Genomic DNA, 144,179 nt, shown 5'->3' on the forward strand with positions numbered 1-144,179 from the left:
TCTTCCTAGGAAAGTTAAATAGGATGGATCATTTTGGATGGATGTTAGTGTGTGTGTGTGTTTGTGTTTGTGTGTGTGTGTGTGTGTAGAAGGAAGTAGAAAGAGAGGAACAAGTTAGGAAGGAAAGATTAAAGGGAGAAAACACAGAGGAACAACTAAAAGCAAAGGGCATTTGAGGAGTAGTTTGAAAACATAATACAATAGATGCTTCCTAAACTATATATATACATATATAAAGATGATCTAAATGAAATCATCAAAATAATTGGGGAGACAGAGCCACAACTGGGCATATTTTATCACCAAATAAGCTTGTTGTTCTGGGAACGGGTTATATATAATTGAATTGTTGGCAAAAGGGGTCCCATGGAAATCCAAAACACCCAGGTTGTTGACAAGAAAATAGGTTGCTTTCCACAAAATGAAGTCAAGGATCTATAGCTAAAAAAAAAATAAACCCATCTACACAACTCATTAAACTTGGAAAAATCAAGCTTGTCCCTACACAGAAACTTTACCCAAGTGCTAGCATCTTTGTTACAGTAAGGTGACATGCATGCCAAGGAATGAGAAACATAAACACCAACTCAGCCCCAAACGCTTCAGTCTAGAAAAGCACCCTGACTAAAAGGTATGCTAGTATAATGGTGGCAGAACGAAGAAATACCTAATTTTACTTAAGGTCTACTGCATGAGAAGGAACCAATATCTAAGGAATCTCGGGTGACCAAGGACCGGATATTAGGTAGGGCAGAGACTCTGGGTAAAACTAAATACTATAAAATGGCTCCTAATGACAGTTTACTATGCTATAAATCACTTCCTGCATGTCCATAATCATAGCCATTTCCTTCTACAGTAGATGGAAGCAAATACAGAGACCAAACCCAGGTAAAGTGCAGAGATTGAGAGACCTTTGAACATTCAGCCATAAATGTGATGTCTCCACCATATTCCTCCACTCAGGAATCAGGGAACCGTGCTGAAGATGGGAAGAGAGAGTGTAAGATACAGAGGAGATAGAGGACACCAAGGAACCTAGGTCCTCTAAATCAACAGAACTGGTGCACATATGAATTCATAGACACTGGGGCAGCATGGATAGAGCCTGCAAGCATCTTTGCCAGATACAGTCCTAGAATTGAAAGAATTGAGCAGGTGCCCCATCACTTACTCAGAAGCTATCTCCAATTGATAACCCCTTGCAAACAAAAATTTGGTTTTCTCCAAGAGAGTCTCGCTAGGGATATAAACTATTCTTAAGTGTAGGCTGCATATCCAGTAGTAGATGACCAAGGGAAAACAAACTCAATGGATATTTCTAGTTTCATAAGGTCCTTTTGCACATTTATAAAAAATAAATATTTTACACAACACACACACACACTTTTACTCTTTTTTACCCTACAATTTTTGGTGTATCTATTATAGATTCTAGTTTTATATTTTCATAGGACTACTGACTATGTGACTGAGTCAGTCCCTCTGATCTGGCCCTTGTGCCTTTATCTTGGGTTCTTTTCTTTCTGTTTCTTTTGTCCTATTCCAGTGTGTCAGTTTTTGTCTTAACTTATTGTATTTTAGCTTATTTTATTATTTTCTCTTAAAAGTCTGTTTACTTTCTAAGGAGACATAAATGGGATAGATCTGAGGGGTTGTAGAAGAAACTATGAGGATTAGAACTAGGGGAATCTGTAATCTGGATAGAAGGCTAAAAACAAAGAAATCAATTTCTCTAGGTGTCCTAGATGTGGGAGCACATACTTTTAATCTCAGCATTCAGGAGGTAGAGATAGGAGGATCTCTGAGGTCAAAGTCAGCCTGGTCTACATAATGAGTTCCTGGTTAGCCAGGGCTGCATATTAGACTTTGTCTCAAAAACAAGCAAGCAAGCAAGCAAGCAAACAAACAAACAAACAAAAAAACCAAACAATTTCATCATCCACAAGTGGGATAAGAAGTAGGAATGCCAAGTATAAGTGACAAAAGCCATCTTGGCCAAGGGTGCTTATGAGCCCAATTTGGGTCATCATACACTATATTAAAGGATTGCCTTGCCAAGTTAAATAGTTATATTATATACTATAGATTTATAAATATTATATATATAATGTGTAACAGTATATATAATATATTAAGGTAATATATATATGTATATATATACATATATATATATATATATATATATATATATATATATATATATATATATGGAATTTTAATCCAGCAACATGGCTGCTCCTGCAATCACATCCAAAGTGCGATCTGGTTGTAATACAGACAAAAAAATTATATATTCTACAAAAAAATATTTTCTACAGCGGCTAGCAAGTATGTACTCAGTAAGATTTGTTTGTGTGGAATGCACCTGGATCCACATAAAACAGTGGCAGAACCTTGCTGACAGCACATCTTTAAAGACCAAGGTGGCAACCATGCCAACCTGCAATAGAATCTTTCCTTGCAACAACAAGTAGCTCTGAGAAACAGAACAGATGATGTTCATCCTTCCAGAACTTACCATCTCCTGGAAAGTTTCTGGGCTGTTTTTACAGAGAACGGCATGTGAGTATGGGATAAGTATTCTTGTTAGGTATCAGCCATGTTCCCAGCTAAAATTTGAATCTCCCTTATGATGTCAATAGAACTGCAGAGTTCAGTTCATAAAGGAAGGGGTATGTTTATGTATAATTTAACAGGTTCAGCATGAATAATGCATTGAAAATTTGAATAACACCATATCTCGAGTCTTTGTGAGTCACATCAAGTTAAAGGCTTTCATCAATATATTTAGGAGGAACCAAAAATACATTTAATTTCATTCAGTCCCGCCATTGTTCATTTTTCTTAAGATTCCTCATTTCCAGAAATGTCTGTATTTAAAGTACCTTCCATTGTAATATACGTAGATGTGAGTCAGAAGGCAGAGACATCCCCATTCTATTTCTGTTAACATTTTGCTTCTCAGAGTGACCACACCCAGATGAGCAGCACACCTTACAGAAGTGACAGGAGCATGCCTGGATACCTGCATCCCTTACACCTGTGTGTAGGAAGCATATGGGTTTCTCAGGATCTATCCCAGCATTGCTGAACAGTACTCTTTTGCATAGAGAATTCAACTTCACAAACGGCATCTTTGAGGATCTTATAATAGAGCTGGTAACATATTAACAATCTGTTAGCAGTCTGGACTGTCATGAGCAAGAACCCACGCACAATATGAGCCATCGTTTATTTTTTTGCTCATACCAAGAAAAGACAACATTTATTTTAATAAATCAAGGCATACGGGGAAAAATAAACAGGTCTAGATGCGCCGAATGGGTCACTGAGAGTCATCAAAATGCTGTTGCCTCTTAAAAAGGACCAAAGGCAGTTTGGGAACTTGCAAGATGATTTTAACTTTTACAAATATAGGCCAACTGTTTTCTTGGTCATTCTAGGAAGAAATACCAAGTACTAAGCTAGTGTTTTTGCTTAAACAGTGATTGGTTGAGTCTATTATTTACAATCCACAAGGATAGTTTTCCAGTTGGAAGCATGTTGCTGTAGTGCTCTTACTAGTTGCTAAACACTGAATAATTTGTATTCACTTGTGGCGATCGAGAGCTGTACATCTTCATATACATGATTCTAGAAAGGCAATTTAAATGGGAAATTGCTTAAAGTGAGTGTATTGGTATAAGAGTAAAATGTGTTCAAGTCCTATTCATCAAGTAATTCCCATTCCCTGACCTGTTGGTATTTGGTGTTATAAAGGAATGAAGTCCGTAATCTTATGAACACTGCACCGTTTTCTAAGGGAGTGAATTTAGGTTTAATTTTTAAAGATGTTTGTGTTTCTCATTCAGTCAGAAGAGATACATGTATTTATTTGAAAATGGGAGATTAGAGGGCTTTTAGAGATTATGTTGGGCTAAAGGGTGGGATATTTGGAGTTTTCCCCTCCAAATCATGACGATGTCATTTCTACAGAGGAAGAGCTATCATAGGTGGGAGGAGATTTCACATATTATGGCCCTCTAGAGCTGGGACTAGTGTAAGCATGCTCATCGGGATGGCAGTTTTGTGCAACACGAAATCCACAGCAGAGCTCCAGCATGTCTGCACAGGATAGATCACTTCTATGGCTTGGTTTTACTTTGTCTCATATAAATGTTGTAGGTAGTGAACTTTCCTCCCACGCCCAAGCTCTTGAGGTAACAACTCAGGAGACTCATTAAATATTATACAAATACCTACACCATATAGCTAGACTCTTCTCTTACTAGCTCATAATTTAAAATAACCCATTTATAATACTTTATATTCTGCCACATGGCTGGTTACTTAAACTCAGGCACCATGCACCCATCTTCCTCATATCTTGCCAGCTAAATATCTCCTAGAATTATTTCTGCCTGGCAGGAGCCCTGCCTGTTTCATCTTTCAACTGTAGGTCATAAGGTTTTTAGTTGACAGGTGTTGAATCTATACACTACACAAGAGATTCCTTCTACATATCTATCTGTTGGTTTATGACCCTTTCTTCAGTAAAACCTTTATGTCTTCCTGAAACCCTGTTAGGCTTATGAATACCTTATTCGTTTTTCTTAGAATCAGCACTTTCTGCAGGTGGGGTAAATCCTGAAGGAATGGACATTTTGAGGAATTCACAAGTTCCAAAGGCAGACATAGACTTTCTTGGATTACAAGACGTAGAGTTTAAAAGAGAGCATGTGAGGAATTTAAAAAAGCACCTGGACCTGGTTTCTGAGCTTTGCAGTTATGCAACTGAAAAGGCTAGGTAGGACCTTCTGGCAGTCAGAGTTTTGCCGGGAGTTGTTGCATGGAAGAAGTAAATTGACATGATGCCTGAGAACACTTACTCCCTATAACAAAGAAGGGACAAGTGCCTGTGAATATATCAGCATGCCTGTTTTTATGGAGCTTACTCTCTCACACTAGCTTTAATGTAAGATATTTTCTTCTTCTTCTTCTTCTTCTTCTTCTTCTTCTTCTTCTTCTTCTTCTTCTTCTTCTTCTTCTTCTTCTTCTTTCTTTTCTTCTTCTTCTTCCTCTTCTTCTTCTTCTTCTCTTCTCTTCTTCTTCTTCTCTTTTCTTCTTCTTCTTCTCTTCTTCTTCTTCTCTCTCTCCTCCTTCTCCTTCTCCTTCTCCTCCTTCTTCTCCTCCTTCTCCTTCTCCTTCTCCTTCTCCTTCTTCTTCTTCTTCTTCTTCTTCTTCTTCTTTAAAGAAATGATGTGGCAGTAAATCTGATTCCTGTGGCACACACGTCAGATTAAGTGCTTGTTTTCAAATAAGCCAATATAAAGAAATTTGCATGAAAGAACTTTATTTTGGCCCTTTTCCAATTAATCATGAAAATAAATGGTGCTGATCAAGCGTTCTAGGTAATGTGTAGATTTTTAGATGTACAAAGTGATTAATTTTCAGGAACTATAGTTAATTTTCTGGAGATAAACCAAAAAGATAACGATTTCAGCTGGCAAGGACAGATGCACATTCATCTTCGTTGTCAACATCGAGCGAAAAAGGGGCCCTTTAGAGACCATAGAAACTTATCCTCTTAACTAAATATAATCAGTAGTCACAGGCTTTAAAAAAAAACTATGACAAGTCATACAAATGAGCCACATTCTTATACACTCACACACTGCTTTCCTTGAGAAATAGTGCTCACTTAGCATTCCCATGACTATAATGCATTGTCTACCTAGATTACTGTATGGACATGCTTACTTGAATATTGAACTTTTTGAAACCACTTAGGTAATTTTAAGAGAATTCATTTTAGTAAAATTACAAGGTATGAAATTGCCTTTTGAATACATATTTCTGTGCCCATAGATTAGACCAGCCCTCAATCCCATGGGAGAAGCTTATTTTTTGTCACAGAGTACAGACAATATCAAGACTCTCAACTTGTCGGTGAGTGGAGAGTTCGTGTCTGTGGATTATTCAGCCCTACATGGGACAATGTGCATCGCTGCCCTTGACACAGGTTCAGGGACAATCACGGGGGAAAGCAGAAAGCTTGTGGAGCCAAAATGTCTTCTAGACATGGGCTGTTGAACACATATAATCACAGCTGCTGTGGTTGCCCGCACAAGAACTGAATGTGATCCATCACACCTGTCTGCATTCCAGGAAGAATAGGGGAAGGTTTTAAGAACACTATCCTTCCCCTCCAGGGGACATGGTCAAATGTGAGGCACCAGAGTACCTGAGAAAGTCATATCCCACTCTCCACTCAACTGTGGAGAATGTTCTGACCATTGGCTAGATCTGGGTAAGGGTTTAAAGTTTACCGCCTGTCTGCTTCTGGGTTAACTCACTCATTATGATCATTTCTAGCTCAATCCATTTATCCACAAATTTCGGGAATTCCTTGTTTTTAATAGCTGAGTAGTATTCCATAGTGTATATGTACCACAGTTTCTTTATCCACTCTTCTACTGAGGGACACTTAGGCTGTTTCCATGTTCTGGCTATTATGAATAAGGCTGCTATGAACATGCTTGAAAATGGTATATACTCACTTATATCTGCATACTAGCCCAAGGGGCATGTCCCACGAAAGCCTTCACTTACCAGGAAACTGGGACAGAGGGGAAGGCATCCTATTGGGACTCTAAATGAGAGACGCATGGGAGAATAGCAAAATAAAAGGATCCAGAGGGTCCTAGAAATCTACAAGTAGAACAATATGATAGACAGATTTGGGCCCAGGGGTCCCGCTCAAACTAAGGCACCAGCCAAGGACAATACAGGAGGTAAACTTTAAACCCCTACCCAGATCTAGCCAATGGTCAGAATATTCTCCACAGTTGAGTGGAGAATGTGATACGACTTTCTCACGTACTCTGGTGCCTCACATTTGACCATGTCCCCTGGAGGGGGAGACCTGGTGGCACTCAGAGGAAGGACAGCAAGTAGCCAAGAAGAGACTTGATACCCTATGAGATATACAGGGGAGGTAATCCCCCTCAGGAACAGTCATAGGGGAGGGGAATAATGGGAAAATGGGGGTTGGGGGAGGAATGGGAGGATACAAGGGATGGGATAAACATTGAGATGTAACAAGAATAAATTAATAAAAATAAATAAATAAATAAAATAAAAAAAAACTATTAAAAAAAAAAAAGTTTACCGCCTGTATTGTCCTTGGCTGGTGTCTTAGTTTGAGCAGGACCCCTGGGCCTATCATAATGTTCAACTTGTAGGTTTCTAGGACCCTCTGGATCCTTCTACTTTGCTATTCTCCCATTCTTCTCTCATCTAGAGTCCCAATAGGATGTCCTCCCCTCTGCCCCAGTTTCCTGGTAAGTGAAGGCTTTTGTGGGACATGCCCCTTGTGCTAGTATGCAGATATAAGTAGGTATATACCATTTGAGTCTTTCTGCTTCACTCAGAGGAAGGACAGCAGGTTACCAAGAAGAGACTTGATACCCTATGACCATATACAGGGGGAGGTAATCCCCCTCAGGAACAGTCATAGGGGAGGGGAATAAGGGGAAAATGGGAGGGAGGGAAGAATGGGAGGATACAAGAGATGGGATAAACATTGAGATGTAACAAGAATAAATTTTTTTCTTTTTTCTTTTCTTTTTATTAATTTATTCATATTACATCTCGATTGTTAGCCCTTCCCCTCTTTCCTCCCATTCTTCCCTCCCTCCCATTTCTCCCCTTCTCCCCTCCCCTATGTCCGTGACCTAGGGAGACCTCCTCCCCCATATATGCTCTCAGAATATCAAGTCTCTTCTTGGTAACTAGCTATCCTTCCTCTGAGTGCCACCAGGTCTCTCCATCTGGGGGACATGGTCAGAAAAGGGGCACCAGAGTTCGTGTGAGAGTCAGATCTCACTCTCCACTCAACGGTGGAGAGTATCATGTTTGTCGGCTAGGTCTTGGTAGGGGTTCGAAGCTTACTGCCTATATTCTCCTTGGCTGGTGCCTTAGTTTGAGGAGGACCCCAGGATCCAGATTTGCCTGTCATAAAGTTCTTCTTGTAGGTTTCCAGGACACTGTGGGTCCTACAATTTCCTCTTTCTTCCATGCTACTCTTGCCTAAAGTCTCAATCGGATATCCTCTCCTCTGACCCACTTTCTTGGTAAGTAAAGATTTTCATGCTACGTATCCCTTGGACTAGTGTTTTGATATAAGTGAGTATATACCGTTTGTCTCTTTTTGCTTCTGGGTGTACTCACTCATTATGATAATTTCTAGATCAATCCATTTGTCCACAAATTTCGGGAATTCCTCGTTTTTTATAGCTGAGTAGTATTCCATTGTGTAAATATACCACAGTTTCTTAGTCCATTCTTCTACTGAGGGACACTTAGGCTGTTTCCATGTTCTGGCTATTATGTATAGAGCAGCTATGAACATGGTTGAGCATATGTCCCTGTTGTGTGGTAGGGCATTTTCTGGGTATAGTCCAAGGAGTGGGATAGCTGGGTCTTGAGGAAGCCCTATTCCCATTTTTCTGAGAAAGCACCAGATAGCTTTCCAAAGTGGTTGTACTAGTTTGCATTCCCACCAGCAATGAAGGAGTGTTCCTCTCTCTCCAAGTCCTCGCCAACATGTGGTGTCATTTGAGTTTTTGATCTTAGCCATTCTGATGGGTGTAAGATGGAATCTCAGTGTCGTTTTGATTTGCATTTCTCTGATGACTAACGAGGACGAACATTTCTTTAAGTGTTTCTCGGCCATTTGATATTCCTCTGTTGAGAATTCTCTGTTAAGTCCAAGCCCCATTTCGCAACTGGGTTGTTTGGTTTTGTGGTGTTTAATTTCTTGACTTCTTTATATATTTTGGATATCAAACCTTTGTCAGATGAAGAGTTGGTGAAGATCTTTTCCCATTCTGTAGGCTGTTGCTTTGTTCTCTTGACAGTGTCTCCTGCCTTACAAAAGCTTCTCAGCCTCATGAGGTCCCATTTATTAATTGTCGACATTAAGGCCTGGGCTGTTGGTATACTGTTCAGGAAGTTGTTTCCTGTGCCTATGTGTCCCAGGCTCTTCCCCACTTTTTCCTCTAACTGAATTAATGTCTCTGGTTTTAAATTGAGGTCTTTAATCCACTTGGACTTGAGTTTTGTGCATGGTGACAAATAAGGGTCTAATTGCATTTTTCTACATGTAGACATCCAGTTAGACCAGCACCATTTGTTGAAGATGCTATCCTTTTTCCATTGAATAGATTTGGCTTCTTTGTCAAAAATCAAGTGAGCAAATGTGTGTGGATTCATCTCTGGGTCTTCGATTCGATTCCATTGATCCACCAGTCTATTGCTTTTCCAGTACCATGCTGTTTTAATTACTGTTGCTCTGTAGTACAGCTTGAGATCAGGTATGGAGATTCCTCCAGAGGATCTTTTGTTGTATAGGATTGTTTTTGCTATTCTGGGTTTTTTATTTCTCCATATGAATTTGAGAATTGATCTTTCAATATCTTCAAAGTATTTTGTAGGTATTTTGATAGGGATTGCGTTGAATCTGTAAATTGCTTTTGGTAAGATGGCCATTTTTACTATGTTGATTCTCCCGATCCATGAACAAGGTAAATCCCTCCATCTTCTCATGTCATCTTCAATCTCTTTCTTCAGAGGTTTGAAGTTTTTTTCGAATAAGTCCTTCACTTGCTTGGTTAGAGTTACTCCTAGATATTTTATATTGTTTGTGGCTATCGTGAAGGGAATAGTTTTCCTAATTTCTTCCTCTGCCTGTTTGTCATTTGTATACAGAAAAGCTACTGACTTTTTTGAGTTTATTTTAACAAGAATAAATTAATTAAAAAAATTTTAAAAAAAGGAACACTATCCTTAGTCAAGGAGCCGTGGCTTCTGTGGGAGGACTCAGTTGTCTTAGGGATGTGGCACATGCAACAGTGAACCTGTTCCAGTAGATGACTGCACAACCATGAACATTTAGGTAGCATTGCTTTTGGCCTCAGTTGGAAAAATGTATATGTGGATGTGGATATGATTGTGAATATGTTATGTGTTATGAAATTTGGATGGAAACATTGATGGTTCAGGAGTTGGAATGAAGGAGTGGAGAAACAGATGAATTGAATTATATACATAAGTGATATTTTAAGAAGCAATAAGTATGTGTGTTTGTATGTGTTTATGTGTCTGTGTGTATATGTGTGTGCATAAATGAAAAAAATCCTTACATTTAAAAAGATATAAGAAAAATCTTTTAAACTGTCACTGAAAGTGAGAAATTGTGATGCTGTTTTTGATTTTGTTGGAAAGAGTAGGCAGAGTTGTTGAAACTTTGGCAGTGAGATGGCTGACTTTCATCTTTCCTGATTGCTATGTGTCAGCAATGAGAGCAGATACTGGTCGTTCCTTGGACTTGGGGGGAACACCGCTAAGTGACACTGTCCTTTTCAGTAAAGATGCCATGTAATCTAGTGATTAGAGGTTAAGTGAGAAGTTTAGAAAATATATGTAGCACTTGCAAGCATGCCAGACAGTCCAACCAAAGGGAATAGGTGCTAATGGAGGAATCACTGGTGTGTGTGTTTGTGTGTGTGTGTGTGTGTGTGTGTGTATGTGTGTGTGTGTGTGTGTGTGTGTGTGTGTGTGTGTGTGTGTGTGTGTGTGTGTGTGTGTGTGATGTTACTTGTCTTTTCTTTTTGTGGCTCTGAGGCTGACTTCAGGTCTATTCCAGGTGAGCACTTTATCTCTCAAGCTCACCCCGACATACACAACCATGCGTGTGTCACGATTGAGTTTATTTATTGAAAATAGATTTTTTCCATACAGTGTATTCTCATAATGTTTTCCTCTCTCCCAACTCATCTCAGATCTTCTCCACTTTCCCATCTACCCAAATCCACATGCTTACTCTTTCATTAGAAATACAAACAGGTAGGGCTGGAGAGATGGCTTAGCAGTTAATAGCCCTGGCTGTTCTTCCAGAGGAGCAAGGTACAATTCCCAGCACCCACATGGCATCTCACAACTGCCTGTTACTCTAATTCTAGCAGATCTGACACCGTTACACAGACAGGCATACAGGCAAAACACAAATACCACATTAGATGAAAATAAATAAAAACATTTAAAAAGAATACAATGAGGAATATAAAATAATAAAAATAAATAAGATAAAAACAAACAAAGTACAATAGACAAAACAAGCAAACAAACAAACACACTGGAGAAAAAAGCACATGTCAATAAATGCCTTGTGGATTTTTATTTTATTTTTAAATTAATTTATTACTACATCATTTTATCTTCTCTTCCCTCCCTGAAACCCCTCTCCTGTTGTCCTCCTTGGTCTCTCTATATACTTATGATCATCCAAAGAATAAACTTAATTAGAGTCTATCCCACAGTTATAATTTGTATTTCAAAATTCTCAAAAACAAACTGGATGGGGTGGCTTATGCTTTTAATCTTAGGTAAGGAAAGACTAATGCTTTGAGCTGAAACCCAGCCTGTTTTACACAGTTATTTTCAGACAAGCCTGCACTACAGAGTAGCAAATGGTAGCTACTTGCTAAATGGTCAGCTATGAAAACATATATCCAAGTTATGTTTTGAATTTATATGTACACACACACACATACACATACACACACATGCACACACACACACATACACACACACACACACATACACACACACACACACACACACACACACACACACACACACACACACACGGGCCATGAGTTTGAAAGAGAGTGGGAAGGGGTATTTATAAAGGTTTAGAGGGTGAAAAGGGGATGGATAAATGCAACTAAGATACAATCTCAAAAATAAACAGCAATAAAGAAAATATAATAAACCTATGATATGATGATATCTGCATAATATGAGAGACATGTTATGAATATATAATTAATAACAAGATAAATTACAGAGCATACAGAAATAAATAAATGAACGAAGGAAGGGAGGAAGGAAAGAAGGAAGCCTTTAATAAGCCAGGAAAAGCTTGAATAAGTCTTCTGCGGTGCAGGTGAAGTCCATGTGAGCTCATGATCTGAGGACTGTGAGACTGCTTCATTTGTACGCTCCTGAATTTCTTTGGGATGAGAACCACCATGTAACAGATTGATGGGGCACCCCATTCCCACTCTAAGGCTTAGAGAAGAAATACCTTCTCCTACCAAGAGAAGAAAGGGAAGGAGAGGCTTATCTGGATAAGGATGAGAAAAGATTGTCAATTTTTTGACTCTGAGAGACATTTTAAATTGTACCATCTTTACTTGAACCGTGCCTTGGTTAGCAGGCACAGAGCTGCAACAGGATACACTGGCTGTGGCTCTGCCTTTTCTCTGGTATCTATGCACTTTTTTTTTTTTTTTTATGAAAGCTTGGGTAAGTTTAGTCTGAGTGCGTTGTTTGAATAACAGTATCTCAAATGGCAGTGCTGTTTCATAGAGGGTGGAAGGATTAAATCACAGACTTTTATTTCCCTTTAAGGATTCTGACCTTACTAACCATGTTCTGCTACAGTAATATTCTGTCTTTCACAAATTATTGACCCATGATGAATTCTATTCTTTTGGGACAATGTCCAGCTATATTTACTTTGAACGCAATAGAATGAAAGAGCTTCCTTTCCCAAATTCATTGTTGTTTCTAAAGGATATCATAATATTAATGTAGAGAGTTATACAGAATGAAAGGAAAATGACAAAAGATGTTACTCTGAGGTTTCTTTTGAGGTGAAAATAAAGTGATTGTATTTCAAGTTAATTAGAAACCCATATACTATGAAATGAGCATGTAGATGTTCCTACTACCAAACTGTCATGTCCCTTACTTCTAGGTGACCACCCTTTAATAATATTTATTTCCACTAATTTTATATTATATCTGTTAAAAAGTTGTGTGCCATATGCCTTAATTTGTATGTATTCATTTTGTAGTTTATAGATTTAAATTTTACTTATTTATTTACTTATCCAAAAAATGTTGTTAAGGACTAGCCTATCCTGTGTCAGGTGGAAAGTTGGGGATACAGGAGTGAAAACACAACATAAGGGGTTCCTTCTAACTTCAACACTTAAGAGCTGACTGGGAGAGGGAAAACCGTACACGCTCCATGGTACACACCTGCTATTCAAAGGATCTGGTTTTGAGAATGTTCATCTCCTCCAGCACACTTTGTTTGTAAAGAGAGAAAGGTAAGCCTATTCCACTGGAAAATAACTGTCCAATTTAGGATAAGAATAATCACTCTTATCTGCAATGCTCCATTATTTAGATCACTACTGAATTGTTGTCCAAACTTTAAAGCTTATAGAAGCTTAAAAGACATTGTATCCCCGCCCCATCAATTATTCCAGCTCAACATAATTTTTACTGTATTGGTTTTTCAGTGACATAGGTGGACTATCTTAAACTTCTGACTCTTTCTTGATCAATTTGGATTTTATGAACGAGATTTATATAACAGTCTAAATCATTCATCACTCTCCGAGATTCTCATACCTTTTAAATCTCTTGCACTGCTACCATAAGGCTCAGCAAAGTCAGCAAAGTCATTAAATCCCCACACCTGTTCTCAGGTCTCTGTGGAGTTAATAATTTTCTCAACTAATGTGTAAACAGTTCTGTACAACTGGTGTGTCAAACACCATCTCTAGGTACTCATCTGTCTCAGCTGATGCCTATTCCAATTGTGTTATCTACTTCCTGATATCCATGGGACCGTAACCAGACATAACTAAGCATGATTCATAACTCCTATGAGCCAGTACATATGGGAATAATTTTTTGGTACATAGAGTAATGACCTCTCAAATGAGTCTGTGATTCAATCCCTGGTATTTATGTGTATTATGTTACATGAGCTAATGTAATTAAATTTACATATGATATTTAATTGCTAGGTTGTATAAGTTACTGTGGGTAATTCTTTTGTGATCCAGGTGACGCTAGCATGATTACAAAGTATGTTTAATGAGGAAAAGAGATTATAAATATGAGATTCTTAGAGAGACAGAACCACAGAAGTAAAACTGGCACACACCTTTAATCCCAGCACTCGAGAGGCAGGTGGACCCCTGTGAGTTAAGTTTGAGTCCAGACTGGTCACAGAGTGAGTCCAGGACAGCCAAGTCTATGGAGAGAAACCCTGTCTCAATAAACCAAAAAAAAAAAAAAAAAAAAAAAAAAAAAGAAAAAAGAAAGGGATACAATCACAAACCACGGCCTATGAGTAAGTTAGCACCCCTGGAGAGGAGTACAGCTCTGCTTATGTCCTGAAAATAGGCCAATGAGAGCAAGCCAAACATCAATCTATTGAACTGTGATATAATATTGGTTAAATATAGGGTAATCTGTTACAAGAAACTTTTCAACGCCCAGATACATTCTGTAGATTCTTTGATATCGGGGATTTATTATAAAGCTCTGTTATTATCACAACTTCTCAGACTAGAGTTTACAGAGAGAATTTAGTGGGTTTTTTTTTTGGGGGGGGCGTTGGGAGGCTAGTGAGTGGATGGAAGCCTTGCCGTGGGAAAGGACAATGTAAGTGCCGTGATCTCGTGAACAGATGGTATGGAGTGGGCATGGTTTCTATTCACGAGAGAAGTAAGGCACAGAGCTGACATTCACCTGAAATCCAGCAAAGAGTGAGATGAGGTCACGTCCGGTGAGAGCAAACCAGGCACATGTGATAAGAGGACAAAGCAGAGCAGGCAGGGAGAATGATTCAGAATCAAGCTACAGGATAAAAAAGGGAACGTCTTTGAAATTGATAGTTCATTGCTAGAACAGCCACAGATGCAGCTCTTCTACCCACAGTATGTGCTCTTCTTATGAAAGTGGTGGTCAAGCTGATTCATTTTCACTGAAAAATCAACTCCAGATTCTCTGGACTGTATGAGATTGTTTTGTTACATCTAGTGTGTTAGTAGACAATTTTTATTATTTATTTTTATTTTTTTTATTAATTTATTCTTGTTACATCTCAATGTTTATCCCATCCCTTGTATCCTCCCATTCCTCCCCCCCCCCCCATTTTCCCATTATTCCCTTCCCCTATGACTGTTCCTGAGGGGGATTACCTCCCCCTGTATATGCTCATAGGGTATCAAGTCTCTTCTTGGCAACCTGCTGTCCTTCCTCTGAGTGCCACCAGGTCTCCCCCTCCAGGGGACATGGTCAAATGTGAGGCACCAGAGTACGTGAGAAAGTCATATCCCACTCTCCACTCAACTGTGGAGAATGTTCTGACCATTGGCTAGATCTGGGAAGGGGTTTAAAGTTTACCGCCTGTATTGTCCTTGGCTGGTGCCTTAGTTTGAGCGGGACCCCTGGGCCCAAATCTGCCTATCATAATGTTCAACTTGTAGGCTTCTAGGACCCTCTGGATCCTTTTATTTTGCTATTCTCCCATGCAGTAGACAATTTTTAATTGATCCTTTTTATGATAGGCCAGACTATTTCTGGAGCATTTATAATCTATTTGTATCTAATTTCCTTACTTGTAAAATACCTACCTTACAGTTACAAAGGAAACAAAAATCATAAGTAGCTACCATCCAGTAAACATCCATAAGTGTTAGGTCATAATTAAAATAATAATTACACAATACTTACCAACTTAGGAAGACAAGCTATGATTTTTTTAAACCACACTCATATTTATCTATTGAACCTAAAATGTATATTCCCCATGTTCCCACAGTTCTAAAATTGGCTGACTCTGAGTTCCACCCCATTACAGCTCTGTGGAGCATTTCATTCAATATTACAGAAAGATGAGTTAATTTTAATAGTTACAGCTGGGTGTTTATTAAGTGAAATCCTTTCATCAGCTGGAACAGACATTTCAAACACATGGTAATGTGCGGTTGCTTGTAGTTTAAAAGTCCAGTTACATTTCAGTAACAACTAATGAAACTCAGTGGTCATCAAAATAAACAAAGGGAGAGATGAAAGTGAAGAGGAGCTACTTATAAAGAGAAGGGAATTAACTGTAGGAGAAAGACCAAAGAGGCTAATGAGAGTGGGTAAATGTGAATAAAATGTATTATGTATATTTTTAAAACATCAAAATAAAACCCATTATTTTGTATAATTGACAGACACTGATAAAAACACTTAAGAAAGAATTAGAATTCAGTAAACAATGTATAAACCCTGTAGGGTTCCTCTTTTTGGAAGTATAAATTGGTTCACTGCTTTGTTTTGATATCTCTCTCTAACGTATTGTACCTTAATTTGCAATGGAAAATAAGGGAAAACAATGGATGAAGTAAGATCACCAGGTTACCTCTTAAGCCAACCATTTCCCCTTATGACTGCTCTGAAGGCTTCCAGACCTCTGTATCAGATGGGCCTGTTATACATAATTTGACTCTTGAGATAGTTTCTGCTGGAACAAGAAAATAATGAAGAACAAAATACAAGTGCTCCAGCATTAAATCTCACTAATTTATATGTCTGGATGGATTTTTAAGGTGTATGTTTTGTGCCTCAAGGAACTGATGGAGAACCTAAAGAGGTTTGATTGTGTGTTGTCCTTTTAATCTATATGATAAGGCCAAAATAATACTGCTATTCTGTTACTGCTCTGGTCTGTGGTGGATAAAACATTTCTATAACTCAAGCTTATTCATTTGCTTATTCAATTAATGGGTTGAAACATACACTTGCTCATGCTCTACAATCATGATTTTGCTATGTCTGCATATAGAAAATCAGTTAATTATTCACTATTTCTATTTAGATCAACTTCATAGTTTATTAAATAAATGTGTTTTACAATGCAGTGCATTTTCTCTAAATAGAAAATGTATACCATAAGCACATACCCAAACAAAAGTATCATTGTTTTTGTTCAGAAATTCTGCCAGCAAATCTGTTGGCTTCTTGAAGATTCTATGATACCAACTCTGCTCTCTTATTTGATATTATAGATGGAGATGATATGGGATAAAAAGATTGCATATAAGAGTATCACATTATTTACTTAATATAATGATAATACTGATAATTTCAATATTACAAATCCAAGTGTTGGCATCAAAGAGGTGAGAAATTTAAAACTTAAAATCATTAAGGAACCTGAAATAGAAAGAAAATTTTAGGTTAATTAGCTCATAGATTGTTATATAAAAGAACCAACAACTAAGGATCATACAGACAGATGATGGGAGTTAAATTTAAATTTTGCATAATTTTTTCAAGGAAATATGTAAAGATCCCCAATGCAGCAAGGAAGAATTGGGAGTATGTAGTGCCTAGGAAGCTTCAGAAAATAAAATTCCCCCAAAGATGTATGAAACGTTAAAATATCATCTTGTATATTAGAGATGCTCTATTTGTGAATCAAAAAGGTATGGTTTAGTACATGAGTATATGCTCACTGCACCACAATAGACTCTGAGGTTAACTGTTTACAATATGAAGTTCACTGATCACACTGACAGCAGTGCTTAAAAGGGAGGTCTGAGGGCAATGCAGTGATCACAAAAGATTAGAACAGATAGATAAAGAGACACTGGGAATTCAAAATGTTCAGAAAGATTTTACATGTACAATAATGACGTTGGAGTGAAAGATGGAGTCAAATACTACTCCTCTATTAAAAACAAGGAATTCCCGAAATTTGTGGACAAATGGATTGAGCTAGAAATGATCATAATGAGTGAGTTAACCCAGAAGCAGAAAGAGTCAAATGGTATATACTCACTTATATCTGCATATTAGCCCAAGGGGCATGTCCCACGAAAGCCTTCACTTACCAGGAAACTGGGACAGAGGGGAGGACATCCTATTGGGACTCTAGATGAGAGAAGCATGGGAGAATAGCAAAGTAGAAGGATCCAGAGGGTCCTAGAAACCTACAAGTAGAACAATATGATAGGCAGATTTGGGCCCACGGGTCCCGCTCAAACTAAGGCACCAGCCAAGGACAATACAGGCGGCAAACTTTAAACCCCTACCCAGATCTAGCCAATGGTCAGAACATTCTCCACAGTTGAGTGGAGAGTGGGATATGACTTTCTCACGTACTTTTGTGCCTCACATTTGACTATGTCCCCTGGAGGGGGAGACGTGGTGGCACTCAGAGGAAGGACAGCAGGTTACCAAGAAGAGACTTGATATCCTATGAGCATATACAGGGAGAGGTAATCCCCCTCAGGAACAGTCATAGGGGAGGGGAATAAGAAGAAAATGGGAGGGAGGGAAGAACGGGAGGATACAAGGGATGGGATAACCATTGAGATGTAACAAGAATAAATTAATAAAAAATTTTTTAAAAGAAAAAAGAAAAATGGAGTCAAGAGAAAGTTTTCCTTTTTAGGGCAACGGAAGTCACAATGTATGTGCAAGCTGAGCAGGTACATCTAGAAGAGAAAGACGTTTTGGTGATAAGAATGAAATCTCCTGTATTGTCCTTGGCTGGTGCCTTAGTTTGAGCGGGACCCCTGGGCCCAAATCTGCGTATCATAATGTTCTACTTGTAGGTTTCTAGGACCCTCTGGATCCTTCTACTTTGCTATTCTTCCATGCTTCTCTCATCTAGAGTCCCAATAGGATGTCCTTCCCTCTGTGAATAAGGGGAAAATGGGAGGGAGGGAAGAATGGGAGGATACAAGTGATGGGATAACCATTGAGATGTAACAAGAATAAATGAATAAAAAATAAAAAAAAAAAAGAGTGAAATCTCTAGGCTAAACCTAGGTTCTTACAGCACAATTGGAAAGAGTGTGTATAAAGTAAAGCACATCTAAAGTAGAAATGGGAAAAATGGGGAGTGCTGGGCCCATTCTGCCTCATTTTCATGATCCAAAGCCTCCTTTATTTGGCAGAATTACATGGATTCACTTTGTGTTCTCCACAACTTAACCTTTCATCCAAAGGGCAGATCTTTGCTGTTTTTGTTGTAGTATCCTAGAACCTTATTCATGAACAATAGGTCATATGACAGACTTCTTCTATTCTGGTAGCAATGAAAGACACAATATATTTAGTACTTAAAGCAGATGAGTCTTTTTATTTTCCATTTCTAAATCAAACTCCAGTGGTTCATGTTAGTATCAACATGTTATGAACTCATCTGCATTTTAAAACTTAGCTCTACTGTTTGGTCTTTGACCTGACTTCTGTGACTCTTTCCTTACTTGGTTAAGTCCTTCTCTGCTTTTGCTTCTGGTCCATTTACTAAATATTTTATGATATCAAGCTTTGAACACGACTGTAAATAGTTTATCTGATCTCCTCATTGGAGAAAACTCAATTTTGTGTTGTGGCCTCTAAAAGATCATATTGTATATTAAAGGTGATGAATTTGTGGGAAATGTAATACTTAATACATGAGTGTATGCTTGCTAAACCACAATACTCTTATCATCATTTAAATTGATATCATTTCCAGTCCGTAAGTAGTAAAAATGGTGATTCTGTTTGCTATTAAAATTAAATGGAATTGAGATGAAAGAAAGAGAACTAGATGACCTAATGGTTAAGTACATTTGCTGCTGCTCTTGGAGGAAACTAAAATTTGGAACCTAGCATCCACATTTGGCTACTCAAAGCTGTCTATAACTCCAACTCCAGGGGATCTTCTGTATTCTGTTACTATCTGCACTCATACAAATACAAACACACACACACACACACACACACACACACACACACACACACACATAGACACACACACTTAAACATAGTAAAATAAATCTTTAAAGATGAGAGCCATTTCTCAGTAGAATGAAGTAGAGCATGTGCATTATTAATTACTGTCACAGATACAAGTGGTCTCAGTATCTTCCTACTTGGACATTTATAATGAATAGTCATTGATAGTTACATGTTTTCCCCTTTCAGTGTGGTCCATTTCTTTTTAAAAACAAGAATCTCAGAGTGTGCTCATTTTAACAGTCTATATTCTAATCAACTTTACTTCTTTTCATTTCACTGAATCACACATTTGACAAATAATGGCTATCACTCTGCACTATAGTGGAATAATTGTATGAACTCTGGGCTCAATGTCTATTAACAAATGGTGTTGTCTGTTAACCAATGACTATTAATTAATGATTTAGTTAATGCCTATTAACTAATGATTACAGTTCAGAAAATAAACTGAGACACTGAGGCAGAAATACTAGAAAAGCAAGTGAGTTCCATTTTGTTTGTCAACTTAATTGCATTGATAGAGAACTGTTGATTCAGATCTGTTGGACAGCTTCAAGTTCTGTGAAAAAATCCGTTGAGACAATTTGCCTACTATATTGTACAACTCATTTGTTCTTTCAATTCTTCAATGAATTAAATTCTGAAGCTTTCTTCTCTTACGGTAATACTGTATGCTATAGTCTTTGCTATGTTTGCAAATTCCTTATTTTCATGACTTGGTTTAGATGTTATCTGCTTATCAATAAGTTATCTGAAATATTCTTTTCTCCTTATCTACTCTTTTTGCATCACAATCACCATGTTTTTCAAAAGTTCTAGAACAAACAAAGACTGACATTTAAGGGAGCATTACCTGACACAGTATAGGAGATATACTTTGCAATTCAAAACCAGAAAGTAGTAAAGAGCCTAAAAATATTGTGTCAATTCTCTGGAAACTGGCAGGATTTGTATACACACACACACACACACACACACACACACACACACACATACACACATGCATGTGGAGATCCATATATGTTCTCCTGAGAAACCTGGAGTGAATTTTAAAAGAGACCTCCAATGTCACAGATTGTAGTGCTTTGGATTCTGAGCTGTAGTACTTTAGTTAGACACTTCCCTCTAGTTCTCTGTTCCAGAAGAAAAGTTTGTTTCTTTAGTAACAAAAGTTGGAAATTTTAGATACTTGTGTTTGAAGCTTTAGACATATGTGTTTGAAATCAACCAACCTATGTATTTAAGAACTGCTTTCAAAGGATTTCAAGGAAAGAGTCCATTTTTAAGTATTGACTTATTCATGCTACTGAGTATTTTGCAATGGTTGTGAAATTCAAGAAGACAACGTGGTTTCTGAAGATGGCAGCCTCCTTCTGCTTTTCTTTTACTTTATATATTCATCCTACATCCTGATCATAACTTGCTCTACAATCACTGAGGTCTTGATACCCTGACACTGTGGACACGCCACCATCTCAGATCACCCCTGACCCTCTGTTTCTATAGGTGTTATTTCCAGAGGATGAAACACTTTCTACTGAAAAATTACAGTTACACTGAAAGTGAAGTAATAAATTACTTTTATTCAGTGGAGATAAATTTACATCGAGTTCCACAATACTGATAAATGCCTGATTAAGCTATAATAGCACACAGTAGAAAAGGAAATAATCCAAGATTAATCATCATCCAAAGATCCAGACTGAGATTTATTTTATACCAATGCTCAGTTTTAAGTGAATTGTTCTGAATTGCTTGAAATTTTATCTGAAGTAGGAGAGGAAACAAGTGATTTGCTTAATGCCCAGATAACTATATGTATTGTTTCTCATGTATAGTGATTGAGCTTACTCTGATTAGAAAAACATTTTATAATTTAAAATTATATTTATTGCCTTGCCAATGACTGACTGTATAACACCAAGAACCCTAGAGTCTTTATATTTAAGCCCAGGTAACAACATGATTGTATGTTGTGTGAGAATCACTCATGGTCTGTGAGTTTACCTTCAACCCTTTAAAGACTAGGGTAGAAAGAATGAACAACAAACCTCTGAATTTTTTTCTACCAACTAAAAAGAAAAAATAAGAAATGGCTTTTGCAAGTCTAAGCTCAAATATATGCCAAGACAATTTTGCCAGAAAAATCAAGGGTTATTCCATACAATAAAGAATGCCTTCACCCCCAAGTAAAGCCATACTTTTTCCAAATATTATTTTTATAAGTTACTTGACAGAAGTCACTATTGCAAGTGTATTTAGTTATTCCAAGTCTCTTGAAATAGACAAAGTCTCTCAGAAATTAATTCATTATAACTTTTCAGCCTAATATTGCTATTTGGTCAATTTATTACTGTGCAGGAATGAGTGGGAATGCCACCAAGATATTAATGTATTTTACCTTGCAGAATCCCGTTTTTCTAAATACTCACAGGAGACACAAAGCAAGCTTAACCTATCTTAAAGGTACTTGTCTCCTATGTGATGTGATTATTATTTAAATAGATATTTGCACTACCTACTTACTGTGAATGTAGTCCTGGTCCTCTGGCTATATAGAAGATTTAAGGAATGGGGCCTCAACTAGAAAAATGACATTTACATGTAACAGATACCTAACAACATCCGTAACAACTGTATAAGCCATCAACTAGAAACTTTATCTTACTTCTGCATATAATTTAATAAATGTTTCCCTAAGAAATATACAAAACATTCAGATACTACTTTTTTCTATATGCATTTTTTTAAAACTGGGAAATAAATGCATATATTCAATGATATTAGAGTAGTTCAATAATTAAATATATTAACTTAGATTAATTGTATTAATATACTTACATAATCTACATGTCATATAAATAAATAAATAATTGACAAAATTCTCAACTAATATTTTTCCTTTATATACACATTTAAAAAAATGAGATATAAACACATATATTCAATAATATTAATTATAGTAGTTCAGTAAAACTGAGACTATATTCATATGCTTATATATTTATATGTTATATATTATATAATTGACATGCATTAAATGTTTGGATTAAATACTAAGTATGTAATGTTAACCATTAAAAATTAACTCATTTTTATTAGTGATGTCTACATATAAATAAGTGTGAATAATTTACAGCATGTAAAATTTTGTAAACAAATATTATATTGTCCAAAAGAATATAGTTTATCCATACATAGAATAAGAATACAGATATACACATAATGGCATATGTAAATATTTATAACCTGCACTTGCATTTATAATCATATTAGCATAAATTATGCAAATGTTATTGAGCACGTAAGTGTGTAATACATATATATTGATTTTTCCGCTTCAAGCAGAACTTTACCACTACACTCACCACACTCCCTTCTATTTTTATTGCCTTTCATGAAAACTCAATTTCTATTACTGTTATAGCAAATTTCCCTCATCCAAGTGGTCATTTATACTTTAAATAAATTTAATATATTTCCTGTTTCTAATCTCTCACCTTCTGATACATGTTTTTGTTGAGGCAAAGCCTTTTATGTATCAAATATGTAGCTGTTCCTATGTAGTTCTCTCAAATAATTCCTGTTAATATATCTGTTGCGCATTCACAATTCTGCTCTTTTGAGAGAAATTCGAATGTTATCCAACTAAAACAATTTTAAGAACTAAGTACATGACTTTTCTCACAACAAAATATTTTCATCACATCTGTTTCAATTTCCTCTTCCATAGTCCCCACCATGAAAATACAGTCCACCTATGTGATGCTAACATCTCTCTGTGACAAGTAGATTCTTGGTAGAGAAATTTACTTTAATGTGTAAGTCTTGGCTATCTACATATAGAAGTATTAGTCTGTCTACAGAGCCTGAGGAAGTGGATAGATGCCTCTGACTGCTAATCTAAGGAAGAAAGTACAGCCACCTGTGTCTTTGTGGAGAGTTTGTGAACTGTGGATTTAATGAATAATTAGCATGAAGCAGCCCTTAGAGCTAACTTGACAGATATCTACTAAAACTAGCTTAACTAACACTCATAATCACTGAATCTTAGGACTAACTTCTGTATCATTAAGCTCCAGTAATCTTTGGCAGTCAGCATGTATTCCCCACCTCAGTGTCATTTCTTGTCACTTCAAAAATTATTAACATGTACATTTTATAAGGACTGTCCATGAGAATTAATTCTCAGGTGCATAAGACATCATCAAAAACAAAAACAAAATAGGAAATAGAAATAGTCAGATTATAACAATTATGACCTTATATTCATTAATAGGAAAATCCAGCATACATTCAGCAAGGAAGTCAGAATTAACAACTAAAATTAGTGCTTTAAGCTTGTGCTATAGTAAGTGCTTAACATGTGTAAAGGCCTTGGTTTCAGAGCTTAGCACAAACATAAATTAAAAAAAAAAGTAGGACTGGAGATATGGCTCAGTGGTTAAGGGCATTGACTGCTCTTCCAGAGGTCCTGAGTTCAATTCCTAGCAACCACATGGTGGCTCATAACCATCTATAAGGTAATCTTATGCCCTCTTCTGACCTGCATGTGTGCATGCAGGTAGAGCATTGTATACATAATAATAAATAACTTTTGGGCTGGAGAGATGGCTCAGAGGTTAAGAGCACTCTGCTCTTCCAGAGGTCCTGAGTTCAATTCCCAGGAACCACATGGTGGCTCACAACCATCTATAATGAGATCTGGTGCCCTCTGGTTGTCAGGCACACTTGGCAGGCAGGACATTGTATACATAATGAATAAATAAATCTTTAGCTGGACATGGTGGCTCGTGCCCTTAATCCTAGCACTCAGGAGGCAGAGGCAGATGGATCACTGTGTCTGAGGCCAGCCTGGTCTACAAAAGTGATTCCAGGATAGCCAGAACTGTTATATAGAGAAACCCTGTCTCAAAAACAAAAGCAAAAGCAAAACCAAAAATGAACAAACAAACAAACAATCCAAAAAACAAACAAAACAAAAAAAATCCTCCAAATTAAAAAAAAAAAATACATGGAATTATGGAGACACACAAGCCAGTTTAGCAATCAAAACTCTAAATTGAAATATTCATTGCTGATAGTGATTTGTGTTCCTACAAAGACAACAAAAGACAAAATAAATAACTTTCAGCAATATAAGCAAAATAAACCTGATGTATACTTCTATGCAAGATGATTTACTCAGCAACAGAGTGCACATTTTTTCCAAGGCCTATACAGCATATGTTATCACATTTTAAATAACAATTTTCAACAGATTTAGAAAGGCTGAAGTCATAAAATATATTTTAGGACACAACAGAATGAAATTATTAATCAATAACAGAAAGAAGCATATTTACAACCAAACTGATGCTTTTTGTAAGAAGTTAAATTCCAAGGGAGATGAGAGTAGGCTTTGAGATTATTGAAAATGAAAATACTGCATATCTTATTGTATGAAGTTCAGACCCAGTGGTCCTTAGAGGAAAATGAAATCATAAATATGAGGAAATGGTAATAAAATAGATGAGAGGAGAAATCCTTAAAAAAAAAAAAAAGGAAAATAGCAGAAACACACACACACAGGAGAGGAGAGGACAGGAGAGGAGAAGAGACAGGAAGGGAGGGAGAGAGAGAGAATGAGAGAGAGAGAGAGAGAGAGAGAGAGAGAGAGAGAGAGAGAGAGAGAGAATGAGAGAGAGAGAGAGAGAGAGAGAGAGAGAGAGAGAGAGAGAGAGGGAGGTTGAGAGGGAGAGAACACTCAAGTTTACTCTTTCAGGAAATTCTTATACAACCTTTACTATCAATCTTAAAGAAGTAACAGTGATTACAACAGAGTGATTCAAAATCCAATAAAATGAATAAACAACCACTCTGAAGAAGGAAAAAAATTCCTGGAGCCAGAGAGAACACCAAAATCTATCATCAAGTGGTTAGGACCCATTTCAGTCTCTTGAATGTCAGTTATTCAAAATCTCTCAAAGACTTAGAGTGATCAACGATACTACAGGACATGGTAGGCTCTCTGCTGAATGCTTCTCAGGGGCGGTCTGAAGTTTGCATGCTAGCCCTTTGGTGGGCACGCAAAAACTGCAAAGGAATGGGGAGATGGCATCTGTCATAAGGAACATTAGTTGGGGCCTATGTTTACTGTTTAGACTGGCGCTCATCTAAAGGTGCTAGAACAGTCCATAGAAACCACATATGGTCAGAAGATATCAGAGACATTGGAGCAGTTAGATGATACTAGTAGGCTGTAAAATGTAATCGTTTTGGAAGAAGAATCTGGTATTGCCACACACTGTTAAGTTCTATACATATACTCGAGACAAGAAGCTTATGTGGAGACTGCAAAACAAAAATCTAAAGCTTATATATGGATTTTCATAGCTAGTCAATGGAAAAATCAAACTATGGCATATCCATATATTGGGAATATTATTCAGCAAACAAAAATGAGTGAAATAGTTTTTTGTGGTACAATAGGAATGACTATTGAAAAGATTATTCTAGCTGCTTGAAACTAGTTATAAAGAGCACATATTGTATGTTTCTATTTATTTTTAATATAAAGAATAGACAAATATACATATATATACATATATATATTAAAATGGATTAATGGTTTTCTATGGTTAGAGGCAATAGAAGTAGGGAATTGTGGATAAACAGTATAGGGCTTCATTCTGATTCAGAAAAAGTTTTTCTAAAATTGACCATGGTCTTTTACGCACGTCTCCATGAATATTCTAGAATATCCTAGAAACTTATACTTTTTAAGTGGGTGACTTGTATGCATACATAAAATTTATTCCAATAAAAGCACTGAAAAATAACAATAAGAACAGCAAAAGGGAAACTTTACAAAACCGGGAAATTTTTTCAAGTCATAACGTAACTACTGCAGTAATGTCAGAAGATAGTATAAGAATTTTTTTTTTCAAGTAAGGTCTCTCTGTGTAGCCTTGGCTGTCCTGGACTTGCTTTGGAAACCAGGCTGACCTCAAACTCAGAGCGATCAAAACTATAAGAATTAAGGATCATGAGAGGCAAACAAAAAACCAATTCATTATGTTGAATAGGCTCTGAGATCCTGATGTAAGCTGTAAAACCAAACATTTTCCACTCTGTGACATAGCACAGCAGGTCATTTATAGATAAGTTAGAAACTGGATTTCATTTCTTCCAATCACAAAGTTATGGGAAGTAATTGTGTGTTATTAACATAAAACATTATGTATGGAGCATCAAAACCATAGGAATAAATGCCTTAACATTTCAGGAAGTAAATTTTGAGAGCAAAATGCTTTAAATAGTTTTAAGTCCTCTTATTGTAAAAATTATAAAACATACTAGTGCTAATCATTTAAAAACTATAAGACTTTAAGTTTTATATCCCTGATACAAAAGTTTCATTAAATTGTATTTAAAAAAAACAAAGGTATCTATTTATGATTCCTTCCATATATCCTTGGTGCATGTTCCAAGAAAATGGAAAACTATATTTTGAATACGGTGGAAAGAAAATTAGTTGATGTGCTGCTAAGGAAAATAGTTCAATATTTCATTGAATAGTCAGTGCCACACAACTTAAATATATGTTATGGCACAAAGAAATGATGTGTGCTGTATGGGCTCCTTTCTTTACTAATCTATTTAATTGATACAGAATGAAATTTGATTCAAAATGTTATAGAGATAGCATAAGATAAAATAACTGAAAAAATAAGAGTTCGTTATCTAAAACAGGTCCTTGCTGTAGTTTCTTTTTCAAATCTTTGATGCCATTTTCTTAGAAAGCTGGACAATAAAGTTGTTTATGGAATCACATCCACAAAATGTATTAAGAAAAATACATATAGTGTCAAATAATTGTATATAACTAGTACTGAAATTTTAGACATATGCACCTACGTGTACAGTCACATTAAAGTGGCTAAAGAGAAATTTGAATATGGTCATTTACAACAAGGTTCTGTAGTGAGATGATGGGGTGTCATAGGTTGTTTTTTGTTGATGTGATAATCTGACCAAAAGCAATGTGGAAAGGAAAGGGTTGTTCTGTTTGGTTTTTGTTTTGTTTTGTTTTTGGCTTACAGATTAGAGTCCATTACATAATTCTAAGGCAGGAAAATGGGATGCTGCTTACTTATATATATTCTCTTCCCTGCTTCCTTGTTACCTTTTTTCTGTAGACCAGACCCACTGCAGAGGGACCGCCACCTGCTCACAGTTGCCTGGGTCTTCCAACATCAATTATCAATTATGAAAATGCCCCCCTTGACATGCCCACAAGCAAATGTAATGGAGGTATTCCCTCAACTGATAATACCTGTTCCTTGGTATTTCAGGTTGAGAACAAATATCAGCCATCACAAAAACACGACTTCTCCCATTGCTACATGTGTGAAGACAAGTCTCCACTCCTCTGCCAACTTGTGAATTCAGGTAAGTTACTCCAACCCTTTTTTAAAACCTTTCATACCCAAATGACAGCAATCTGAATTCAAGTTTCTGTCTAATTTGACACCCCTAGTCTTGTTACATGTACCTTTCAGAGTACGGTGATTCATTTCCACTCATGGAATTTAGTCCATGCTCAGATACCCATTGCCTGCAATTATTGTCATCTAATATACAAAGTATCCAGCTCTGATTTACACAGTAAACAGGGAAAAGACTTCTATTTGCTTCATTGTAACAGATACACTTATGATTATTAGGAGGGTTTAAGTTTGAAAATTAAATTCCAGAAGAATGATATCTAAATTGATAGTAAGTATAATTACTATTATAAGTATATGCACAGTACTTGTATACAACTTGTTTTCATTAACAAATAACACTAATGACAAATATGGTGTGGTTTTGCACTTACTACCATCAGAATTATAAGGGTTGTACCATTCTCCTCCTGCAAACCTTTCAAGGTAAATTAGAGGTGTGATATTTTTGACAGAGCGGAGACAAGCTTGAATTTAGCAGGAGTAAACAATGCAAAGAGTGGTGGAGCAGAACATTCAGCCTGGGCTCTCTGACTCTGTGCGGCGTGCGGCGTCATTCTTCTCTGCCCTGAGTACTTTCAGCAGGAAATCAGAACACTTTGCAATTCAGTCACATTCAATTTCAAGACCACTGCGTTTTCCACCAACTGACATTTACTTCAGAAACAGAGAGAACCAGTGGCATTTGAAATAAAGTGCAGTCAATGTTCTTTATGCTGGACATAATGCTTATTTAATGTTGACATAATGGAGACAGACGAGTGTAGGGTGAACAATCTTTATTGTGAGGGATCCAGAACATATTTGCAGGTATCAAATGAGGCTTCAAGTACACAGGCTCCTTGTGTTCACCAGTGTGAATAAATCACACCATAAAGTCACAAAGTGAGGACATAGTTTCCCCATGTTCTGCCCACCTCTACAAATGCCTGTGTCACACAGACTTTTCACAACCTCTGTTATTTCTATATGTTCCACAGCCAGACTTTCTGTACTCCACTAAGATCGTGGGGGAAAAAACTAATAAGAAAACAAATACGCTGTGTTTTGTTCTCAATCCTTGCAGTACAAAGAGAAAAATATTATTTGCTTCACAGCAAGCCAAGGGTGTCCTTATCACAAGTAAGTTTCCAAAATGCATGGAGATTGGCTCATAAATTCTGGCAAGACATGCAAGAAAAAAAAAAATCCCTTAAATCAAAATGGAAAGTGGACAGGCTGCAGCTGCTCTTTGCCTTGTGGTTTCTATGCTGCAACTCCCCAGTTTTCTAATTAAAATCTTGTTAGTGATTGTTCTGTTTTGCAAGTTTTTGTTTTGGTTAAATCTTTTCACTATTGACAGCTCTTGTACCTAATTGAATGGGGGAAATAGACTAGAACTGTTACCCAAGCAGCATATTAGTATCATTCTTTACAATGTAGGTATCAGTGTGTGTGTCTCTGTCTCTGTCTCTGTCTCTGTCTCTGTCTCTGTCTCTGTCTCTCTCTCTCTCTCTCTGTATGCATGGGGCATGCATATGTATGTGTAAAATACTCCAGGATCTTCTTGTTTATGAATTTGTGTATATTAAATGAAGCTTCAAGTTCATGGATTTCAAGTGGACACTGGAAGTAATGAACTACGATAAGCAGGAGAGGAGAGTACACCATTTCCCTGTGTTCTGCCCACGTCTAGGAAATGCTTTCATAATCAAAATTATACAGTGAGTGTTATTTGTTTCCCTCTTACATATAGCCTTTATATATTCTATTAAGATCTTGGTTAAAAAAATAAAACAATGCGTGAGCAAAATACTAGCTGTGTGTCCTTGAATAGCTTAATATCTAAAACTTTTCAGTTTTCTAACCCTGGAAATTGTGTAATTATGGTGAATCACCCTTCAGAGTTTTCAGAGATTAAATAGGGCAGCATCTGTAATGCCTGGAACACCTTTGCCATTTACCATATTGTAAATACAAATATATCACTGATCACCTTAAAGTTCTCTGAAATTGGTAAATTAAGCAGCATTAGGCTCAATTTATATGTGAAGGAAATGAGCCCCAAAAGTTGGGTGGGACTATGGAATGATTGGTCTCCTGTGGCAGCTTGGGCGGTGCATCCGGATCCTCTGAGAGCTCATCCTCAGGAGGCAGGTGTCTAGGTCACCTTCAGCTTGATTACGCTGCAACGTGTGGTGTCTTCAGAAACAAGGTCTTACGTTCAAGTGCTAGGAGGCAATATAGGTCAGCAAGAATAGTCTACATGGTTTGAGGAGATTCTTGGATTCCTCTCACTAACGATAGTTTTTAAACCATGTTTTTCATGCTTGGCACCAGGATTTGTTGTTGTTGTTGTTGTTAACTTTAAATTTTTTTCATTTAGTTAGCTATCCGCTTTATATCCCAATCATATCGCCCTCCCTCCCTCCTCCCAGAACCTCCCCTCCTTCCTTCCCTCTTCAGCCTATCTCCCCTCTCCTAGGTAGTCTGCCTTTTGGGGCTTTGCGCCATTGCATTTAATGGGTGATGGTCCTCCTCTTTGTAATCACCTTAAGATAATATCATCCCATTATATAAAAAGAAAAAAAGTAGCTTTTAGAATCATTTTCTAAGTGTTTTATATTTAGGTATGTATTTTCATATTCACATTTAAAGTTTATATTCGTGCACATTGTAAGTGAACAGAAGTTTCCTTTCTCCATAATGATATTCAGTTGTTTGACTGCTTGACTCCATTTATCCAAATGGCTGCTCTTTTTTCACTAAAATATCTCTTTACCTCTGCCAAAAGTTAATTGTCTGTCCTGATGGGACCTATTTCTTGGCTCTGTCATGTGTATAAGAAGAATATGTACTCACATATGGAATGCAGTGATTTGGAAGACTATAAAAATAGAAATTCTAAGATGTGTTCGATAATTCCTTTTTAGGCTTCCACCTTTCCTCATTCACATTGCTAGAAAACATTATGGGGTCCTTTCTGGTTCTGCTGAGGGATAGTCAGTAGTGTTTTCAAATTCTGTTTGCCTGTGATTACTTTTAATCTCTTGGTTACACATTCCATTAAGTTTCCAGAGAAAAATAGTCAACTTTCAAAAGCATATTGATAAGTCATAAAAATTTGCAGCCATGAGAGCAGAGGCTAGAAATAGCAAAGAAATGAAAATTTACATTAATATCAAGCAAGCAGTGAATTCAGGGAGCCTTTGCCTTTCCAGATGATGCCTGTCTGAAAAAAAATAATTATATGCTTTCTGCATCTCCTTACCAGCAATTTTCTTTGTAGAGTGTTTTGTCACAGAAGATACAGTTTTTGAAGGGTCATTTCATTCTGTATGAGTGCCGGTATTATGAAATGTCCAAACTTCTTTTTAATTTGATGTAGCTACCAATATTGGAAACTCTGCATTTTTCAAACACTAAATTTACTCAGAACAGTGTAAGTAGTGATGCTAAAAGAAGTGCAGTGTTCACACCAAGAGGGGAACAGGTATGGATCTTGGCACATACAAGTACAGATATGCAAGTATTTACACTTACATGCAAGCAGTTACTACACTGGAGAGAAGTGGTTATTCTACCTGTTATTATGAGCACAATATATTTAATCAAAAGTGACCATGAGAAGAATCCATTGATAACAACCTATTTCCATAGTCATGTATTATTTTTAAGTTTGGTTTGAACAAATATTACTTCTCTATTCAGTTTTTAAACAGAAATATTCTGGGTAATTAAAAATGATAGTTCCATATTTACCATAATAGTGCATTAAATCTATCAAAATCTCCCCAGATATTTTTCACATTCTTCTCGTGACTGAATAGTCTCATTTTTTCCCCTTTGACACATCCATTAATTAATTTTGTTCTTCAAAATCTATAGCGAAACATCTAGAGCCTTCTACAGATGCAAACTTCCCTTGAGATTATATATTTTTGCCATATTGATGTATAATAGACTTCTGTGTTTTAGCTTTGGCACCATAATTAAGTTTCCTTTATGATGGTCAATTAAAGTGGGTTCAATACCTCATCAGTTTGATAAATCACCATATCAAAAGACTATTCTAAAGAAGGTCTTAAATTTGGCCCGCCTAGTGATGTTGAACTGGCCTGCAATATGATGTTACAAAGAAGACGCTTTTATATTATTAGTATTTAACAAACTGTATCTAATAGTTGATTTGGAGAATACTAAATGAAAATATCTACATGATATATTGACCACATAAATGTCCCATGCTAGAAACCATACACTCTGTCAGTTGTGGGATTTATTAGTAGGAATGGAACATATTTTGATCATGTTATTTTGGAGTTTAGTAAAGTATCTATAAAAATTTCAAAAATGCCTATCTAATTTTCAGTTTGGCTCCAGCTCACCAACTCATTTTATCCTAAGGATTAAGCCAATCATTATATATACTCACATAAATACTGAGATAAAACTTGGCTCAAATGAATTCTATTGTGAACTATAGATTATTAGAAAGTGACTAAATGTCAACATGTGAGTTTTGAACTAGAATTTCAGGCTTCCCACTCTTAAACGTTTAAAAACAAAACAATATGTTGTGTGACACTAATCCTAGGGAGACATGAACGAAACTACTCACTCTGATAGGGAACCTCTCGCACACCGATGTAATGATAGCAGCAAGTCTGGCACGCTGAACCAATGAGCATTACTGGCATTTCTTGCAGGAGCAGAAATAACTACAAGGCGGCTGTATCAGTAAAAGCTCAGGTCAGCATGGGTTACAGATTATGGAAACTGGGAACCTTGAGAGCACCGCACAGATTACAGACAGCTCAATAGGTTTGAACTGGTCTTTTCTGGGCAATCAGATGGTCTTACCTTTCCTGAGGTACCTTGGCTTGTCTGAGCCTCTTTGAGGTCAATATGCTCTTCTGAGAGTGGACCTCAGCACTCTTGTTGCCTATATAAGCTTTTGTATGGGGGAGAATGGTAGTGAATCTTGTCAGTTCTCAGGACTTCCTGCAGCCATTAAATTGTGTGCTTTCTGGGGTTTATGAGTAGAATCTTTTACCTCCCTTTAGATTTGGAGCATCTTGAGTCTTACAGAGAAATGTTTTATCTCAGAGGTAGTTGTTGCACTATATGTGAGCACTACCATAAAATCTCTTTTACAACTCTGGCAGTTGAGGCTTTCAGAGGTCTATTCAATTATTTGAGTTTTAACAGCGCTAGAGATTCATGAGTGCTAGAGGCCTTAGCTGTTGGACACGTAAAATTGTTATCAACACCACCTTACTGTCAAAGTTTAAACAAGTTAAGCATCCAAAGAGCATTATGAATATATGCTGGGAATTTTAAACTTACTGTTCTGCCTTGACACTGTTTATCATCTATGGTTCTGAAGTGGGGGGGCGGGGGGCGGGGCAGGGTGCTTACTCTCAGCCTAGGAGGGCAGAAGGAAAAGAGGCATGGCATGGCTCAAAGGACAGTGAGCATGGCAGAATGACAGACTTCCTTCCAGGACCTACTGTGTGAGGCAGATCACCTTTATTCCAGAGGCTGGGGGAATATATTGAAAAAGAGAAGCAGACAGGAGGTAGCCTGATAGGTACTCACAGTGTACTTCATTTGCAGTATACAGCACTTTCCTGTCTCCCACACATAGGCTCACTACCTAATTATCATATGGGCAGGGATGGGTGGATGGAGAGGCATACATCAGGAAGTTGTGTTAGAGGCTACTTTTTTTTTTTCTGTTGGTTGCTGTTTTATTCTTAATAGTTAGGAAATGGAACAATTTCGATGTCCACCAATGTATTAATGCATAATGAAAATGAGACTAGAGAGGTGTACACACACACACACACACACACACACACACACACACACACACACACAGAGGATAATATTCAGTTGTAATTAAAAATGAAATTATAAAATTACAATGAAATAATGGAAAAGTTATATTGAGTGAATCAATTCTCATAGGGAAGTCATAGCTTCAAAATATCCAATTTGCGTCTCGTCTCTAAACTCCTTACCCTTTCTGTGATTGCCACTATAATATGTGATTGTGACAAGTAAATTTTATAAGTATTTTAAAACTTTGAATAGATTACAACCTATAAAAATAGATTTGCACACTGAAGTATAGTCATTTGATGTTCAGTTTATACAACAGAACTTTGTTTCATACAGAAAAATGAGAAGGAGAATAGTAACCTACAGAAAATGGAGTTCCATCATTGTGCCCAGCATCTTGGGAAATTTTATCTTTGGCCCTATTGCTACCTGTAGCACTGTTTCTTTCAAATGTGTTTGCTGAATTTTTGTAACAATTCAATTAGTGTTCCATTTGTTTGTTTGTTTTTTAATTTATTCATATTACATCTCGATTGTTAGCCCTTCCCCTGTTATGACAGGCAGATCTGGGTCCTGGGGTCCTCCTCAAACTAAGGCACCAGCCAAGGAGAATATAGGCATTAAACTTCAAACCCCTACCAAGACCTAGCCAACAAACATGATATTCTCCACCGTTGAGTGGAGAGTGAGATCTGACTCTCACATGAACCCTGGTGCCCCTTTTCTGACCACGTCCCGTGGATGGGAAGGCCTGGAGGCACTCAGAGGAAGGATAGCTAGTTACCAAGAAGAGACTCAATATTCCAAGAGCATATATAGGAGGAGGAGGTCTCCCTCAATTAGAGGCTACTTGTACGCTAAGCCAGGCATCTAGTTTATGGACATCTTCCAAATAAGGACAAGCAGAGGGTAGGAAGCCCTGCTTGGGGAAGCCATCTCTATAAGGAGGTTCATCATCTTCTTTGAAGTAGGCAGGCTATTGCCAGGAGTTAACCTGTCTTATTGTCAATGAATCTTTAAATAATAAAAACATCTTTAAATGCCATATTATTTAGGTCTCTAAAGTCTTTGAAGACCTTATCTAGCTATTTTATCTTATCTATCTATAGAACATAATCTATCATTAAGCCTAGGATGTCTATTCTTGTGATAAAAATAGTCTAGTAACTGACAAGATCATGATTTGATCAACAACATTTAATTTGTATTACTTAATTATTCTAAGCAGCCTGTGATAGCACTTTCAAAGTATTGGAAGTAAGCCTTGTATTATTATTGAGTTGTATGGGTGCAATATTTCATATTAGAGTAGAAATATATATAATATGTGTAAAGAATAATATTAAATTTGAAATCTATGCCAATGCATCAAAATTAAACTTAATTTGCAACAACATACAGAATTCTGTATGAATGAATCAAAAATAACCTTGTGAGAAATAATTAAGCCATTAAGTTGGGGAGTAGATTCAATAATCTACTTTTTGTCCTACCATCCCTATATATTTCTATATTTCCCCTTCTTTCTTTTCCACACATATTTCCAAAGCTAAGAAAGAGAGATAAAGGAAAAAAGAGACATCCCAATGTCCAATCTTTTTTTTTCTATCTGAATAAGACCAATAATAACTTATAACCAGCTCCCAATGAAAATAAACATCTATAGCCCAAGAAAGCATACAAAAACCTACCCAACCATGCTTAAGGGAAATAGGGCATCGTTCTCTTAAGGTTTCTTCTGGCTGATTTGGGGAAAGTAACACCTTTGTAGAGGCCCAAATAAAACTGGGTAAAGTGGTTAAACAAGCTAGGAATAGTGGAAAAGTAACCTTATTGTATCTCAGAGGTGTATTTCACAGAGTGGTGGTCCAACTAACTTCTTTGCATATTCTGTCTGCACACAAAATCTTAACCAAACCTTATACATCTATTTAGCTTTGATACATATACTTATCATTGGATTTATAGTCAGTATAATCCAGGCAAATTAATTTTTTAATCATATTGTTCATTTGGTGTTGTAGTGTGGTTAACTTTGCTTGTTTCACAGACTATTGTGTCTTCATCTTAAAACTCTGAGGTTGAAGAACTGTGAAATCCATGAATACAATCTTTTTGTCTTTTCAAGTTAAATGCCTAACTAGTAAATTCAAGTTAGTTATTATTACATCTGTATCCAAACAAAGCATTGTGATGAGGTTTTTTTTTCCTTTTAACACAAGCATGCTGAATACTGTAATTTTATGGATAACAATAAAAGAGACTTGAATGTCTTTAAAATAAACTTACCTCAAGTTGAAATTTTATTATATATTTTTATTAGTTCTAGGAATAACTAAGTATAAGTAGCTGTCATGGACTAGATAAATAGCTCAGAGAAAATATGAAAGCATTAAGCATTTGATCCATCCATTAAGCATTTATATTACCACTATAATATGGTTAATACTATTTTCTAAATTGCTAGTAATTATTATCTTATGCTTTTAGTAAAGAAATGCATACTTAAATCCCTTTTAACTGGGTGACTCTGAACATACAAACCATGAGAAAATGACATAAAATAAATTATTTTTTGTGTTATTGCCTTTCATAAGCTTAGCTTTCTGATTTTTCAGTGTAAGTTTTAGAGAAATAGAGCCCTATATTACCTACCTAATTACATGCATAATATTAAGCCACTGTACTAATGTTTCATATCAGATCAGAAATTCTCAATTTCAGAACAATTACCATTTAATTTTTCATTTTTAGATTGTTTACTTCACTATAGAATTAAATACAATATCAACTCTATATTGAAGGGATCTACCAAAAGCAATGTTCATCTTATGTTACTACTCAATAAATTAGAAACACAGATGCTATAAAGATGTTTTCCAGGTGCTGCAGAAATGACTCACTGGCTAATAATGCTTGATTTTCTCCGAGTGGATATTAGTTCAACTTCCAGCGCCTACATCAATCATCTCACAACTTCCTATATCTCCAAAACACTAAGGTCTAATTCTCACAAATGTGCATATATACTGGCATTTAAAAATAATTATTAGAATGCACCTGTCAGTAGTTTTTGAGATTTTTACGCAAAATGTCTAAATAGGCTCGCAAACATATAAACATGCAAGCTTATATATGTTTTACTAAGAATTACAAAATCTAATTTCTACATTTCCTGGAATACTTCAAGAAACTACTCCTATGATACTCTCAACCCTAATCATACAGTTAAGAGTGTACAGACTGACTCACTGTAGTTACAGGTGTATAGAGCGGTGATCGTGAGAAAATGAGCACAAGTGCTCAGTGATTTACAGACCAGAATTAAGGCCTCAGGACAAAAATATTGCTAGCTCGGTGCTCTTAAATACTGTATTGACTTTCTTTCTATACAACGATCAACTGGTTGACCCACAAGTCAAGCCCCTCAAAGTAAAAGTAACCATTAAGTATAGTGAGATGACAAGAAAACAGGAGACCGTGTTTGGGGTGAAATCATGATTTATATTTAAATAGTTTACAGAATTAAATCTTATGGATAAGCATATGAATAATTGGGCTCCACCACATGATTTTGGGCATAGAAGTGTTAAGAACAACAGTAGGGGGCGGGTAGATGAACTCTTACTAAGATTGGGTACTCATATTCCATTACATGCGCCTGTCAATTTGCATTTACACCGATCACTGTCTGGTCATCAGTATTGGAAGTGATTCTTCAGGGAGCTCTTTGAAGGGCTGCTAGGTAGAAACTAGGAGCCCCCAGTTCAAGGAGATTACCAGTCTCTTCCTAAACATCCTTTTATTTCTCCAAACCAACATCCCATTTGATAGGTTTTTCCAATTTTGACACCTTGACCTCGACACCATCTTTGGGCCTACTTCTTCATTTATAGCCTTCTCATGTTGGCAGTTTTCTGAATATACTGATATGAGCAAAATCTAGATGTTACCCCCACGGCTGTAACAAGGGCTTCAGTTACCTGTAACTTCAACATGGTTGGTTAATTTGCCTAAAGCTTCCAAATGATTCTGTGGTTTAAAAATCAACTTTTATTTTAATTTAAAAATGGAGCTTCTTGTTTTAATTCTTTAAAAATGTCATGAAATGTGTGTGACCATATTTATTTTTCCTCCAATCCCTTCCAGATCCACTCGCTTTCCTACCCATCTACAGCTATGTCCTTTAAAACCAAAACAAAGCAAAAACCTCGCCAACATTTTACAATAAACACTGTTCATGTTTTTCCTTTAGCAAGCAGATGTTGAATTTCTGCACAACAGCAAAAAGAGACAGCTGTGCCAAATGTCAATATTGAACAGATTCCCTGATTAACTTTCAGCGGTTTGTATAGACTCTATTATGGAATTATAAGGAAGCTATTTCATGTATCACAGATCCAAAGTAAAATCTTTCTTTTTCTATCATACATCTCAATTTTTATCTTTTCTCTTCAAAATTGATAGAATAGGCTAAAATAATGTTTTTAAAAAGTGTGGTTTTAGGGAGAAAACTATTTGCCATTGCCTTTATTAGAGTTCCTGAACATTGCTTTCTTCTCTAATTTGTATCTCAGTCTCATGGAAATGTGTGTGTGTGCGTGTGCATGTGTGTGTGTGTCTGTACATAGGTATGTACATATAAATAAATTTACACATATAAAACATAAATTAATTTATTTTATTCATGTAATATATGTTATTAAAACAGGGTTTCTTTGTGTACTATGTGTAGCCCTGACTGTTCTAGAACTCATTCTGAAGACTAGGCTGGCTTGACTTCATAGAAATCCACCTGCCCCTGTCTCCCAAGTGCTGGGAGACAGCACTAGTATTTCACTAGTATTTTTACATTCATGTGGTATTTTCGTATTTGAACAAGGCAAGATTACTTCAAAGAGTAAACTTATATGTGGGGTAGGAATGTATATTGATGAACACGCAAGTGGAGTCAACCACAAGGCAGAAAACAACTCAAACGTATCTCTTCATTTATTGTTTGCCTTTCTTTCCAGAACAAAGTCTCTCACTCGCTACATCCTCCCAAGTAGGCTAGGCTGGTTGACTCGTGAGGCCCAGGGGTCCAGAAGTCTGTCGACCTTCCACTACTGACTTCCCGAAAGTGCACATTCCATGTCTGGCTTTCTGGGGAACTCATTACCTTCTGAGATATTTCTCCAGGCCGAAATGAGCAAACTTAAGAATGGGAACTAATGAATATTTTATTTATAATTTATAAAAACTATAAAATATCTTCATAATTTTAGCAATGTTTTAACCTGTTTTAAAGCAAATGTGGATATATAATTAATTTGTCCAAACAAGTTAATCAAGTTAGAAAGCTAAATAAAGCTCTCTGTAGATTCAATATACTAGACACATATTATATACCATGTTCTGTTCCATTTGCATTATTATACATGTTTCATATTTACCTCTAATGATATTTTTGTCTGACTTTTTACTCACCAATTTTTATATTTGAAAAAAGGGCACAAGCTTTTACAATGAGGCCAGTTACTGTACCTCTGTGGAGTCATTAAACAATTTAAAATAGAGCAATGAATTATATTGTCGAATTGATAAAAGAACTTAGTCTTTTGAATTATTTAATGGATTATTTTATGCTATTCTTCTCCTTCTATAATATAAAAGATTGTAAGTGCTAGGGGACCAGGATGCTTGCTATGAGATACTGCCTCCAAGATATGACAGGGAAGTTGCCTACAGGAAACCTAAAAGTTATGATCCCTAAGTAAAACTTGCCTAAGTGTACCACTAGTTGATGTAAAGACATGGGCAAGGGAGTTTCATAAAGCCACACACCTAGATGAAGCATTACAGGCAATAAATGGCTGCTGAGAGGGGGAGAATTAGGCATGTTTAGTAACAAGTACCTGGTAGGTTATCTGACTCCAGCTGTCCTCCTTTTACACATGTACATATGTGCAATAAGAAATTGATTCAGTACATTGCATGTGTGTATGGACACACCACACACACACACACACACACACACACACACACACACACACTTATATAAAATTAAAGAAGGACAATACAGGCGGTAAACTTTAAACCCCTTCCCAGATCTAGCCAATGGTCAGAACATTCTCCACAGTTGAGTGGAGAGTTGGGTCTGACCTTCTCATGTACTCTGGTGCCTCACATTTGACCATGTCCCCTGGAGGGGGAGACCTGGTGGCACTCAGAGGAAGGACAGCAGGTTACCAAGAAGAGACTTGATAACCTATGAGCATATACAGGGGGAGGTAATCCCCCTCAGAAACAGTCATAGGGGAGGGGAATAATGGGAAAATGGGGGGGGGGAGGAATGGGAGGATACAAGGGATGGGATAAACATTGAGATATAACAAGAATAAATTAATAAAAAAAGGGGGGGAAGAAGTCATAAATTTGGGGAAATTTTTCTTTTAAAAACCTCTTAGTTAAATTCTAATTATGACTCACTATACTTGAGATTGAAAAGCTTAATTTTGAAAATCTAAGAAGTAACTCTGGGTTTTAAGACTCTGGCATTAAATCCACATGCTCTAGCCAATGTACAGCTGCTCATTGTAAACTGTTACGCTACTATGATCACATGTGTCATTCTGGTGTCCTTCACCAGTAGTGCTCTTATCTGTCTTTGGGGGCCTCACATAGAGCAAAATTCAGTAACTGTGAATGACAAATTGTTTCTTTATGTTTCTTACTGAGTATAAAGCAGGAGAAGAGAAAACCCCATAATTCAATGGGAGAGCTATTGCAGACTCCATATATACTCCTGAAGGATCCTGAGCTGTCATTACTGAAGCACACCAGTACACTCGTGGGAAGAAGGTGTACCTTAAAGAATACCATTCTTTGATTAAGGTTGAGAAAAACTTCATTGTTAAAAAAAAATAAATCAGGTCTCTAGGTATTTCAGTTTTAAGATTGTCATATCCCTTAATGTTTCTTCTGTGGGTCACTGCAAACCCACAGCCATATATTAAGAATTTGCTATACATACAAAATGTAAGAGAAATGGTCAGAAACTTTAAGTCAATTTTTCATTAAGTTGAGATCTAAATCACAGGAAAAGAAAGTTATAAATTATTATTTTTCTTTGTATTTTATTTTACTAAATAAATTTTAGATTCTGGTCCATAGTTTAATCACTATTCAACAAAATTCAGCAAAGGAAAAAAAATACAAATATACCTTTGATCTTTTGCCAGAAGTGGTTTGATATGCAAATACTAATGATTATAATGCTAAGATATTTTTGTTTTTGAAAATTCTCCTAGTAATGTAACTATAATTTTAACCCATAGAACATTCCCATAATTTTCTAAGATTGTGTAACTAGATCATTCTTCACAATATGAAGATGTTGTATAAAATACTTTCATCTATAAATATATGTCTAGTGATGGTTACTTTATTTGGCTTGTGAAAATTTTCATACAGTATGGAACTGCCAACATTACCTAGAATCTTCTCTTTCCATGTGTACCTTCTCCTTTGAGTCCTGATTTTCACCTGCCAGTGGTCCTTGAAAAGAAGGGAAAAATATGTGCCATACTAGAACGTTTTATGTTTTTTGACATCCACGGTCATACTTGCCAACTTTCTGTTTTGAATGTTCATATCTGCCATAAGAATAAATACAGATATCTTTCTCAAGAAATCGAGAGTCAATAAGAAAGAGAAAATATTGTACAGTAGAAAATATCTTTTTTAATTTACAAAATATGCTAGTAAAGTAATTACATAAATATATTCATGAACTTTTTTCATATTCTTATATTGTAAAAGAATTGTCAATTCTTTCCTTTAAAAGATAAATTTAAAAGTCCATTGGTGGCTTGTCATTACAAAAGCCTCTCATTTATATAATTCCTGATTATTTTGTGGTTCTTCTTGCTGTAGGTAGTTTATTATATATGTGTGTAATAACATAAATGGATATGCAAAATATAAAAAAACAATAAAAAAGAAAAAAAGCCTCTCAATATGGCATAAGGCAATAACCAATAACTAGGGTGAGACAGTAGAAAGGAGAGACTAAATGATGTATAAATTCATCATCTTCTATCTACTCTGAACAGAAACGTCCAAAAGCCAAGTTAGAAAAACGCACAAAGTGGATGATAAGCTATTCCCAGTAAAAAAAAAAAAAAAAAAAAAAAAAAAGCAGGTGTATACACAATCAAAGCCCAAAGAAGAACAAGAGTCCATGACTACATGACAGTCAACATTAGTTTTTCAAAAAGTGGTGGAATGCATAAGAGAATACTTTCTATTCCTCTGTCCTTGGAAGCAAAGAGGACGTCATCACAGAGGGCGGTGTATATATAAAACCAACATTGCCAAGCTGAACATTTAGCAGTGTCTGTTGACTATCTCCAAGAAGTTAATTTCTGTTTTAATATGGTTGAATGAAACATAATAGCAACAATATTGTTTAACATAAAATGAGAAAAACAAATGGGTGTTCTGATTAGACATGAGGAAACGAGGACCAAATAAAGTAGAGGAAGTGCCGTAAACCTAGTCAGACTGCGACAGCACAAGCATTGGAAACCCATTTCCAGCCATCCTATTTAAATTACATTTGATGGGGGCTACCTTAACTTAGTCACCTTGCATGAACCACAACCCATTGCTTGTCAAGAAATGCAGGTAAGTGTCTGGATATGAGAGTTTCTGACTTCCCTAGAGGAATTTAGACTGGCTGTTGGGAGGCACGTAGCTAACAGAAAAGAAATAAATTATACAACCCACACTATGTGTTGCACGGAAACCAGGAATCTAGAAACTTCCTTCACCCTGGTCAGTAATCAGTTTCTTCAAAGACAAGACAAAGCACAGAAATATTTGTGGGCACATAGATTTCAATGAGACAGAGACCTGATAAAGCTTTATCTTAACTGAAAAATTAAGTCCCTGAATTAGGAGAAACTAGCCTTTCCAAGACACATCCATACAGACATATGTAATAAGGAGTTGGGAAGCTGATTCATGAACCCTGTGTGAAGACAGCTTTAGGTAAGTAAATAACTACATGGCCAGAAGTCTTTGTAGATCATTTTGGTAGTTCCCGTTAAGAACATTGTGACAATTACCCATATATTTCTGCGTGAGAAATCACTGAACATTAAATAAACAGATAAAAATTTTTAAAAGGCACTGAGAAGATGACTCAACAGTTAAGACTACCAGCATCACTTGCAGGGCACCTGTGTTTAGGTCCTAGCACCCATGTCTCAGCACAGAATCAGCAATAACTGCAGTCTAGGATATCTAACATTTCTTCTCATGTTTTTTAAAATATTTTTTCTACGTATACATTTATATCATTACACATATATACAATAAACTTCCTACAGCAAGAAGAACCACAAAACAATTAGGAATTATATAAATGCTGTTTAGGACTCATGTACACATACATGCATACAAGTGCATATATGTATGCAGAGACAAAATAAACCAATATAATTATTTTTCTTTAAAAAGTGTTTGATATGGTCTCTTACACTCCATGACAGGGACATCCTTAGATGAGTAGGTGCACTCTGGGATCTCTCATGAGAGTCAGATGTTAAGTTGTTGATGGAAGCTGCCATCTTATTTAGAATAGTGTTTTCCTCTTCTGTTCCCTGGGTATTGACTAGATGGCTTATTTACTCATTATGTGAGGGCCTCTTTGAACTGTCTGCTCATGACAGAGTTCTCCCAGGACGTAGAGACCAGAGATAGAAGTCCTGTGAAAAGCAGGGATGGAACAGAACAATAGCTTCAAATAGATAAAAATCTGCCCATAGTCATCTTACCCCACTAGAATGTCAAGGAAAAATCTATCATCATTTAGAGGCAGATGATCCAGCTTAGAGGCCATTCCTTGTTTCTTGTACATTCAGTAGCATTCCTTCAGTCTTCCAGAGCTTGGAAGGAAAAGACCTGCAATAAACCAAAGATGCTGGCCACTGAACACACTAGTTCAAGAGAGAGAGAACGGGTCGCAGATCTACAGTAACCTTGAAATTTACTGAGACACAAGTGGAAAGTTCCCTAAATAGGACCTAGTCCTGTTGTATTTTGAAAAGTGACTCTTCAAACTGTTCAACTCCACCATCAGAGTTTTATTTTTATTTTTTATTTTTCAACTGCTTCTGTCCTTGGAGCTACCATTTCTTTTTCCTGAATTTTAGAGTGTAGGCTTTTATCTGAGTAGTACTCTCAGCCAGTTTGGGGAAATTTCAAAGATTGTGGTTGAAAAGTTGTTTGCTGTTGTTATTGTTATTGTTGTACTGTTTCTGTCCTCTGCATTTCAAACTTGGAATTTTTACTCAGACATAATTTTGTTAAAGATGAAATAAACTATCCTTAGGTATTAATAGGAATAATGCTATTAAACAAAAGTCAAGGTCACATGTTATCAGTTTCAGACTTCTTGCATTTACCCTTTTCTAAGGGAGAGAGCCTTAAATTGTACTGAAAGGCCTGCTCATATTTTCATAGCATATTATAAGAATAAAGCAATCTAAAGACTGAAATAAGCAAAATTGGTGTAGTTGACATGGCTATAATTACTTAGGTGATAACTGAATGGTACTCATTCCACTAAAAATCACATGGAAAAAAGTAAATCATGTCATTTCTGAGTAACTGGAAATCCCAGTATACTTATAAAATGAAAAACTGTACAAAGAAGAACTTTCCAGTTCAGGAGACCAGTGTATTTTTTTCTGCTTTTTACCCCCTGCTAACTAGAGTTTACAAGGCTGATCTGGTCATGGTACTCTATTCCAGTAATTGCAACCCTTGGGCGAGCCAGCCAGGCCTGTTAGTGTGAGGCCAGGTTGAACTACAAAGTAAAATAGTGTTTCAGGAAACTCCTCACAAAAAGAGTGAACATAATGTAGAAAATTTTGTTACAAAATTGCAAGGTAGAAAGAGGACAGATGTCAGACAGGTTTCCAACATTGCATGCCTCACGGTAAATTATTTTTCTTTGTTTCCATATATGGTATTGGAAAATCCAGCAATCAAGAAATACCAATAGATGTGGACAAAGAGAATCAAGAAAAATATTTCTTCTATCCAAAGAGCAGAAAAGAGATAACTTACCATTTCAGAAAATATTAGACAACTGTTTTGTTGTTGTTTGTTTTTGTGTTTGTTTGTTTCAAAACAAGGTTTCTCTGTGTAACCTTGGCTGTCCTCTACTCCCTTTGAAGATCAGGCTGGCCTCAAACTTACAGAGATCTGCTTGCTCTGCCCTCCAAGTGCTAGGATTATAGACGTGCACCACCACACCCAGCTTAGACAATCGTATTTCATAGCATATGTTACAGAAAAACCCACAGCCTCATTTATAAAACCCGCTGACAATGAAGTCATGCTGAGCCTCAGTCTTTCTAGTCTATGTACTATTGCTTTCTTCATGCCCAAATGACTCCACAGAAAGCTCATACTATCCAGCCTTGATATGAGGGTATGTTCTTAGTCTTACAGTAATTGGTTATGTCATATTTCGTTGGTATCCCTGGAAGGCTTGGTCTTTTCTGAAGGGAAATGAAGGATCTTGGGGAAAGGAATGATGTTGGAGGGAAGGAATAGGAGAAGAGGAGGGAGAGGAAACTATGGTAGGAATATAATATAAGAGAGAAGAATAAATAAATAAATAAATAAATAAATAAATAAATAAATAGATAGATAGATAGATAAATAATATCTAAAATGAAGACCAATGGCTTTTACCCTACCCTGTGTCTGGAAGGGCCAGGGCAGTCTGGACTGCTGTTCTTGTCCATCACTAAAGAGCTTCTTTCTTCCATATTGTGGTTGTGATCATAAATAACTGTTCTCTAAAGGCCCATGTGTTAAAACAACAAACAAAGAAACAAACATAAAACATCTTAATCCCCTTTTTGGCACTATAAGGATGGATGGGACCTTCAACGGGTTATTCCTTGTGAGGTGGTTTAGGCCACGGAGGCAAATATTCTGAAAGGATAATAGATTCTTGGTCTCTTCTTACTCCCCTCACCTCCCTAGGTGGGTTTGCTCTGATATGTGTGATGCCCTATCTTGGTTGTCAACTTGAGATACCTGGAAAGAGGAAACCTCAGTTAAAGAATATCTTCCACCATATTGCCTCTGGACCTGTGTCGGGGACATTTTCTTTGTTGCTAATTTAAGTAAAAGGACTCTGCCCACTATGAGTGGTGCCATCGCAGGCTGATGGGCTGGGCTCTACAGGAATGTTTGCTGAATATGACCCTGAGATTAAGCCAGTAAGCGATATTCCTTTGTTGATTTCATCAAACTCCTGCCGTGAATTCCTGCCTTGACTTCCTTTGATGATAGACTATAACTTGTATGCTAAAAATAAACACTTTCCTCTCCAAGTTACTTTGGCCATGGTATTTATTACAGCAATGGAAAGGAAACCACTACAGAAGAGGACAAGAACAATAAACTCCCATCTTACTTACCTACAGTAATGCACCATTTTCTCCTGCCAGGGTGTTGATGAAAAGAAGCTAATTAGAGGCACAAGCGGATTGCCAGGACTCCCCCTTTCCCTTTCCCTTTCCTGACTTTGTTCTCCTTCGTGCAGGAATTCACACTGTGAGTTGAAATGACTGTGATCAGCTCCTGGAGGTTATTCACACACATAGAAGGACTCATGTGTAGTCAGAAGCCTCCTTCTATATTTCTAAGAAAATTCCTGGAGTGCAATATTCTCGAGATAGCTTGTCTGAGTTGGACATGATCCTGTTTCTTATGAAATGGCTATAAAAAAAAATGGACTAAAGTACTTCAATCACTTATTCTGCTCCTCTTCTGTGTAGATAATTTAAAGCACTTCTGCAAAAATTGAAGTTAAATAAACATGAAAAGGTAATTAATATACCTATGGTTAAATGTATAAAGTCAGTTATGAAGTACCCAATCATAATATAGATATGAGTTTTGTAGATATTTTTGAAGTGCTGTCTTATCAAATCCAAATCTAGAAGTATGGATTTATTTGATTCATCTTAAAATATTCATAGTTGGCTGAGATGTAGACCATTTGTCGGGTGTTTGTTCAATGAAGATGAGGCCCTATTATCCGTCTGGACTACCACAGGCATAAAGTAAACAAAACTTCCATGGTCTTTCATTATACAGATGCATTCATTCCATTCCTTTAAAATGTGCTTAGAGCATTTTACATTTTCTTTATTTTTATGTATTTTAAAACTGTTGTCTTGATTTTGCTGTTACATGTGATGATTCAATTAATATCTTTAAGTGTAAAGTTATTTTAAAGCAATTCACTTGGATGAACTTTATTCATAAAAATTAAAGTAAATGCTTTTTGTTTGCTTGGCGAATTCACTGAGGTTGAAACAATATTTCAAATATGGAAAAAAATAGACACCACTCGACATTATGTAAACTAGCAGATGGTTGGAGCATTGTGTAATTTTAATGCATTTCAAGGCTGTGCAGCATGTTAGGTATTAAAACATCGTATACTTCTATCTTCCTCAAACACATTAATTTTAAGCTTCTTAAATTCTCAAACACATACAGTATGTTTTATGATATGAAATAAAAACCGCGCAACTTTATTTCTCATTTTGGTTAGATAAACACATAGCCACCTTCTCGCTGTAAGTACTTCAGGCAGTGGAGCTCGAACAACGTAGCACTTGGGAAGTTCTTTTTTCAGTGCTCTGTTTTTCACTTTTGAAATAGCCCTGCTAATTTATGAGCTTGCCATAGAATACCATGTGAGTAACTGGAGCAGATGCCTCTGTGCTTCAGTGTGATCGAGAATATCAGGCTATATAAAATTCTATTAATGAACTACAAACACCTCACCTCTTTTACGTGTGCGTGGAGTGATTATATCTTAAAGCAAAACATGCCTTAAAAACAGAGAGGAGAGGTGGATTTTACATTTCCCATGTTTGAATTTTTGGAAGGTGTTGAGTTCTTTTGATCCTAATTATGATTAAGCTCCTCTATCATATATTCTTTTTATCATTGTATATTACATTGTTGAAAATTTTAAAACCTTACCTCATTTTAAGATTGGTACACAAGAAAAAAACATAAAACAACAACAACAAAAATATTGGTACACAGACAAGTAGTTTTAATGTATACGGAAATATGTATTTTGACAGTTTATATATGTGCATATATATATTTAACAAATATAAATTTTGACATATATGTCAATATATGTTGACATTATATAATCATAGTAAATCTCTAAATCTCTCTCTACATATATACACATGCATATATATTTTTTCCATATGAGTTGCAATTGTTTAAAGATTTAATTTCCTTTCAATTTAGAAGCTGATCAAGGCAGAAGAATTCGAATCCTTGCATTTTCCTTTGGATTTAAAGTAACACTGTTTCCATGATTTCACTCTCCCTCATGACAGTTATTGGGCAGGATGTCATGAATATCCTTATCTTATAGTATGTAAGAAAAATGGAATATATTTTACCTTCATCAGTCATGTTACATGTACTAGTTTCATCAGATCTGGTCCTCCATCAAATGCTATTTCTGCTAGATGTGTTTGTTTTCCAAATAGGATATGTTCCATTTTAATTTGTATTGATCTCATAGTCTCTTTCCCACAAACATTGCCTTATGTTTCATAATTTCTTCCTTTTCCCCCCATTACTTTGCATTTTCTGGTATATGTCTTTATAAAGACTCTAACTTAATAAGCCAATATATTATTTATAGAAACATCTTTTTACTTTCCTAATCTAAAAAAAATATTTTATCATTACTCCTCAGTTTACCCAAATTGAATAGAGTACTCTTAGTATTTTGTTTATCAGCATGGAATAAAGAAAATTCTCTTTTGATTTTATTGATGGTATTGAAAAATCATGCATATTGTGATTCCATTGCTTTTCTCCCGATGCAAATTCATTTCATTTTAGTTTTTAGAATAGCTTCTCAATGTGTAGTATCTTGCAAGATTCACAGAAGTATGTTTAAATGTGATTGTCTTAGTCTATTTTTTGCTTTGTTGACAATCCAGAATCTATAGTTGATATTGTTCATCAAGTCTAGAATTTTTAAATATTTATTTGATCAGTGGACTTTTAATTACAGAGAATATGAAGAGGAAGGTACAAAGTTTTACATGTGTATCTTTTGTACACAAACACCTACCTTTTCTACGATGAGAATGACGCAGGGTGAGGCATTTACTTAAATCCTTGCATATCATCATAGCACACCATTCACAGATGACCTGAGTGCTTACTCTTGGGATGTTGTCTAAATAGCAGAGGTGGATACATATCCTGACATGTGTCTCTAGTATATATAAGAATTTTTTTTTTTTTTACTAATCCTGAATACCTTCTGATCATCATTAAGTACCTGCATTCTAAGCCCTAGAAACCACTAACCCACTTTTGTCTTAACGCTTTTTAGTATCTAGAATGGAATGTTGTTGGAATCGTGGAATAGACTTTTCCTATTGCCTTCTTTCCCTTAGGTAAATGAACTTAAAATTTCCTATCAGATATCTTGATAATTGACCACTACTCCATTGTCTCTAGGTACTACCATCCACCCACATAGCAACTACGGGACACCGCATTGTCTCCAAGATTAACTCCCCTTAATAACACGGAGATGAACGTGTGTATGCAGGGATTGTATGCAGGCGTCTTCAACTTCCTTGGAAAGATGCTAGAACATTAAACTACTTGACTCAGAGAGGTCAGCTACAAGAGCATATGGTTAGCTGTGCAGGGTGCTGCCACTTTCTCTTCCAACCTAGCCACGGCCTGAGTTTTAGACCACATCTGCATTGAATGGGGGCTCTTTTCGCTAGGCTTCCTCACAATCGTTTGTGACTGGTTTCAGAATTTTGGCCATTCTAATAGGCTTTAATATGCATTTCATTAATGTCTTAAGGAATGGGTATTATTCATATGCTTTTCTGCTATTTGTATACATTCCTTGAGGAGGTTATTGTTAGGGTCATTGGTTAAATTTTAAACCAGATTACATTGTTATCACTAGTATGGAAGAGTGAAAGTAGGGTGCCTGAGTACTTTTTGATAACCTTATTTTATGAAATATGCTTTACAAATACTTTCTCCCAACATGACTTGTCTTTTAGCCACTTGATAGTGTCTTTCCTAGAACACCGTTTTAAATGTTAGTAAAAGTGATCTTAAATGTTGTTTTTCAGAGAAAGTGATTCTGATATTTCTTCTAAACAATCATGTCCATGCCATGTTTATACAGGCCTTCCCCACACTGTGATGTCCTCACTCCTGTTTTCACAGGTATCTACCATCTTTTCTTTCATTAAGTTTAGCGTATTCAGTGGTAAATATAGATGTATGAGAAATTTTTCATTTTTTTTAAAAGAATGGAAGACTAGTAGGGAGTGGGTAAAGGTTTTCTTTTGCTTGTGAAAGCTAAGATTTTCATTTATATGCATAATTGTATATTTTTTTTCTCTTTTGCCAATGTGCATTTGCCTGAGTACATACGGCATTGTTACTCTCCTTCCCACCATGCTCTATCTATGGATCGATCTATAATTTTAAGAACGTTATACTGGCATGATTACTGAAGCTTGGTAGTAAAATTTAAAGCCAAGTGTTATTTATTGTTATTATTGGCATTACTAATCTTTCCCTTCTTCATAATTGTAAATCTTTCTTTAGATCTTTGTTCCTGCCTATAAAATTTAAAGTAAGTTGAAAAAAACCCCAGAGATCATTGTGACTTATTTGGAGGCTATATTGAATTTGTAGGTCATTCTAGGAAGACATGACAATCTCTTTTCACAATCCCTCTTTGTGACCACAAACAGCCTCTAAATTTGCTTAGTGTTATTTTAGATATTTTCCTAATTTTGTCTACATAAATATCATTTTACCTATACATTCGCATCATTACACATATATACAAGAAAACACCTACAGCAGGAGGAACCACGAAACAATCAGGAATTATATAAATATTACATTTATTTGTATTTGGAAGCCTTGAGGTAAACATCTTTCCTATCCTGGTGTATCTAAAGTTCTGAATGTAAATCAATATCTATCGTATCTCCTCATTATCAACTTAAAACATCTATCTAGACCTAAAATATGGTATACATTCTTTACATGTTTGAAATTTTAGTTGAGGTTGTCAGATTATGATTTCAGCTCTAAATATCACTTGTTCATCATTGGTAGACAAGAAAGGGGTGAAAACTTGCATGCTTCCTGAGCTGCAGCTACACTGTAAGCGATTATTACTTCTAAACGAGTTCTGAATTTTTCTTATTATTTCAAAATTTCTATGTAGTCAATTTTAGGCAAATAAAGTTTTCTCTCTTTCTTTGAAATCCTTAGTTTCCTCCTTTTCTTTTATTTAATTATCAGATACTGTTTTATTAGTTATTGTCTCAACATTTAGCCCTCTTCGGAGACATCTCTCGTAGCTAAGGCAGAACTGGCCCAAATGGAGAGACTAGGGGGTAGCAGAGAATAGAAGAGCAAGAAGAGAGGGGTGTGCAGAAAAAGACATCTGTAAACAGTGCTTATCTGCACAGGATCTGGAAAAGACTGAACTCATCAATGTTCCCTTATGTGTTGGGAAGGAAACTTCCCTGAGGAACTTGTTGACAGTTTATGTTGAGGAAGGAGTTCTAATTTTTCCCAGTATTATATCCTCTGATAAGTTTCTCATCTTCCAGATGATTACCTCCTACCCAGGCTCACACAACCACTTCTGCACTTCTGATTAGGTTTAATGGGGCAAACACACACACACACACACACACACACACACACACACACACAAACACACACACACACACACACACACACACGATGTAATAGTATACGTGTGTGGGAGAGAGAGTGGGCTTGTCAGAAAAAGAAGGGTTTCAGTGGAAGGGGGAGAGGGTGATGAGAGAGGGGAACGCAGCAGGGATAGGTACAGATGCTAGATATCACTGTTGGACTCCAGGAGAATGAGGTGTGGAAGAATGGGGAGGGGACAGAAGGACCCAAAGCGTTCAGGAGACCCACAAGGAGACTATCAAGGCTGGAGGATCTAGGTGCCCCTGCACAAACTGTTGCACCAACCAATGGCAATGCATGCATCAATCCTAGACCCTCTTTTCAGATCTAGCCAATAGACAGCTCATTCTCCAGGGTTGTGAGGACAGCAGGGATGGCCTCTGACATTAACTCCGGTGCCCCCAATTTGTTCACTTCTCTTTGGTGGGGAGGCCCTGTGGCACACAGAGAAAGGGGTTGCAGGCTACTCAGACGAGGCCTGATAGGTTGAGATCATATGGTGGTGGAGAAGGTCTCCTTCTGTCGGAGTTCTAGTGGAGGGGAAAGGGGTTACACGATATAAGTTAGGGGATAACAACTGGCATGTAACCTGAATAAATTATAACAAAAAGAAAGTGAGTATATACACATAAGAATGTATATATTCTCCTTTTAGAAGTATGAAAATTCATTCAGATTCATTTTCTAAATCATTACTATGACTAGCCACTGTAGAAGTACCCCCTATACTGTCAAATCTAATATTCTACGCTAAAGGACAAAAAAATTTACTTACTTGAGTGAGACTCTTTATGTTTAACCATAGTTCCTTCTTAGATATTCATCTTGCTATGCATTTAAAAAAAACTTTAAATACATCAAAGTACTTTCCTTTATTACTTATGGGGAATTCACTATTTAGATGTAGGGATTCTGGATTTACTGATAGTTTTATCCCTTAAAAGTGAATAATTACACATTCCTTTATTTTTAACTCTTTTTAATGATTGAAAATATACCCACTCCCACTGCTAGAAGTCTCACAAGAGCACCAAGCTAATAACCAATACATATACACAGAAGACCAGGTGCAGACCTATGCAGGCCTGATGTTTGCTGTTTCAGCATCTGTGAGCACATGTGAGCCCAGTTTAGTTAATCCTGGTGTCCTTCATACCCTCTGATACCTACGGTATTCCTTCCCCTTCTTCCTCAAGGTTCTCCCATCTCTGAGGAGAGGTACCTAATGGAGACACCCAGTTTAGACTCTCTCCTTGTAAAGCCTGTGTAAGGGTCTCTCCACCTGCTCCCATCTGTGCCAGGGGAAGTCTTGCTGATGATGACTGGACACAGCACCGTTCTATGAACATAGTAGAATATCATTAAGAATAATTTAATTGGTTTTTTCTTATGCCAGTTCTGTTTGGTTCTACCATGGGCCTCTGGGCTCTCCAGTCTCTGGTTCCTGGCCCTCCATGCAGTGTGAGACATGGGTTCCTTCTCTTGAAGTGGGACTCAAGTTAAACTCAACATTGAATGTCCACTCCCTTATGTTCTGTGCCACCGTTTGCCCAGCACATCTTGCAGGCAGGACAGATTGCAAGTAGAGGACTTTGTGGCTAGTTTAGTGTCCAGGTTTCTCTCTCAGTAGCCTGCAGCATACCTTCTGGCACCCAGGAAACTAGAACATACAAAACAGTGAAGCCTCCAAGCTTACACCAGTTCAAACTTTCTACATTCAATGAGCTAAGTGGAAGTTGTCCTTAGCAATGGAGTCCCATTGTCAGTTTTCAGAGGATGGCCTTCTGTCCTAACATCAGCCTGGGTTGCTTAGAACTCTTCATAGGATCTCCTTGACCAGCAAATCAACCAAACGCAACCTAGTCCCCCTACTGGAAGCTTTGCTTGGATAAAAATATGGCCAAAGTTCAGACTGTGTCCTTCGTTACTAGGAGTCCTCAATAGCATCACCCTCATAATGTAAATGCATGTTTTCTTCCCATACCCCAGCTCCCCAAATAATGACTCTGAGGCTTAAATATATTTACAAAATCCTAGGCCAAAACAGATAGGCTTGTTCCCTTACTTGCCAGTAACTAATATTCCATTTATCTTATTCTTAGTTCTGTCATGTGGGGGATTCCCTCTGCTCGCTTCCATATGTCCATCTTCTTCAGAATCCTAGGGCAAATATTTTGTCTCTGACTCTATCTCTTTCTTCTGGAACTCCCACTTTTTATTTCTTGCCTCAGCTAATAGGCCATTAGCTTTTTATGGCCATATGATGCTTCCATACAGTATACAAGAGATTCCCTTCACACTCCAGGGAATTTCCACCACAATAGTTTTCCATGCCATTCCTCAAATGACCCCAGTTCTAGCCATCTCTCCCTGATGTCTCTCTCTCCATCCCACCTTTCAACCTGATCCTTCCTGTTCCATCCTTGCCCACCCCCATCCAACTCTAAGAATCTATTCTATTGCCACTTCCCAGGGAGATCCATGCTTCTCCATTTTAACCCTTCTCTTTACCTAGATCTCTGGTTCTGTGGATTGTAAGTTGATTATCACTGACTTAACATCTCATGTTCAGTTGTAAGTGAATACATGTTTGTCTTTATGGGTCTGTTTTATCCCTCTGGATGATTTTTTAAAATTCTATTCATTTGCTTGGAAATTTCATGATGCCATTGTTTTTAACATCTGAGTTAAACTCTACTGTGTAAATGTATCACAATTTCTTTATCCATTTTTCAGTTGGAGGACATTTAACTTTTGTCCAGTTTCTGGCTATTATTAATAAAGCCACAATGAACAAAATTGAGCTAATGTCCTTGTGGTACATAAATTGTCCTTTGGGTACATGCCCAAGATGGGATGTAGATGGATCTTTTTGTGTTATTATTACTATTATTATTATTATTATTATTATTATTATTATTATTATTATTTGGGTTTTTGTTTCTTTAGAGACAAAAAGACCAAGCTTGGCTGTCCTGAACTCACTTTATAAACCAAGCAGGCCTTGAACTCATAGCAATCCCTCTGCCTTTGTCTCACAGTGTGCTGGGATTAAAGGTGTGTGCCATCACACTCATTTTATAGCTTGATGTTGAGGCAGATCAATTTCCAATTTTCTGGGGAACCACCATATTGATTGTACAAGTTTGCACTCTCTCCAGCAATGGAGGAGAGTTTCCCTTGCTCCACATCCTTGCCCACATGAGCATCACATGACTTAATAACCTTAGCCATTCTGCAGGTGTTATGCCTTTCTTAAACGTGTATCCTGTATTTTTGTCTTTTTGTTGTGAGGTTAGCCTTTAATGGCAGCTTCCAGAATGCCTAATGTATATTTTTTCTATCTTTAGTTTATTTTATCTACATTCTTCCATTTTCTATACATCATATAAAATGGGAGAAAACAACAATGTATCATTCCATTTCCTTTTTGCCAAGTAAACACTGTACACATCACTGGTTTTGAGACATGGTAGAAAAATTTCTGTCTTCTAATTGAGCTTTCATGTGATGTGAGTAATCTTTTAGGAACTATTTCTTTTTTTTTTTAATTAATTTATTCTTGTTACATCTCAATGTTTATCCCATCCCTTGTATCCTCCCATTCCTCCCCCCCTCCCCATTTTGGAACTATTTCTTTTTACTTTGATATTTCACCTTGTCTCTTCTTGTTTGTGTCCAGAATATAGAAAGGCTGTAAACAATATTCTACTCATTGGAATCAAATACTTTTTCTTTAAATACTGGCTAGAGATTTGCTAGTCTTCCTAATAGAGAAAAATAAGGAGAAGTCTTTTTAATTTTTTTCTGAAAAAAAAAAACACAGTATTGAATATTTATACATGAACTTTTTTCAAAAACAAATACCACAAAGATAAATGATGCTGCCACTAAGGATAAATATAATGACAATAAGGAAATTGTTGTTCTCCTGCTGTTACTTTTTCATCACCAACAACCTACCTTGGGGTGTGGACAATGCCTTTACCACAGAGTACATGCCTCGGTACCCATAGTGCTTCCTCATGATGTCATCATTGTCAGTCCCAGTGTGTCACCTAGACCTATGTGTCTGTGGTCTGTTTGTTAATGCAAGCGATCATTGTCTTCACTCTTTTCCCAGCTATGCAGTGATTCACATCTAGATTTCAAATTTAGGAATAAGGTGTAAGTTCTGTACTTGTTTAGCAGAAAGTGCTTTGGAAAAGGGAACTTGGAATTTATATTGGCAATTCTACAATCTCTGTGGGGTACTGATATGTTTGTGAAGTTGCAATTTAGGTAATTTTTAAAATATGTCAATCATTTTTTTCTTATGAAAAGTACATAAGGGTTACGTGCCAGAGTAATCATGATCCTATTCCAGAGTGATTATCGTGACATTTTCATGATTAAGATGACAACTGTGAGGATGTTCTACAGCTCCTTAGGACCACTGCACTTGTGCTCAGGTGAGAAGCCCTGGCATAGGCTCCCCAGAGGCAGCGAGCACTGCCCTCTGTAAAGGTGGATTCTATAGAAGGAAGAGAGGGACTTGGGTTCTAACGTCAGAAACATCAGTGCCAAAAAGTTGACAAAACTGATCAAACAAAATACACTTCCACAGGTGACTAGAAATGTAAAGTTTTCTTTATAATTTTTAGATGCAGTACTGGACCTGAACTACTTAGTTGAAGATAAATTATTTTTATTTTGTGTGCTCCAAAATGTGATAATGTCTTAGCTGCAATTGATTTAAGCATATCCTGTAAAGGTCCAAGTGAAGCCAATTAAAATAACAATGCAAGTTCACTCATGCATTTTCTGATAACTTAATAGAATAAGTAAATTCAGGCAAGCGTATTATCTCAATGTTCACCATTATACAAAAAAAAATGACTCCTTACACCTAAAAATATTTCAGGATTCATATGTAAAATGTAATTTTGAATTAAAAACTACATATAATTATATGTCACTATGCTTACCCTTGATCTTACAACAAATACAGAAATTATACACCATTAGACATTCTTATCTCTCAAGCATGGGTGATTTTTTTTTACCTCCCCTCTGTATCCCTGTGTTTGAAAAATGTCTATCATTATTCTATATTGTAGTAGTAATGAATGATCACACTTATTTTCTATCCAAAAGAAAAGGCAAAAAAGGGAAATGTTTGCTAATTGGAAAAGAGGATGAAAAAAAAATATCAGAAAATAACATTTGTTTACTTCATTTCAGAAAGTGTTAAAAGCACAGTTAAATAACTGTTTTTCTCATTCTGTTGAAAAGCTGAAAGCTGCTAAGTGCTTAGACAGAATTATAGAGTGAATGGGGGAATACTGCCTTGCTCTGGCTGAAAGCCATTTCTTTTTGTGCCTAAAATATTTAGTCAGCCTGAATATTAAGATAAAAGGATTAGAGAAATGTCTAAAACGTATTACCCTCTCTAGATAAATTAAATCTGTTTACTAATGTAAGTCATTGCATCTCTAGGATCTGCAAGGAGGAATGAATGTATGCGATGTTTTTTTTGTTAATTTAATTATCTAGACATGGAAGATAAGGCTAAAATGCACAGTTATTTTAGTATAAAATTAAACACAATCTTTAATTAACTGTATAGCAGCTCACAATAGTCTGCTTGGATGCTAGGGGTTCATTTTTTTTTTTTTTTTTTTTTTCCTCTTTACACCACTGTTTCTTGGGATGATTAGAACTTTCATGGAAGGTCTTGAAATGTGATTCATTTCTCTCTCTCTCTCTCTCTCTCTCTCTCTCTCTCTCTCTCTCTCTCTCTCTCTCTCTCTCTCTCTCACACACACACACACACACACACACACACACAAAGGGAAAAATGAATATGGTCAGTGCGTGTTGCATGTCTATATGAAGATGGCACAGTGAAATTCTTAATTTTATACTACGTGTTTAAACACTTTAATGGACTTCAGGCCTTAAATATTTTCTTTTCCTAATAATACACTTCTCATTTACCAGCATACAATGGGAACAATACTTAGCAAAATGGTTACTCTATCTCTGCTTCCTCGTCTTTAAAATAAAGGAAACATTCATAGCAATAACATGGGATCACCACGAGGGATACAAGAATTAAGTGTGTTGGGAATTTCCATCTCTGCCCTTTGGCCCATTTCTCTAACAAATAAATTTGCAAGTGGTGTTCTAACAGTAAAACTGGTTGACAAGTACTATCACCAAGAGTATTTTTCTACAGCTTTTCTTTACCAAAGTATTACTTAATTGTTTACTTTTTATTTATGTGTATGTGCATATACCGTGTATATGTGCCTATATAGATTTGAGTGAATGTTCATACAAGTTCATGTGAAGGCCAGATGTGAGGGTCACCACTCATTAGTCACCTGATTTTCTGAGACAAACTCACTGAAGGTGAGCTCACCAATTGAGTCTGCTTAGTAAACTCTAGGGACCTACCGGTCTCTACATCCAATGCACGGGGCTTACAGACACACACAGAAGTACCCAGGTTTCACACAGCTTTGTGAAACCAAAACCAGGTCCTCATGTGTTTGCTACAGGGATTGTATTTCCTGAGCACACCCAGAAGGCCCCAAGGTTTTCCTCAGTAGCCACTCTTGTGGACTGACTGTTAATTGACAGCCAAACTTAGCTACTCACACTGTTTCCCAGGAGAAACCTATTCAATATAAATCACAGTGTCAAGGCAAATTTATCTGCTCGAATTGGCACAGGATAGATCAGCACCACAGATTCATAAAAATATTATAATTAAGTATGATAATTCTAGAGTTTAGGAATGATTTCCTAGGAAACATCATGGTGGAGAAGAGGTACAAAGTTGCAGAAACTTCCTAAAATAGAAGACTTTTTCATAAGAGAAAAAAATGTTTTCAAAATATTTTCCTATTCAATGTTTACTGTTTGTGTCACCTAAAAACTTCATAATATGTATTTGCTGCAGAATTGATATTTAAAATTAATTCCTTAAGGGAATTATAGAAAGCACCAAGAGAAACATGGTGCCCCTGATCTACAGAGTCACTGCATAGGCATGGGTTACTATGTGAAAATTAACATGCCAAGGATGGGGAAAACAAATTCATTCTTGATGCAAAGAAAGCAAACTCACAGCAAAAGAAAATCAAATAAAAGTGAGCATTAATTAAAAGCATTAACCAGATTCTTGTTCTCACTCCAACATTCTGGTAGGCAAAAGAAGATGGCGGTCATCTGTTTACTCTTAGCTGTGGATGTTTTGCTAAATGAACCAAATTTTCTTAATGTTATCAGTCCACATGAACATGTGGATGATATCTTACACCAATTTTGTAAAAAAAATTATTTGTTATATATAGTGATATATGTAGTAACATTATTTAAAAATCATCATTTATTGCATACAAGAAATCCTTTTTATGCTGCTTTACTGAAACACCTCAGACTACAGGCAAGGACAGTTTTAAATACAATAGTGCTACTTCTAAAACTGAGATACCATAAAAATCAGTGGGAAAAGATAAGTAATTGACACTGTTCCCAATAGGGGTAGATATTCTGGAAAATACTGCTCATGGCACATTAGTGAGTATCAGCCAATTTGGACTAATACTTCTTTTATATTTAAAGTCAAGCAGGACTAGATGAGACATTTAAATATCCTCCCTTTCAATGTATTAATCATAGTAATAATTGTTCCACATTTATAGTATGTTTTAATTTCTCCTGCTTTTAATTTGAAACACAGGATTGATATATTATACTATCCATCTCAGACACTGATCAGACGCGACCTAGGTAGCCCAATCATGGCAAGTATCACTCTCACTTGTCGCACTGGTCTTCCTCAGGGAACTCTCCATGCTTCATAGAAAGCGCCTGCACTGGGTGGAATTTAGGAGGACCAAGGTCACAACATGTTTAAATGGCAAGTGAGTCCTTACTGGTCCTCACATTAAGACGATTATTTAAAAATATCCATGAACCATCATGGAATGAGCAGATGAGGGCCCTAGATGTTGATGTAACAGAAGGAGAACGGCACCAATTCAGGATGCTGATGGGTTGTGGATTTTAGTCTCTAACTCTGGAGATATAGAAAATTATTAGGCAAATTTGATTCTTAATCTATCCACAAGGACATCAGCCTGACCCCAATTGAGGTCAGTCCATGCTCTGTGTGTGTGTGTGTGTGTGTGTGTGTATTTATTTATTTACTTATTTATTTAGAATTATGCTATAACTGGGGGTGGTGGCAGGGGTGGGGAAGAGGATATGAATAGAGTGAGGATAATAATGTAGCCTTTTGAACTTGGATGAAAATATTTACATCCTGGTTTCCCCCAGTATGTCAGGTTTGTGTTAACAATCTGGTCTCAGAAACATTGTGAATATTTTCTCATGTTGCCAGAGGAGTCCACGGGACACTGTTTGTCAATGATTATGTGTCAGAAATGTTCAATCGTTACAGCCTTAGAATATTTCCTCTATGACCTAAAGTTCCTCATATCTAGAGCACTTGATTTAAGACAATTGTTATATCTTGAGAAAAATAACTTGGGGGGAGTTTTTGTGGCTGAAGAGATCTATCCAACGCCATCTGGCTTACGTTTAATGGAAAATAAATGCACTTATGGTATTTTCGCAAATTCTAAAATAACCCTTGTTTTAAATCTGACAAGCCCAATCATCTCTTACATCTTTCTAAACAAACCCCATGACAATCTATGTCCTTTGATGGAAATAGAATATGATGCTTCAGTAGAGGAGAAATTAGGAAGGAAAGTCAGTTTTGAATGGCATATATGTATTATTTTCTTGAAAAACTTCCCCGTTCTTTTTCTTAAATATTCCAATAGCTCAAGGCCAAGCTGCTTAAACATGCCCAATCCAATAGGAAAGTCACTCTGACTCTAGAGTTTATTCAGAGTACAAGGGGAAAGGCACTTTTCAATTTTTATATTCTTGCTTATCATTGGTTTTAATGGGATCTTTAGTCTGGAGATTTTCTTAGTTATTATTCTAACTCAGCGAGCTGAGAATTAAAAAAAAAGAACAAAATGTCCTTATGCCGGGGAGGCATTAGAATTTCTTCAATTATTTGCAATGTCATTTTAATAATATATACATAGGCAGCCACTCTGACTCATATGTGCTAGAATGGTTTACTGAGAAAGTCTTGGAGCAGCTGGGTGAAAGAGCACAGCTTTGGCCCAGAATAAGAAAAGGATTTCAGCAAGGGGCCTTATCAGTCAAGGCACTGCACTGGCTACAGGAAGGGCTTTCTGATTGGGCCTAAGACTCATTCTGTCTAAAAGTAACAGATAGAAGGCTCCAAAGTGACCTGAAAGAGGACATTCAGCTCCCCTTGAATGTTGTATTTAATCAAAAAATTGAAAACTACATTTTATCTGACACCTCTGGAAGTTCCTGGGTCAATGAAATAGATTTTACCCGCGAGCTTCATCCATCCATTACTCACAAAATATTTACTGAAAATACACACTGTGCCAATGTATAATCGGCAAACAAAGAACAAATAATGTGGGCTTTTTTGAATATGTGTTGTATTGTTACAGCCAGGCTTAGCCTTACTTCATATCTTAGGTTTTCCTATAATATAAATGTCAGAATCTAATGAAGACAGAGAAATTTTAGGTGTGAAAAGCCAACAAACCTGAACATGTACAGGAAAATTGTCATCTAAGTTGGATGGTTTTGGTTCTACTACAATGTCCTATGAACTCCCATTTCCCAGGGACTACTATGTTGTTGTTAATAAGTCATTAACAACCAACATGGTGAAGTCTACCTCTGAGTTCAGCACCCAGGAGCCTGATTCAAAACTGAGTCTGTACTTACCCTGAGTTGTTTTCCAAGATCTTGTCTCAACACAAACAAATAAATGAAGACAAGAACCATAAAAAATTAAAAAAGACTTGCAATTTCATTCTTACCACAAAAACAAAACAAAACAAACAACAAGCAACAAAACAAACATGGCAATTATAAAGGGAAGAATCACATATGAAATAATAGAATCTGGCATGAAAATTCAAGGTCGTAAGTTATAAGTTAAAGACATTTTAGATTAGGCACAGTTTCTTATTTAAAAATACTTTATTAGTTTTTGTAATGAAATAGAGAGGGATATAGAACATTTACATATTTTACATAGTACATTAGTTATATAGTTCAACATAGAAAAAAATAAAATTAAAAGACCAATATGGTTCTTGATTTCTGTAAAAGGCCACCTGACATGGTAACTCGACATTGAAAGGCACAAATGTTGGTCTTTATTAAGCTCATAAGCCCAAAGGATGAAGAAAAGAGTGTCCGTTTCTTCAAAGAGCTCCTGTGAGTCAAATGTAACTCTACTTTAGAAACCCATGGTCCTCACCCATAGAACAGAAACAGCAATGGACACTCAAGCTTGTGTATTTATCATCTGTAACCAGTGAAGTTGTCTGGGTACATGTGTAGTGTCATTTTTAAATGGAGGAATAATTATTTCAACAATCATTTCCCATTAATTTTTCTTTCTCATAGTCAGGCTGCCTCTATTCTGTATGGATGGAAACATAATGTAAGATTTTAAGATATTCAAACCATCTAAGAATTCCTAAGGAAATTCAATTTTCAAATTATAAGCACTTTACTGAGGGCCTGAGAGCCAGTAGACAGCCACTTAATAAAATTAAATCATGGAACACGAAGGAATAAAACCCTGAAACAAAATGATGTGGCCGTCATCTGTCCCTGATTCTGGAGTTCTCTGGAGAGAACAGTGAGTGAAAAAGTAAATTATAAAGTAAAATAATTTTGCTTCTGGCAGTGCATCAGGCTTGACATCTAGTTGGAAATAACAGGAGGAATAAAACTCCTCAGTCCTACCATCAGAGTCGCCAAAGAAAGGATCTGCCAGCCTAGAAACTTGTAACCAAAGAGCTGTCTTTCACAAAAGCACTTCTCCTAAGATACTGCTTTATATACAGCATTAAAACCTAACTTTTCCCTCTTCTCTTTTCTCCCACCTCCTTCTCCCCTCCTTATTTGTTTTCTCTCTTCCCATCTCATCCCCTCTTTTCCCTTCTCCTTTCATCATTGATTGAGTTTAAAAATTACAAGTAAAATATATGTAAAATATAAAATGAAGAATTAAAAGAATATATTCATGACTGTCTAACTTGTGTAAGCATAAAAATTATGACAACAAATTAAGCATTTGATCCATTTTATATCAAGAACATAAGAGAAATATCAAGAAAGTAGAATGGCAAATAATATATTTTTTCACCAATGATAATAAAAATGCATTCACTCATCTTTATCATTAATTACATCTTTTATTTATTGTATGTATGCATGCCTATATGCATGAGTTTATGCATGCTTGTGAGTGTTCACTTTGGAGGTCAGAAGACAACTTGCTGAGGTCAGTTTTATACTTCCACCATATGATTCATAGGTATTAAAATCAAGTTTCCAGAAGCGATGGCATGTGCCTTTACCTGCTGAGCCATATAATAGTTGTTAGGAGAATAACTAAATGAAACCCAAAACTAAGAGCACGTGAATAAAAACCCAGCCCTAAATTTCATCTCAGAGATTCACTTAAAACAAAAAGTGAATCCTGATGTTCAAATTTGAAGAAGGAACAGAACAGAAAACTAACAATCAGAATGATGTTTGGAAAGGTATATTAAGAGGGGAAAGTTTACCAGAAACAAAAGATCAGTCGAAATGCAGTCAGTCTTCATTGCTAGTGGGAGTGCAGACCTGTACAGCCACTTTGGAAATCAGTCTGAGGGCTTCTCAGAAGATTGAAAATAGCTCTACCTCAAGATCCAGCTATACCACTCCTGGGCATATATCTTAAAGATGCCCTGCCACACAACAAGGATGCTTGCTCAACTATGTTCATAGCAGCTTTATTGCAATAGCCAAAACTGGATACAACCTTGATGTTTCTCAACTGAAAAATGGAATAAGAAACTGGCATATTTATACAATGGACTATTACTCAGCTATTAAAGACAAGGAAATTGTGCAATTTTTATGCAAATTGATGAAACTAGAAAAGATCATTCTGAGTGAGGTAACTCAGATCCAGACAGACACATTTGTAAGAAGATTTTAGCCATAGAGTATAGTATAAACACACTATATTTCACAGATCGAAGGAAGAAAAATACAAGGATCCAAGGGAGGATGCTTAAATCTCACTCAGAAGAAGAAATAGAATAGACAGAGGAAGTGCTTCAAGATAAGAAACAGGGTGAGAGATGGAGTGGTGAGGGAAATGAGGGTGGAGATTTGATGTGGGGAGAAGTTGGGGGGGTGGGAGGAGAAAGAGGGCTTGCATCAAGAAGAGCAACCATGTCCTAGGGCATCTGAGACAGGCTCGAGAACCATGACAGTGTAGCCTCCTGGGAGGATATAGAGGTGACTCTAGCTGAGATACGTACTAGTGTCAGGCATGGAGACTGAAGAGGCTACCGTCTAACCAGTCATGACTCCTAGGAGAGGGAGGGGAGCACCAACCCACCCACAAAAACTTCAATTTAAAAATGTATCCTGCCTACAAGATGTGCAAGGATAAAGAAAGAGTGGAGATTGAGGGAATGCCTAACTAATGATTGGCCACAAAATGCAAGAGAGCCCACCCCTGGCACTATTAAAGACACTCTGCTATACTTGCAGAGAGAGCCTAGCATAGCTGTCCTCTCAGATGCTCTACCCAGCAATGGATTGAAACAGATGCTGATACTCACAGCCAAATATTGACCAGTGAACAGAGAGCCTTGTGGAAGAGGAGGAGGAAGGATAGAAGGACACTGAGGGAACTGGAGCTCCAAAAGATGACCAACAGAGCCAACTAACCTAGGCCCATGGGGGCTTGTGGAGACTAACCTTCATCTTTAACAGTTTTCTAGAAAGTGAATCTATGGCAGAGATGATGGCTGTGGATCACTCCTGGTCAAGGGCTAGTGTATTTCTGCTAAAGCTGGTGATATATTCTATAAGACACAGGAAGAAAATCTGTGCAGGAAGATTTGCTATTAGGCCCATGGAGAATTTTCTGTTCTTTTTCCTCAGAGATAGTCAACACTCTTAGTGTATTTATTATTTGCCACAGAAACAGCCATTGAGCACTGCATTTGTTTTTCTTAGAGGCCATTTAGGTGCATGCTGAGTTGTTAGTAATGAGCATCATAAAACACTATGAAGTCGCATTATCCACTCCTTACAGAGCAGTGATATCACATGCTTAATCGTGAGAAACATTTGCAAGACGATCTTCATAAAAGCAAATGTCCAGCTTTGGCCTGAGGAAATCCATTATGTTCAATTTCATTTAATTCTCTTGTTCACAATTTTAAGGACTTGAAAACTCTTAAAATGTCCGTTTATGGTTTGTTTGGTTTCCTTTTATTCCTCCTGTTCAAAGCTTGTTTTTGTAGGACCAGGCCATGGCAATAGGTGTCAAAGCCTAATTTTTAGAAGAGATTTGAGTCTGGGGTGACAATAATTTTCTAGGGCTGAGTCTTGCTAAATTCAATGAAATTTATTCATAAAAATGATGTCTGCTTTGGCTGATATAAATGCATTTGGGGTATATAAATCTTATATACCCCAACTCTTGCTGAAGTCAGAATAAGAATCTACAAAGTGTAGTTTTCTATAATTTGTAAATAAATAATATTCATTATACAAATTATTCTCTACTCACTATAGTATTAGAACCACAGTTTTCAACTGTTCTATTTAAAGGAAATCAGTCATTTTAATGAAAGTTAATTATTTAATTGCAAATTGAGCTTGTGTGCCAAAACATATCACTATCTAAATGTGTAAATATTACAAAAAGTCCTAGAGTGTAAGCCTTATTAATAGCATGTATCTCACAGTAGGAGATTGGCAAATGTATTTTACCCACTCTTTAATTCAAATGACCTCAAATCCGGAGTAAAAAGATTAAAAAAAAAAAAATATCACCAGATTGTTCATTGCTGTCACAAAACTGGCAGTCTTCAGACTAAGTCTAACAATGCCTTGAAATTAAACTGCATACAATTTTATCGCTGAATTTTTGGAAGACTAATTGACCCTGGCAGTGATTGTCTCAGCGGAGGAAAAGAAAGTCAAAGCTAAAACTTGAGTCATTTAACCACCCTTTTCAGCCAAATCCCTTGTTGATTAGTGTGGAAAAATAATGAGACCTGCTTGCTCTGTTTCCAAAGGACCATCTTGCTGTTGTCAATGCTCCAATGTTTCTCATTTGAGACACAAATTTATTGCTGGTTCTTACATGCCCTGTGCTATCTGCTTGTATTACCATAAATTATTTCCACTAGAAATGTTGGATTGAAAAACAAAATGCACTGGCAGTTTCCATGCAAGAGAAATGAATTTCACCCAAAGGAAATGATGGCCCCATTCCACTCTGATACATAGCCTTGTATGTGTGAAATCTTTGTCTGTGCCTCATGTGGGGGCCATTATGTCGATGTAAGACAACAGCTGCAAATGATTAAACCCATTGCTAATCCAAACTAAAGCAGAGGTCTTCTGCCTCTCCCATTCCAAAGTATGTAACAGACACTGTCGGATTGGAACTTAATATTGCTAATTTGCTTTCATAAGCTCCTGTGTCTTACTCTCACAAAAGTTTAACACAGCACAACTTAACCCCATGTCCAAACACATGCATGTAGTTTGTGTTGAAACTGATACAGCTGGTCGCTATGCTGCATGCTTTCCTAAGCAGTATTCTGAACCTTAATTTAAATAACAATGATAGTTTCTATCCTATCAACAAGAACGATTCCCACCATAGTGTGATGCTGTTGTGTGATGGACTCTGGGGAAAGCATTTGATACAAGCCAGGGTTGAAAGACCTCACAGTAATCTCACTTTACAGATCCTGGTACAATTCCAATATGCAATAAAGTATTCTTTAGGCTATCAATTTTGTTTTGCATATTTTTTCTTTGGGGGGAGTGGTGGAGGTTATAGTGTTTGGGGGGGGACAGTACCCAGCATGCTCAAGGTCCTGCATTTGCTCTCCAATGCCAACACATTCACAAATTCTTTTTGATACACGGCAAAGCTGGTTTTTAAAGTTGGGGATATGAAGGGAAATATATATATAAATCCAGGAGCAGGGCAAGTTTCAAGAGATGTGAGATGAAGTCAGCACTTGTCTTAAAGATAACAATCTTGGCCAACATAGAAGTTTATTTTGAACTCTTTATGTTGCTCACTTGGGGAAAGAGACAAGGAATTAGACAGCACCACAAGCTAATATTAGTGAAACTTAAGTGAAGGTCTTAACTTTATTAGAGCAAGTTGACTGTGTTAGCTTAAGGGAAAGAAATGTTCAAATCACTGAAAATAGGAGGTAGGTGACAAACTATTGTAACCTTGGGTATTTGGTGTGTATTGATAAATGGAAACTTAAGACACTAGAAATGGAGTTCAGCATGAGTAGATAGTATGTGAATATTACTCTTAAAGACAGTGTATGCTTTTCTTCTGAACCCCTCAGGCTTTTCTAAGTTCCTCCCTTGCCTAGCCAAGATGTTAGAAAAAAGTGGAGGAATTCCAGGCTACAGTTTTACATTTTATTTTATTTTATTTTTGTTGTTATTTTGAGAGACATACTTGCCATATTATCTCATCTCACCTTAAATTTGATTCCCCCCACCCCCGATGAGATCTGAATTAGAATATGTGACACCATGACAGGCTTTTGATATCTGTAGGATTGACTCTTATACTTTTTTCCTTATAACATATCCCCAGATAACGCCTATTATAACTCCAACGAAAGACCCGATTTCAAAAGTTAAAGGCATTTGTTCAAAGTCTAAAGAATAGAGTTCGATGCCTAAGACACATATGAAGGTGGAAAGAAAGAAGCAAACCATGTACTATAATATGCTTTCCCCTGCTCCTACATGCACTCAAGCATACAGTAAAGATTAAAGTTGTTTGCATGTTGATTAGAATCAATTTTCTGGATCCCACATTGGCAGTTTATAGATAGTAAAAGAATCCTTAACTAGATGCACCTTAGGCATAGACAACTAGAGACGTTAAAAGGACAGGATTGATTATGGAAAGTTTTCTATTTTTTATTATATTTTTTATTATTTAAAAAGTTTTCCTAATTCAAATATGTTTTGATTATATTCTTCCCCTCTTCCAACTCCCTTCAAAGCCTTTGCTCTCCCTAATCACCCAACTTTAAGTTCCTTCTCAAAATAGAAACAAAATTCAATGAACAATACACCCCATCCAGCACCAATAAAATAAAATAATACCACATCCAGAAAGGGAAAAAGCAAACAGAACTATCAAACTTCAGTTAATAAACACACACACACACACACACACACACACACACACACACACACACACAAACTGTGTAATCCAATTATATGTTAGGGAAGTGCTCCTGAACATGAGGTCTGATCTGGAGTGGACTATATACCTTATATGTCACTCTATGGGAGAAAAATGATTTTCTGTCTCCCATCAGGTATAAGTGATAATTCATTTCTTTAAACTTTTATCCCAGTGGCTAGACTTTCCTCTGCTCATCCATTCATTTAAAAAATAATAAAATAAAATATAAGACAAAACAAAAACTATCACATTGAAGTTGGGTAAGAGAAGCCAACGGAAGGAAAAGATCCTAAGAGAAGGTGCAAGAATCAGAGACCCACTTTATCACACACTTAGGAATCCACTAAAAATACTAAACTGGAAGGGAACATATATAATGGCCTGGTGCAGACTTGGGCGGACCCAGTGCATGCTGCTTCAGTCTATGAGGGCAGATGAGCTTCACCCATGTTGACTTAGAGGGACTTGCTTTTTGGTTGTCCCGCATGCCTTCTAGATCTTACACTCCTTCTCCTTCCTCTTCTGTTGTGTGCCCGGGGCTCTGAGGGGAGGGACTTGGTGATGACATCTCATTTATGGCTGAGTGTTCCGAGGTCTCTCACTCTCTGGGTAACATCTGGATGCAGGTGTTTGCATTTATTCCTATCTGCTGCGTGAGGAAGCTTCTCTGAAGATGAGTTGTCATTTTTTTTTTTTAAAGAACTAGGCACTGGAAAAAAGGAGTTAAATGCAAATTTATGTGAATACAAATATCTGTCCCCTTTCTGTTCTGTTCTCTGTATTGAGATTTCACCTCAGTCACTTTTCTATGTAACCATGACCTCTTTCCAAATACCAGAATTTACGTGAAACTTGTGCTTTTAATATGGATGGACATCACGAAACATTTTATACCTCCGTGGCTTGTTGCTGTCATTCACATGTGCCATTGCCATACTGCAGCCCATACCCATCATGGTAAGGTGTTACCTTAGTACTTTCTTACCTCTGACCATGTAGTAGATGCCACCAATGTTCATGGTGGCATTCTTCTCATGTAGGGCAAAGATCTTAGTCAAGTGAAGATGAATTTGGTTGAAATTTTAACTTGAGATATCCATTTTGGCATCAAAAGGAAAAATCTTTCTGTTGTGCCCTATTCATAAGAGAAGTAAAGGGTGGGAGCAGTCTCTTAATCTAATTCCTAGTATGCACTGCACTTCCTTGTCTCTTACCAATCAGTATAAGAACACACGCTATGGAGAAAAGAACAGCAATTTCATCAACTTATTGTTGCAAATTTGGGGGGGGGGGAGAAGTGACTGCTAATAAGATGCCAACTGTTCTCTCTCCCACTTTGAGCCTTTTCTTTCTTCTTCCAAAAAATATACTTGATTTACATTGTGGTTTGTATTAGTTACATTTTAAAGTGAGTATGAAGGACATTGGGATACCATTTTCTTTAATATCATTTTGATAGATGTACAAAATTGTGACAATAGCTAGAGAGTAAAGATGCAGTGACAACTGTCCAATAGGACTACCAGGTAGTTCCAAACGGTACTTGAAATATATATTTAAAATAACGAATCTGGGTCTGGAAAGATTGTTTAGTGGTTAAAAGCACTAACCACTCTTTCAGAGGGCCTGAATTCAGTTTCCAGCAAACGTGTGGTGCCTCATAACCATCTATAATTGTATTTGAAGCTCTCTTCTGGTGTGCATAAAGACAGAGCACTTATGTACATAAAATACATAAAAAAACCTAAAAATTAAAGCAAATATCTTACTTTCCTAATATGGCCAAATATACCTAAAGAAGGAAAAAGCTTGCCTTTGGTTCCTGACTGTCAGACACCCAACATCTATGATAAAGTTACAGCACGCACACAATAACTGAATACATATTGTGTCAGATGCTAATCTTATATTTGGTTTCAGTGAAATAATTTCCTCTGTCTTGTCTGCCATGAGGCTAGCATGACAAGAAGAGTAACTTTTTTTTTTCTTTTTGAAACAGGGTTTCTCTATGTAGCCTTGGCTGTCCTGGACTCACTTTGTAGACCAGGCTGGCCTCTAATTCACAGAGATCTGCCTGCCTCTGCCTCCTTGAGTGCTAAGATTTTAGGAGTGTGACACTACATGTGGCTTACTTTCTAAATTTTAAATCATGTCATGACCACTAAACCAGTCTTTATATGTTTCTGACTTAAATTAATTTGAGGAATCAGGACTATTATTTTGCAACCCTTTGGCCCTATTTTGCTTTGTTTTTTCTTCCTTTGCCACTTCAGACACCTGTCCAATTGTTTCATTTTATTTTGCTCCTGAAAGTACATTTAAAGTTTCTTAATTTGTTCATTTGTTTTGCATTGAGGTTAAAAATAATTGATTATTTTATTCAACTAAAATTATTCCTTTTTTTTATTATCTTTTTTTTTATTAATTTATTCTTGTTACATCTCAATGCTTATCCCATCCCTTGTATCCTCCCATTCCTCCCCCGCCCCCATTTTCCCATTATTCCCCTCCCCTATGACTGTTCCTGAGGGGGATTACGTCCCCCTATATATGCTCATAGGGTATCAAGTCTCTTCTTGGCTACTTGCTGTCCTTCCTCTGAGTGCCACCAGGTCTCCCCCTCCAGGGGACATGGTCAAATGTGAGGCACCAGAGTTTTAGGGAGGCAAGAAACCACAACTAAAAGCCTTCTTGGACCACTGGGGTTATGATCTGATATATATGCTAGAGGCATGTATATCAGCATCCTTGGTGCTCAGAACTGACCTTTCTATGGACAGAAGAGGCTTAGAGCTTTACTTGACGAAGAGTTTTGCTCAATCCCCACAGCCTACTACATATTCAAAGCATTTAGTAGCTGTATACCAAGCCTCTTTCAAGTCCATTTGTCTGTCAATGGCTCTGTACTACACTGAAGAAAGCCAAAACAATCTCCTGCCTGGATAAGAACAGCCTGCTTACTCTTCTGTTTCATACGTGTTCTTACTTTGAGTTCTACACTTAGTAGCTACTGTTATTATTTTAGTATATATATCAAATTCAACCCACTGTTCAACATAAGTTTTCCTCTTAGCTTTTTCTTTCATTTATAATGCAACATATATTTATATAATAACACATGAAGCCCTACCTCATTTGTCTGCTCTTCCCACTCTCACTTTACGTCCTTCTATGCTCTCATTTACTGTGGTCACACATAACATCTTCACCATTCCTTAATTATATCAAATGTACTTCTGCTTCAGTACCCTTCCACCACTGCCTGTTTCCTCTGTAGTGAGGGTTATACAACCCCAGATTACTACACGGCTACATCCGCACTCCTTTAAAAATTTCTCAGATTATATATTTTCTGAAGGCCCACCTTTATAGATTCTTGGAATACTACAACATCACAACACACAGGTCTTTTTTTTTTTATCACACTCTGTTTTCTGCCATATATTTGCTTCTTTTTGTCATAATTTCATTATAATCTGATTGTTACAGTGTCTTCAAGAGGGAAAAGAACAATGTAATGTTTCTATTGGCTTCTTTATTTTAAATACTTCATTTTTATGATAGAAAAAAATAAATCAATTAATATCACAACTTTTGTTATGTTTTACCAGATTATTAATTGTGTCCTAATTCTGTTCAAGGGTGATGAATCATATTTCCATGGATTCCAGAGTGATAAACTGTTATCTCTGAGGAAAGTTTTACACTTTGGGATCAAACCAAGTTACGTTAAACATCCACTAACTAGACTCTGGGCACATGTTTCATCTAGCAAATATTGTAGAGTCAGAACCATTATTAATAAATAATTAGAGACCTATTTATAATGCTTAAATAAATAAAGTTAAATATTCTATGTCGTAGAAGTCAGAAGTTATTTAGTGGTTGACATACATTTCTAATTTTTTTACCTAAATGTTTGTAATAGTGTTATTTTATAAGCCTACATATCTATTTATTAGCAGTGAAACACCAGCTTTCATACGGTTAGGAAATGTAATGTTTTAGCATAACAGAATATTCATAATCTAATATCTGAAACTTATTTGTGTATGGCATCTTGTTACAACACAGGTGTTAAGGAGGAAACTGTCTTTGAGATTCTTGAGTATTTTTAGAGTCTTGCAAAACTTAGTAATCTTCTCTACTGGCATATGTTATTTTACACAATCTGAGTAAATCATGGAAGCATATTTTGTTTTATTTTCCTTCAGGTAAAACGTTTCTTTGGCATTTAGTTGATTAATGTTTAAAACTATTCTCAAGTATTGATAAAGAATATATAACACACAGACAGCATTTCTATTTTGTTTAAAAATTTAATCTGATTTGATTTTATGTATTTCTGAGAGTGTAGGGAAGATGCAAACCAATGGATTGACTGCATCAACAGGAACTAAGAACAGACAAAATACAATTAAGAAACAAGACAGAATCATAACCAAAAGGAAAAAGAAAGTGTGGAAACCCAAATGCACCTTGTTGCATTTCACTCAAGAACCTGTACAAAAGCCTGAGGGTCCTTGTAACCACACAGTAGGATATTTACAGTTGTCGGGGTTTTCACCAGGAGGCCAGTCCATCTATCTGCAATGCCACACAGCTGCTTTATCTTACAATCAACCACAGAGGTGAGTACATAGAAGCCATAGGAAAAAATCCTACAGTATAAAAACTAGAAGATACAGTGTGCAATCAGGACAGTCACATGCTTTGTTTATATATTTATGGATATATAAATACAACATATATACAAACATATTCATTTTCACATACATACATTATGTATGTGTAAGACACTAAACACAAAAAGGCATGAATTTGAAACAGAGCAAGGAGGGTATGTGAACAGATATGGAGGATGGAAAGCTAAGGAGGAATGATGTAATTTTTTATAACCTCAAAAGTAAAAAGTAAGTTTAACGTAGAAAAAAAATGGCCATCTTACCAAAAGCAATTTACAGATTCAGTGCAATCCCAATCAAAATGCCTACACAATTTTTAAAAGACATTGAAAGATCAATTCTCAACTTCATATGAAAAAAAAAAAATAACACCCAGAATAGCAAAAACAACCCTGTACAATAAAATATCCTCCAGAGGATTCTTCATACTTGATCTCAAGCTGTGCTATAGAGCAACAGTAATTAAAACAACAGGGTACTGGCACAGCAATAGCATGGTTGATCAGTGGATTGAATTGAAGACCCAGAATTAAATCCACACACAGTTATGGACACTTGATTTTTTGACAAAGAAGCCAAATCTATTCAATGGAAAAAGGATAGCATTTTCAACAAATGGTGCTGGTCTAACTGGATGTCTACATGTAGGAAAAATGCAAGTGGACCCATATTTATCACCGTGCACAAAACTCAAGTCCAAGTGGATTAAAGACCTCAACATAAAACCAGAGACACTAAATTGGTAAGAAGAAAAAGGGGGAAGAGCCTGGAACATATTGGCACAGGAAACAACTTCTTGAACAAAACTCCAACAGCCCAGGTCTTCAGGGCAACAATTAATAAATGGGACCTCATGAGGCTGAGAAGCTTCTGTAAGGCAGGAGACACTATCAACAGAACAAAGGAACAGCCTATAGACTGGGAAAAGACTTCACCAAGCCTACATCTGACAAATGTTTAATATCCAAAATATATAAAGAGCTTGAGAAATTAAACACTACCATACCAAATAACCAATTGAGAAATGGGGCTCAGAATTAAACAGAATTTTCAAGAGGAATATCAAATGATTGAGAAATAAAGAAATGTTCAACATCCTTAGTTATCAGAGAAACGCAAATAACAATAAGTCTGAGATTCCATCTTACACCCATCAGAATGGCCAAGATAAAAAACTCAAGTCACAGCACATGCTGGTGAGAATGTGGAGAAAGAGGAACACTCCTTCATTGCTGGTGGGAGTGCAAACTTGTACAACCACTTTGGAAATCAATCTTGTTCTTCCTCAGAGAACTAGGAATAGGGCTACCTCAAGACCTAGCTATTCTACTCCTTGGAATATACCCAGAAGACGCTCCACCACCCAACAAGGACATTTGCTCAACCATGTTCATAGCAGCCTTATTCATAATAGCCAGAACATGGAAACAACCTAGATGTCTCTCAGTCGAAGAATGGATAAATAAACTGTGGTTCACTTACACTATGGGATACTACTTAGCTATTAAAAACAAGGAAATCCTGAAATTTGCTGGCAAATGGATGGAACTAGAAATGATCATACTAAGTGAGTTAACCCAGACCCAGAAAGACTCACATGGTATATACTCACCTAGAATTGAACACTAGTTCAAAAAGTATGTCCCCTGAAAGTCTTCACTTACCAGGAGATTGCATAGATGCGGAGACCTGCTATTGGAACTCTAGGTGAGAGAAATATGGGAGAATGGGGAAATAGAAGGATCCAGAGTATCCTAGAAACCTACAAGAAGAACATCATGGTGGGAGGATCTGCACCCAGTGGACCTGCTCAAACCAGTGCACCAAGGACAATATATGCAGTAAATATTGAACTCCTACTCAGATCTAGCCAATGGACAGAACATTATCCACAGTCATGTGGAGAGTGGGGACAGACTCTGACATGAAATCTGATGCCCCATATTTGACCTCTTCTCCTTGGTGGGGAGACCTGGTAGCACTCAGAGAAAGAATAGGAAGGCTACCAAGATGAGACTTGATAGGCTGTGACCATATGGTGGGGAAGGAAGCCCCCTTCTGTCACAGACCTAGGAGAGGGGAATAGGTTGAAATTGGGAGGGAGGGAGGAATGGGAGGAGACACTCAAGGGGATAACAATTGAGATGTAATCTGAATAAATTAATAAAAATAAATAAATAAAAACCATGATCTGTTTAAGACGAGAAAAGAATACCTGTAGAGACACAAATTAATTCTCAGCTTGCAGCAGATTGTGAATCATTCTAATCACTCAAAATTGCAACTCAATTTTGTTTTTCTGTGCTGCAGACTGAAGAAGCATATATATTTAGAAATGAAGATTTATGATACAATTATTTTATTCATAAGAAAATGAAGTTTTAAAAATTGTTATTATTAGACCAAGATTGTTAGTGCCCACAAGCCCAGTGTAAGCAAACACTCTAAAGAACATCACCACTAGAATCAGGCCTAATAGGGCAGGCTTGTAATCTCAGCTACTCAGAAGGGTGAAGCAGGAGAGTCACAGTTTACGGCCAGCTCAAGCTACAGAACAACTTGACCACTCTGCAGACCTTTTAAATACATAGCTGTTAGAGTAAAGATGAATTCATTTTGATCCAAGAAACAAAACAAGTCTCAAAAATAATTTGTGATGAAAATATATGATTTGTAATGAAACTCAAAGCACACATGGAAAACGTGCTATAAGTAAAACTGGTAGAAAAATAAACAACATCCAGTGGTGGTGGTAACAATATGCATTTATCAGCTCATAATTCTCAAGGTGTGAAAGCCTGCATATAATGTGATCAATGGAACTACTTTCCTCAAGTAAGCTCTGGTGGAGTCCCTGCTTTTTTAGATTTGAGAGGCTGCCTGAAACTTTATATTACAACCTTTCCTTCTCCCCGTCTCTACTCCATCCCCACACCTTCCTCTGACTCTAACATACTCCCTTCCTATCAAATTGGACCCATATGAACATTCTGCCATAGCCAGCATCTCAAATACTTACTTTAGTTGCATCCATAATGCCCAGGCTTTGGAAAGACATTCCATATTCTCAGGAGGTGGGGGACACTAACTTTACAAGAATAGGATTCTCAAAGACTAGATAACAGAATTGTCACCTACTATGCTTTTTATGCTATCGTTTGTATCTATCGGTATGATGCATTTCCATCACTCTCTTGCTTTGATCCTTATTGATTCCCCTTCAGTCAAAATCATGAACATGTAGAATGCTGCCATTCTAGATAATGTCCTCTTCTCCTTCCAAGAGTTTTTGGGTGGTATGCGGGTGAACCTTCTATCTTACTATTAAACACTTTGCTTACTAGATACTCATTTAAATTAGTACCCAAGAGGCTGGAGAGATGTCTCAACACTTAAGAACTTGTTGTTCTTACAAAAGATAGTAGTTTGGATCAAAACACCCATATCCTGTGGCTCACAACCATTACTAACTTCACTTCCTTCTTTTTTGCCTCCATGGGTACTCATATGCATGTGGGTATACACATGCATAAAATAAAATAAAATTTAAAAACAGTTACTACATCCTTATGATTCCTTTCCTGGTTACTATTCTGTATCTTTTATCTTTTATCATGTACATTTATAGGATTGATTTTTTTTTTTAATTTAAGATACTGTTTTTTATTTGATTAACTCACTCACAGGGGTCTTACGATTGTTAATTTTCTTATGTTATCACTATTATGAAAATCTATGACATGCCATGTTTTAGTGTAGATTATTGTAATATCTTTGTATCATTTTTTAAGTTTTTTATTATTAATTTAACTCACTTATATCTGCATACTAGCCCAAGGGGCATGTGTCATGAAAGCCTTCACTTATCAGGAAACTGGGACAGAGGGGAGGACATCCTATTGGGACTCTAGATGAGAGAAGCATGGGAGAATGGCAAAGTAGAAGGATCCAGAGGGTCCCAGAAACCTACAAGTAGGACATTATGATAGGCAGATTTGGGCCCAGGGGTCCCGCTCAAACTAAGGCAGCAGCCAAGGACAATACAGGCGGTAAACTTTAAACCCCTACCCAGATCTAGCCAATGGTCAGAACAGTCTCCATACTTGAGTGGAGAGTGGGATATGACTTTCTCACGTACTCTGGTGCCTCACATTTGACCATGTCCCCTGGAGGGGGAGACCTGATGGCACTCAGAGGAAGGACAGCAGGTTACCAAGAAGAGACTTGATACCCTATGAGCATATACAGGGGGAGGTAATCCCCCTCTGGAACAGTCATAGGGGAGGGGAATAAGGGGAAAAGGGGAGGGAGGGAAGAATTGGAGGACACAAGGGATGGGATAACCATTGAGATGTAACAAGAATAAATTAATGATTTTTTTTATTAATAGAATGTTTTATGATTGTTTCTCAAAATCAGAGTATATGGTATTTTTAGGATTTACAAAGTAATTGACGGTATAAAATTAATGAATATCCTTATATGTGTTATGAAAGTCTGTTACTATGTCCACACAACTTTAAAGGAAAATGCAAACATGAGAGGGGCTTGCTGGAGAAATGGGTCAGAGGTTAAAGGCTCTTACTGCTCTTGCAGAGAACCTGAATTTGAGTCCCAGCACCCACATCTTGCATCTCTCAATCCTCTGTAATTTCTATTCTGGATAGCCTATTACTCTGGACTTGGCCGGCATCTGCATTCTGTTCACTTACAAATTCAGAGACAGGCATTGAAAAAATTAATGCTTAAGACAAAAGTCATTGAATTTTCATTATAGTACTGTCCTTCAAAATAAATACAAATACAGACTCTGTAAGAAGCCCAGTGAAAGTACAGTGCCCTGAACTTGAATTTAAGTTACAAAATATACGTAGTTGGGATTATAAAAATACTGGAGTACAGAGGAAGGATAGCAGGCTACCAAGAAGAGACTTGATACCCTATGAGCATATACATGAGGAGGAAGTCCCAGTCAGTCACAGTCACAGGGGAGGGGAGTAAGGGGAAAATGGGAGGGAGGGAGGATTGGGAGGGTGCAAGGGATGGGATAACAATTGAGTTGTAATATGAATAAATTAATAAAATATATTTTTACAAATCTTTAAAAAAATACTAGTCTGATGTTTTACCTTCTAGAGAAAAGTAGGACTAAAGGCGCTAATGTTTTATGAGTGTCCGTTCCTCCCCACAAGAAATATTCAAAGTGCTTTGATTCCTGTGAATTATTTAACATAAAATATGTTTTTAATAATATATAAATAATATTACATAATATATATGTTAATAATGTATGTAATAACCCCACTAATTAAAATCTCTCCATTTTTAAGGAGGGGTAAAGTGAGGTGCAGACATCTTTACTGACTTTCTCAGTGGCACAGACCAGTAGACTTAAATCCTGAGAAAAGCTTGGCATTGTTGAATTTTATCTCTGTCCCTGTGACAAAACTGTTGTGAATTAATTATTTTGTAACTGGCAGTGATCTTTAGCTTCTGTTCTCTCTGTCTGTGGTCATCTTCAAAGTCAGCGGCATGTTGGACTGACTGTATCTTTCTGTCTTATCTGATATTGTCACATATGCCTGGACACGGTCAGGGGTGTGACTTATGATACCCACTGGCTGTAAGACCAGAAAGCCTCCCTGACACTTCCTGCAGGAACAGCCCTTCATGGGGAATTGAGGAGTTTGCCAATTAGCTAAAAGGCAGAGACGGTGAGCTTGTGTTAGGTATGATCTCACAGGAGAAAGTATTTATCCATTGTTAAGTGGAACAAGAGAGTATCAGTGACTTCCATAGTACCTCACCCTGGAAGCAGATACTAAGAAAAAGCAGTGATATTCAACTGAGAAATTGCTGCTTGCACAAAGCTACTTTGTATGATTGGAAATTCCTTATTTACTATTAGCAACTAACTAGAACTCAATTGGTTTGAGTTATTGGTTTGAAATACAAATGGTCATTTTTTTTTTTTACTGCAGATGCCATAAGCCATTTCACTGTGACCCGTATTGCCAAATTTCTAAAGCGGTGGTATGTTCTACAAATGAACTTCACAGAGTTAGAATGAAACGAGAGTATGAACATTTGGCAGCTTGAGAAGGAGCCAACTGGTCCATCTGGTCCACTGAGGTCTTCCTAAGTCATCTCAAGAGAAAGTCTTTCATGTGTGGTTTTCTGTCACTTTCGTGGCCAAGAAATCAGGCCACCCCACTGCAGGGAGCAGAGTTTTAACAGCATGATTTCTGGAATCAGGAAGATCTAGACTAGAGTTTAAACAGGGATTGAGGCAACTGCACCCATAGATGGTAATGTTCTCTTCAGCAAGATGAGAATGAGAACACCTCGCTCCTTAGTTTGTTGTAATAATCAAGTAAAATATTAGTTTGAAGTAAATAAGAATAAGTAAGTGTAAGTAACCAAACTCTTTATTAAGCCATTGTTAAGAGTACTATGAAGAAGCATTTAGGTACAATGGGGTAAATACGAGAAAACTGGGATGCACTGGCGGTGTTTCTAGGGTGTAGGGAGAGAAGGAGAATGAGACTTTTAGTCATATTACTCACTTTCATATTTCATTCTGTCATTTGCCCTGATTGTTCCAAACTCAAGCTTGAAAAAAAAAAAAAAAAACATAATCAGAACATAGTCCTGCAGGTATAGGAGGCTTCTATTTAAATCAATGTTGAGTTATAATTTAAAAAAAAGGATTTAAATTTGATGTAAGAAAGAATTTTCCGGCAAAGATTATGGTGGTAAACTTCCCAAGAGGGATATAGAAGTACTAAGGAGCCTTAAAGGAATCTTAGAAATTCTTCTGTTAATATAACATTGACTTTAAGTTAAAATTTAGGTCTTTTACTTATTTTTCTATTTCATATTAGTATGCATTGCTTGAGCTTTTGCTCCAGTTATAGTGAATTTAAACTCAAAACATTGTTCACATCTCAAGAATGTGACTTCTCATTGGAGAATAACCAAAGGATGAGAAAGAAAGATGGAGAGAAAGAAAAGAAAGAATAGGTAGGTGAGAGAGAGGGGGGGAAGGGAGGTTTAAAAGTGAGAGGAAATAGAAGATAAAGAAAAAGTGAGAGAGGGAGGGAGGGAGGGGAGACAGGAAAAAAAATAGAAAGAACGCAAAGAAGAAGGAAGAAGGCAGAGAGGAAAGAAAGACGGAAGGAATGAAAGGACTACAGAATTCATATCCTGAAAGCAAACTTAAAAATTATCCCTAGAAATTTTAAAAATAATTGCATTAGCTATTCTGAGTTTTAGACAATCATCAGTGTAATTATTTGTGTAAACAGTGCACATACATTTAGAGCTGTGAAGTATGCTATTGTGGTTCTGGGAGCTTTCAATTAGAGGTGCTTGTTTTTTTCTCTTTAAGCATATGTCTTTTTAACTGTTTTCATAATAACATGTTTGCTTCTTTCATAATCATTTTCTTTCGCTGTGGGGTGTGTGTGTGTGTGTGTGTGTGTGTGTGTGTGTGTGTGTGTGTGTGTGTGTGTGTGTGTAACACACTCTTTATATTTTAAGGACTTAAATAATTTGGGTAGTCAGATAACCTGGCTAGAATATGGTGTGAATTCGAGGCTCCAATGATGATTCTCAAACCATCCATATTTTTTAGTAATCACTCAGTTTTATGTTGGATGATTAGGAATGTTAATTCCATTTGAAATTTTGGCTTCTCTTTGCAAGTAATCTACCATTTTCAGAGGCAAGTGGATCGCTGTGAATTCGAGGCCAGCCTGGTCTACAAAGTGAGTCCAGGACAGCCAAGGCTACACAGAGAAACCCTGTCTTGAAAAACCAAAAAAAAAAAAAAAAAAAAAAAAAAAGTCAGACATGGTAGCACATGCCTTTAATTCCAGCACTCGGGAGGTAGAGGCAGGCAGATCGCTGTGAGTTCGAGGCCCGCCTGGTCTACAAAGTGAGTCCAGGACAACCAAGGCTACACAGAGACCCTGTCTCAAAAAAAAAAAAAAAATCTACCATTTCACAGTTCTTCAAATGAGGACACGGACCTATCTAGGGGCTGATCTTATACATAGTATACCATGTGACTGTGTTGTATATCCCAGAATGGAAGCCAGAATTAACATTGATTATTGTCTCTTACAGTTACCTCAGAAGAGATAAAACAACAGGATTTAGTGATATTAAAAATGAGATTATTCTCTTCTACCCTACCATGTATTCCTCTTTTTAATTTTAATAATGCCAGTTTACTTCTTTCTCCCAAGGTAACAAAATGCCTCTCCCCCTCCCCGCCCAGTGTATATCCTGTTTGCAATGGTCCTCTTAGAAAGATTGGGTATAAAATGAACTTAGGGGGGAGGTCTTTCTTCTATAAGGAAAATGTTGCTGACAGAAGAACTTTCAAACACGCATTCAGCATTTGAATATTATTCATAGACAGCTGACAGGACATTTCTGTCTCCTTCTAGTTTGTGATCCACCCTTTTCTGTGCCTCTGGCCACTGCCTTTTTTTTTTTTTTTTTTTTTTTTTTTTTTCAGGCCACTGATAAATCTTTTAAATGCCAGTACCCAGAGCATAGAAAAGCTCAATGTGAAACTTTATCATCAAAAGGACAATCCAAAGACAAAGATAATATTAAACAAGAGCATCTGCTTTTTTTTTATGAACACAGAGTATTTATTTTAATTACACTGTGATACAAATAATGTGGTTTTAAGAAAACTTATCATTCAGAATTCATGATATAAGAGGTAAATACATATATGTTAATGAAAAGAAGTGACTGTTAAATCTATATATTTGAATGCAGACTATAAGAAATAAAGTAGAAAGGAAGAAAAATCATTCAGATATCACAAATATGGGGACAAAATTACTTAGAGTCAAATAAATGATATCTTATAATTAACTTTTGAATTTTTTTTTACAAATCTCCAGTTTATTTGAAAAATGGACTGTCTAGAAAAATACTAGGCCAATATAATTGACTAGCAACGGTGAATATTGGAGTCTGAAGAAAACACCCATTAGAATGTGGTTCTTGCATGTCTCACAAAGGCATATATATTGAAGATCTGGTAGTATTGGGAGATGAAGGAATCTTCAGGAGGTGGGCCACTTATAGCATGAGAAACTTCATGAGGTAATTATGACACATCCACCACCATCTAAGTGCTTCCTGACCACCAGGGTAAAAGATCAGGCCTATTGTACTACTTGGGTTCAATTGAAGTCCTTTGCAACACATGCTCAAAGCAATGAGACTAAGCATCTGTGAGCTGACGCTCCTAAAACTGAGCCAGAATAAAATTTCCTCCTTATAAGTTTCTTGCCCTGAGTAATTTGTTACCAGGACAGACAGCTGACTAACACAAATCCAAAGCAATTCAAGTTATTGTAATAATTCTTAATTTATAAATATTGATAGAGTTCTTTTCTAACTCTCAAAGTCCAGTCTAATACATATTTGTGTGGAATTCTCTCACAAGCTTTTACTACACCAATGAAAGTCTGTATGTCACTGATTTAATTATCTTTTGTAAAAGAAAATGATTTATATTTTTATAAAATTCTGATACCATAAACATAGCAAAAGTAAAAGAAAAATTATAAAACAAAGAGAATAATTTTTATATAGAAAATAAATCAAAAAGGAATTAAAATGTTATATGGTATATAAATTACACACAAATATAATTATATTTAAAATTAATATATAGTTATACATATATGCGTACATTTCTCAATGCTACAGGATAGAAGAAGTCTCTATGGGGATGATACTTACACAGAGAGACAGAATGTACCATCCAATGATACAAGTTAGCACAACATATTTATATTAGAAGAGAGGAGACACCCAGCATTTTAAGAGTTAAATGTAGTTTAAGTTAGACATCCATGGAAAGATGTCCTTGAAGATAATCGCTGAGGTACACTAAAAGCTGGCTTTGTGATGTGCTGCATCAAAGAAAGAAGAGATTGTGCATGAGGAACAAGAATACAGTGAAGTGTAGGAAAAATAATGAAGGTCATGAGCATTTCTGTACTTATCTGACCTGGCTTCTAAAATTGTCCCAGTGAGCACAGTGAGGAGTGGCAGGGTTTACTTGTATTGTATCCATGCATGTCAGTCATGAGTGGAGTTCTCTTTCTTTATACCATATTTAACTATGCTATTGAACATTTTCCGTACTGACAGATGACTTACATAAGCTATATCTGCCTCAATTCACTGAGGTTGGAATCATATTAAAGCTTATTACTACCCATCACAGTGTGTGCATCTGAATAAACACATTAATGTCACCTGTTGGGTATGGATTTCTTTTCATTTAGCTGAGCTCCTGTGTTTGGAACCAGAAATCTTCTTTTAGTGAGTCTGTTGTTCGACTTTAGTATATGCTTAAATTTGGGAAATCAGTGTACCACGTGACTATAAGATTGTCTTCAATTCACATTATAACTTTGGAGCTTCATCTTCAGCTTTTTGTCCTAATATTTCTGCCAGACTGTTCGCAGGGCAGGAACTACTGAGGACTTGCTTACCCTGACTTGGCAGAGTGCAGCCATCGACGCTGCCTGCATCTAAGTTGCCCATTTTTAGGCAGATTCTGTTTGTGGCAGAAACGAGGACATTTTGCTCAGTTGCTGGTTTGCCACCTTTGAAGCCATCTCCATAAGGAGGTTCTTTGGTGCTCATCACCTTCGTTGAGGTTGGCTGGGTGTTTTCAGGAGTTAACTTGTGTTGTTGTTGAAGAAACTTAGGATTGTAAGAACAACTTGAAATGCCATATTCTGTGTGTCTCTGAGGCTTTTGAAGACCTTATTCAACTAATTTACCACATATATCGATAGAGTCAAGATAGTATAGTTTTACAATCAAGTTTAGTTGATTAGGGGACAAGATCATTTTAGATCAAGATAAAGAAGTTAAGCCATTAGAGTTTAGATAGAATAGATATTGAATCTCATTCAGAAATTTAGACTCACCAAGACAGGAAAGACAGTTACTTCAAACGGGTCAAATGCAGATGGCCAATTTACTATGAATGTAACATGTATAGAACTCATTATTCTCATGATTGTCACATGGTTCTCTCTGATGTATGTAGATTGTTTTATACATGTGTAATAAAGTAAAATTATTTAAAAAAAAAAAGAGTATCTCTCCTTTCTCTATGTTGGATGATTTAGGTAGAGACTGTAGTGTCTCATTTCCTGACAATATATATATATATATTTTTTTTTTCTCCATTACAAGTACAGTTTTTGGTAACAAGGAAGAGAAAAGGAGCTTTCTCAGATTAATTGAAGATCTGTTTTTTGCTGGCAAATAAATGCTATCGATTTTTCCACTTTAATTATCAATTTGTTTGATATGTACTTTAATTATCCAGCTGTTACTCAGAGCTACCATCAATTTCCTACATCACTAATTAAAGTTTAGCTTTCAAACACCAGTCAATGCAACCAAAATGTTGTAGATGTGTGGGAGACGTGTGTGTGTGTGTGTGTGTGTGTGTGTGTGTGTATTGTGTAATTTCTTTTCTGTTCTTCCTCATAATGTTTATGTTCTGGATAATAGGCATCAGAAGTAACTTTCATTTTGTTTGTAAAGTACCCTACAATTTGTACTGACAATGCAGTGGTGTAAGTGATGACTCTAAAGACTTGAGGTAAGCAAAGTCTTTTTATTTCTAAAACTATGTGATTTGGGAATGGGGCTAAAACAAGTATATACAGGGGAGCATAATCTTGGGAAAAACTCCCTCCATCCTTACAGGATCCCTGGTATCATGGAAATATGCCTCCTAATAAAACCACTGGAAACATTACTGCAGCTTAGACTTTATTCTTCCATGATTGTTGCTTGGCAGAGCTGTTCTCTGCTTCTTGTTTCAATAACCACACCTTTTGATAAAAAATGCTAGGACTCTGAGTATCCGAAGCACCTAATTAGCATCAATATTATGCCAATAGATGTTGTCAACCATTCATTTTGACAATAACTCTGTTATAATTCTAAATGCTCAGAACAATGATGTCCATTGGTGTGTTCTGGTGAATGGAACTGGGAAGGAGAGAACAGAACTCTGCTGTTAAATAAAGTTGATTGATACACAGAATGTACTTGGAGATACAAATGACATCTTGATATATTAAAGCTCTTAATAATTCCAAAAAACATTTTAATAGGAATGTGACATGTCTTTCTAAGTAATCCCTTTATTTTCAAAAGTAACTGCTAAAAGACCATTTGGAAAAAATTGTCTGAATGATTTTTCCTTTTCTTTGGTAGTGGATTTGTGATTATTGACAGAAAAGTCATTTACAGTACAGATGAAAACTGGGATAATGGTTATTATATAGTATTACTTGTTTATTTATAAAAGAATTATGATATAACTACATTCTCCCTATGTCCAAAAATAGCTATTCTTATATGGATGTTTATTCTCCAAGGAAGCATGTTTTATCAATTCTTCCTTCAATATGGAAGGCAAGGTCATGCTTTTGTCTGAAGAGTAGCTGCATGGGCAATTCTAGTCCTGAAAGACTGCTTGTATCTATAATTTTTATTATGCTAGTCATAATGAAGTATTTATAAGCCAGGAGACATTGCAAAGAATACTAGTGAGGTAACAAATGACATTTACTAACTATATACCAAGTTTCAGAAACTTCAACTCTCCTGGGGCAAAATGTTTCTCATTTTCCTACAGAGCTTACAGAAATCTATCTTGCTTAATGTTAGAGAGCTCAGAATCTACCACGTTCAAGTTTTAACAACATCATTTCAGTAATTCTGTTTATTGATTACACATTCCTTTGTCAGAACTTGTTTGATATTTCTCATAACAATTTTGTGAAATAAGTATATTTATCCTACTTAATAGCTGTGCAACTCAGAGGCAATAAAAACCATTTATCACCCCATGTTGGGCAATGACTACTACTGATATTATCTTCATTTCTTTTGTCTGTTTGTTATTAGTTAGCATGCAAAGTAAAAGGTTTTATCATGACTTTTTTCCAAGGAAACGAAAAAGTTTTTTTTTTTTTATTTCCCAAATAATCATTGAGAGAAGTCAAGGCAGAAACTCACTCAAGAACATGAAGAAGAAACCATGCAGGCACACATGTTTTTAGGTTCCTTCTCTTCCACACTTTTTGCCACCCTTCTGCTCCTATCACTGTTACCTGCCCCCACCTCTATTACCCTATTCCTACTTTCATGTCACATGTGTTCTACTGCTTTGTTTATCATCCTTAAAAATCTCATTTTCCAATCTCATGGTCCATAAAAAATTTCATACACCTATACTTATCATTCATAATTTAATGCATAATTTCACTTGTCCCTTTAGACTTAAATGTACATACACAAATTTGATCTCCCCTTATTTTAAAAAGAAATTTGTTTGTTACAAAACTACATTGCAATTTAACACTTTAAAACTTTTTCTCTCTGCTATATTCAAAAGTCAATTGTATGTATTTCTTCCTAAGTTCCATGACAGCATGTTGATAAATTGGAGTTGTTCCTGGATGGCAGAATATTCACTATGGAAAAGGAAAAAGAACGAGTTTTATAAACATTACCTTATCTCCTATATTATTATCCAGCCTGTGGCACTCACACTTACTTTTCTTGACACAGATATAGGAAGTCAGAATGGTAGCATGTGCTGAGAAAGAATAAGAAGTGCTGGCCCATCTGGGACATATACAACGAACCAGCAGAGGTGAGATGGGCACAAGCCACAGCCCACATTATCAGCCATCCCAATGAGGAAGGGTGTGGGACATGTGAGAAGCTTTGGACTTGGATCATTCTCTACCTGCTCCTCACCTCTTTGACCTACCTGGGACACAGACTCAGCCACACAGTCTACCATGACCAATAAGCAAACAAAAAAATCATGAACTAACTCTTATATTTTTGGTTGAGAGCCTAGCCTTTAATGGCTAAGCCATCTTTCCATCCCAGTGTTCTAATTATGTACACAGTGTTCTGCCTGTGTGTATACCTGCAGGCTAGAAGAGGGCATCAGAGCACATTATAGATGGTTGTGAGCCATGATAGGGTTGCTGGGAATTGAACTTGAGATCTTTGGAAGAGCAGACAGCACTCGTAACCACTGAGCCATCTCTCCAGTGAAGAAGGTGAGCAACAAAGGGTTGCCTTATGGAGATGGCTTCAAATGTGACAAACCAGCCACTGGACAAAATTTCCTTATTTCTGCCACAGACAGAATTCTGCCTAAAAGTGGGCAAGCTTAAATGCAGGCACAGTCAATAGCCAAACTCTGCCAAGACAGGGTAAGTAAGTAAGTACTCAATAGTTTCTGCCTCACAAATATGTCTGTCAGATATATTGGGTCATAAGGCTGAGATGATGTTCCAATGTTATAGAGAGTGTTGGGTGACAGTTCAGGCAGTAAGCTGAATCAGTCATTTTCCTTTTTCATTTTGGAATGTGCTAACCTGCACTCTGGGTTCACTCATGTATTTACGTTTTATCCCTTCTCAAGTCTCTGTTGAGTTTGAAGATCAGATAGTTTAGTCTTTCAGTTAAGCTTAGTAGGTTAGGGGTTAAGATGTTTTTAGATCAAGATAGATGTTTTAACTTAACAGAGATGAGATATGATAGATACTAAGCTCCATTCAGAAATTAAGACCCAACAAGGTAGGAAAGATGTTTACTTCAAGTTTGCCAAATATAAATAGCCAAATCACTATGAATGTAACATTTATATAATTCCTGATTGTCTCGATGTTCTTCCTGCTGTATGTAGTTTATTTTACCCATGTGTAATAATATAAATGTATGTTAAAAAGGAAACATAATAAAATATGTTAAAAATGAAAATATAAAAAAACAGAACTAATAACAACTGGTCATTATATCTCATAATATCAGTGGCCTCAAGTCCCCAATAAAAATACACAGGCTAACGGATGTGAAAATAGGCCCAATCATTCTGTTGCATACAAGAAACATCTCAGCAACAATAATGGACATTACCTCAGAGAAAAGATCTAGAAAAAAAGTATTTCAGCAAAATGGGTCCAAGAGGTAAAGTAGACTTTTAACCAAACCTAATCAAAAGAGATGAGGAGGGACATTTTACACTCATAATAGGAAAAGTACAGCAAAATCACATCTCAGTCCTAAGCATTTCTGCCCCAAATTCAAGAGCACACACATTCATAAAAGAAACATTACTAGAGCTTAAATCACACATCAAATCCCACACGTTAATAGTGGGAGGGTTTTTTAAAAATATAATTTATTAATTTATTCATATTACATCTCAATTGTTATCACATTCCTTGTATCTTCCCATTTCTCCCTCCCTCCCATTTTCCCCTTACTCCCGTCCCCTATGACTGTGATTGAGGGAGACCTCCTCCCCCTGTATATGCTCAAAGGGCATCATAGTGGGAGGCTTTAACATTCAACTTTCACCAATGGACAGGTCATTGAGACAGAAACTAAGTGAAGAAATGAAACTTATAGAGGTGATGATACAAAGGGACCAATATTATCCTCAGTGCATGTTTCGGTTTTTCATGTGTATTACTCGCTATGCTCTCTCCCAGGCATATACATCTACCTTAAGGTAGTTTTATTAGATTTACTTTAAAATTATGCCATAAATAACTTTTATGCTTATTATCATTATACTATGGGTTAATTTTGGTGCAAAATTCAATGACCCAAGTGATTTTTAGAATATGAACAAAATTTGTTATATGTAACTGTTTGTACAGATTATTAATTCTGGAATAACTCCAAAGTTCATTCAGAAGAGCCCTAATAATGTGCTTGTCATCAGACATTACTTCCGACAAGAACAGAGAGCAACTGTACCAGAACGACATGGATTGGCATATTCTCACACTCTCACTCGTACCTCAGAGCCTCCCAATTATGTTCTCTCCTTGCACATACCCAATGTATCTTTTCTTGCTAGTAGCTTAAAGATACAAAAGAAATGAAAGTTGAGGAAAAGAGAGACAGAAATGTAGAAAGAAGAAAAAGTAGGAGGAGGAAGTGTAGGAGGAGAGAGAGGAGCTGGAGAAGAGGAGGAAGAGAAAAGGAGATAAATTGATAGGTAGATAGGAAGATAGATGACCAATGATATGTAGATTAGATAGATAGATAATTGGACAAATAATAGATATAGATGATGGTGACGGATGGCTAATAGTGATAGAGAAGAAAAATTAACACATGATAAATTGATACATAAATGATAGTTGCATGGATGAGGGACAGCTGCTTATTTTGGTTTACATTTCACATACTATACCTATAAGACTATATTTTATATATTAAGATAATTCTATTAAGTAAATTAAACATTTTATGTGTCCTCTTATTCTAAGACAACTAAAAATTTACTTTTTGAAGAAGCTTCTTGATAAAAATCTTTTGATCCATTTCTCTACATGTTTTAATATTGTCTGAAATTAGCCATAATGAATTAGGACTTGGGTATCTTCGCTCCTTGTAGTTCCATCAGAGTCACGGATGCTGTTTTTACTTCAAGACAATGCCAAGCTCTTCATATGGCCTCATGCTTCTTTCTTCCTCTCGTGCTTAATTCCCAGTATCTGCTCTTTCCATATCATTGTGCAAGTACTCCCATTTATTAAGGGAGAGATAAAACAACATTACTAATTGAGGAGAAAAATTAGAGCTCCAGAGCCTGCACACTATTTTGGCTGTTATCTAGTGTCAATTAGATGCTTTAGGATATGTAAGATTAAAGCTGAGAGCGAAACATTGTGAATGCATTTTAAAAATTTAAAAAGTAGATTGATCATTGATGATAAAAATAGAGCGATGTAAATACAGTTTCAATCTCCAACAGATATAAAAGTTCAAAACTTCACAAGTAGCTCACTCAACCTCTTATATGTCCTCTTGTCTGAGCCAGCTGAACTCTCTCTCTCTCTCTCTCTCTCTCTCTCTCTCTCTCTCTCTCTCTCTCTCTCTCTCTCTCTCTCTCTCTGTGTGTGTGTGTGTGTGTGTGTGGTATACCCACAGTCCTGGCAATGCCACATTCCTTGTGAAGAGTCATTCAGAATAGTGAATGCACTCTCCTTCCTCACTAAAGATTCACACTCATTATGATGGCTATGGCCTAAGTCATATGTGTATTCTGATGTTGGTGGTCTATATTACATAACACCCACCTTTATACTGGTGCGATTCTGATCATATAAGATGTTACATATCAAGAATAAGAAATGGGCCTCTCCCCAAAAGAAATGGCCAGAAACAGCTATGCAAGTGTCACTTACATAGCTTCTTTGTGTTACAGATCTGCTTAATCTTCAAATGAAATATGAGGCTCAGAAAAATAAATGCATGACTAGCAATGCCCAGCTGAAATTACTTTCTTCTCATGATCAAATATTATGAGAAACCGTTATTGATCAAATGCTGTGAGAAACAGTCTTTTGAATTGATCTAGCAAATAAAACATTAAGTGATTTAATTCAGTTAGACAATAATGTTATACTGTACTTTCACAGGACATGCATGTGTATTTGTCTGAACGTGGTGACATAAGAACATGTTGGAATGGCAAACTCTGAGATCCTATCAACATGACATAGCAGAAACATATTTATTATTAATATCAGGCTGATATCCATTGAAGTTTTCTTTTGGTTGTAGCTGTGCAATATATACTGGTGTGGGTCAACAGTTTCACCCCTGTTTATTAATCTTGATAACCTAATGCTATTTTTCCAATTGTTTCTGCTTATTTTCAAGACTTACATTTCTTACAATAAGTTTCCTGGTAGGCAGATCATCTATGATGGATTCATAGTGCACTATATTCTTTCCATATTCTTTCAGTGTGACCTGAGATGTGCAGTCTATGTCTATATCTCTGAAGTCATCATAAGCATCTTGACCTGTAAGCATATAGCCAGTCTTCGAGATAACAAGAATGCTCCTTCTGAAGAGCTCAGTTGAACTAATATTATAAAATCTTGGTCACCTAATTAATTCTAAAATGTTAACTCTGTGTGTGTGTGTGTGTGTGTGTGAAAGGGCATTTGTGCATATGAGTAGATACTGACCTCACTTGAAGAACTCATTAATCACAGACTATGCTTTAGCTGCCTTTTTATGCTTGCAGGTGACTGAGATTGCCAAGCATGGCTTCTGAGCATGACTAGACATATTACTCTCCTTGTGTGGGAAGATAGGGAGAAGCAAAGAGAGAAAGGGAATGGTCCCAATTCCATCTTTAATGGTCTTTGAGAATCTGTTCTCCTTCCCACTTGAGAGCAGTCTCACACCAGCTATGTGCTTCTGTCATTGTTGTTCATGACAGCGTTGTCTTATTTTTAAGTACATGTTCTTTCTTAAAATAACCATAAAAGACACACATCTGTGGATTAAAAGTCATCAGTCAAGTGGTGAGTAAGTGTCTTTGTCACTTAGCTATTAGTCACATTATCCCTATGGTTAGCAAAAGTTGAAAATGTCCCCATTAATTATTAGTGACATTTAACAAAAATAATTATTCCCCTTGCATCATCATAGCTGTGGTTTCGGTTGAAAATTCTAATTTAGTTCTTTTCTATGAAAAAAATCAGATAGCAGCAATGTTGTTTCTATGACCCAGCCTACTTCGACCTTGCCAAGCAGAGCACTCATATTTACACTTCTGCAATAGGTTAAACATATGTTCTGTAAATCGCAACGTGCGGAGTCCTGTTCAATTACATTTTATTTTCTCCCATGTCCCAAAGCTTTTGTGGCTCTGAACTACCTCCCCGATGCCCTTTTCTGAGTATCATGACAGTTGAGAACATTACCCTGTGTCAATTCTCACCTCATCTAATGGACGAGTTTACAAACCGAAGAATGAATCCTGCCTGGCTCTTCTCTGCAGAAGTTTCTGGAATTACACTTATCACGTCTTGCAACTTCAGGCTTTTGTTTATCATTATTTAAAAATGGGGCCAGTAATCATTTCATGCTTGCAAAAGAAAAACTGATCAGTAATAGTAGTTATTATGCTTCAGCACACATTGCCTTTTTAACCTCCAAAAATGTATTGAATGATTTACGACAATGGTCATTCCAAGGAACAAACTTAAGAATTTGTAGAGTGCTTATTGCTGAACAGCCACTGATACTGGACCCATGAAATCAAAGATAAAACACATCTCTGTTTTTTGAAAAGCAAAGACCTAGCGTAGATGGTTGATGAGTAAAGAGGTTACTATAATACACTAATTCATGATGTAAAGGGAGAAAAGAAATGTAAGATTCTCTTTTTAAGAGGTAGTCTAGAGCACTTTAAAGAGGAAGAAATATTGCTGGAGTTGCTGAAGGGGATCCTGGCTTCCTGGTAATGGAAGAAAGGATGTCTTAAGCTGAAAGAACACCTTGCTTAAGCAGCTAGTAAAACAAAAGTGTTCTGTCAAGGAGCTGAATTCACTGAAGAAACCACTCCCATGGACCCTGTAAGCATCTGGAGAGTCACAGGAAAGGGAGTCCTTTCATTTACCTCTCCACAAAATCTGAAGGACTTTGTAAGGGTGGCTTTAGAAAATCTGAAACACACTGACACACCTCAGCAGAGAGATTGTCTTTGTCAACCAAGGCAAATGCATGGCCAAGGGAGATGGGGAAAACTGGGCTTTTCTTCAAAATAAAATTGTCAGAATTAAAATTGCATCAAAGATTTCTAGAACAGAGTTCCATCACTCCTGTAAGAATAAGATATCATGCATATATTTGCAGCACACAATTAGTCTGCCACCGTCGGTATAGTTTTGCTTGTCAAATGTTGCTGGTTTTGTAAGAGTTTTAAATTAAAATGTCCAAAATACATAAGACTTCTTAAATGCAATATGCATGTGGATAATGAATATTCATATATATATGCATATATAAGTGTACATTCCTCTCTATGTTCATGCATCCAGGATTATGAATAGGATTCTTTCCTCTTCCCTCTATAAATTCTCCATAAAAATATTTAAATGTATATGATTGGAAACATGAGATGAAATCTGGAGGACATAAATTTGAACCCAAGTAACCATATACAAAAGCCACATGCCTCAGCACATGCGTGGAGTCTCAGCACTGCTTGCAGATCCAGGAGAATTCCTGAGTCAAGAAGTTCGGCCAGTCTAGGTGAATCAGCATGTTCTGCTCAATTTGAGCATCTGTCTCCAAACATTAGGTAGAGAGTGGTTGAGGAAGACAGCCGACATCAATTGCTGCCTCCAGATGCATGAGCACAGGTCTGCACATACACTGACCACCACACCCTGCTTCATATACATACAGGCAAACACATGAATAAATAGAACATACACTTTAAACTTATACATGCAGGAGTCATATAAATGATGAAAATAGTCATATGTTTAGCAGACAGTGTTTCAGTGTCTCAGCCTTGTCCTATTTTTTTCTTTGTCTTCTGTGGATAACTGTGTTATGGTCTTAGGTGTTTTTCTTTATGGTCATCTTCTTACTGATAAGTCATAGTGTTAAGTCTTTCAGAACAATGACTGCAAGATTATTGCCTTTATTATATGGTAACTAGATCGCACACTCGTGTTTTTACTATTAGGTCATACAGTAGTCTTATAATGAAATGTATTAGTAATCACATGCCCTAATTTTAGAGAGGTGCATAGTTTATCCAAGACCATAGAGCTAGGATATTGAAGCAGCCTGCAGTTGAGTCTTTGTCTGTGAGCCCCCAGAACTACATAAACACATCATAATTACTTAGAGTTTATTACACACACACACACACACACACACACACACACACACACACACACACACATCTCTCAAAAGCTCACTCTGGTGTGGCAGATATTCACACAAAAAAGTTAAGACTAAGACAGGAAATGGACAAAGTTATCTCTACTTGATTTATACTTAGTGATGATAATATTTATCTTAAACCCTGTCTTCAACTAAATCATCATTGTTGGGTGATTGGTGTGTCACTCAGGATCTCTTTAAATAATTTCTAAATAGATTACCATAAGCATGCAGGTATTAGGAACACAAAATAAACCATTAATAAGTTTGCTCCCTAAAACCAGACTGTTTTATGCTCAAAATTTTTCAATATAAATTTGGTTTTAATAAACTCTTTTCCTTTAGGCATCAAACCCCTTTAATAAGAGGCACATGAAGTTGCTTGAAAACACACTCAGTCAGCACTGTTTTTCCATGGGCCAGTGGAACAGGGAAGAAAAAATGATTGTACCACACTCTTAACCGACTAGAGCTAATGGCATTCAGTCTTGTGAAATGGATATTAATGATCCTACTGTGTTTAACTTGGTTTGTTTTTGATAGATTTTCCCCTTCTGAATTAATGTCTGTCTTCTTTTGATTAATTTAGAGTGATTGTACTGTGAATCACTTAATTACTTTTTTTTTCTGAAGTCAAAAATCATTCATTGTGGGGAAGGCCGTCATTTTAATTTCTCACAAGAATAGTCTCCAAGGATCTCAAGCACAGGACTTTTAAAATGAGCAGGAGAAGCTCTTTATCGGCAAGGCAGGAAAGGTGTTGGAGACAGGCTGTCACAGGGCTCACTCAGCCCCTCAAGCGCTGGCTCCAAGGCAAAGCTATTTGAGGCATGTATGGCATATGCATTAGTGTCCAAAACTAAAGGTTTAACCTAGCTAAAGTATAAATACCATATATACATATACATAAACACACACGCGCACACACACACACACACACACACACACACACACACACATATATATATATATAACTTAAATTATTTTCACTGGGGTATGACAATGGGGGAGACTGTTTTAAAAATATTTATTATTGGAAAAGAGAAAATAGAATATTATAAAGTGACTACTTGTTTATGTTTCTCTGTACTGGGTGATTGTAAATGGAATTTGAAGTCCCCTTTTTTCAATATGTAAAATGAGTAAGTTTGTTTTCAAATTGGAAACCCTACAGTCATCATGTGATCTTTGAAAGAATGTGCTGTTTAGATGCATGGTGTGACTGCTGTTACTTATCTTGGCAACAGTTCTGAAGTTGGTTTTATTTCCAGAAATTTAAAAGGGCTAAGTCATCCTGAGCTTTATCATCTGACTCTGAGGTGATGCATTCTGATGTAAATTTCTCCTACATTCTTAGAGATCAGAGTTTTGCTGGACCTCAAGGCCAGGCTAACAATATACTTGGGAGATAGTTAAGGCCTGGTCCGATATACACAGCAGGAGCTTTGTACTCAGCCTGTTGTTTTGTTTGTTTGTTTTCAGCTGACTTTAAGAAAATGATGTAACAACCAACCATCTTGCCTTGCATTTCCTGTATAATCTTAGATTCTGTACTCTGTCATTACTCTGACCAAGAGTAATGCATATGTGTGTGTGTGTTACAATAGTAATTTCCCCAAAACATAAAACAAGTACAAATAGACTTTGTACAGTAGATATGTGCCATAAGTAATAGAAACAACATACAAATATTGCTCCATCAATAGTATGCTTGCAGTATTGGTAGATATTTATTTGGGTCAGTGGGAATCAATCAACCAAAGAGTATGCATGGGTTGAGCCTAGACCCCTTACACATATGCAGCAGATGTATGGCTTGGTCAACGTATGAGTCCCCTAACAACGGGAATCTCTGTCTGTTACCTGCCACTGGGTCACTTTCCCCCAGCTGGGTTGCCTTGTCAGTGGGAGAGGATGTGATTAGTTTTGCTGAGACTTGAGGCGCCATGGTGGGTTGGTAACCCTTGGTGACCTCCCCTTCTCTAAGGAGAGGTGGGGAAATGGGAGGAGGAAGCATGATGGAGTGACTGGGAGGAGAGGAGGGAGGAGGCTGTGGTTAGTCTGTAAAGTGAGTAAATTAATACATTTTTTAAAATTTAAAAATCTAAAAAAGAATAATAAAAAACAAACAAGAAAAACTTTTTTTCCACTAAATCTCCATCACTCTTTCCTTGTTTGATGCTTTCTGTGATGTTCAATAAATTCAGAGCTAAATCCCTTTGTTAGGAACCCAGATACAGCCAGACAGCAGGTGTAGATACAGTACAGACAAGCCACGAGCCATAAGACATGATGAAAGAAGTAGAGAATTTGAACTTGTGTTTGCTTTTGGTCAAACTAATCCAAGAAGAAGTACGTTGTTTCCTTATTGTGACACTGACACATTTTAGTATCTCTGAGGTATTTTTCATGCATTAAACAAACGCAGATGTACAATTATCTGACAGTAAACAAAGGTTACATCCTTCCAGATCACTAGGTCACAAGCTGATTGCCTATCAAATAGGCATTGTAAAATGCTTTATACTTCCTATTGTCACCGCAAATCTCTATTTTTACAGGAATAAAAACCAACACAAAGACAAAGAACTATCCCAACTGGTGAAGTTCTTTGATGGCAGTGTGAGGACATGAGTTTCAATCCCAGAGACCATACTAGAAAATAAAAACATCAGGAATAGTGGCCAGTGCTTATGAACTCATGAACTGCATCTGGGGAGGCACATGCAGGCGGATGGATCCCTGTACATACAGACTACAGGTTATCCCACCTAACCTGTCTAAGTACCAGACAAGTGTTAGACCTTGCCTCAAAACCCAAGAAAAATTGTGTTCCTGAGAAATAATAATTGATGATGTCTCCTGGCACCCCACCCACATACCTATACACATGCACCTACACAAATAGGAAGAGGGACAGATTGATAGATATACACACAAACATATACACACATTGATATGCACACGTACATAGATATATACACACAGATACCCACAGACATGAGCACACAGCTACACACAGGGACACACACACTAATATATACATGCACAGATATACAAATATACATATATACATACATTCAGATAAACATGGAGATCCACACCCATAGATACACACACACAAATATATATAGATACACAGATATACACACACAGATACACATACACAAAGACACATACACAAACACACACACAGGGATAGACATACACAAGTGTATACACAGATATACATATATACATACACACATATGTACATACACAGATACACACATAGAGATACATATGGATACATGCAGATGTTGTGGTTAATTTACAAGTAGGGTTAATAAATATTTATTAACCTATTATTACGGTGGCATTTTCTAACCCACTGTCAGTTAATAAAACATAGACACCTGTTATATTTTAAAATAGCCTTGGTTCACCTGAGGTGCACGTATTAATTCCTTAAACTACCTTCCATATTGGGGCAGGTATACCAACCCCTGCCCCAAACCCATGCCATCTGCTTCTAATAATCTCTATCAAGCTACCTCCCGTTCATAATCTCAAACACCTGCTAACATTTTTAATCTGGGCCATTTCTTCCATCCATGCCAGCCATGTGCTTCTACTCCACCTCACCCATAGCCATGGCCTCCTTCCTCTTGTCTCTCCTCCACTCTTCTCTTCTCACCTCTCTCCCCAAATCCAGGAACTTTAGCCATGCCTATTCCACTTGTCCTTCCTGAGTGTGTTGGCTTTTTATTGCTCAAATAGGAACAAGGCTTTAGGCAAGTTACAAACGTTTTGGAGTACATAAGTCTGCTCATTTGGGCAGCAACCAGACCAACCTCCAACACACACACACACACACACACACACACACACACACACACACACACACACACACACAGAGTATTTTTTATTTTAGATGGTCTAGATTCCTCATGAAACTGTGCAGCCTGATGACCGAAGGCTTCAAATTTGAGTCCTCAGACCAAGAATCATATCTGGTACCTGAGAACATGTAGATCCTTGCACACACCAAGTAAACAACATTGTAATTTCACCATCTGTGAAATGGAGCTACTGATGTTGTCCAGTTTCTGCTGTGGTTCAGAGGATTTCCTATAGCACAAAGGACCTGTTATCACACCTGCCTAATACCTTATACCACAGGTGTACTTCTTTGTAGAGTTTCTTTTTCTCTTTCTTTGAAGAATGACTTTTAGATAATTTCAGAAAGCTCAACCATCAGAGTTGTCTAAAAAGCCAATTTAGCATCAGTGTCCATCAGCAGTGATCAAAAGGCAGCTGAGGTCTTGGCCCTTTAGTGTTCTCTCTGCAGGGTGCTTGTAGGAGGATCTCTCTCTTGCCATCTGCTGTGTGTGCCAAGCACTCATCAGGTAATAACCCCTGTGTCCCACCGTGTTCATATTCTATAAATGCTTGACTGTTTCTGGTACACTAGCTGGCCTTTTACAGTTTTTACTTAATTTAAAAATTTTGGTAAGTCTGTTACAAAGCACATATTGACACAGTTTCAAAGGGAGAAAGTTGAGTGTTAAAGAATTGGCCAAGGTCAAGCTGATTGGTCGCACAGAGTCACCTATTCAAACTCAGAGGTGTTTTCTCCGGCCTTACAGGTTTATCTTAGACTTTGCATGTGAAAACGGACAGTTCATAAAGACACAGGTTACAGAGAGCTGTCTGTCTTCAGAAGAATATTTCGGTAAATATTCACTATGAATGTACTTGGGAAATAGACATTCAGAAGCTGTGCATTGTTCCTGCTGCCCTAGTTTTCAGTTTTCCTTTTATTTCTGATGAAAATACATCCATATTTCGAAAATGCTGCTGTATAATTGACTGGCTTGTAGTGAAATGTTCTCTCTTTTCAGGTGCTCCAGTGGGAAGAGAAGAGAGCTATTCACTCACTTGAGGCCAGTTTTCATTCTTATTGACTATCAAGCAGGGCCAGTAACTATTGTTCATGCAAATATGGTTCTGTTTTTAGAAAGGGTGACTCATTATAAAAACAATGTGACATGTCTGTCCCCGTGGCCTGAAAATAAATGTGGAGGGACAATAGATGCCAGGAAGCAAACACTTGTTTTGTCTTGAAACCTTGAAAGCTCTTTTGGCAGTATTAACAACAGCCCCTCTTTCTTTTTTGAGTTCACAGAAGTTGCTCTGCAATTAGCTTACACATCCCAAGATCTCTAGACCCAGAGAATGGTGGCCTCTGGTAAAGAAGATGATAACTCAGGCTCTCCTGTCCCTCTCCATGCCCCCCTCTTCTCTCACACACACACACACACACACACACACACACAAACACACACACACACACACACACAAAGTTAAAAGTCTCTCCCTGAGGTCCCTCCAACACCCTCTTTCCAAGAACCTGTGTGTTTCCAAACTTAGCCTTTGAAAATCAGTGAAAGAAAAATAAAAGCAGATTTAATTACAGAAAATTAGTTCTGAAGCCCTAGTTTTGTATTTAGTAAGTTGAGCCCTTTTTATACATTAAAAATATGTATTGTCCTCTGAACACCAAATACTTCCTTATCTTTACTTAATTCATTTAACAAATACTCATATTATGTAACAATTATTAATCTACATGCCAGATTTAGGAATATATATGTACACACACACACACACACACATATTTATATTCATTCCAGAAGACAAACAACATGTCCTCTGAAGAAAGCATTTCTATTATGACATTGGAAGTCATAGAGGAGTTCCCAAGAAAGAAGTATCTAGTGCAGATTGCAAGAAACTGAAAATCAAGTCACTAGACACGACTATAGTTATGAGAGAGAAGAATATTTCCATGGGAAGATAAATGGTGTGCAAGTTCCTCGGGAGAGGAGAGAACAGAGCCAAGGCCAGGTGGGTAAGTGGTTAAGACAGGGATGGATGGGTACAGGGAAAGAGCTAGTGGCGTGCTCATTTACTCGTGGACATGCTTTGCTCTCCTTTGGTTGGATGAGCTACAAAAAGATGCTGTATAGATTGAAGCTCTTCATCTTAGAACACCTATTTGGTCCTCTTTGCCCACTGGTCCACTAATTGAACGTCCCTTTGCTGTACTTGGATGGAGTCCATGCTAGGCCAGAAGTTCCTCAAATGCTCCTCTTCAGGATGTGGCATTTCTTTCAGTGATTAACAGTAGTGCGCAAGAGCAGTAGGCAGATGGATGTAATAGAACTGAAATTCCATTCTTTACTATTGCAGTCTGTGTTCTAGCCTCAAGTTACCAGGGACAGTGAGTCTATGAGGGAATCTACCTCATCTGGATGTTGGGGTACCTAATGATCAATAAGAAGCTGGAGGAGGGATATGTATGGGGTTTGAGATTCCCCAGGAATGATTAGGGAAAGGTTCAGGCTTGTGGACACTGCTGGTGTGGGTCTGAGCTTTTAGTGATGTTTCTTCACCTGTCACGTGCTACACCCAGCCTCTGTCCTGTTGCTTCTTCAGCAATACAGTGTAGGTTGCTGCAAATAGAATCCTGGAAACCAGGAACAGGCCTCAGGAGCTAATGCACAGTGTCAGTTACCAGGAAACATTTTTGTCCAGAAAAGTTAACCCTAGGACAGATTATGAAAAATAACTAACCTGCTGTGTCTCCTCACTAAGAGCCTGAACTGCCTGCTAAAGATGATGTCACCCTATTCAGGAGCTTGCACACTCATGAGCTGGATCACACAAGACAAATTCTAAGGTGCTATATTATCTTTTGAAAGAAAGGATTTCCTGGTAATTTTCTTTTGGTGAAAAACAGTCCTATGCTAAAACTTGAATGACAAAAAAGTTGAAATTATTAAAATGCTGATAATTACAAATTAATAGCCATAAACTATATTCACCACCTTCATAGCAATATTAATAAATAAATTTGAAAAATTCACTCCAACATTTTTCAAAATGCAAATCATCACACAAGTATCTTAATTTTTTATATGATTCTATTGTCCTATGATTCTTTGCAGAATGGAAAAATTCTTGATAGTGTCTCATAAAATACTTCTGAACCATGATTTCAGTCTGCACATTCATTCAAATGCCAGCATACATTACCAAAGTCTGTCAGAAACAAGATCTAATGTCTTCATTAGTGTTAATCATTACAAGTTTGAGTTGAATAACAAGATTGGAGAGGGGCTGAAGAACTCAGCAAACAGGAAAGAGCTATTTAATAATGTCTTAAAAAAATGTCTTCAAATCAAATCATGGAGATTCTTGGTTCTGTGTATTAGGGAATAATTAAAATTAATAGGATATTTATGAAACAGTATATAAACTAAGCTTTAGGGACGCTGTCAAGGATAATGCACGGACACAAATCCAGATATGGGCTCTATCTTAAGTTCAAAGGTCATTCAGGGAGGGAGATAAATATAATCTTTTTCTAACTCATTTCTAAAAATGAGAGAAGAGTAACACTAATGAGGACCCATTAGTGTTGGTATATTTTCATATGCAAACCACCCAGTTTTTAATTATTTCAATTCAGTTTTTTATAATAGAAATACTATAATAGAATACTATACATAGTGATAGAAATATCTTAAAACTTTGGGAAAATAAGCTATTTGATAGAAAGGAGACTAGGCAGAAAAGGAGCAAAGGATGGTGTTATATATTCGATTTCCATCAGATTTCTATACTCTATATTGAGTGTATATAATACTATATATTGGACATTTCTAGGGTTATCATTTCAAAAGTAACTGTGTCAGTTAAGCTTTAAGTGTATATCTAGAAATGTGGGTGGAGCCTTAACAGCAGAATGGTAGTGAAGCTTTGGAAAATAGCTTTTGTGGTCAACTTTAAATACATGGTACAAAGCTATAAGTAGCTCCACATTACTTTCCTCCTTAGAGTCTGAAATATGTTTATCCATTTTGCAGATGTCTGATAGACATGTCGAAGTGTCTTCAAAAGTTATTTGGCCACAGAGGCATTTATTGATGGAGCATCTTAAAGAAATTGCTGTCTTCAGAATATATCTTTAGAGTTGCTATCTATCACATCTCTGATCGCCTGATGTGCTTCTTAATGCACAGAGCCTCACAATGAACATTCACAGCTGTTTTCAGGGAAAGGAAAAGGAGCTCTTTTATCATGTCATCCTGAGTTTAATGACACTGACAGTATCATACCTGCTGCAGGTGTTAGAATGTTCTTAAAGTAATCTAAAACTAAATATCCCCATTACCTCAGTCAAGAATTGGATGTGTCATACTGAAACCTCTGTCTCTCATTGACATAGAAAAGAAACTCACTGACAGATATTAAGGGGTAATAGAATCAGATTTGGAGCTGTCTCCTAGGCTAGTGCAAAACTGGGTAGAAGACAGTGCCATGGTGAACACAAAGTCCCACCCAGTAGTCTCCTAGTACTGTGTTGCCTACTTTAAAGGCCAGGTATTGGCTGTCTCTGTGTCCTCAAGGCATCATTAGCACTAGGCAAATCACCTGTTCTCTTGACCTAGGCTGGTTCCTCAAACTGATCGAGTTAACTTGTGCTAATTCATAGCTACCACAGAGACTTCAAAGAACAACTTTTTAACATTTCTACTTTTCCTAAAATAAGAAAGTTTCCTTCTGACAAGCCACACTGGTCAGACAATGCACAGACACAATGATGATAATTTATGGATTTTATGTAATTTTCTAATTTAAAGGAGATAGTTTGTGATTCCTCAGTGAACCAGGCTTTGGCTTATTATTTGTGAATACATTTATAGTTTATGGCTTAAGAGATGTCAAAAAAAGCTGAAATGGGACTGGGCCAGAGTTTCAATACCAACTTCAAGGCCATACTCTAATGACCTAAATTCCTCCAACATCTCCTCCCTAAAAGTCCCACTGTATTCCATCAGGGCTTGGCTCTTAGCCTAACCTTTCAGGTATGGCTGATATTTTAGGAATTCAAAATCCACCCTACTGCTACCTTCCTATGCAAACCCAATACTGATTGATTATTTTTCTTAGTAGCATTTTTTTTTTTTTACTATGGAGTACAGATTATTTAAAGATGCCAATGTTAAACCATTTCAATTCTTAATTAAAGAAAACAATGCAAGTTTTGTGACTAGATTTGAGCTTATAAGAACGACAAGATTTTCTGATAATATTTGTTTTGCTGGGAAGAATGAATCATTGGTCATGACTCATAAGGTTGGTATATTTAAGTTTATTTCAAGAATAGGCAGTGAAGAGAGCTGTACAGTTCTGTGAAAACTAACACAGGATAGAACGGACAACACCATGAAAAGTATAGGGTTGTATATTGGTGTAGCTGGATGGGATGGCGCTTTAAAAAAAAGGCAAACATTTCACCAAGAGCCTCAGCAAGGTACTCCCTCTTCACCTATCTAAAATGGCTGAAATCTTATATCTGAACATAAGGATCTGAACATTTCATGAGGTCAAGCTCACAATATCTAGTCTGACTGCAGCCCTTTTAACACATCCCATAAGCCTATTACATTTTTAACTTTGAAGTTCAGCATAGGCCCTAATATCCTTTGCTATCCAAAATCAACCTGATGTATGCAGCTATAATACTCTGCAGACTCTGAGCATCTAAGTCTATTTCCTCTGCTCAAGATGCTTCTCCATGAATCTGGAACTTATACATTACTCACCACCCACTGAGTCAGCTCACTTGACTTAATAAGAATTTGAATTCCACCCCATAATCCATCAGTTCTTTTTTGTCTGACCCTTGCCGTCGCAAGCCATACCACTAGAAATGCATAAACTGTTTCAAAGCAATTCCAGTTGAACAATAAACAATCACATTAGTGACAAAATAACCTAGTGAGTTTTCAATATTGTTAGTTAGCTGCTATTTCTAAACTACTATTAGACACAATATTGGTCCTAAGTAAAAACATTGTCCTAGATTGTATTACCTAATCATATTACTTCCAAATATTAGTATTGTTTTAAAAACCTGCACACTGCTTATAACTCAGTAGCTCCCTGTTATCTTGATAAATAAAATTTGTCAAACACTCTGTGCTAGAAATGTTTTAGATAGCTCTGGAAGATAATTTGGTTCTCCCAAATGGCCCTGCACTATGTTAGGATGAAGATGATGATATTGTTTGTGGCTGAGGCAGGAAAACTGGGCAGCAAGCATGTTCATCAGTGTGGCTAATCTGCATGAGTAGGGTGGATGGCCAGAATAATTTATCAGTCCTGTGTATTTCATGAGATGTAGGATCTAATCAGTAACTGGTCTTGTTTTAAGCCTAACATGACTTTTTTACTCTCTTTATTTTCATGACAACTGTGAAATTACAGATTAAGTATGAAAGCAAAGCTACTTTGAATGTTTTTACAAATCTTTGTTTGTTTGTTTATTTACTTATTTATTCATTCATTCACTTTACATCCAAATCATAGGCCCTCCCTCCTCTCCTTTCTTTCCCATCCTCCCTCCCTCTTCCCCGTATGCCCCCTCCCCTACTCCTCACATAAAGGGAGCCTACTCACTATCAACTCACACCATCACATCAAGTCATATCAGGACTTAGCACCTACTCTTCCCCTGTGGCCTAACATGCTGGCCAAGCTGCTCATTGTCTACAAATGTGTAAGGGGCCTAAGTGAGTTTCTGAATGGTCCTTGGTTGGTGCTCCATAAGCTCCTCTGGGCTCAGCCTAGTTGGCTGTATTGGTCTTCTTATGGAGTTCCTGTCCCCTCCAGGTCATTCTATTCTTCCTCCAATTCTTCCATAAGACTCCTTGTGCTCCATCCAATGTTTGGCTGTGAGTCTCAGCTTCTGTTTTGATCGGTTGTTGAGTGGAGGCTCTCAGAGGACAGCTATGATAGTCTTCTGTGTGCAAGCAAAGCAGAATATCCTTGATAGGGTAGGGTGTTGGCTCCCTCCCATAGGGTAGGTCTCAGGGAGGATCAGGCATTGGGTGGACATTCCCTCTATCTCTGCTCTATCTTTATACCTGTACATCTTGTAGGCAGAGTAAATTTTGGTTGGAAGATTTTGTGGGTAGGTAGGTGCTCTCTTCCCTCCATTAGGGCTCCAGTCTAATTAGAGGGTGGCCTCTTCAGTGTCCATGACCTTTCCTACTAAATGTCTCAGATAGAGTCCCTCCCATATCCTCTCAGGAGCCAACCCTATTATAGGTCTCCAACTTGTCTCATAGATGCCTCTGCCCATGGTTTCTCTTCCCTCCAAAAGCCCTCTGCCACCCTGCCCTCCTTTCCAGTTTGATATACACACTCATTCCCTTCTGTGATCAGTCTATACCCAGTTCCCTCTCTTCAACCACTTCCACATGTGCACATAAAATTAACAAATTAATCTTTAAGACATTTAAATGGAATGGGAAATTGTGATTTTTAAAGAACGAACAAATATTATCTGTAAAAAAAGCAATGTATTGAGTGAGTCTATACACACATGTACACACACACACACACACACATGCGCATGCGTACACACACGTTAGAGTTGTATGATGCCATTCTTTTATACCTCATCATGTCCTTTTCAAGAACTCCCCTGTTAAGATTTGTGCCACTTCTCTCCCTATCTTGAAACTATGAATCCTGTATGTAATGCTATGAATTTGGAAGCATTCACCAAAATACTCATTATAATGCATGTCACATTACTGCTAAGAAATATCTTTTTTTTATTCCCTCCCTATCTCCAAGAGAAAGGGCATGTTGATAAAAATGTGGCACTTCTTAGAAAAGCATCATGTATAATGTAATAGAATAATACTGAGTTTGAATCTTCATAGACACTATGCCTGGAATACTAACGGAATCTCTCATTACAGAACATAGAACAGAGTCTCCCTGGGATACTCCAATTGGGAAGACAGAGATTGGAGGGGTGGTAAAAAATTATCAAGATTTCTAGCATATTTATTTATACTGATTCATTACTTTATTACTAAGATGAAGGAAGATAATGGCATAGCATTGGATACTCCTAATTCTTTTAAGGCTTAAATGCCAGTTAGAAAACAGAATTTATTTCTATACAATTTTTTTTCTGTCTATCCTCATATTTTTATTAATTTATTCAGATTACATTTCAGTTGTTATTGCCTCACTTGAATCCTCCTGTTCCTCCCTCCCTCCATCTTTCACACAATTACCCTCTCCTAGGTCTGTGACAGAAAAGGACTTCCTCCCCCACCATATGGTCACAGTCTATCAATTTTTAACCTGGTAGCCTGCTTATCCTTTCTCTGAGTGCCACCAGGCCTCGCCACCAAGGGGAAGTGGTCAAATATGAGACACCAAAATTCATGTCAGAGTCAGTCCCCATTCCCCACATGTCCTGTCCATTGGCTAGTTCTGAATAGGGTTTAATGTTAACTGCATATATTGTCCTTGGCTGGTACAATAGTTTGAGCAGGTCCCACCTGGGTGCAGATCCACCTGCCATGCTGTTCTTCTTATAGGTTTCTAGGACCCTCTGGATCCTTCTATTTTCCCATTCTCCTGTACTTCTCTCACCTAGAGTCCCAATAGGAGGTCCACACATCTATTCCAATCTCCTGGTAAGTGAAGACTTTCAGGGCACATCCTTTTTGGGCTAGTGTTCAATTTTCAGTGAGTATATACCACATGAGTCATTCTGGGTCTGGGTTAACTCACTCAGTATGATCATTTCTAGTTCCATCCATTTGTCAGCAAATTGCAAGATTTCCTTGTTTTTAATAGCTGAGTAGTATCCCATAGTGCAAATGAACCACAGTTTTTTTAACCATTCTTCGACTGAGGGACAGCTAGGTTGTTTCCAGGCTCTGGCTATTATGAATAAGGTTGCTATGAACATGGTTGAGCAAATGTCCTTGTTGTGTGGTGGAGCATCTTCTGGGTATAATCCAAGGAGTGGAATAGCTGGGTCTTTAGGTAGCCCTAGTTCCAGTTCTCTGAGAAAGCACCAGATTGATTTCCAAAGTGGTTGTACAAATTTGCACTCCCACCAGCAATGAATGAGTGTTCCTCTCTCTTCATATCCTTGCCAGCATGTGGTGTCACTTGAGTTTTTTTTAAAATTTTTTTATTAATTTATTCTCGTTACATCTCAATGATTATACCATCCCTTGTATCCTCCCATTCTTCCCTCCCTCCCATTTTCCCCTTATTCCCCTCCACTATAACTGTTCCTGAGGGGGATTTCCTCCCCCTGTATATGCTCATAAGGTATCAAGGTTCTTCTTGGTAACCTGCTATCCTTCCTCTGAGTGCTACCAGGTCTTCCCCTCCAGGGGACATGGTCAAATATGAGGCACCAGAGTACATGTGAAAGTCATACCCCACTCTCCACTCAACTGTGGAGAATATTCTGCCCATTGGCTAGATCTGAAGAATGGATGAAGAAACTGTGGTACATATACACTATGGAATACTACTTAGCTATTAAAAACAAGGAATTCCTGAAATTTGTGGATAAATGGATTGAGCTAGAAATGATCATAATGAGTGAGTTAACCCAGAAGCAGAAAGAATCAAATGGTATATACTCACTTATATCTGCATACTAGCCCAAGGGGCATGTCCCACGAAAGCCTTCACTTACCAGGAAACTGGGACAGAGGGGAGGACATCCTATTGGGACTCTAGATGAGAGAAGCATGGGAGAATAGCAAAATAAAAGGATACAGAGGGTCCTAGAAACCTACAAGTAGAACATTATGATAGGCAGATTTGGGCCCAGGGGTCCCACTCAAACTAAGGCACCAGCCAAGGACAAAACAGGTGGTAAACTTTAAACCCCTACCCAGATCTAGTCACTTGAGTTTTTTATCTTAACCATTGTGATGAGTGTAAGATGAAATCTCAGAGTCGTTTTCATTTGCATTCTCTGATGACTAAGGAGGTTGAGCATTTCTTTAAGTGTTTCTCAGCCATTTGATATCCTCTGTTGAGAATTCTCTGTTTAATTCTGAGCCCAATTTCTTAATTGGGTTATTTGGTTTGGTGGTGTTTAATTTCTTGAGTTCTTTATATATTTTGGACATTAGACCAATGTCAGATGTATGGTTGATGTAGATCTTTTCCCAGCCTATAGGCTGTTGCTTTGTTCTGTTGACAATGTGTTCTGCCTCACAGAAGCTTCTCAGCCTCATGAAGTCCCATTTATTAATTGGTGATTTTAAGGCCATGGCTATTAGAGTTCTGTTCAGGAAGTTGTCTGCTATGCTAAGGAGTTCCAGGCACTACCCCACTTGTTCTTCTAACAGATTTAGTGTCTCTGGTTTTATGTTGATGGCTTTAATCCATTTGGACCTCAGTTTTATGCGTGGTGATAAACGTGGGTCTACTTGCATTTTCCTACATTTAGACACCAAGTTAGACAAGCACCATTTGTTGAAGATACTACCCTTTTTCCAGTAATCGATTTGTCTTCTTTGTCAAAATGCAAGTGTTCATATGTGTGTGGATTGATTTATAGGTCTTCGATTTGCTTCAGTTGATCACCATCCTATTGCTATGCCAATATCATGCTGTTTTAATTACTGTTGCTCTATAGTACCGCTTGAGATCAGGTATGGAGATCCCTCCATAGGATCTTTTTTTTTTTAAATTTATTTATTCTTGTTACATCTCAATGGTTATCCCATCCCTTGTATCCTCCCATTCTTCCCTCCCTCCCATTTTCCCCTTATTCCCCTCCCCTATGACTGTTCCTGAGGGGGATTACCTCAAATGACTGAGAAACACTTAAAGAAATGCTCAACCTCCTTAGTCATCAGGGAAATGCAAATCAAAACAACTCTGAGATTCCATCTTACACCCATCAGAATGGCTAAGATCAAAAATTCAAGTGACACCACATGCTGGCGAGGATTTTGGGACAGAGGATCTTTTATTGTACAGGAATTTTTAAACTATTCGGGGTTTTTATTTTTGCATCTGAAGTTGCGAATTAATCTTTCAATGTCTTTAAAAATTGTATAGGCATTTTGATAGGGATTTCGTTGAGTCTGTAAATTGCTTTTGTTAAGATAGCCATTTTTACTATGTTAATTCTCCCGATTCATGAACAGGAGTAATCCTTCCGTATTCTGATGCCATTTTCAATCTCCTTCTCCAGAGATTTTAAGTTTTTTTTTTTCAAACAAATCTTTCATTTACTTGGTTAGAATTACTCCTGGATACCTTATATTGCTTGTGGCTATCATGAACAGTGTAGTTCCCCTAGTTTCTTCCTCTGCAGGATTGTCATTTGTATATAGGAAGGCTACTGATTTTTTTGAGTTAATGGGTGTTGGATTTTGTCAAATACTTTTTCTGCATCTAACAGATGATCACATGTTTTTTTTTCTTTTAGTTTGTTTATATGGTGGATTACATTAATCCATTTCCATATATTATACCATCCCTGCATGCTTGAAATGAAGCCTACCTGGTCATGATGAATGGTATCTTTGATATGTTCTTGTATTCGTTTGTGAGTATTTTATTGAGTAGTTTTGCCTGTATGTTCATAAGAGAAATTGGTTTGAAGTTCTCCTTTTTGTTGGGTCTTTGTGAGGTTTAGGTATTAACATGACTGTGGCCTCATAGAAAGAATTTGGTAATGTGTCATCCATTACTATCTTTTGGAATAGCTTGAAGAGTATCAGTATTAGCTCCTCTTTGAAGGTCTGGTGGAATTCTACCCTGAAACTATCTGGTCCTGGGCTTTTTTTTTTTTTTGGTTGGGAGACAATCAATGATTGCTTCTATTTTGATAGGAGAAATAAGACTATTTAATTTGTTTATCTGATCTTGATTCAATTTTGGCAAGTGAAATTGATTAAGATAATTGATGAAATTTTGTGGCATATATGCCTTTGAAGTAGGATCTTATGATTCTTTGTATTTCCTAAGTGTCTGTTGTTATGTCTCCCTTTTCATTTCTGGTTTCATTGATTTGGATAATGTCTCTCTGCCTTTCAGTTAGTTTGGTTAATGGTTTGTCTATCTTGTTGATTTTTCTAAAAAACAAACAAACAAACAAAACAAAAAACAAAAAACAAAAACAAAAAAAACCCAAAACAAAACAAAACAAAAAAAAACCAGCTCCTGGTTTTGTGGATTCTTTGAATTGTTTTCTTTGTTTCTAATTTATTGATTTCAGCCCTGAGTTTGATTATTTCCAGACATCTACTCCTCTTGAGTGTTTCTGCCTCTTTTTTTTCCCCCTAGGGCTTCCAGATGTGTTGTTAAGTTGCTTATGTGGGATGTTTCCAATTTCTTTTTAAAGGCACTTAGTGCTATGAATTTTCCTCTTAACACCGCTTTCAATGTGTCCCAAATTTGGGTATGCTGTTTATTAATTTTCATTAAATTTCAGGAAGTCTGTAATTTCTTCCCTGACCCAGGGGTCCTTAAGCAGAAAGTTGTTTAATTTCCACGTGTAAGTTGGCTTTTTGTTATTTCTGTCGTTGTTGAAGTCCAGCCTTAGACCTTGGTGATCTGATAGGATACAAGGTATTATTTCAGTATTCTTGTATCTGTTGAGGCTTGTTTGTGACCTATTATGTGATCAATTTTGGAGAAGGTTCCATGGGGTGCTGAGAAGAAAATATAGTCCTTTGTGTTTGGGTGGAAAGTTCTGTAAACATCTCTTAGATACATTTGATTCATGACATTGACTAGTGGTGTTATTTCTTGGCTTAGTTTCTGTTTCAATGACCTATCCTTCAGTGAAAGTGGGGTGTTGATGTCTCCCACTATTACTATGTGAGGATTGATGAGTGGTTTAAGCTTTGTTAATAGTTCTTTTACAAATGTGTGTGCCCTTGTATTTGGAGCATAGATGTTCAGAATTGTGATGTCATATTGGTTGCTTTTACCCTTGATGAGTATGAAGTGTCCTTTCTTATCCCTTTTGAGTAATTTTGGTTGAAAGTCTATTTTATTCGATATTAGAATGGCTACACCAGCTTGTTTCTTGTGACCATTAGCTTGGAATATTTTTTCCCAGCCTTTTACCCTGAGATAATGTCTGTCCTTGTGGGTGAGATGTGTTTGTTGGATGTAGAAGAATGGTGGGTCTTGTTTATGTGTCTTTTTATTGGAGAACTGAGACCATTGATGTTGAGAGATAATACTGACCAGTGACTGTTAAGTCCTTTCATTTTGATGTTTGTTAGTTGAGAGATTTTTAGGTTGTGATTTTGCGATGGTGTAGTTATCAATTTCCTGTGTAGTTTTGGTTGTAACTCATCCATGTGGGGTGGAGTTTTCCTCTAGTAACTTCTGTAAAGCTGGATTTGTGGATAGGTACTGTTTGAATTTGTTTCTGTCATGGAATATTTTGTTTTCTCCATCAATGGTTATTGATAGTTTCGCTGGGTATAGTAGTCTAGCCTGGGATCTGTGGTCTCTTAGGGTTTGCAGGACCTCTATCCAGGCCCTTTCATGATCTCAGCTGAGAAGAAGTTGGGTATAATTCTGATAGGTTTGCCATCATATGTTACTCTCCCATTTTCTCTTGCCACTTTTAATAATCTTTCTTTGTTCTGTATATTTTGTGTTTTTATTATTATGTGGGGGGAAGATTTTCTTCCACCTGCCAGGGAAAGAGCAGCTACTGCCTTCTGATTGTTGTTGGTTGGCTAGATTTCTGCCCTATCCCCTCAGGCTTGCCCAGCCTCTACTGAGAGCAGAGCACTGGAGGCCCTAGTGGGCTGTTGATTCTGGGTAGGCTGGGTCAGTTCTGCCCAATTGTGAAGGAACAGTCTGCTGAGGCTGGTAGCTATGTTTCTGCCCAGCCCCATTCAGACCACGTACCTGTGGCTGCATAGTTTGTCCATGGCCAACTGGGCCTCCATATGGCACCTGGAGATTTTTGTGGACTGGCACAGGACTGGGTGGAAGGTCATAGAACAGATCCACCCATTTTCCTGAGATTTCCCTAGGCCAGGAGCTCTGGTGCTTCATTGCCCAGAGTTCAGTCCCATATACTGAGTTCATGCTACAGAGCACACTTACAGTTCACAGGCGTATTACAGTCTAGACTCTGGGGACTGGGCCTTTGTTCTCTGGGCTGTTTGATGACCCAAGGAAAGACTTGCCTGTGGTCTGCACTGTGCAGACCCCTCTTATCTAGTGTTCTCCAGGTCTTGTGATCTGTGGATCCCAGTAGGGTCCCTAGTCTCCTTCCTGTATATCACATATAGTGTTGTTCAGTGTCCCCATCTTAGAATCCCTCTAAACAATTTGATTCAAAGAATTACTGAGGCATTGACAAAGAGGAGCACTATTGTATAAATGTTTCTTAAACATAGCCTTTTTTTACAATGATTTTATAAAGAATTTTATGATAATTATAAGATTATGATAAGTGTCATTATCACATGGACTATATGCTTTCTGTCTATAAGCTGCAGTGCCAAGGAGTGCTACCACTACCACCATTGTATTCCTCACACCAACTGGGATATAATTGACATGACTACCACAGATGCCTTGTTTGATCATAAGGTCTTATGGCTTTGCTCGTTATTTTTTTAAAAGGTACTTATTTATTTGTTATTCTTTTTTACAACTGTTTTCTAGAGATTCATATATAAGTACTATATTTACACCATTTATATACTATCCTCTTGCTCCAACTCATCTCTTTCCACTTGCCCACTCCTAGTGTTTGTGTGCACACATATGTGTGGAGGCTGGATGACAACTTCCCAGACTCATTTCTTAACTTCATCCATGGAATTTGTGTGGAATTCTAATTGTCAGACTTGTACAGGAACGTATTTTACCCACTAAGCTGTCTTGCCAGGACTTGTCCTGTAATTTTAATAGTCATAAAATTAATCAAGGTCCTTGAGGAAGTGCATGTCTTTGTTGGGGATCTGATACGTAGCTTTGTACTAATTTAAAACCTGTACTTACTTGAATATAACTTTTCCATTTTGTTTCATAATAAGTCTGTATATTCTTATTCTAGTACCTCATTGTTCTAATTATTATAGCACTAAGCTGAGTTAATGTTGAATAAATTGCCTAACACATTAAAATATCACTTTAAGTTTCTTCCTTTGCCCAGAGCAGGTGATGTAAGAGGACAGAGAGAGCAACACTGGAGGACATGCTTCATCCACAGCTCTTGTGACACCTTCCAACTATAGAAACCTCACTTCTCAGGAGTATGTCACCTGCTCCATTCTTAACACAACAAGGTTGCTTTTTATAAAGTAAAGACGTTGTCACCTTTGGCAGGAGGTTGCTTTTAGTCTGTTACTTATAGAATGAAAAACTGGGAAGAATTGTGACCTTCTAGGCATGCTTTTACTGGCATCTTCTAAATTTGTTGGGAATATGAAGACAACATTAGTGATGGAGTATTCTAATGAGTGACGTAGCTACTGTGTTTCATCTTCCACACTTGTAAGTATGTGGCCCCCTGACTATTCTTCTGACTTCTATAAGAACCATTTTCCAAGAAAGTGTGATGGTTTAGTTCTGAAGACAGAGTGTATCAAAGTGGATATAGAAAAAGAAAATTATTGCTATGCTTAGTATTATAGTGCATGTCTGAATTTTCAAATTTTCATAGATATAATGTGAATTACATACTAACAACTAGATCGTAAAACATAAAAAATGAGATGGCTGATGATGCTTTAATGTTAGAAGAAATTCAGAAAGCAACCAACAAAGAGTACCAAGAGTTCTATTTTTTCCATTGTTACATATATATTCTCTTTTAAGAAAATTCATTTTATGTCTGAAACAGCCATAAGGAATCACAATGTTATCTATTAAACTAAAACCCCTATACTATACATTAAGTCTGAATACAAACACACACATTATAGTTTAATGAAATTTTCTCATCTAGGCTGACAATGCGGCCTCCAAGAACCAAAGACTTCCTAATAAAATCCCAAATACTAGGAATGAGAAACTTTGAAGTGTTAGCCAAGGCTGTTCAAGAGACGCCCTCAAACATACAGTCAACTGCTATTGTCCCTGGTTGGCCCACAGAAGTAGAAGGTAAGTCCCTATTGATGAAGACTGCATGCATTTCAGACAAAGGATCCAGAATCCCCTATGTTGACACTTACCTGAATGCTTCCTCCCTGGAAAATAAATTTCATGGTACCAAAAGGAGGAAAGCAGCCTATACTTTTCTATCCATCTATGATGCCAGTAAACCAAAAAAAAAAGGTCCTCATAGCAAGATAACCCTAAAGTTGCAGTAGTGGTACACATGTCTTGGTGCTACCCAACAGCTCTCCGATTGTACTGAGGATCTTCTCAACAAGACTGAAAAACATGCCTTGTGCTGGTATTTAACCAACTACACAGGGCTAATGAAGCCATGTATCTTGGAGGAGAACCCACAGCTACGTCCCCCCTAAAATAGCAGGATCCTTGACTACACTCTAAATATCTGTCCTTAAACCCACAGATAAGTGTAGTTATCACTCGTCATTAAGGGAACTTATCTTTGGGGGAAAAAAAAGAGACTTTACAGAAAGCCAGAACCATACAAAATGCAAAGTTGTAGAATCTAGTCCTGATAGACACATCTACAAAACAAGTGCTGTACCAGGCTAAGGAAACATTGCAGGACTAAGGAATTAGAGTGTTTGGGAATAGTTTTCAAGAATACGAGTGTTGTGTTTTTCAAAGGAAAGCCAAATAAAGGACAAGGAAGGGGGAACACTTTGTACTAAGCTTGTTCATTTGCTTGTGTTGGCCAGTTGTAGATCAGCTAGACTTGCCTCGTAACCGTGAGCTCCTGGCAAGGCTGTCCCATCGGTGGACAGTGAGAGATGGTCTATCTGCATGGATTTGTCAGTGAGTTTTCAAGAAACAATTCCTTGAGCCTGGAGACAGTATAAAATGTAGCTGAGCTATACACTCTGCTTCTGGTGTGAGAAACAAACCATTGGCCACATGAAAGTCTTCAAACTCGTAGTCCCAATCTCTTTCTCTACAGAGTAGCTGTCATCTCTGATTAGCTTTTCTGCCTCCAAAAATCCTTGGCTCTCTCAATGGTTCTGTCCTCCTGGCCCTCCTTTCTGCTGAAGTCCAGGGCTTTGTTGTTTGATGAGCTGTCACAGCTGGCTGATCAGAATGCTGCCCAATCAGCGTCTCTGCTAAGCAGGTTCTTCCTGACCTTGTTCTGTCATTGCCTCTCCCATCCCTCTGGTCCTGCTGCAGTTGAACTCCCTTCCCCTGCTGTCTGATCCCTTCTTGTCTAATCAGCTCAATAGACAGTTTGATTACCTGCTCCTTCCTCTCACCCTGCTGGCCTTCCTGCTGCTACCAGCTGCACTGTGGCCTGCCAGGAATTCACCATCAATTCCTCCTGACCCTCCATTTGTGCTGCTGGCTGATCAACTTTAGACTTTTTTTCCCAGCAATTTTATGATTCCCTGTTGTGCCCTTCCACTAAAGCCTCTGATCAGCTGCCTGACATTTTCTCCTTTCGTGTCCTATTTGATCTGCTTACTGTTGATCAAACTACTCTGGTGCTTTATAGCAGGAGTTTTCTTTCTTAGTCTGGCACTGGGGATACCCAGATGGCTATCTTTGACAAGTGACAACATCTAAGCTTGGCTTGACTCTACCTGCTCACTCCAAATCTTCCCCCAGATAGGAGCATGTGTTGTTGGAATCCAGATCTGGCCTATCTTTTGGGGGTTTTTGCATCTTCAATTTGGAATTATCTACTTTTCTTGGAGCAATTTGATTTCTAGAATTTTCCACTTAGTTACAGGATATTTTCTAAGCCTTATATTTGGTTTCCTCTTTTCTTCAAACACTGCTCAGATATCACCACCACAGGGACAGCATCAGAAACCATCTGAACTCAAGTCTCTGTTCTCTTCTTATTCATATGTTTGAATTTCAGTTGCTTATCCTTTCTGAGGCTTAATTTCGTGTCACTAAAAGAGTTTTGGGCATCTATTCAACTAGTAGTTATTGAGAACTAACTACACATGGATGGATAGTGAGCTTAACGGTAAGTATGTCATACAAACACCAAGTTCCCTGAATACCTAGAGGTTATATTAAAAAATAGAAGCATTAAATACACACAACCTCATATACACATGTACTCACAAATATAGGTTATATATGTATATATAACCTCCAAAGTAGTGATTGCAAGAAATAAAAAAGAGCACTGTAAAAGAAGTAGGAGAGGGTGGGAACTAGGGTTTGGAGATGTAAAATCCAAGCTGATATGTAGGAATAATGGAGAATATCTGAGCTGTTACTTGAAGGATAAATGAAAGCAGACATGTCGTGTTCTAACGAAGAGGAAACAGCACAAGTGGAGATCTCCGCAAAGTTTGCATTACCAGAGGAGCATGTAGAAGGCTCTCTGGGTCATAAGAACTGAGATGGCCACGGAGTAACATTGAATAGATAGAGTTCAGATCAAGTGAGACAATGAATGCCAAAATAGTATGCTGGGGCTCATTCTAATAAAAAAGAACAGTTGTTGGAGGTCTGAACTACATTAACACCATTTAGTATAAATGCCTGTGAAGATTAAAATGATTTGGGGTGAGTAGCTACATATAGATGTAATTGATAGTGGAAGTATAAAATCTCATGCAAAGCTCTAGGCTCCAGAATCCAACTGTACAGAAGTTCATTGAAACCTATAACTTTGTCTCTGGCTAATCTTACTCATGATAATTTTATTTACAAATTCCCTACAATAAAATATTAATAAAAAATTTGAAATCTGCTTTCTGATAACAATATTACTAACTAAATGTACCCATGGTACACTCAAATGGCACAATGTGACAGTGGTCTTGGATATATTATTATTTCTACTTTAAAGAAACATTAAATTGTTACTAAATTATGAAGGTTTACTGAATAGAATTATTGTTTCCATAATATATTAAAAGTAAAGCTAATAAAATTTAAATTTATTTAAATTTACATTGCATTAAATTCAGAATTAAGTTAATTTCAGCCAAAATCAATTAAATAATTTCATCTAAATATAAATTACTGAATGTGGGTGTTAACTATTAGGCATTAACAGAGAAACAGCTTTGTTCAAAGTGTGCCTGATCTCTCGGTCCGTAGAGGCCCCATTTCAGGGGAATAAAAAAACCCAAATAAACTGGACTTGGGTCCTTTTCCCTTTTTTTTAAATGATAGAAATTCTACTTTTATTCTTTAATCCATTGGATTTCTCAAAAATTTGTATTTGGGGGAAAAATAAAAAACAAAATCAAGTGACATTTGAAATTGGAAATCATTCAGTGTTAGATTGAATACAGGCTGGAGACCAGAGCTATACAGAAGAAATCAAAGTTCTATCTTGGCAACTCACAGAACATGCACACCCCAAACACTCTACCTTAGCTTTTTTCTCTGTAAAAACAGCAACAATAATCATAGTGATATCTAACTTATAGGTCACTATATTCTGTGACGTGTGGTCTATGGCACACACTCAACAAGGATTAGCCAAGCAGCTAAGGTCCCTGCTATTCTGAGGTTAACTGGGCAAGAGGCCAATTCTGAGTGCCATGTAGTTGGGACCTCAGCTAACTTGACAGTCTGAACACTTTTCCTCATATGTTTCTCCAAGTCAGACATCTATGAACGATATGGCATGGGATTTGAATCTAGATTGTTATGGTTCTACAGTTAGAAATGTTAACCTCTGGATATTCTGTTGAGTTCTGTAAAGTTAGACTGTAAACATAATCTTTAAATTAACATCTACTGTACCAAATTCAGACAACTGTGGAAGTGTTTTCAAAGATATAATAGCAGAATACAGGTTTCAGAACTTAAAATTTGATGCTAATTCACCACTCCAATACTTTATATGTATTGCATTCTTAAATTTAGTCAAAAATAAATGAATGCTAGCTTGGCAATGGTGGCACATGACTTTAATCCCAGCAAGCGATTTATATATGGATATATATAAATTGATATATATATGTTGATATATATATCAATTTATATGGATTGAACTTTCAAATTGTTTAAACATTACCTTTACTCAAAAAGCAACTTTTTACTCACAGCTATTAAAATAAGCTATATATTCTTTGGAGGTTAATAATATGCACGTATAAATAACTTGAAATAACTCATTTTTTTCTAATGACCCATGGCTCCCCCTTTCTCTTTCTCTCTCTCTCTCTCTCCCTCTTTCTCTCTCTCTCTTTCTCTCTCTCTTTCACACACACACACAAACACACACACACACACACACACACACACACACACACACACACAAAATCACACCATGTACTCTCTACCATGGTATCTAGGATATCCAGGGATGGTGTTGGAAACATATTTGCTTTCCAGATGTAGACTTTTGGTGAATTTGGAAGACAAAAGGGATGTGTGATATTTCAGAAGATTTTTATTTTATGTATTTTTTTAACTCAAGAGTATTTTCTAAGCATCTAGCAGTGATCCAAAAGAAAATTAAATAAAAGAAGTCTTTAAAATTGTAGATATGTTTGCCTTTTACATTTTCCTCATCTGGCAATAATGACAAATATTTCAGGATCCATTCAATGCTTTAACATTATTGATTTTTTTTTTTTGAACACTGAATGTTTATGAAGCCCTATCCTGTCTTTTTCCCATAAGAGTTTTGCCTCCCCACTGAGTCTTTTGGGGAGGTTGATTGCTTTCATTTCTGAGTAAATGTCTCTCAAGAATTGAAAACTTAAAAAAGAAATTCTCTTTGATAACAGCTTGTAAATCAATCCTCTATTTTAACTCAGCAGCCAACGGTCCTAGTGTGGCTCAAACTAATAGCTGCAAAGATGAGAGCTATTCTGTTCAAAGACGAAGGTATTTAGAATGGCTGTTAGTAACATGTAAGATTTCTAACAATCATGGTTGGCCAGTGTCTTGAAAATAAGCCCACTGGCTTCTGGCAAACACAAGAAGTTAAGGAAAAAGTTTGTCTCCTAGGGAATGCTGACAGCTGCATTAAATACACTCAGAAGAAGGGTCCACACGAGGTATCTGAGGAATTTCCAGTCTTTAGTCTTTCCTAAGTTCACCCAGACGGGTTGAAAAAGATGATAAACTTTATCTTAGGTGCTTTGATTCCTCCTCCAAGTTTACACCTGTTGCCTAGCTGTACACATCGCCCGTATTTCCCCCCCCCCTTTTAAATGTATATTACATATGAGATTGTAGAATGGTTGCATTATTTCTCCCTTTCCTTTTCTCCCTCTAAATCTTCCCATACCCTTTTCAAATGAACAGCCTCTTTAGTTAATTGTTGTTTCTTGTCTATGTATATACATACGTATTCCTTAATATAACCTGCTCAGTTTGTATAATGTTATTGTATATATGATTTTATGGATGACTGTTTGGTACTGGAATACCAAATGGTGTACTCTTCCCTAGAGAAGACTATTTCTCTTGTTCAGCATTCCTTAGTTGCCTGCAGTTCTTGGTGTAAGACTGAGGCCTCTTACAGCTTTCCCCATCTACTTTAGCACCAAAAGATATTGGTGTCGTCTTCATTCAGTTCAGTCAGGTTGGTGAGATTTTATGGGTGCAGTTTCTAAAAGATCTAGAAGATATAGTCTCTAATGGCACAGTTCCTGATCCTCCAGCTTTTACAATCTTCCCACCAGCTCCTCCGCAATGTTCCTGAGCCTTAAGTTCAGCATTTATAGATGTATCCATGGTATTGGGCTTCGCAATTCTGCAATTTGATTACTTATAGTTTTCTCTAATAGTATCTCAGCTGAAAGAGTAATGTACTTGATGAGGAGTGAGGACTCCACTTATCTCTGGGTAAAAGTACAAACTAGCTCAGATACCCATGAACTGTAGCAATGACCACCAGGGAATGATAACTCTAAGGGTTCAGTAGTGCCCTGCATACCTTGGCAGTAAATAACAGCTCTGCAATTGACTTACGACTTATTCATGAAGAAATAAAACATGTCTGTGCCAGAAAGTTATCCACCTACCCACAGTTAAAGTCTCAGATCTTGGAGAAGGACCTATAGTTAATTCTTTTTTTAAGAGAGAAAGAAAGAAAAACCTACATTATTATCTCTCCACTTTCTTATCATAGGCCATACTCTTTGTAGGTAATTCTCTGTTGCTCTATTTTTTAAAAATTAATAATATATACAGCCAGGAAGGGCATACCAAACTTCAGATTCAGTTAGTAATTGTTTTATTATTTATATATACTTTTCTTCTTAATATAACCCAGAAGCTTGATTTATTACCAATTTTAGTAATTATTAGAAAGACTATGCAGAATCCCACACTTTGCTGAACTAGACATTTGGCATTCTCTAAGATTTAGTGTGCACCTGTATGAACTTCTAGAGCCTGTAGAAGCACATTCCCTATCTGCACAGGTTCAAACTAGTTGAAGTCACAACACTACAAAGGCAAAGTAGACATAGAGTTTCACTCCTAACATAGATACGACTTATAATTGATACCTGGTGGGGAAAAAGCAAATCAGTTTCTCATGAGGAGCTTCACAGAGTATATCAACAATACTCCACAGCAAGCTACATGCCCAGGAGTTGTTGCCCAACACAAAATAGACTCCATTTTTTTTCTTTGTTTGATAGACTAATTTCACTTTGCTTTGGTATTGTTTTTTCTTTGATTAGGTTTTCCTTGCTTATCTTGAATTTTTTTTTTGTTCTATTTTTGGACAACGAAAGTAAAAAGAGAGAGGTGGAGAGAGAGAGAGAGAGAGAGAGAGAGAGAGAGAGAGAGAGAGAGAGAGAGAGAGAGAGAGAGAGAGAGGCATAAAGTTTAGTTGGCTAGGAAGGAGAGGCTCTGTGAAGATTTGGAAGAGCTGAAACATGATAAAATATATTGTATGAAAAATATGAAACATAAAAGACAGCACCTGTGTTTCAGTGGTTAATATTTGGGAAACAACATGAAGATAAATAGGTTCAGTGTAAAGAAAGATGTACTAATTTTAAAATCAATTTTGGAGTCATGGAATCACAAAAGGAAGGTCATTTCAAAGGCTTCAGCAATGTAGTCTTGCATGTCGGAATCTGGAATTGTCATAGGACTGCCTAGGATTAGACAGGTAACAGTCTCTAATTAACCAAAACCCAAGCAGATATTGGCATCTATTTTCCTCTTGCTCAAAAAGTAAAAAAAAAAAAAAAAAAAAAAAAAAAAAAATCTGAATGCCTTTTTCACATTATTATCATCATTATTTTTATTTTTATTTTTCTGAAACTATCCCTTCTGGGATTAGCAACATACTACTGTGAACACTCCTGTATAAATACACTTCATGCTTATCATACAAATTCTACTCATGTTTAAAAAATATGCCGTTTGGAGTTCTGAAACATTTTTGTGTGGGTTCTAAGGCACCCAGTGACTTGTGTTCTGTGTCAAGTTGCACTAAGATTGTGTCAGGAAAGTTGCTATTGGTACAAGGGGACAAATTCACTTTATGCAAGAAAAACCATGTTGAAAGTTCTTTATCTTCTTTCCTATCAAGACATTTATTTTGGGTAACTGTTATTTAAGATTATTAGCAGGTCATGTCATACTTGACTCAGAAGGATTCAGTTTAATAAAGAAATTGAGAAGGTGTCTTCTACATACATGATAATTTTAATTATATCATTGAAAAGGTATTAATTATTTTTATGACTACTTATATGTACATTGTGACATTATCTTCTCCTTGGTGGGAAAATTTGAAGATGGGAAGCAATGTTCTGCTCTTGTGGAAATTACATTTCAGCCATTGAAAATGACAATTGTCACATTAGCTAACATACTTTCAAAGGATTATTATAAACTGTTTCATATAAAAGTTATATCTGCTCTGCCTCCTTTCAGAGGTAAATTTTGTTAATTATGCCTCCTTATTGAGAAGCTACACAGAGTGTTCTATTTTGGTGACTAGATGCTCCTTTCTTACCACCTAAGAGGCTCCAGGGCACAGCATTCTTAATCAGCAAAGTAGTTATAAACTTCTGTCTGAAATTTTCATTCAACATTAAACCATGTAAAAATATGATGGATAACTTTAGGAGTCATCCCATCATCAATAGTAATGATATTTGAAGTTTTCCAAAGAAAATTAAAATATATTTTCCTTCCATAATTGTCAACCTTGGGTTGGATTTTTGCTTTCTAAGATTGAAAGTCTGAACTTAATCAGCTTGGCGAATACAGTATTGCTAAATAGGCATGAAGTGGGTGCACTCATGTCTCAATGAAGGGAAATAGAACATAAAGAGAAGTTAGACTTATTCCTTATGAGTAGACAGCCAGTGGCAACTAATATTAAGAAACAGGGCAAGCTACTTACCCAAGCTGCAAGAAGGATTCCTATGGGCTCATTGGAGTCATATGAATCCTCCTTTCCACTGAAGCTGAGGTTCCCCTAGAAGCAGCCCACATGAGTTCTATCCTAACTGGGAAAAGCATGACATACTGGTCTAAAAATGTTGAAGGACACTAGCTGTAGGACAGACTGGAATAGAGCCTAGAGTGTTCTAGCCAGCTCTTCCCTATTTCGGGATATTACATTCCCAGCACATTTCACACTTATTTTAGAAAATGACAAGTAAGGAACTGGAAAAATTGGAGCCGTCTAAGTGCAACCAGAGAACTGCCTTACAGTCAGCTTCCTTTTGCAGAACTCCATCTCAGCAGAGATGGCCACATTCGCAGGTCCACAGGCCTCTCCAGATTCAGAGACAGATTTGTCTCACCATGCCAATGGTAATCTCAGGCCGACATGACTGTGCCAAATCCAGAATATATTTCACTAGGGTGTGAGTGTAATAGGAAGATCATGTCTATTCAGAGCAGAGGTGTGTCCTAAGATCATCACTATCCAGGCAAGACATTACCAAAACCATCACATAAGTGGTCCCACTGTCAGAATGAAGTGTAAGGGCCAATCTAATCTCACTGGATTAGCAGGATATAAGATTTCCCACCCATAAGAGTGTGTGTCATGCTACTTAAGTCCTACTACTTTAAAGTGATCCTGTCTAAGCCATAGACATTGTGAGTAAAATGTTCTATTAGAACTCAAGAAGCACCCAGATGAGACATTGCCATCACCAGTGACCAAGGGAACCCATCAGCTCTCAACCCTTCTTTGAAGTAGTGTGTACCACTATTCTTAGTATTCATGTCTCCAAGTTCTGGTTAGTCAGGCAGGATGAGTATTGGTGTATTGTGTATTAGTGCAGATTCTTTTGACACTTATCTGAAATAATAACTACATTAACAAAAGCCTTCCTTTCCACTTATCATGAAGGACTGCTTTTATCAGTCTATGAAGCTTGGGTAAGTAAGATGAAAGGCAGGAATAGATGCCCTCCATCACTGTACCTCTAATTTGTAGTTGTTACGAGATGTACTGTCAGGACACGGTAATATTCTGTGCCCAAAGCTGCCAAGATGTCAATTTTATAAAACACTCTTTGGAAACTACAGTCGTTTCTTCCCAAGCACTAGCTATACAAAAAGAGTACCAAGTGCACCATGGTAACTCTCAGAATTTCCTGGTGTCACTAACTTAACTTTCCCCCTCCTTCCCTTCCTCTTTCATTTTTACATGAACAAAGGATCAATGGTCCCCCCTGAACATTTAAAGATTTATCTTCATCCATAACTACACACGTCAGTCCCCGTGTCCACAGTGGCCCTTTATCGAACATACAAAGTAATCAAGCACATGGCACTTTCTTCATGTGTGCCTATCCATCAGAGAATGAGATTACATTTCTCAGGAGATCCACACAGCAGAAAGTGATTCCTGCTGTGATGCATCAAAAGTTACCTGAGGCCTCCTCTCTGCTTACTCAGGTACCTCGGGCTTCTTGTGAGTGTTCACTTGTTTTGTTTTGGGAAGGAGAAAAGATGTAAGTGCTTTGTGTTAAGTTTTCATTCCTACCCCCTGCACCAACTCACACAATGCGTTAATTCATATCTAGTGGAGTTCACTGAGTTTTGCTTATTACCCTTTTTTTTTTTTTCCACAGCTCATCCCACTCAATTCTATCTAAGCATATAAACTTCTGATGCTCAGGATTGGAATTGCTTCTCCTTAGTTTTACTGCTTGGCAAAACAACCTCTTCCTTGAATGCCCATATATTTTTGTGTACCTGACTTGTTATTGACAGAGAAATATAACTCAGATAATAGAGAACTTAGAGATATGTTTATGTCCCTTTAAGGTTTTGATAGATTAAAACTTTAGTTCTTCCTCTCAGCTGTAGCTTAGATAACATATATATGGTATGCATATTCCCCTGAGAAGCAACCAAGTCATTTCTGTTTTTTAAATGCTGCAATAAAATATTCACCATGACCTCTCTGTTAACAATTTAAAAAATAGAGACTATGAACTTGAGGGGGGGCGGAGAGAAGATAGCAGCAGAAATAATATAATTATTATTTCAAAAATAAAAAATTTTGCACTATTGTGCAGAAATTATGTACTTATTGTTTCATAAAATAAAATATTAAAATACTTAGAATATTTTAGCATTATTCTAGTACCTAAAGCCATGGACTTCACATACACTACAAATTACATAATACGCTATAGGATTAAACAAATATTACATAATATATTAATATTATTACATTGTAGATGCATGTTATTTATTATAATCAAATTATTTTTTTAAAATATAGGTTATTTTATTTTACATGTATAAGTGTTTTGAATACTTGAAGGCATGTGTACCAGGAAAATACTTGGTGCCCTGAGGAGACAGAAAAGAGAGTTGGATCCCCTGGAACTGGTAGTAGCATAGTTGTGAAATAACAGTACGGATCTGAGAACTGGACCTGAGTCTTTTGTGAGAACAGCAAGTACTCTTGACCCCTGATCCTACTAGCACGCCCCATAAAAACCTTTCTTCAACCAGCATCATAATAAAAGCTGTTAAAGATTACCAATTTAATTAGCTTGTACATGTTGCAACCTTCAAGTTTCATTATATAAAGTTATTAAGAAATATGAAGCATCTTCTTTTTAGCCCTTACTTCCAATTTATGCTTTAGAATGTATACAAAAGTAGACTAGAAAAGGCTTTGAGTATTAAAACATTTTAACTTAAGGTGCCAAGAGATAATGCTTCAGAAAGAAAGATCACTGTCCATGTATGAATTTTTTAAACAGTATATTGAAATATGTAATTATATTCACTGGCTACCAGTTGTTATATTAGAAAATGTTTTTGAGGAACCAGGTACATATTGTGAAACAATGCACAGGTTATTTCATGCCAATATTTGAAAGAAGAGAAGGAGCGCTGTACACAACTAAAGCACTCCAGGGGCTTAAGTGGAAAAACCAATACAATGGCTCTTCTTTTAATTAGAGCTTTTCTCTACTTCTGGACTCCTTCTCAAATTCTTCTACATTAAGGGGCTGATGGTGGGTAGCACAAATTAAATGAAATACTTATCTGCCATGAAATGTGGTCTTTGTAGTTGTTGACATACAATGAGGGAAATTTATCTCCTAGTTACATATCTGCTACTTTAGAAAAGTTATTACTGAGAACGCAATGAACTTGAGGATGGCTGGGCTGGAATATGACTGATGTGCCCCATTGCGTTTCTTTTGATTGAAGCACGAAGTGCTGAATAATTGTTGATCTTTGACTTGTTTATAGTTTAGTAACTACAATGACAAATGGAAAATGTTTTAAAGTGACTGATTAAGCATTGATGGCAATTGCCAAATCCACTGACTGTCAAATGTAATTCTGTTCTGCCCCATCAAGGGCCTATCATGGAGAAAGCAGTGTTTATTCTGGGAAGGGACAATTTGAGTCATGATTTGATGTAAAATCTTCGGCCGAGTTTGACAAATAGGGAAGCTAGATGCTTCACCCCTACTGATGCTATTGTTGGAGAGGATTTATGATCCTCATTACGTCTTGCTTTAATCAGTTTTAGCCCAGTAGTGTGTGTTTTTAAAGCACAGAACACGCATTTAGTAAATGAGCTATAAAGACTGGATACTGAGATTAGTTCATTATTTTCTGTGGACAGATACAGAGGATTTGAGGCAAAGAGAAGAGCGTCTCCTTGAGTAAATGACACATTACTAAGTTTCTCTGCGCTAGAAGCATGGCAGAAATGAGGAGACAGCTTGTTGGGTTCTCGTGTTGAGTAACAGATGGAAGCATGTCTTTCTGTTTCACTGGATGAGTCTGTTCCACGGGTAGGTAGCCTTATGTGTTTTAGGGAACTAGAGGAAAGAAAAGCTCTACTCTGAAACTTCTGCCACAAAAAGCTAATGTTTGTTTCTTACCCATCCTAGTCCATCTGAAATAAATAAGAATATAGTATATGCCTGCACCACCCTGGTTGTATGTTCTGTATCATACAGGGTCATGCTTCATATTTTCAATTTCTCAGAAATATTCAGTCTTAAGGCTAGCTGATGGAGAGAAGCATTACATGGTGTATTCATCCAAAGGTCATTGTCCTGGAGAGATAGTTAAGCAGTTATGAGAGCTGTGCTATCAAAGAACTGAAATGTTTGTGCTAGAAGACCTACCATGGACCTCACGAATGGCTAAAGCTCTGGCTCCAAGGGATCTCGTGCCCACTTCTGCCTGCATGGGAAGCCACCTCACTTCCATGCCAAATTTAAAAACACAAAATAAATATTTTGAAACAGAAGAGAAAGGAAATTCATGGCTCAAATAAAATGGAAAAAAAATCCAGCTTATGTTGACAGATTTAAAGAGTATTGCTTCCATGCAAGATTCATGCTTGTATCTAGCACATAATCTTACAATGCACTTTCAATAAAAGAACTAGAAAGCATAATGTATGTACTACTTGCCTGGGAAACAGTTGCAGATATATTATTCTTTGGCATTTTAATGTAGTTTCTTCTTTATCCCAGCTCATATATAGCAAGTGTGTGTATAAGTAGGGATATTCTGGTTGTTTCCAACTTCTCAGTCAATGACGAGGGTGCTAGTCCCACACTGCTTATTAAATATTTCATAGACCAATGCTGCCTTTTATCTTTCTTAACACATGTAAGATGCATTTGCCATCAACTTATTGTATGCAGGTGGTACTTGTAGTGAAAGGTTTATAGTGGCTAAGACAGGTGATATGAGAATATCCCTGGACATCATAGATATTTTCAAAACTATACTGTATATTTTTAAACTATATTATGGATTGGAGAAATGGCTGAGCAGTTAAGAGCACTGGTAACTCTTCCGTAGTACCCAGGTTCAATTTCCAGAACCCACATCATGGATTATAACCATTGATAGCTTAAGTTCCAAGGGACCCAATAGCCACTTTTGGTCTCCACAAACACCAGACATTCATATGGTATACAAACATATATACAAGCAAAACTCACATATACATTAAATAAAATAGTAATAAAATAACCTGGAAGCATCATTGGGCCTTAGGTCTTGTTAGGCAGGGGTCTCACACAATTGCTGCTTGGGTGCTCATTACCTTGTCTTGAGCTTGAACTGCTTTCTCTCTGCTGACACTTTCCCAGAGAAGGGGGTCTCCCTTTATCAGTCAGTGACAAAGAAAAGCACAAGGTAAAAACAAAAACACAGCAGCAAGAAAACCCTTTGTAGCTTCAGCTTTAGAGCAAACAAAACAAAACCACCAAGTGGCTTCCTTTCTGTTCTTAGGAGATCTGGGGTCTTATTTGGCCTTATTTAAACTGGCCTGATTTCAGCTGACACTGTCTGTCTCTACTCACATGGGCTTAGAATTGTGCATGAATGAGGGGGATCTTGAAATGTACAGGGTTTTCCTAGAAGTTAGTTCCTATGTACACAGTGAATGAAAACTACACCAGGTCCACTGAGGTTCACCTCCTCTCCAGATGCATAGACCATCTACACAGGCTCTTCCCCAGAAGGCTACAGCACTCATAAGTAACAGGGTGGGAGCTGTAGAGAGGAAGGATCATTAGAAACTCACATCAGAGCACCATTACTGAAGTGCATCAGGTTCCAAACTCATCTGAAGCATCTTAGCCCCACTGTTCAGACAAATTCCTTGCCCAGCACATATACTGTTGTTTAGGCCCCTGATAGCTTTGAAAGACCAGGGAATTAAGGTATGAGGTATATAGCTTGGGGCTAGTACTCCTCTTCCCAGATGTCTCAGATGTACACATGGCACTGAGAGCCTAGGAGAGCAGGGCCTAAGTACAATGACTTCCAGATGAAAGGAAATTTCTGTTTGGCTTTCCTGATTTAGTGTTCACTGGAGTCACCTCGCAGTTTCTCCTTTTTAATCTCAGAATTTGCAAATGTTCAAAGATGGATGGATAAATAGAGCCTAGGTTCTAGAGTGCAGGTGTTGAACATTCCAACCGGTCCACATGCTAAAGAGTTCAAATGTCATTGAAAAATACCCTAGAGTTGGTCTATTAAGGGTAGATGAGATGCCTATGAGAAAAGGGTAGATGCCTATGAGAAAAGGCACATTGAAAATCACTAGGTAACTGACTCTTGCTCTTAAAGGGATTGTGTGGATCTGGCCCCTTCCTCTCTGTCTTTTATTTCCTGCCACTGGGGTGAGCAAACATTTCTTTTACTCCTTTTTATTACCTTACTGGCTACCACAGGCTCAAGCCAACAGATCTATCCAATATAGGACTAACACCTCTAAGGTCATGAGTTGAAATAAAAATTTACTCTTTTTTTATTATTAATTTATTCTTGTTACATCTCAATGGTTATCTCATCCTTTGTATCCTCTCATTCTTCCCTCCCTCCCATTTTCCCCTTATTCCCCTCCCCTATGACTGTTCCTGAGGGGGATTACCTCCCCCTGTATATGCTCATAGGGTATCAAGTCTCTTCTTGGTAACCTGCTGTCCTTCCTCTGAGTGCTACCAGGTTCACCCCTCCAGGGGACATGGTCAAATGTGAGGCACCAGAGTATGTGAGAAAGTCATATCACACTCTCCACTCAAGTGTGGAGACTGTTCTGACCATTGGCTAGATCTGGGTAGGGGTTTAAAGTTTACTGCCTATATTGTCCTTGGCTGGTACCTTAGTTTGAGCAGGACCCCTGGGCCCATATCTGCCTATCATAATGTTCTACTTGTAGGTTTCTAGGACACTCTGGACCCTTCTACTTTGCTATTCTCCCATGCTTCTCTAATCTAGAGTCCCAATAGGATGTCCTCCCCACTGTCCTAGTTTCCTGGTAAGTGAAGGCTTTCGTGGGACATGCCCCTTGGGCTAGTATGCAGATATAAGTGAGTATATACCATTTGATTCTTTCTGCTTCTGGGTTAACTCACTCATTATGATCATTTCTAGCTCAATCCATTTACCCACAAATTTCGGGAATTCCTTGTTTTTAATAGCTGAGTAGTATGCCACAGTGTATATGTACCACAGTTTCTTTATCCATTCTTCTACTGATAGACACTTAGGCTGTTTCCATGTTCTGGCTATTATGAATAAGGTTGCTATGAACATGGTTGAGCAAATTTTCTTGTTGTGTGCTAGAACATCTTCTGGGTATATTCCAAGGAGTGGGATAGCTGGGTCTTGAGGAAGTCCTATTCCCATTTTTCTGAAATAGCACCAGATAGATTTCCAAAGTGGCTGTACTAGTTTGCATTCCCACCAGCAATGAAGGAGTGTTCCTCTCTCCCCACATCCTCGTCAGCATGTGGTGTCACTTGAATTTTTGATCTTAGCCATTCTAATGGGTATAAGATGGAATCTCAGAGTTGTTTTGATTTGCATTTCCCTGATGACTAAGGAGGTTGAGCATATCTTTAAGTGTTTCTCAAGCATTTGATATTCCTCTGTTGAGAATTCTCTGTTTAGTTCCAAGCCCCATTTCTCAATTGGGTTATTTGGTTTGGTGGTGTTTAATTTCTTGAGTTCTTTATATATTTTGGATATTAGACCTTTGTCACATGTAGGGTTAGTGAAGATCTTTTCCCAGTCTGTAGGCTGTCGCTTTGTTCTCTTGACAGTGTCTCCTGCCTTACAGAAGCTTCTCAGCCTCATGAGGTCCCATATATTAATTGTTGACATTAAGGCCTGGGTCATTGGTTTTCTCTTCAGGAAGTTGTCTCCTGTGCCAATATGTTCCAGGCTCTTTCCCACTTTTTCCTCTAAGTGGCTTAGTGTCTCTGGTTTTATGTTGAGGTCTTTAATCCACTTGGATTTGAGTTTTGTGCAAAGTGACAAATATGGGTCCAGTTGCATTTTTTTTTCACATAGACGTCCAGTTAGACCAGCACCATTTGTTGAAGGTGCTATCCTTTTTCCTTTGAATGGATTTGGCTTCTTTGTCAAAAATCAAGTGACCCTATGTGTGTGGATTCATATCTGGGTCTTCGATTCAATTCCTACTGATCAACCAGCCTGTTGCTGTCCCAATACCATGCTGTTTTAATTACTATTGCTTTATAGTACTGTTTGAGATCAGGTATGGAGATTCCTCCGGAGCACCTTTTTTGTACAAGATTGTTTTAGCTATTCTGGGTTTTTGTTTTTCCATATGAAGTTCAGAATTGAACTTTCAATGTCTTTAAAAATTGTGTAGGTATTTTGATAGGGATTGCATTGAATCTGTAGATTGCTTTTGGTAGGATGGCCAATTTTACTATGTTAATTCTCCCGATCCATGAGCAAGGAAGATCATGCCATCTTCTCAGGTCATCTTCAATCTCTTTCTTCAGAGTTTTGAAATTTTTTTCAAACAAGTCCTTCTCTTGCTTCATTACAGTAACTCCTAAATATTTTATATTGCTTGTGGCTAATGTGAAGGGTGTGGTTTTCCTAATTTCTTCCTCTGCAAGCTTGTTATTTGTGTATAGTAAGGCTACAGACTTTTTTGAGTTAATTTTGTATCCAGCCAATTTGCTGAAGGTGTTTATCAGCTGTAGGAGTTCTCTGGTGGAATTTTGAGGGTTACTTGTGTACACTATCATATCATCTGCAAATAGGGATAATTTGACTTCCTCCTTTCCCATTTGGATACCCTTGATCTCCTTTTGTTGTCTTATTGCTCTGGCTAGAACTTTGAGTACTATATTGAAGAGATATGGAGAGAGTGGGCAGCCTTGCCTTGTTCCCGATTTTAGAGGAATTTCCTTGAGTATCTCACCATACTTTGATTTTGACTGTTGGCTTGCTGTATATAGCCTTTATTATGTTGAGGAAAATGCCTTGTATCCCAGATCTCTCTAAAACTTTAAACATGAATGGGTGTTGGATTTTATCAAATGCTTTCTCTGCATCTAAAGAGATGATCATGTTTTTTGTTTTTTTTTTTTTTAATTTTCAGTTTGTTATATGGTGGATTACATTGATGGATTTCCGTATATTAAACCATCCCTGCATGCCTGGAATGAAGCCTACTTGGTCATGGTGAGTGATATCTTTGATGTGTTTTTGTATTCGTTTTGCAAGTATTTTATTTAGTATTTTTGCATCGATGTTCATAAGAGAAATTGTTCTGAAATTCTCTTTCTTTGTTGAGTCTTTGTGAGGTTTAGGTATCAATGTGACTATGGCCTCATAGAATGAATTTGATAATGTTCCATCCATTTCTATCTTTTGGAGTAGCTTGAAGAGTATTGGTATTAGCTCGCCCTTGGAGGTCTGGTAGAATTCTGCACTGAAACCATCCGGTCGTGGGCTTTTTTTTTTTTGGTTGGGAGACTATCAGTGATTGCTTCTATTCCTGTAGGGGAAATGGGACTATTTAGCTTGTTTATCTTTTCTTCGACATCAGTCCTTTATATCCAGGAAGGCATTTGGTGGGACAGTTCAGCTTATGACTGAAGAAACATAATGAAGTCAGTCCACACCATGGTAACAAGAAAGCAGAGAGAGAGACATGAGAAGTATCCTTGGAGGCTGGGCAAAGCCTTCAAAGGTTGGCTCCTTGTATCTGTGTCCACTCCCTTCCCTCTGCTCCTACAGCATAGTGCCAACATCTAGGTAACAAGTGTTGGAAACATGACCGTACAGGAATGGGTTTTCATTCAAAATATACCATATATTACTAGCACTCATGTTACTGAAATGCCACAGCCCAAAGTCTTCTCTGCTACTCAAGGCAAATTCTTACTGCTGGGCCCTCCAAAATAAAAAAAAAAGAAGTTACAAACTTCCAATCCAGAATACCAAAGACTAATCATTCCACCCCAAATAACGGGAATGTGGAAAGAGTGATAGGACCAAATTAAGAGCCTAGTCTGTCATCACAAACATTAGATGCATAATCTGTGCTCAGTATATCTGAACTCCAGGAAGTTTGGACAGCACATTCCCTAATGTGTTCTCATTTTTATCAAACATAGTTTGTTTGTTTGTTTGTTTAATTAGGCAGGTTCCACTACATTCCTGCAGCCTTCTTCAGCAGACAGCTTCTCTCTATGGCATTTCCAAAATCGTGGGTTTTCTATGGCAACTTAAGCTTCACCCTCAATAAATCTTGTATACCCCTTTGGGACTTGCTTGAAAGGAATCCAGTCCTCTTACAGATTGTCCAGAAAATTAGGCTTTACTTAAAACATGAAAACTTCCACATTTGATCTCTCTTGTATTCTCCATGCTGCACATAAAACCAGCACCACAAGGATGGTGCTAAATTTTTGTTGCCAACTGGAAAAAAAAAATCAAAGTCCACCTGGAACCAGTGCAATGGCAGCCTCTGAATGACTCCCCAAAGTAGCCTGTGAAAGTATCACATCCTGGGGGCACTCCATTTTCAAAGAAAGTATTACAAATGAGGTTTTAGTCTTATTTCCTGGATATACAATGTGTGGCATTATGCAAAGTCCTAAAATTCTCCAAAAGCACCCTTCCTTTCCAGGTGTAAAATGTATAGCTCTTTTTGGTGGTGCTAATCTTTCTAATTCCTACAAACTTTGCCCATAGCTTTAAACATCGTCATTTTCTGGTAAAATCACACATTTTCTCATCTTTCTGCCCTACATTTTTATCTTTATTCACACTGTAATCCTGGACACACATATTAACTCAGTTGACATATAACTACAGTTGATAACTACAGGTGATGTATCATACAGTATTGAAATGTTCTTGTGAGAAATTATTTAATTCATCACCTTTAAATTAAAGTTCATGCACATTTTCCAGACACAGGCAAAACGCAGACCAACATGGTATGAATGGTTTCTATGATAATTCCTGGTGGAGACTTTATTCCCCCTAGAACCTCATGAACATAGACTTTGGTTTTCTAGTTTTGACGAGTTCCAAACTTAAGCCAAGGGTCAACCTCTGTTTCAAACATTCTGGGACTTACTTGACTAACATCTCTAACTTTTTCCAAATTCTCCCTACACATCCATTCCTTTAGTCCAAATTCCAAAAATACATCTAAAAAACACATGGTTAGGTCAGTTGCTTCAATGACCCTACTCCTGGTAATGGTTTTCTGTAGATTCCATTTACATTACTGGGAGAACAGTATCTGAGAGAAGTGAACTAAAGGAGGAAAGAGTTATTTTAATTTGTGATTTAGAAAATCTTCAGTTCATCTTGGAAACAACAGCTTAGTGGGGCAACTCGGTTCTTGGCAATGGGTGGTGTGGTGAAAGCTACACATGCTGTGGAATATATGAAGCAGCAAGTGTGGCAGAAACAAGAAGATGGGTATATGTGGGGACCCGTGCCAAATTCTGCCATGTCAGAAATCCTGTGCTTAGGCTGTATGGTGTGACTTTCGAGTTGCTGACCTTTACCTCAGGAGGTCTTGCACACTAGGCTATCCTTGGACTATTTACCTTTGAAAGAAGTAGGGAAGTCCCAACTTGGAACCTCCCAGAGGATCAAGGAAGTTCTTATAGGGAACTACTCAGAGAACTAGGAAGTTCTACAGGGAGCAATTCAGGCTATTGTATTCTTGCCCAGGGGTTAGGGTGAGTAACATTAGAATAGATCCTATTGACCTTGCTCTCTATATATTCTTAGTAGTAGGACGTTAAAGTGAATCTTGATCGGAAATTTCCTGACTTGATTCATTATTTCTCGCATCTCTGTATCCTACTTTTAATCCCCACTCCTTCTTTCATGTGAACCCTGATTCGATTTTTCCCGCGGGCTGGGACCCGACAGGTATAGCTAGCACTCAAGAGTCAGACCACAAGTGACTACTTCTGGCAACTAGAGTTTGGACCTTAAGAATGTGGACATCCTCCAAAAAGAGTATGATTATCTGGGGAGAACCATAACCTAACAGAAAGGGACTATGGAAGATATTTCAATTTAAAGTCTAGCATCTCTCCAGTAAATGTAGATGGTGCTTATCCCAGGACTTCCTGTTGTCCATCAAAGCCTTGAGTGATGTCAAGCCATGGTCAGTGGTGTCATTAATAACCTCATTAGAGTTCAGAGCTCCAAAAACTGAACTATCCCTACACCAGCACAGCCCTGCTTTGGCCAATCTGGAATGCATAAGGAGAGCCTGACTTACAAAAACATGAAGGAAAAAGAAAGTAATAAAAAAGAACAAAAATTACATGTAATTTTAGCTTGTTCAGAATAGAGGAATTTTCTTTCCTTCTTTCTTCCCTCTTTTTTCATTTCTTTTTCCTCTTTTTGAAATAACTGTGGATTTAAGAAAGTAGAAATAAAACAAAGACAACCATCCCAGGGAAACACAGAATGCTTGTTCTGTCAGCACATTATACAAGAATCAGACACTTCCTATTGTAAGTTAATGCAATAAGCAGTGAACCAAAAACCAAAGCTTTCAAAAATGAACAAATATATCAAACTCATACTGTATTTCATTGCATTTCAAATTCACACAGTCAATTAAGGTCAAATAAATTTAATTTCCAGACATATTACCTAATTAATTTCTTTCATATCTGGGAGAAGGACAACAAACTGAAAACCTTGATGATGGATCTCTGAGTATCTATAAGCCCAAACCTAACTTTATTGTTTACTTATTTTTATTATTTCACAGTATTATTACAGTGTACTAAAATATGACATAAACAAAAATACATTCATTCATTCATGTTTTCTGATGAATCAATGCCTCAGTATCTAATAAATTCAACAGTGTTTTTCAATATGGTGCATATCACCAATTATAGTATTCCAACAAAAATGCTTAAAGATCCTCCCAAAGTGTGAGAAGTATTAGGATATTTACAGCCAATTCATGTTTCCTTTATTAATGAGGAAGAAGGATATGGAAAATTAAGCACTGTCGTGCCATACATCACATTTTAGATTTGCAAAACTTATATATATATATATATCACCACACCACACAGCCAGTGACACTCCTTATACAACTTCCAAAAATGGCAAACTGACACACACACACACACACACACACACACACACACACACACACACACACACAAACATATGGTATATGATGAAGTTGAAAATACTTTTGTATCAAATAATAACATAATACTAGGAAGCATAAATATTTATGCTTAAATTATATTAAGTAGGCAGAGCTTAAGTATTTCATATCATCGAGAAATTATACAGACATATACTAATTATCCATTGGTTTCATATTAGTCTAAGGACTAAGTTTCTTATTGATTTCAAAATTTGTATTCAGTCCGACACTACAAAGAACAGTTACAGCTGTCATTAGTTTATCAAGATAATTCTGTTCATTTGAATGGGATCATATTTTTATCATCAAAAATATATTCTATTGCCAGGCATGGTGGCACATGCCTTTGATCTCAGCACTAGGTTGGCAGAGGAAGGCAGATTTCTGTGAGTTCGAGGCCAGCCTGATTTACAAAGAGAGTCCAGGACAGCCAGGGATCTGAATAACAGAGAAACTCTGTCTTGAAAAAAAACAAAACAAAACAACAAATACATTCAATTAAAAATCCCAGAGACTATCATAATTTTCTTCCTGTAGGTTTCTAGGATCCTCTGGATCCTTCAACTTTGCCATGGTGCCTCATATTTGACCATGTCCCCTGAATGGGGAGACCTGGTGGCACTCAGAGGAGGGATAGCAGGCTACCAAGAAGAGACTTGATACCCTATGAGCATATACAGGGGGAGGAAGTCCCCCTCAGTCACAGTCATAGAGGAGGGGAGTAAGGGGAGGAATGGAAGGATACAAGGGAGGGGATAACTATTGAGATATAATATGAATATATTAATAAAATAAAATTTTTTAAAAAGATGAAAAAAAATCCCATAGACAACATACCCAAAAGGTTTTCTGAAAAAACTCTATGTGTTATATGTGGTAGTTATAAGCCAGAGATATATACTTTTATTTTATTGAATCAAAAAGTTTCATTGAACTTATTTGTCAAAGGTCCATATAACATATGAAGTTGCTTTCTCTGACACTGAAGATATTCTTATAAATTCTAGGTTCCTTGTTTTCTTCATAATTTGGGTATGTTCCATTTATTCACAGCTCTATACAATCAATAGAATCAAACCTAGGGTATTCTGAAAGGTATGTTATAATAAATGCAATTTTATACCTTATATATAAATTTATTTCCACAGCATTCAGGCAATCCTTAGGTTACTTGCCAGGCACAGGATCAGTTGTATTAAAAACCCTAGAAAAAGAAAATTAAAGTCTGGATTGGCGTGGAGGTCTGACTTTCCCATCCATGATGAGAAAGTCCTAGTCTAAGTGGTTCGGGGAAACAGACCTTCAAAAATATGACAGTAGCTGCTTTTTTTTTTTTTCAGTAGCCAAGTCCATAGATGCAGAGCTGAGTCATATTTGAGTAAGATGAACTCATCATAAATGGAACTATGGATTGTTGGCATAAAACCGATAATAGGGGTCAGCATGCTGCCTAATGATGCTGAAACATTTTGATGTTAATTTTTCCAGGAACAAATTGTGGACTGGCCAGTGTCTCACTTTCCTGTAGTCTCTACTTTGTCTGATTTTATGATTCCTTACAAAGCAACAGGGATAACTAGGGAATGATCATAATATAGTTACCCAGTGCCCAAGGAAAATGAGACTGTGAAGAATAAAACAGAGGAACAATGAGTGGAAAATTACAAAATCTGAGGTGGGATGGAACGCATCATACAGCTGATTGCAAGACATAGGTACAGCCCCTTTCTTTCTTATCAGAATTAGCAGCTGTAACCTTCAGGAGCCTAGTGTAGACTTGGTACAGTCACCGCACAACATGTTGGGTTCATACAGCAGAAGAGGATTCTGTCCCTTTTGTTAAAAAAAATACACTGGCTCCGACACTTGTATAGACTCCTCAGTCTTTTTGACCTGGAAAGCTATCAATTTCACAAATATTTTCTAATTTTGACCCACATCACCTCAGACAATGTAAGGGAGCCCTAGTAGATTAGCTACAGTCAGGGAAGTGTTCAGAAGAGGTGAGAAAGAAGGACACAATGTTGATGTGAGAACGATCTCTAGGATTACTGTAGTTTACAAGAAGTACCTGGAATCACTGAAATTGAGGCTGTCAGACTTATGTATTTATTTATTGTTTATTTATATATTCACTTTACATCCCGATTGTAGCCTCTTTCCTCCTCTCCTGCCAGTCACAACCTCTCATCCTCTTTTCCCACCCTCCTCCTCCTCCTCAGAAAAGGGGAGCCTCCCCCCCAACTATCAACCTACTCCATCACATCAAGTCACATCACAACTGATCTCACCCTCATCCACTAAGGCCAGGCAAGGCAGCATGGTTAGGGTGAAGTGAACCAAAGCAGGCAACAGAGCCCATGTTAGAAACAGCATCTTCTCAACTTTCAAGAGGACCATATGAAGATCAAATTGCACATTGGTTACATACACTACACTAAGATGGGAGGGTAATTAGCTAATTTTAAAAAAGAATAGAAGCTAAGTTTAAATAACTTGGATAATTTTTTTTTTCTGAATATGAGACTGTATCCTAGTTCTCTGTCAACTTCCTAGAGTGCACATCTGCACTGTGTCATCCTTTAAAACTGAAATTTTAATAATAAAAAATGATCACCATGAATATTTCCTGACTTTGTAACATGTATCTATGTTCAAATAGTGACAGTAGGGTTCCTAAATCTGGGTCTCTCATACAACTGTTAGATTCTGACATTTCAATGTTTCCTTTCTCTATTTTGTGGATCAGGGGCGTGAACGTCTGGGGGGAGATAAAGGGAAAGAGGAATGTACTAAGATACATCTTGTTAAATATGTTGTAATATCTATTACCTTGATGGGGAGGCCTGGTGGCACTCAGAGAAAGGATAGCAGGCTACCAAGAAGAGACTTGATACCCTATGAGCATATACATGGGGAGGAGGTCCCCCTCAGTCACAATCATAGGGGAGGGGAGTAAGGGGAAAATGGGAGGGAGGGAGGAATGGGAGGATGGGATAACCGTTGAGATGTAATATGAATAAATTAATAAAAAAGAATGCTAATTCAAAATGTAAAGAACAGAAAGAGGAAAGGAAGCCATTATGTAGGGAGCACCTGCTCTGTGGATACCAAAGTTAGATAAATCTTTCCCTTATATACATACAATTTTATAATTGTCATCATTTTCATGAAAACTAAACTATTATAATTTAAGGTGAGAAGAATCTATAACTATCAATAATGGCAATAATCTAAAATTTAGGTACTCATTAGTCTGGCCAGTAAGAATCATAGTTTCAGGCATGAGTGATGCAAATGTTTGCCTGTCCTGTAAGACATGTCAATCACCATATGACATTATTATTAAGAATAATTACCCTTATCAAAAGTGATGGATGTCAACGATGGTACATTCAAGAGCTCTATGCCAACAACACTCTGGTCTCTTGCCTAAGTTATTTCAGAGCTTAAAACTGTTGCCAACAAGTTATATCTACTGTCAGAACTCAAGTCATTAGTAGTTAGGTTTATGAGTAACTCTTAGGGCAAATTAATCTGAGATGGATTTTCGTCTTGTGAGAAAAATGAGCAAAAAATCTAGTTATTATACTTATCAGTTAACATTTTAAACATAACATAGTCTTTCACATGACTATACAATTGTTGAAATAAAGCTATAACATTGGCAATTAACAGTGAGATTCTTTCCTATCAATAAACATTGAACTTGCTTTAAACCAAATGAGTATGCATGAGTGCTTAAATTTTTACTTAAATATATTATATATATAACATACTGACTGTACTTACCATTTTTTAATATAAACTTTAAAACAAACCTGGGAAAATTGGAGTAATACAATTTCAAAATTAACTTTAGAGGTTATAAATCAGAATGTGAAATGTTGTCCAAAGTTTTATGGTGCACAGATTGGATCTAATACTGTAAAAGTAAGATAGATTAATAATTCTAGCACTAGGTTAGAGATATGACTCAGAAGTTAGGGATACATATTATTTTTTGTGGAGGACCAGAGTTCAGGTCCCAGTCCCTATACCACAACTACGTGTAACTTCTTTTGGGGGGAGCATCACCTTCTGTTGGCTTCTGCTGGCATCAACAAATGTTTGTTGTTTGTTTACTCAACATACACACACACACACACACACACACACACACACACACACACACTAAAATAATTCTTTAAAAAAAAAAAGAATTTCTAGCAGCATCCATTGACCTGTATCACAGAAACAGACAAAACATGAGATGAAAGACAGAGATGGAGTGGGGAAAGCATTCAAAATCATTTCTTTGGATGAAAACCTGTTTTAAAGGGACAAAACAGTGCAGAGTGGGGAGAAAATTTTGAGTCTCAAGTGGTGACTACATCAAGGATGACTTCTTGCTAGTGGATAGGCCCAGTAAATGAAGGTACTTTAAGGGAAAAAGCATTGGGGATAGAACTTAAACCAGTACTTTCAGGAATAAGCAGGAAGTATTATATCAAACTAAGGTACACTTTTCCTGATAAAATGAGGTATATCCTGGTCCAAGAGTTGTATTACTTTCAGTTTAATATTTTATGCATTATTTGTTCTGGGAACTTGGGTCAATGGACGAACCTAAGCAAGGTTCAGCATCTGTTATTCATCTTTTTTTTAGCTCTGTGGTGGTGGAGACTGAAAATGACATCCATAGGTTTCTATGTTTGAATATTTGTTTCCCAAGGAAGTGGAACTGTGTGGGAAGGATTAGGAGGCATTGCCCTTATTGGAAGAGGTAGGCCACTGAGAGTGATGTTTGAGGTTTTAAAAGCTCATGCCAGGCCCAGTTTTTCTCTTTATGTCTGCTGCCACTAGACCAGAATGGAAATCTCTCAGCCTTTATTCCAGTGCTGTGCCTGTCTGCTTCCACTATGATGATCATTCATCAACCCTACAAATCTGAAACAAGTTATTAATTAAATGCTTTATTTTATTAGAGTTGCTTTTGTCATGGTGTTTCTCTAGCATCAATAGAACAATAACTAAGACAATTTCTACTATCCCAAAACTTTCATCAGTAAAACCCATGTGATTTTTATACATAATTATATATTTATCATATTGCTTTTAAACAATATTATAGGATGCAATGCAAGCAATAATACAAATTACTTTTCAGACATAAAGTTAACTGTAATGAGAATAGCCATGACAGTGGTGTTCAGAATTGATCAGAAGATAATGTTGGCAAGGGAAACAGGAAGGGCTTAGGCTTGTGAAGGACTGAAAATATACAGAGGCAACTAGATATGAGCAAAATTCAGATAGCATCTAATTACAAAGACTTAGTAATATGTACAACCCATGGTTTTTCTTAATAATTTTATACATAATAAAAATGTTCAATAAGGTAATAAAATGGTGTTATTAACATAAAAATTATTGCTATAAAACATACTAAGGTAAAGCAAAGCAAAGCATTCAATGATGAAAAGCTAGTCATAGAGCACATTGTTTATAAGTTGACCATATCCTTTTCTGGGACAGGGTCTTTCACTGGACTAGAGCTTACCTTATAGGCTAGAGTTATAGGGCAGTTATAGGCAGCCTAGCCTAATAAGTGAGAACATGTTTTCCCCTCTTCTTTCTTCCCTACTCCTTACCTTCATGGATTACAAACATATGACAGTGATCCAAACTTTAAAAAATATGTTCTGAATATCAAATTTGGATCCTTATGCTATCATAGAAAATACTTCACTGAATAAACTATCCCCAGCTCCCCAAGTTCACCATGATCTGATCTTCTAAGTAACTTAAAATGATTTAGTTCAAATTGGGTTTTGTTACTATGAATGTAGTCACTGAAACAGCTGATAAGTTTTCCTTAAGAACATGCCATTGCATTTAGGAAGAAAGCTGTGATCCTGTTTTTCTCAGTTGTTTGTGAGTCCTCCATATTTATTTCGTTTTATAATTTGATTTTGAGATTTCTTGCAAATTCAAGTTAAGATAGAACCTTTCCCTTTTTGTTGATGGTGTTCTCATTAACCAAAGTTTATCTTTATAATGTGTATTGTTCCCTCCATGTGACTGATATGTCTTTCTTGCTTTATGAACTCAAAGAGAACTGGAGCTTTATATATGACCTTTTAGTTACTCTTGTCCCGTGGAGTTGTAGCATATGTGGCATGAATGTATTAGGAAAAGCAACCTAAAAAAAGGCAAGAGAGGTGATCTGTCCTCAGGAGAGGTCTTTACTGTATGGCCAGTTGTAAAATAATAAACTAATATAACGTACTTTCCTTTTCAAAGCCATGCCTTAAAGATTGGCAGCTCAGTTTTGTATGTGGGGAGTAATTTACCATATCTTTTTGCTTTTCTGCACAGCCTTGTACAAGATTACAATCATTAACACTTCACCGCAGGAAGGAGAGGGACCTAGGAGCAGTTAAACATTTGAGAGGAATGTATGTCGTTTTCATCAGTGGTGTAGCCACTGATAAATTGCTTTTGTTCCATTAAAAAAAAAATCTTACTGCCATTCTTGGGCAAGAAACTCTAATTAAGCTCAGTGGGGCACACACAAACACACACACACACACACAAACACGCACACACAAACATACACACACACACACACTGAGGTATGCTTCTTGAAAAGAAGCATTTCAGAGGGAGAAGATGAAAGACTGGAATGGATAATATAAAAGATTAAAATTCATATACAAATGTATGAGGCTGTCAAGTAGTTTAAAAGAGTGGCAAAAGAAAACAGAAAGAATGATATCTATGGAGTGTCCAGATTCTCTTCGGAGTATGTGCTCCTCCACGTCAAGATCACAATAGAGATTTATGCATGACGGTGCCTAGAAAAATAAAGCTGTCTTAAGTTCTCATCTGGGGATTTACTAGGTTTAAAGTGAGCCAGACTGTGTGGATGGTTTTATTTACCCAATACACTCTATCTTCCATTATCTAAACCCACTGAGACATGATATTTCAAGTTAAACATACTAGATAGAGCCAGAGTAAAAAAAAAAAAAAAAAAAAAGTGAGAAAGATATGAAAGAATTTACAAAGCTGACTTCTGAGAGCTTGCTAATATCATGGGGATTTTCTACATATTGTATAATTTTATTAGTACCACAACACTGCCAAACAGGCATCACCGTTATATTCAGAAATGGAAAGCTCATGCAATTTGTTCAAGGCCCCTTGTTTAAAACTTAAAAGTATATTTACTTTAAAATTTTCTACTATCCACTCCTTTATTATGCAACTCACTTCTCATACAGAGCAAGCAACCCAGACTAGCTTATCATCTGGAAGGAGGAAAGCAGGAGACAATGAGAGGAAGAAATAGTAGACTCTTGGGCTGATAGAGACCCAGGCTTCTTGCCCTCATATCCATGTGGAGGCATAGTGTGGCTACTAACTTCCTCCCTGAGCTTTTCTCAGTTGTTTTAAACTTTTATTCTCCAAATAAAGTATGGCCCACAACACTGTTGGAAAAACGTGATCAAGAAGATAAACATGGTATTTTTTGAACAAGATTTTATTGATCAAATATTGCAACTGGCACTTTTATTCGTTGGGGATTTCATGGTAGGCAGTATAAGCAGGGTATTTTTCTTAGTGGATTCTTATTTTCTTGAGAAAAACTCTTTAATTAGTCAACACATACAAAAGACATTTTATATCATGAAGCAGGAAAATGATAAAAGTAGGATAAGGAATGATGAGATAACGGAAAGAATAATTCATATCATATCTAGATAATTGGTACCTTAGATAGAAAAAATTCTCTGAAGAGATGGCATTTGAAATAAAGTCAGAATTACTGAAAGGAACAGAGTATCCTGGGAAAGATGATTTGTTGGGTCTCAAGGAAAAAGAATGTCCGAAGATGGGCAGTGTAGGAAGATGATGGGAAGAGCAAGAGTGATGAGAGGGAAACTCAGGAGAAAAGAACTTTTCCATGCAGAGACTGAGGGAGTTTGAGCTGCATTCTGGTTGTTATTTAGAGAGTTAAATCATTAAACAGGTAGAAGGGTAACAGGTGAAGAAGAATCAAGAAAACAGACACAAAGTCCATGGGACACACCTGAAACAGTCCACACCATATGTAACACAATGGTATGACCTAACAGAGCATCCCCCAAACTATCTCAATGAATTGAAACTAAGGAAGACAAAACATATGGGTATTTTAAATTACTTTTTTCTTTTTAATAAGAAAGATGATGAACTAATACCTAGTATTATGAGAGTTAGTTACTGATTGGCCCTGAGTTTCTTTAAACTCCAGCATAGTTTTTCTAAATTTAATTAATTTGTTCAGATTACATCTCTCAATTGTTATTCCATCCCTTGTATTCTCCTGTTCCTCCTTCCCTCCCGCTTTCACCCTTTTCCCTTCCCCTATGTCTGTGACCGAGGGGGACAATATGACAATCCTCCCCGACAATATGATCATAGTCTATCAAGTCTCATCTTGGTAGCCTGCTTATCCTTTCTCTGAATGCCACTAGGCCTCCCAATCAAGGGGAAATGGTCAAATATGGGGCACCAGAATTCATGAAAGAGTCAATCCCCACTCTCAACTCAACTGTGGAGAATGTCCTGTACATTGGCTAGATCTGAGTAGGGGTTTCATGTTTATTGCATATATTGTCCTTGGTTCGTACTTCCAGCATAGTTTTAAATTTCTGAGGAGAACCAGTAAAACTATTTCTTCCTCTTCTTCCTTCTTCTTCCTTCTCCTCCTCTTCCTTCTTCTTCTTTTTCTTCTTCCTTCTCCTCCTCCCTGTCCTCCTCCTTCTCCTCCTCCTCCTCATCATCATCAACCTCAGCCTCCTTCTCCTCCTCCTCATCTTTCTTTTTAATGAAAATGATATTATTATGTGCATGGCAAGGTTTTGTTGTTACTTTCTATATCAAGTGAATGATGTGAATATATACTTTTTGTTCCTCAGACCTAATAATTTGAATAGGTTTATATCTCTTTTACTTGTAATGGTTAGTTAAAAAGTAAGATATGAAAAATTCTTATGTGGCTTTCTATGAAAAAATACTTTAAAAACAAGCATGTCTATTTAAGTCCTTAAAATGAG

This window comes from Acomys russatus, chromosome 25, assembly GCF_903995435.1.
Source record: "Acomys russatus chromosome 25, mAcoRus1.1, whole genome shotgun sequence".
NCBI lineage: Eukaryota > Metazoa > Chordata > Mammalia > Rodentia > Muridae > Acomys > Acomys russatus.